This window comes from Sminthopsis crassicaudata, chromosome 5, assembly GCF_048593235.1.
Source record: "Sminthopsis crassicaudata isolate SCR6 chromosome 5, ASM4859323v1, whole genome shotgun sequence".
In the NCBI taxonomy this organism is placed as follows: Eukaryota; Metazoa; Chordata; class Mammalia; order Dasyuromorphia; family Dasyuridae; genus Sminthopsis; species Sminthopsis crassicaudata.
This window is the reverse complement of record NC_133621.1, coordinates 119,594,729-119,738,907: the sequence shown is the minus strand read 5'-3', so window position 1 is coordinate 119,738,907 and position 144,179 is coordinate 119,594,729. Positions and strand designations below refer to the sequence as shown.

Here is a 144,179-nt window from a genome sequence, read left to right as displayed (position 1 = left end):
AATTGGAAAGACATTCAGTGCTCTTGAATAGGCCAAGCAAATATAATAAAGATGACAATACTCCCCAAACTAATCTATTTATTTAGTGCTATACCAATCAGACTCCCAAGAAACTATTTTAATGACCTAGAAAAAATAACAACAAAATTCATATGGAAGAATAAAAGGTCGAGAATTGAAAGGGAACTAATTAAAAAAAAAGTCAGAGGAAGGTGGTCTAAGTGTACCTGATCTAAAGCTATATTATATAGCAGCAGTCACCAAAACCATTTGGTATTGGCTAAGAAATAGACCGGTAGATCAGTGGAACAGATTAGATACAAAGGACAAAAAAGGGTACATCTATAGCAATCTAATCTTTGACAAACCCAAAGATACCAACATTAGGGACAAAAATTCATTATTCAGAAGAAACTGTTGGGAAAACTGGAAATTAGTATGGCAGAAATTAGATATGGACCCACACTTAACACCATATACCAAGATAAGATAAAAATGGGTCCATGATTTAGGCTTAAAGAATGAGATAATAAATAGTCTAGAGAAACAGAAAATAGTCTACCTCTCAGACCTGTGGAGGAAGAAGGAATTTATGACCAGAGGAGAATTAGAGATCATTATTGATCACAAAATAGAATATTTTGATTACATCAAACTAAAAAGTTTCTGTACAAATAATACTAATGCAAACAAGATTAGAAGGGAAGTAACAAATTGGGAAAATATTTTTAAAAACAAAGGTTCTGACAAAGGTCTCATTTCCAAAATATATAGAGAACTGACCCTGATTTATAGGAAACCAAACCATTCTCCAATTGATAAATGGTCAAGGGATATGAACAGACAATTCTCAGATGATGAAATTGAAATTATTTCCACTCACATGAAAGAGTGTTCCAAATCACTACTGATCAGAGAAATGCAAATTAAGACAACTCTGAGATACCACTACACACCTGTCAGATTGGCTAAGATGACAGGAACAAATAATGATGAATGTTGGAGGGGATGTGGGAAAACTGGGACACTGATACATTGTTGGTGGAATTGTGAAAGAATCCAGCCATTCTGGAGAGCAATTTGGAACTATGCCCAAAAAGTTGTCAAACTGTGCATACCCTTTGACCCAGCATTGCTGTTATTGGGATTATATCCCAAAGAAATACTAAAGAGTGGAAAGGGACCTGTATGTGCCAAAATATTTGTGGCAGCTCTTTTTGTTGTATCTAGAAACTGGAAGTTGAATGGATGTCCATCAATTGGAGAATGGTTGGGTAAATTGTGGTATATGAAGGTTATAGAATATTATTGCTCTGTAAGAAATGACCAGCAGAAGGAATACAGAGAGGCTTGGAGAGACTTAAATCAACTGTTGCTGAGTGAAATGAGCAGAACCAGAAGATCACTATACACTTCAACAACAATACTGTATGAGGATGTATTCTGATGGAAGTGGAAATCTTCAACATAAAGAAGATCCAACTCACTTCCAGTTGATCAATGATGGACAGAAATAACTATACCCAGAGAAGGAACACTGGGAAGTGAATGTAAATTGTTAGCACTACTGTCTATCTACCCAGGTTACTTATACCTTCGGAAGCTAATACTTAATGTGCAAGAAGAAAATGGTATTTACACACATATATTGTATCTAGGTTATATTGTAACACATGTAAAATGTATGGGATTAGCTGCCATCGGGGGGAGGGAGTGGAGGGAGGGAGGGGATAATTTGGAAAAATGAATAAAAAAAATAGATGGGGAAGTTAAAAACTGCCCTTAAAGGTTTGATAACATAGGAGGAAGAATAGCAATCCAAAGGAGCAAAAATTTGGGAGAGTGGATGGAAGAAGAATGTCCAAGAAAAGAAGTGGCAAAACTAAACAAAACCAAAAACACAGGCTCAGATGTCTACATAAATGTATATAGTATGAATAGTATATGAGGTAAATTAGAGATTCTAATGTAAAGAGACAAATACTTAATAGCTATCAACTAATCTAGAAGGAATGGTACTCTCAAATGGAATGTGGTTCTGAAAAAAATAAGATATTATTTAAAAGAAAGAGAATAAATTGAAATGGACTGAAATAAAATGAATATTAAGAAAAAACACACCCATATGAATAACTAGGATACATTGTAGAAGAACAGTATGTAAGGTTCAACTGAGGGAGAAAATGAAATTAAATTAAGACAACTTTATATTACAGACCACCTGAACAGAAGGAGAAATTAGGAGTTTTAGAAGAAGAATTCTGACAGGTTTATGATACTGTAGCAATGGAGAAAATAAACAAATTTTCTAATTCAATTTTTTATTTTTCCCCTTTTTATTAAAGCTTTTTATTTTTCAAAACATATGCATAGGTAATTTTGTAATATTACCCCTGCAAAACCTTGTATTCCAGTTTTTTGCTCTCTTCCCTCCCCTTTTTTCCCCTAGATGGCAAATAGTATAATATATGTTAAACATGGTAGAAATATATGTTAAATCCACTATATGCATACTTATTTATACAATTATCTTGCTATACAAGAAAAGTCAAGAAAAGAAAAGAAAATGCAACCAAAGAAAAACAGAAAGAGTAAAAATGCTATTTTGTAAACCAAACTCAGTTCCAACAGTCTTCTCTGGGTGTAGATGGCCCTTTTGATCAGAAGACCATTGGAACTGAGATGATGTATATCAGAATTAATCATCATAGAATATTGCTGTTGACATGTACACTGTTCTCCTGGTTTTGCCCATTCACTTAGCATCAGTTCATGCAAGTCTCTCCAGACCTCTCTGAAATCATCCTGTTGACCTTTTCTTATAGAACAATAATATTCCATAGTATTCATACACCATAACTTATTCAATCATTCTCCAACTGATGGGCATCCACTCTTGCTACTACATCCAGATGGGCATCCAGTTTCTTGCTACTACAAAAAGAGCTGCCACAAACATTTTTGCACATGTGGGTCCCTTTCTCTCCTTTAAGATCTCTTTGGGATATAAACCCAGTAGAAACACTGAAAGATCAAAGGATATGCACAGTTTGATAACTTTTTGAGCACAGTTACAAATTGCTCTCAAGAATGGTTGGGTTCATTCACAGTTCCACCAACAATGTATAAGTGTTCCAGTTTTCCCACATCTCCTCCAACATTCATCATTATCTCCTGTCATCTTAGCTAATCTGAGAGGTATGTAGTGATATCTCAGAGTTGTCTTAATTTACATTTCTCTGATCAATAATGATTTAGAGCACCTTTTCATATGACTAGAGATGGTTTCAATTTCTCCATCTGAAAATTGTCTGTTCATATCCTTTGACCATTTATTAATTGGAGAATGTCTTGAATTCTTATAAATTTGGGTCAATTCTCTATTTTAGAAATGAGGTCTTCATCAGAATCCTTGAATGTAAAAATGTTTTCCTAGTTTATTGCTTCCTTTTTAAACTTGTCTGCAGTAGTTTTGTTTGTATAAAAACTTTTTAACTTATAAAATCAAAATTGTCTTTTTTTGTGGACAAAAATGATCCCTGATTCTTCTTTTTTTCCTCCTCCATAGATCTGAGAGGTAAACTATCCTATGTTCTTCTAATTTGTTTATGTCTACATCATGAACCTATTTTGACCTTATCAAGATAAGGTATAGGGTGTTAGGTGTGGATCAATGCCTAGTTTCTGCCATACTAATTTCCAATTTTCCCAGCAGTTTTTGTCAAATAGTCAATTCTTATCTCAAAGGTTGAAGTTTTTGGGTTTGTCAAATACTACAGTCATTGACTAATTTGTCCTGTGAAACTAACCTATTCCATTGATCAACTACCCTCTTTTTTAGCTAGTACCAAATGATTTTGATGACCACTGATTTATAACTTAGTTTTAGAACTGATACAGCTAGGGCACCTTCATTTTCATTTTTCATTAATTCCCTTGAAATTCTTGATCTTTTCTTCTTCTAGATGAATTTTGTTATTATTTTTTCTAGGTCTGTAAAATAATTTCTTGGGAGTTTGATTGGTATAAATTGATTTAGGCAGCACTGTCATTTTAATTATATTCACTCAATATATCCAAGAGCAATTGATATTTTTCCAATTGTTTAGATCTGACTTTATTTATGTTGAAAGTGTTTTGTAGTTGTGTTCATATAATTCCTGACTTTCCCTTGGCAGATAAATTCCAAAATATTTTGTACTATCAACAGTTATTTTAAAAAAATTTCTCTTTGTATCTCTTCCTGTTGGACTTAGTTGGTGATGTATAAAAATGCTGATAATTTTTGTGGATTTATTTTTTATCCTGTAACTTTGCTGAAGTTGTGGATTGTTTCTAATAATTTTTAGTTGATTCTCTAGGGTTCTCTAAGTATTTAATTTCCTCATTACCTACTCTAATTTTTTTTAATCTCTTGATTGAATAATAATGGTGATAGTGTTCCACCCCTGATCTTATTGGGAATGGTTCCAGTTTATCCCTATTTCATATGATACTTACTGTTGGTTTTAAACAGATGCCACTGATTGTTTTAAGAAAAAGTCCATTTATTCCTATATTCTCTAATATTTTTAATTTGATTGGGTATTGGCTTTTATCAAATGCTATTTTTTTTCATCTATTGAGATGATCATATGGTTTTTGTTAGTTTGATTATTGATATAGTCAATTACGCTAATAGTTTTCCTAATATTGAACCAACCCTGTGTTCCTGGTATAAATCCTACTTGGTCAATAGTGCTTGTGATAATTTGCTGTAATTTCTTTGCTAATATTTTATTTAAGATTTTTGCATTTATACTCATTAGGGAAATTGGTCTATAATTTTTTTCTCTGTTTTCATCCTACTTGGTTTAGCTGTCAGTATCATGTTGTATCATAAAGGAGTTTGTCAGGAGTCCTCCTTTCCCTATTTTTTCAAATAGTTTATATAGTATTGGAGTTAATTGTTCTTTAAATGTTTGATAGAATTTACATGTAAATCCATCTACTTTTAGTTACCTCAGAGTTTGAAATCTGTTCTTCTCTTTCACCATAAAAGCTATCTATGATCAGAGCTTTTTTGCTCATTTTTTTTTAAACTTGAGATCTGATTTTATGGCAAGAGAGATTGTCCAAGCTTCCTCTACAAGCTTCAGCAGCTTTTCTGGGACAGTGCTAACTGATTTCTAGTGCTGGCTGAGCATGGCCAGGTCTGGTGAAATTCTGGAATTTCAGGAATTACTATTTATGTTTTGTGTTCGTGATGGATATTTTATAACTTCTCTGCTGATCAACTAGCTTGCAGCCAGGGCAGAATAGCCAACACTGCTGTAGATTCCTCCCCATAGATTCTCTGCCCCATGGAGTTCACACCATCCCTGGTCTATGCTCTCTGCTCTGGTATCTGTCCTTGGCCTGGTTGCACTTGTCCTGCCTCCCTCCATGAAGATTGAAACAGACGTTTTCTGGAGATCTTCAAAATTATTTTCTGCTGCTAATTTGTTATACTCCCAATATTTGTGGGTTCTGTCAGTCCAGAAGCAATTCAGAGGCTGGATAAGTTAGTCTGAGATTTGAAGGAAGAGCTCAGAAAAAGATATGATCTCTCTGTCCCTCTGATTCACTTTAGAAGAGGAAATCACTGTTTAAAATATAATCCAAAGAACAGTAGCTTTTATTTTTGTAACTTCCTTTAATTAATATTTCAAAAAGTAGAGAAAGTCACTTTGAGAAATTGCTGTCTTCAAAGAGGGATTGATTTCTGAAGTATAAGTGATCTTTGGATTCTAGCAATCACTTTATCATACAGTTTGTAATAGAGAAAGATACTTAAACTTGCATGTAATGAGGGAAAGGAAAGGGGGAACCCTGTTTGTCAGCACATAGATAATCCCATGAGGCACAGTATCTCCTGTAAATGAATTTACAGTCCTGAAAACCTAAATTGATAAATAAAAGGTTTATTGTAGAAATTTGGAAGTAAAGTTCAGTTAGAAAGACATCAGGGCCAGAGGTGGCCGCTGGGTGGGCAGGAACCCTTACATGGCCGGAAGGATACCATGTGTTGGCGGGGAGGACTCCTGCAAGGAGACAGCTCCAGCTTGGCTCTTTTATACCTAGAAGGGGATTGTGGGTGGTACCCCCAAGTTCTTGGCAGGCTTTTCAGATAGCTCAGATCCAATGGGGGCTGGGGAAAGCTGAGCTGATGGTGGAGGCTGGGCCCAGATATTCAAAAGGGTACTTTTGACCAGGATTTGTGAATCAAGGTCAGCCATGGGAGTTGGGCAGTCTGAGAGGAATCTTAAAGGGATCTCAATCCCCATCACATGGATTGTGGATTTCAAAAGGTTTGAATAGCCTGATATTTTTCAGAGGAAGTCAGACCTGGAGGAAGAAGCTTTCAAGAATGATATTTTGAAGATATGAACAGAAATGATTCCTATGTGTAAGAAAAAAAAAAAAAAAAAAAAAAAAAAAAAAAAAAAAAAAACAAAAGCAAAAACAAAAACAAAACAAACAAACAAACAAACAAACAAAAACTACCTAAAAAGATCAGTGCAACTGCATAAGGGACACTTCACCAAACTTATTTTAAAAAGCTTTGTATAGAAAATGGAAGAACAAACAAATAACTGAGGATGAACCCAAAGGAGTTTTCAGTCATCTTTTCATTTATGTCTGATTATTTATGACTTCATTTGGGATTTTGTTAACAAAGATATTTGTAGTATTCTTGGTTGGTTTTCTGGAGTTCTTGGGGTAGCCTTCGTTTCAGCCAAGTAATCACCACAGGAATAGCCAGGTGTTAAAGTCCAAATCTTTATTATCTCTTTACAATCTAGTTTCCTTGCCTGCAGTTCAGGCTAGCTTTCTTAGAGCTTTTTAGACCAGTCTTGGTCTCACTGGGGGAAGTGCAGGAGGCCAGTCCCCACAATGGTGTGAGATGAAGTGAATCTCTCTGAATCCGAGGGCTTATGCTTCAGCCTCTAGACACCACAAAGGTGCACAATGGAATGAATGTGTCTCAGAGTCCCTTCTGAGTTTGTGTCTGGCCCTTCTGAATCTGTCTCTGGCTCTGACTCTGGCTGAGTTTGTCTCAGCTTTATTTGCTGTATTTTGAGTATAAACCAATCATTATGTCACTAGGAAACCATTATTTGTTGTAAGATCAATTATATTAAACTTGCTAAACTTGATAACCATTTTCTTTATCAACCCACTGACTTAGCACCTTGTAAGAATCCTTGTTTCAAGTTCAGAGTTCTGGCCCATAACAGATATTGAAGTATTTTGCTATTTCTTTCTCCAACTCATTTTATAGATGAGGAAACTGAGGCAGAATTAAGTGAGTTGCCCTGGGTCACACAGCTAGGAAAGGCCTGAGGCCATATTTGAATTTAGGAAGTTGAGTTTTCCTGACTCTAGACACATTACTCTATCAACCTAGTTATTTACTTCCCTGTAATTCAAAGGAATAGCCTGGTCCTTTAAGAATGCCATTAGAATGTTAATGTCCAAATCAGATGAAATTGGCAATGAATACTCAGAATGACAAAACAAAAAAATTAGCTATCAAGGAAAGGATCAATGCCTAAAATAGATGGGATTATAACAGTCATTTTAAGAAGGCTTTGTTTCTTTTCTTTTCTTTTTTCTTTTTTTTTTTTGTTTTCTTTTCCTAGTTCAATGGCCTTTAGTCTCAGAGGACTAGAATAAAAAATCATTTGTAGAAAGTAGAAACCTAGAGGAATAAGAAAACAGGCAGTATATGGGCACCTTGATCATTTCAGGTCATAAAGCTTGGACAAATTAAATCATGGAGTAAATATATAAGATGTGATTGCTAAATTTTATTCAGTGATCTTTTGAAGACTTGAAAAACAGAAGAATTACTGCGGACTAAAGAAAGGAATATTTTGACTAACTTTTTTTTTTTTTTTTTTTACAGAAGAAAGAGTAGAGTTAGAAAATTATAAAACAATCTTGACTTCTCTTTTAGGCCAAATTTGAGAAAACGTTATTAAAAATATGGTTTATAAGCATGTAAATAAAGAAATGATGCTTGCTATAAATCAGGTTGGCTTCAACAAAAATAGGCTCTGTTAAACTAAACTCATTTCCTTTGTTGACAAAACTGATGAATTGGGAACTACTGTACACATCTTATATTTTACTTCCAGCAAAGCATTTGACAGTCTTTGTGGTTAAGATTTCCCCACCTTGGGGCAGCTAGTGTTCTAAATAGAACATTGATCATGGAGTCAGGAGGACCTGACTCTTACCAAGTATGTGACTTTGGGCTAATCATATAATCAATGTCTGGCTCAAAATCCTCAACTTAAAAATGTGAGATAAAATAAGATATTTGTAAAGTGTTCTTGTAAGCCATAAAGTACAATATACAGTATTATTACTGTTGTTATTAAATATGAAATATTATAATTTTATTCCAAACATTAATTTGACAATTATAGGGTAGAGGACAGTTGGCAATAAAATTGTTTGTGTGAAAAAGAGTTAAAAGTTTTAATGGACTTCAAACTCAGTGAAAAATATAACTTGATTGTCCAAAAAGCTAATAGTGTCCTGGGCTATATCAAAGCAAATGTTACATGGAGGTATTAATCTTGCCATATTTTGTCTTGATTCGGTGATATCTGGAATATTATTATTGTTAATTAAGGACATTATTGTTTTTGGTTATTTCAATGAGGTCTGATTCTTTGTGACCCCATTTGGGGCTTTTTTGGCAAAGATACTAGAGTGATTTGCCATTTCCTTCTCTAGTTCATTTTAAAGATAAGAAAACTAAGACAAACAGAGTTAAGTGACTTGTCCAGGATAACATAGCTAGGAAGTGTCTGAACCTGAATTTGAAATCAGGAAAATGGGTCTTTCTGACTCCAAGCCCAGTCTATCTCCTATATTACTTAGCTGTCCATCATGGTAACAATGGTCAAACAAGAAAGAAAGTATTGTTCAGAAAAAGGCAACTAAGGTTGTGAAAAGGCTGGAAATCTTTCTATATAAGAATCTAGAGACTCTAGACTCTAGAGAAATTCTAGTCTCTAGAAAATTTGTTTGGATTAGAGACAGACATCATAACTAGGAGAGGATCTTTTTTGTTGAAAATCTTCAACAGCAAGAAAATCAGTAATATGGAATACTACAGAAAGGATTAGTTTTCAGGTATAGACTAGAATAGTTGGAACTTTTTAGCTCTTAGATTCTTTGATTTTTGCATTCTCTGTCTATCTGAACTTTTTTTTTTCTTTTAATATTTTCCCAATTACATAAAAACAATTTTTTTAATATTTGTTTTTAAAACTTTAAATTCCAGATTCTTTCCCCTTTTCCCTCCCTAACTGCTATGGGCCAGAACTCTGTACTTAAAACAAAGATTCTTACAAGGATTCTTACTCAGTGGAATTGATAAAGGCAATGATTATCTAGTTTAGCATGGTGATTAATAGTTCTCTAGTTCAGTACATGTACTTAGTACTTAATATAGTTCTACAAGATTCACATCTATGATAATGTAATTATAATAGAGTATATGACAGCCAGCAGGGACTGAGAAACATTTTCATTCCATTGTCCACCTTTTTGGTGACTGGAGGCTGAAGCACAAGCCCTCAGACTCAGAGAGATTCATTCACTCCATCTCACACCACTGTGGTGACTAGCCTCCTGCACTTCTCCACTGAAACCAAGACTCTGAAAGGCTCTCCAGAAAGCTAACTGGGCCCCAGGCAAGGAGACAATAAAGAATTTGCACTGTGTATTTTAACACCTTGCTATTCTCATGGTGATTTGTGAACTGAAACAAAGGCTGGACCAGAGACCTCCAGAAAACCAAACAAGAACATTGCATCTAACTACCATCTTCAAATTGATAAGGCATAAGTGAAGTTATACAAAACATTTCCATAAATTTGATGTTGAAAAAACAAAACAAAACAAAACATAGTTCTCTCCCTCCCCCCCCCCAAAAAAAAACCCCTCAAGAAAAAAAAAAAGTATGCTTCTATCAGTATTCAGACATAATCAGTTTTTTCTCTGGATATGGATAGCATTTTTCGTCATATGTCCTTTAGATTAATCTTGGATCATTGTATTGCAGAGAATTGCAATATCATTCTTAGCTGAATATTCCATAACATTGCTATGGCTTTGTAGACAGTACATTTCACTTTGCACGAGGTCTTGGAAGACTTTCTTGGTTTTCTTCTTCCCCTTCCCTTTCCCCTTCCCCTTCCCCCACCCCTTCCCCTTCCCCTTCTCATCCCCCTCCCCCTTCCCCTTCCCCTTCTCCTTCTTCTTTTCCTTCTCCTTTTCCTTCTTTTCCTTCTCCTTCTCCTTCTTCTTCTCCTTTTTTTTCTTCTGAGGCAATTGGGGTCAAGTGACTTGCCCAGGATCACATAGCTAGGAAGTGTTAAGTGTCTGAGATCACATTTGAACTCAAATCCTCCTAATTTCAGGACTTGTGCTCTATCCACTGCACCACCAAGTGTTTTGCTTCTATGTCCTCTATTCTATCACTCTCCCTTTTTGCATATTCCTTTCTCCTCTTACCTTCCTGCAGGTTAAGAGAGATTTCTATACTTATATTGAATGTGTATATTATTTCTTCTCTGAGCCAATTCTTATGAGGGTTAGGTTTACTTGCTTCCCCTTCTCTCCTTTTCCCTTCCACTTTTTTGCCTCTTTTATGGCAGATAAAAAGATATCCTTTTCCCCAGTACTTCTTTTTTTACTCCTTAATTTTACCTTTTGTCACTATTATACCTTCATATTCAACTCACATCTGTGATCCTTTCTACATATACTTCTTTTAACTGCCATAATAATGAGAAAGTTCTTATGAATTATAAGTACCATCCTCCCATGCTGGAATGTAAACATACATTAAGCCCCTTATGATTTCCCTTTCCTGACTGCCTCCCACATAATGCTTCTTATGAGTCCTGCATTTGAAAATCAAATTTTCTTTTCAGCTTGAGTCTTTTCATAATGAATACTTGAAAGTCTTCTATTTCAGTGAATATCCACCTTTTTCCCTGAAAAATTATACAGTGATTGGTGGGTGATTCTTAGTTGTAATCCTAGTTCCACTGCTCTCTGGAATATCATATTACAAGCCTTCTGATTATTTAATGTAGAAGATGATAAATCTTCTGTTATCCTGGACTGTAGCTCCATTATATCTGAATTGTTTCTTTCTGAATGCAAGTATCCAGACTTGAGAATTCTGGAATTGGGAACACTCCTGGGAGTGGTTATCTTGGGATCTATCAGGAGGTGATCAGTGGATTCTATAAATTTCTATTTTACCCTCTGGTTCTAGAATATCAGGACAGTTTTTCTTGATAATTTTTTGAAAGATGATATCTAGGCTCTTTTTTTTTTTTGATCATGGCTTTCAGATAGACCAGTAATTTTAAATTATATCTCCTGGATCTATTTTATTGATCAGATTTTTTTTCAATAAGATATTTCACATTGTTTTCTATTTTTTCATTCTTTTGGTTTTGCTTTATAGGTTCTTGCTTTCTCATAAAGTTATTACTTTCCATTTGCTCACTATACAATCATATATATATATGTATATATATATATATACATATATATATACACATATATATATATATTAGAAATGAGGCCTTTATCAGAACCCTTGAATGTAAATTCCCCCCCCCCCCCCCCCAGTTTATTGCTTTCCATCTAATCTTGTCTGCATTGGTTTTCTTAGTGCAATACCCTTTTAACTTACTATAATAAAAATTATTATATAGTATTTTGCATTCCATGATGTACTCCAGTTCTGCTTTGACCACACATTCCTTTATTCTCCATAGACCTGAGAGGTAAACTATCTTATGTTCTTTTAATTTGCTTATAATATCACTGTTTATGTTTAAATTATGATCCCATGGATCAAAATGGGTTTGACCTTATCTTGGTAGAGGGTGTTAGATATAGGTCAAAACCCAATTTCTGCTATACTAATTTCCAATTTTCCCAGCAGTTTTTGTCAAATAGTGAGTTCTTATTATACCCCAAAAGCTGGGGTATTTGGGTTTGTCAAACATTAGATGACTATTTTGTCCTGGGAATCTAACCTATTATACTGGTCAATGTTTTTGATGCCTGTTACTTTATAATATAGTTTTTGGTCTGGTACAATTAGGCCAACTTCATTTGCATTTTGTTTCATTACTTCCCTTGAAGTTCTTGATATTTTTTCTTCCAGTTGAACTTTTTTATTATTTTTTTCTAGTTCTGTAAAATAATTTCTTGGGAGTTTGATTGGTATTGCACTAACTAAATAGATTAATTTAGGCAGTATTGTTATTTTTATTATATTAGCTCAGCCTACCCATAAGCACTTGATATTTTTTCAATTGATTAAATCTAACTTTATTTTCACTGAAAGTGTTTTGTAACTGTGTTCATATAGTTCTTGACTTTGTCTTGGCAGGTAGACTTCCAAATATTTTATTATTATTTATAATTATTTTAAATGGGATTTCTTTTTTTATCTCTTGCTGTTTTACTTTGTTGGGAATATATAAATTGCTTATGATTTATATGGAGTTATTTTGAATCCTGCAAATTTGCTAAAGTTATAAATTGTTTCTAATAGTGTTTTAGTTGATTCTCTAGGATTCTCTAAGTATATCATTATATCATTTGCATAAAGTGTTAATTTGATTTCCTGATTACCTAATCTAATTCCTTCAGTCTCTTTTTCTTCTCTTATTGCCAAAGCTAACATTTCTAATACAATATTTATTGAATAGTAATCAGTATAGTGGGCAACCTTGTTTCATCCATGATTTTATTAGTAATGGTTCTAATTTATCTACATTATATATGATGCTTGCTGATTGTTTTAAATCAATGCTACTGATTATTTTAAGGAAAACTCAATTTATTCCTATACTCTCTAGTGTTTTTAATAGGAATGAGTATTGGATTTTGTCAGATGCTTCTGAGGTAATCATATGTTTTAGTTTGGTTATTGATATAGTTAATTATGATAATAATTTTCTTAATATTGAACCAGCCCTGGTATAAATTCCTGGCATAAATCCTACTTGGTCATAGTATATTATTCTGGGGATAATTTTTATCTCAAAGAGAACATTTTGTAAGAAACAAGAAAAAAAATTCTAATATTCTAGACCTACAATTAGAATTATACAGGACTTATCAGAAATCACAATAAAAGAGTACAGGTTCTGGAATCATATCTATTGATATCATCAAAAGAACTAGGTCTACAGCCTACAATGTCATATCCAGCAAAATTGTTTATAATACTGAATGAAAAAAAAATGGATATTCAGTGAACTCGCAGATTTTTAGGATTTTCTATAAACCAAACCCAAACTTAACAGAAAATTCAAGATATGAATCAATATCAAAGATCAAGGTCAAGGAAGTCAACATGGATAAATTGTTTTTACTTTTTTTAATATGGGAAATTTATAGCGTATGTTTAAGATTGACATCAACAATATTACAGCTGAAGGACTGCAACTCTACCTGTCTGTGGGCTGAGACCTCCTGCAGCCACTACCACTATCACTGCAGCTGCTAATTCAGTGGCTCCTGAGGCCTATTCTTGATTTTAGGGGGCCAAGGCTATCCAGGACTGTGTTCCGACCCACATGGCGCAATAGACCTTTTCTGCTGACTTTTTAAATCATCTTCAGTTGGAAAATTGTTCTCTTCTTGTGTCTTCTGACACTCTAAAATTTGTTTAGAGTCATTATTTAAAGGCATTTGGAGGTGTCTTGGGGAGAGTTCTAGAGAGTCCCCTTTACTCCACCATCTTGCCTCTACCTCCCATTTGAACAATTTTTGGTTTATCTATGAATCAATCTAATTCTGGGTTCATTTTTTCCTAAAACTACTCTTTTAAAATATTTTTTTCTGAATGATTACACCATTTTCCCATTTTCTGGGTCAAATTCATGTTTGCCTCTTTTCTTACTTCCAACAAGTCACCATCTTTTCTATTCTACTTTATTTTCACATTAATCTCTTCTCTATTCTCACTTTCTCAAAATTCATATCCAGATTACTTCTAAAAATATTTCCTCCTAATGGTTTCTTTCTTCCTGTCATTTCTCTTTCCAATCAGATCTTTACACTTATGGTAGATTTCTTTAGATCTCTCTCACAAACCATTGTAAATCTATTCTGTGTTCATTTCACATACAGACACTCACATATCTATATAATACACATGTACACATACATGATGTTTCCCATGTTAAAACACAAATCCCTTCACAGTAGAAATTTTGACTTTTGTCTGTTTGTATCCTCAATGCTTCCAGAGAGATAAGCATATAGTAGATAATAAATAGTCATTAATTGGTTGATTATGGTATAACCACTTGCACTGATTTCTAATCATATTTGTCTTGGTTAATACCCTTTATATCTTCAAAAAGTAAATGTATTGGAACAATTGAAACTAGCAAAAGAAAAAAAAAACAATTGAAATAATTAAGTAACAGATGTACAGAAACACAAAAGTAAAAAAAAAAAAAAAAAGCCAAATCCAGAGAATGTGATTAATTATATTTATCACTGGGAGCCATATGTACAGATAGTATGGCACCTAATAAATTGAAAAGATATCTAGAAACTATGTTTGCAGAATATATGCGGTTATGTGGATGTGAAAGACAAAATAATTTCCACAGAAAATTATATGCATATATTAAGCCTAAATAATCTTTTTAAAAGTTTTAAACATCAAAAGAATTGCTTAAATTGTGTTGTGTTGCTTACAGAATTGCTAAGTATAAAGTCTCATTTGATAGAGGAAACATTGTTGCTACCTGTAGCTACTGATGCAATGAAATGGATTCTTAGTGAATCACATGCAAATATAACTGAATGACTGAGTTACTTTGTCTGAAACATTCTGCAGCCAGTTTCTTTTTTTCTTTTTCTTTTTTTTATTTAGATTTTTTTCCACAGTATATATGCATGAGTAAATTTTTTTTATAATATTATCCCTTTTTCCAAATTAACGCCCCCCTCCCTCCACTCCCTCCCCCCATGACAGGTAATCCCATACATTTTACATGTGTTACAATATAACCTAGATACAATATATGTGTGTAAATACCATTTTCTTCTTGCACATTAAGTATTAGATTCCGAAGGTATAAGTAACCTGGGTAGATAGACAGTAGTGCTAACAATTTACATTCACTTCCCAGTGTTCCTTCTCTGGGTGTAGTTATTTCTGTTCATCATTGATCAACTGGAAGTGAGTTGGATCTTCTTTATGTTGAAGATTTCCACTTCCATCAGAATACATCCTCATACAGCATTGAAGTGTACAGCGATCTTCTGGTTCTATTACTTTCACTCAGCATCAGTTCGTGTAAGTCTCTCCAAGCCTCTCTGTATTCCTCCTGCTGGTCATTTCTTACAGAGCAATAATATTCCATAACCTTCATGTACCATAATTTACCCAACCATTCTCCAATTGATGGACATCCATTCATCTTCCAGTTTCTAGCTACAACAAAAAGAGCTGCCACAAACATTTTGGCACATACAGGTCCCTTTCTGCTCTTTAGTATTTCTTTGGGATATAAGCCCAATAGCAGCAATGCTGGGTCAAAGGGTATGCACAGTTTGATAACTTTTTGGGCATAGTTCCAAATTGCTCTCCAGAATGGCTGGATTCTTTCACAACTCCACCAACAATGTATCAGTGTCCCAGTTTTCCCACAGCCCCTCCAACATTCATCATTATTTGTTCCTGTCATCTTAGCCAATCTGACAGGTGTGTAGTGGTATCTCAGGGTTGTCTTAATTTACATTTCTCTGATCAGTAGTGATTTGGAACACTCTTTCATATGAGTGGATATAGTTTCAATTTCATCATCTGAGAATTGTCTGTTCATATCCTTTGACTATTTATCATTTGGAGAATGGTTTGATTTCTTATAAATTAGGGTCAGTTCTCTATATATTTTGGAAATGAGACCTCTATCGGAACCTTTAACTGTAAAAATATTTTCCCAATTTGTTACTTCCCTTCTAATCTTGTTTGCATTAGTATTGTTTATACAGAAACTTTTTAGTTTGATGTAATCAAAATCTTCTATTTTGTCATCAATAATGATCTCTAGTTCTCCTCTGGTCATAAATTCCTTCCTCCTTCACAGGTCTGAGAGGTAGACTATTTTCTGTTTCTCTAAACTATTTATTATCTCATTCTTTATGCCTAAATCATGGACCCATTTTGATCTTATCTTGGTATATGGTGTTAAGTGTGGATCCATATCTAATTTCTGCCATACTAATTTCCAGTTTTCCCAACAGTTTTTTCCAAATAATGAATTTTTATCCCTAATGTTGGTATCTTTGGGTTTGTCAAAGTTTAGATTGTTTTTTTTTTTTTTTTTTTTTTTTTTTTTTTTTTATTATATATATATATATATATATATATTTTATAATATTATCCCTTGTATTCATTTTTCCAATTTACCCCCCCTCCCTCTATTCCCTCCCCCCGACGACAGGCAATACCATACATTTTACATGTGTTACAATATAGTCTAGGTACAATACATGTGTGCGAATATCACTTTCTTGTTGCACAATAAACATTAGAATCCGAAGGTACATGCAACCTGGGCAGACAGATATTAGTGCTAACAATTTTCATTCCCCTCCCAGTGTTTCTTCTCTGGGTGCAGCTACCTCTGTCCATCATTGATCAACTGGAGGTGAGTTGGATCTTCTTTATGTTGAAGATTTCCACTTCCATCAGAATACATCCTCATACAGTATCGTTGTTGAAGTATACAGTGATCTTCTGGTTCTGCTCATTTCACTCAGCATCAGTTGATTTAAGTCTCTCCAGGCCTCTCTATATTCCTCCTGCTGGTCATTTCTTACCGAGCAATAATATTCCATAACCTTCATATACCACAATTTACCCAACCATTCTCCAACTGATGGACATCCATTCATCCTCCAGTTTCTAGCTACAACAAAAAGAGCTGCCACAAACATTTTGGCACATATATGTCTCTTTCCGCTCTTTAGTATTTCTTTGGGATATAATCCCAGTAGTAGCGCTGCTGGGTCAAAGGGTATGCACAGTTTGATAACTTTTTGGGCATAATTCCAGATTGCTCTCCAGAATGGCTGGATTCTTTCACAACTCCACCAGCAATGTATTAGTGTCCCAGTTTTCCCACATCCCCTCCAACATTTGTCATTATTTGTTCCTGTCATCTTAGCCAATCTGACAGGTGTGTAGTGGTATCTCAGAGTGGTCTTAATTTGCATTTCTCTGATCAGTAGTGATTTGGAACACTCTTTCATGTGAGTGGATATAGTTTCAATTTCTTCCTCTGAGAATTGTCTGTTCATATCCTTTGACCATTTATCAATTGGAGAATGGTTCGGTTTCTTATAAATTTGGGTCAGTTCTCTATATATTTTGGAAATGAGACCTTTGTCAGAACCTTTGTTTTTAAAAATATTTTCCCAATTTGTTACTTCCCTTCTAATCTTGTTTGCATTAGTATTATTTGTACAGAAACTTTTTAGTTTGATGTAATCAAAATCTTCTATTTTGTGATCAATAATGATCTCTAGTTCTCCTCTGGTCATAAATTCCTTCCTCCTCCACAAGTCTGAGAGGTAGATTATCCTCTGTTCCTCTAATCTATTTATTATCTCCCTCTTTATGCCTAAATCATGGACCCATTTTGATCTTATCTTAGTATATGGTGTTAAGTGTGGATCCATATCTAATTTCTGCCATACTAATTTCCAGTTTTCCCAACAGTTTTTTCCGAATAATGAATTTTTATCCCTAATGTTGGAATCTTTGGGTTTGTCAAAGATTAGATTGCTATAGATGTATCCTTTTTTGTCCTTTGTATCTAATCTGTTCCACTGATCTACCGGTCTATTTCGTAGCCAATACCAAATGGTTTTGGTGACTGCTGCTATATAATATAGCTTTAGATCAGGTACACTTAGACCACCTTCCTCTGAGTTTTTTTTCATTAGTTCCCTTGCAATTCTTGACCTTTTATTCTTCCATATGAAAAAGTTTAGATTGTTATAGATGTACCCTTTTTTGTCCTTTGTATCTAATCTGTTCCACTGATCTACCATTCTATTTCTTAGCCAATACCAAATAGTTTTGGTGACTGCTGCTATATAATATAGCTTTAGATCAGGTACACTTAGACCACCTTCCTCTGACTTTTTTTTCATTAGTTCCCTTGCAATTCTCGACCTTTTATTCTTCCATATGAATTTTGTTGTTATTTTTTTCTAGGTCATTAAAATAGTTTCTTGGGAGTCTGATTAGTATAGCACTAAATAAATAGATTAGTTTGGGGAGTATTGTCATCTTTATTATATTTGCTTGGCCTATCCAAGAGCACTGAATGTCTTTCCAATTATTTAAATCTGACTTTATTTTTGTGGCAAGTGTTTTGTAATTTTTCTCATATAAGTCCTGACTATTCTTTGGTAGATGGATTCCCAAATACTTTATACTCTCAACATTTGTTTGGAATGGAATTTCTCTTTGTATCTCTTGCTGTTGCATTTTGTTGGTGATATATAAGAATGCTGAGGATTTATGTGGATTTATTTTGTATCCTGCCACTTTGCTAAAATTCTGAATTATTTCTAATAGCTTTTTAGCAGAGTCTTTGGGGTTCTCTATTCTGCAGCTAGTTTCTTTAGATTTAGCTGAATTTAACTTCAAATAACAGAGAGGCACAGTTTATTATTGGTTCCAAATATGAAGTCTTTCTAGCTTGGTATTACTTGAAAATTATTATTATTATGGTCTCCAAGAAACTCAGATTATTACCATGCCATGATGCAGCACTTCATTGGAACTTAGATATTGTCTAAAATAATAATTTAAAAACTTAAGATTATTCTACTCACATTATTAGATAAGGAAACATATCTTCTTATGAAGAAGACAATCTTTTTCATTTTACCTATGGCATTTAAACAATCAAGAAAGATGGGAAGAATTTGGTGATCCTGGTAAAATTGAATGGGTTTACTGAGTGGGTGAACTTGATATTGCAAATGAGAATCCTTTCCCCAAAGGGAATTATGATAAATCTTAGAGTGAGGGGTAAGTGTATGAGAGACAGTGAGGGAAGTACTACCTTAGATTCTGTCATATAAGTTCTAAGTTTTACAAGATCCCAACCAATTGTTTGGAGATTACTGTAATAGGAAAATCCAATGTTCACCTTCCTTAAATGAGACAAAAGTTAAATCATTTTATTCCTAAAATTCAATACCATCTCCCTTGAAACACATTTTTTTTAAATGTCAAATTTCTGAAGATGTTATTCCTGGCACATTACAAAGAGAATTTGATAGACTTAAGTCCATATATGATCCAACCTAAGGTGCAGAATGCATGACATTTAGACATAAAGAGTGATATTATAAGCAAATTAGAGGAACATAGGATAGTTTACATCTCAGATCTCTGGAGAACAAAGGAATTTGTGTCCAAAGAAGAACTAGAACTCATAATTGAACACCAAATAGATAATTTTTATTATATTAAGTTAAAATTTTTCATAATTTTCATACAAAAAATTAATGCAGACAAGATCAGAAGAAAAGCAATAAATTGGGAAAATATTTTTACATTTAAGGGTTCTGATAAAGGCTTCATTTCTAAAATATCAAGAGAATTTACCCAAATTTATAAGAATTCAAGCCATTCTCCAGTTGATAAATGTTCAAAGGATATGAACAGAGAGTTTTCAGATGGAGAAATTAAAACCATTTGTAGTCATATGAAAAGGGGTGCTATGTCATTGTTGATCAGAGAAATGCATATTAAGACAACTCTGAGATGCTACTACACATCTCTCAGATTGGCTAAAGATGATAGGAAAAGATAATGATGAATATTGGAGGGGATATGGGAAAACTGGGACACTGATACACTGTTAGTGGAACTGTGAACAGATCCAGCCACTCTGGAGAGCAATTTGGAAATATGCTCAAAAAGTTATCAAACTGTACATACCCTTTGATCCAGCAGTGTTTCTATTAGGCCTATATCCCAAAGACATCTTACAGGAAGGAAAGGGACTTACATGTGCAAAAATATTTGTGGCAGCCCTTTTTGTAGTGGCAAGAAATTTGAAACTGAGTGGATGCCCATCAATTGGAGAATGGTTAAATAATTTATGGTATATGAATATTATGGAATATTATTGTTCTAAAAGAAATGATCAGGAGGATGATTTTAGAGAGGCCTGGAGAGACTTACTTGAACTGATGCTAAGTGAAATGAGCAGAACCAGGAGATCAATGTCTGGGCAGCATCAGTATTTTATGATGATCAATTCTGATAAACGTGACTCTTTCCAACAATGAGATGATTGATACCAGTTCCAATGATCTTGTGACAAAGAGAACTATATACATCCAGAGGACTGTGGGAATGGAATATGAATAATAATGTTCTCACTTTTTTTTGTTGTTGTTTGCTTGCATTTTGTTTTCTTACTCATTTACTTTCCATGTTAATGTGATTTTTCTTACGCAGGAAGATAATTGTATAAATATTTACGCATATTGTATTTAACATATATTTAACATGTATAACATATATTGGATTGCTTGCCATCCTGGAGAGGGGATGGAGGGAAAGAAGGTAAAATCTGAAACACAAAACTATGTTGAAATGCTGAAAAATTCAATGTTGGAAAATTATCTGTGCATATGTTTTGAAAATAAAAAGCTTTAAAATTATATATATATATATATATATATATATATATATATATATATATATATATATATATATATATATATATATATATATATACATGTACATAACTGAAAAATGCCTGAATAAAGGATATAATCAGGCTAAGGAAATACCTCAAGCCAGGTTTTTTTTTTTATTCATCCAAAATTCTCTTTGCCAGACACAAATAGCACAAGTTAGGTCCATCATTGCTTTTTCTTAGCCTTCTCATTAAATTATTCACTAAACTGGTGTTCCTAAATTTAACAATTCAGTCACATTGTTGCTGGGGGGATAAGTAACCAAATGGAAAATTAGAAAAGTATTAGCCATGTCATGACTGTTTGGTTTTTATGATCCAGGGCAAGTTGTACTATGCATTGGTGCCTTTTTTTTTTCTTTTGTTATTGTGATAGTTAAGAAAGGCAGCGATTTAATAGATAATTCTTCTTTAATAATTTCCTTTATATTAAATACAATCCAACAACAACAACAACAACAAAAAATCATTGTGAACCTACTAAAGTCACTACAAAGGTACTATTTAAGGTACTAGGAGACACAAGATTAAGCAAGCCATGGTCCAAACCCTCAAGGAGTTTATACTCTAATAGAAATGATAAGACACATAATTTATTTGATTAGTTAAAGAATGATAAAGATTTAGGAGATGTACAAAGGACAAATAATATAAATCAGTTGATCAACTTTTTTAAGCACCTACTATGTTATAGGCACTGTGCTAAATGCTAGCACATTCAAAAAGAGACAGAATATTGACAAGATTGATAGAGTGTATTAGAGTTTTACAATTCTTTGTTATTGTTTTTAGTATAGATCTTTAATTTATTTGGTATAGGGAGTTCCCATTAATAAAACCCTGTCTATGAATACAGAATAGCTGCTTGGAGTCCCGAAAAGTTAAGTGACTTGCCTAGAGGCACAAAGCTATTAAGTGTCAGAGGCAAGGTTTGAGCCCAGGTGATTCTGTTGTCCAATCTGAAGTTATCTATTATACCAGGAGGATGTGAGTGATAACATAAATTAGTGATATGAGAGAAAAGGAATAACATAAAATACTTGGGATAGGGAATGAGAAAAAGCATTATGGAAGAGGTGGTTCCTGAACTGAACTTTACAGAATCAAAGACATTCCATTAGGTAGAAATGATAGAGTAGGGAAGAATGCATTCCAGGTATAAGGGACATTGTGAGTATGTGCACTAGGGAAAGGAAAGAACAGAATGTGTCTAGAGAATTGCAAATAGCCTGTTTTGGCAAAAGCATCAAAACTGTGAGGGGGAGTAGTGTGAGATGAAACAGAATAGTAAGATGGATGGGATGGCAGTACAAATGACTAACAATTGCTTTTCAGACATAAATTAATGGATTATGTGCCAAAAAGATATGTCACATATTTTAGGTTAATGTGTCCTTGAGACACTTAGCTGAAAAGAACCTGAAAGGCTTTCCAGTTCAATTCCCTTCTTTTATAGGTAAGGAAACTGGAGTCTATAAAGATTAAACGGCTTTCCCAAGATCACATAGGTAGTAAGTGGAAATGACAGGTTCACAAATTCTAAAATTAATGCTCTTTTCACTGCACCAAGTTGTTAGATGTGCCGTTTCATTGTACCAAGACTTTGGACAAGTCACTTAACATTCCTGAAAACAGTTTTTTCATGTGTAACATTAAAGGGTGAGGCTAAATCATCTCTGAAGGCCCCATCCTCACTAGTTATGTGATCCTGAACTTATGGCTTATTTAGAGTACTCATTGTCATCTTTCTCTGTGCCTCCCTCCATGTGCTGAAGGAAGAAGCAATAATTGTAATCTAGGCGACTTCTCTTTGATTCTCCCTGGGTTCAAACACCAAAATTCTGATAAGATTGTCAAATAGATTACTTTAATCCAGCATTCAGGACATTTCTTGAGTGAATTTAATGGAGAACTTTTTTGAAGTAATATTTCTTGAGAGTTTCCCACATGGAAAGCAGGGTTAAGTGTGTCTGGAGGCAATATGCTTCTATTTATTTTCTGATGTTAGGTCATTAGGAATATTCGTTTGTGAAAATGGAGCATTTGTTTCAGACCCATATTTGGGCAGCTTTTAATGAAATTATTTTCTGTTGATGTAATGATGGGAAGTCCTTATAGTTAGAAAGATTTGAGAAACTGAATTCAAGTGATATAAAACATATAGTAAAGGGCTTCAAATTCTAAAAGGAGCCCTTCTGCAAGATCTGAAGTGAGGCACCCACATTTTAGTCAGGAAAGTATTGGAAACTATGGAGGAATAATTGGCTTTCTTTCTATCTTATTAGTCAACAGAAGGTTCTATTAGTTCAATCCAAGGAAGATTGGACTAATTTGCAGAGTAGGTAGAACTAAGCAAAGGATTAAAGACCCAGGGGAATGAAATGGGAGGATCAAAGATAGAGACTAAAAACAGAATTAGCAGATATTAAACAGGAATGTACTTATAGCTCATTTAAAAGCTCATAAGGAAGACATAAAAAGGTGGTAAGTACTATAAATAAAGGGGAAAAATAGAAAGTTTAAGTGCTCATTGGAACATCCAGAAAGCTGCAACTCCAACTATATTGGCAAAGGACTAGAGTCAAAAAGAATATTTAATTTACCAAGAGTATAATCTAAAATTTGAAAATCTAATAACAAATCTAAGAAAAGAAAGAATAACTAAAGAGTCCTGACCATTTGGTGGGCAAATACCAGTTCTTTCTTTCATGTTAGCTACTGTATCTAAGGCTCTAATAAGAACTGATAAATTTCAGGGATCTCAGCCCAGCTGGCATAAATGGCAGTCATTTGGATGGAATAGTCATATGGATAATCATATTGTGTAGTCATATGGATAGAAAACCATATTCATATATTGGAAGAGGTAGATGGAGATAGAAATTCAAGATAAAGACTATGAAAATGTCAGAGCCATGAATTAGTTTCTAGAGATGTATGCTGAAATTGAAATGCATTTTTAGAGGTTAGAAAGAACTTCTGTTTTCTGATTGACTTCACTTCACCAGTATGTACTGAAATAACACCTTTGTCCAAAGCAATGATAACACTTGGCTTAGGTGTGATGCTTGCTATCCTATAAATGGAAGCTTGAGCCTGGCAGCCATTTATCTCTCCTTTAGCATAGGTAGTTTCTGTTTTTTAAGGTAATGTTTAGCATTCCTATTCTCTTTCTAAAGTTGTTACTGAGAATATTAAGTTGCAAAAATGGAGCATTTGCTTCAGGCTCATCTTTGGGCAACTTTTAGTGAAGTTATCTTCTGGTGTAGAGCTGGAGCTGGAGGAAGATCCTTATAAGAAACTCAGGACCATTTGGGAGGTTTGGAGAAACTGGGTTCAAATGATATGGGATATGAGATCTAAGTCTTTAGATACTGTAAGAAAAGAAGGCTTTCTACAGAATCAAAAATACGAAATCCAGATTTTGTGCAGGGACATGATGGATACTGATCAGACAGCCCTCAATCTGAAAGATACCTATTGATACATTATGAATCACCCCAAAATCTAGGCAATATGAGAATAAATAAAGGGGCTTTCAAAGAATTTGGGTAAGTATTTTTCAGGTACTAAATAGAGAGATCACTTTTGAGGTCAACTGTGATGTGGGCAATCTGCTACCAAAATAATGTTCATGGGGAAGAGGCACTGCATGAATGGGTAGGGAGAGGGTTAGACTGTGGTGGATGAGTAGATAGGGTTGGGGCAGAGAGGGCCAGCATGGTGTAGTAGATGCACAACTGAATTTAAAGTTAAGAAAGTCCCTGGTTATATATAATTATGTGTCTTTGGCCAACTCAGCATCTAGAACAACTCTCTAAGTCCATATAATTTTTTTTCTTTTTTCTTTAATTTTTCCCCAGTTACATTTAATAGCACATTTTTTTTACATTTGTTTTTAAGATTTTTGGTTTCTAGATTATCTCCCTTATTCCCACCCAAAATTAAGAAACCACATGTGAAATTATGCAAAATATTTCCATAAATGTGAAGTTGTAAAAGAAAACATAGATCTCCCACCCTAATGAAAATAAAACCCTTTAAGAAAATTTAAGTTTAAAAGAAAGAGAGAGAGAAAGAGAATGCTTCCATCTGTACTCAGATCAAAATAGTTCCTTTTCTGGATATGAATAGAATTTTTCATCAGAAGTCCTTCAGAATAGTTGTGGATGATTGCAATGCTGAGAATAACAAAGTCTTTTACAGCTGGTCATCCCAGAACATGGCTATTACTTTGTATTTCACTTTGTTCATGGAGGACTTTCCAAGTTTTTTTTTTTTTTTCTTTTTTTTCCCCTGAGAGCACCCTGCTCATTACTTCCCAGAGAAAAATAATATTCCATCATAAACACAAACCACAGTTTATTGAGTCATTCCCTAGATGATGGACATTTCCTCAATTTCTATTTTTATTTGGTTCTGAGAACTGCTACAAATTTTTGTACATATGACATTTTTCTTTTTTTTTTTCTGCCTTTTTCTGAATCTCTTTCGATATTTATGCCTAGTTGCGATGTTGTTAGGTCAAAGGATATGCATGAATTTGCATAGGGCACAGATCATATCTTTTGTTCAATTATCAATTGGGGCATGTAAACCCATAATTTTCAAAGAAGGTGATGACCAACATTAATGTAGTTGCTTTCCTCACCAGAAGTTCTTTACTTTTCTTTGCTATACCTCAAAAAGTCTCTAGTACATCAAAGTATATTGTAGGAAACTAATTTCTTTTTAAATTCTTTTTTGACCTCTTCTTCACCTCCCCAAGTTAGCAATATTTCTCTCTTGAAAATATTTTGTATATATCTTTTTGTTTTTATTTAATTATACAATTTTGCATCATCCCGCTAGATTGTAAACTATTTGAAGGCAGTTTTTTTTTTTTGTCTTTGTATTTTAGACAATAGGCTCTTAAAAAGCTTTGTTGAATTATATTGCTTATTTTATATTTCTACTTTGCCCTATCATATGCTATATATCATAGTAATTGTATACTTGTGTTCATGTATCCCCTCCCCGTATTATATTTCATCTCTATTAAATTGTAGGCTCCTAGAAGCACACATGTTTATTTTAGTGCTTCACCTTGAATTTATATTTCCAGCAATTCATTGACCCAGTAACCCTCCCTCCACCCACCACCTTTACCCATACTGTCACTTTGGGACCAATAGAACACATTATCAAAGAACCTTGTCAGAATGGACAATGCGATAGTCTTTAGAAGTGGGCAGAGCACAACTAGTTTAAAGGGATCAAAAATGAAGGCACTTTCCTTGTTTTGACTAGATAAAAAATGGAGTTTTTACTTATCAAATTATATGACTTTGTCCATGTACCTCTCTGAATAATATATAAATGCAAATAACATCCTATTTGAGCTCTTCAATTCCAGAAACTCTCTAATATGATGTATACACAATATTCAAAAGAGAAATCTAGTAACTTTCTCAGACCTTCCCAAATAGGAAAGAAGTCCTATCTTATTCACTTACACGAAAGGCTCCTACTCACTATTAGCCCTACCAATGAACCTTAAATTTCTGCATCATGCTTCTTTAAGGCTTTCAAGGCTTTTAAAGGCATTACTCTCTCATGGTTCTCCTCTTACCTAATTCCTCTTTTTCAATTTCGTTTTCTGGATTATCTCCATGTAATGGATATGTGGGCCCTGTTCTGGATCTTCCCTTTTATCTCTACACTCTTGCTTAATGATCTCATCAACTTCAATTAGCTCTTTGTAGGTGACTCCCAGGTATATATAGCCAATCCTCATTGCTCTCCTAGGTTCCAGTAACATCTTACCAAGATTTTTGTTGGAAATCTTCATCTGAAGCATCTTAAAGTCATCATGCGAAAATTAAACTCATCACAACTAGGTTATAACTTAGAAGAAAATCCTCACAAAAAGTATCCGAAGACTAGCAAATTAGTTGTTGTCCATCAATTGGGAAACAAATGAACAAAATATGCCATATGAATGAAATGTAATACCATAGATTCCTAAGAAATAATTAAAGGGTTGGTTTCAGAGATAAATGAGGAAACTTGTATGATACAAGTCAGAATGATATGAACATAAACAGGAACACAATTATACAGTAATAACATATAAAGAAAAACAACGTAAGTCTTTTGAAAGACTTAAGAATTCTAGATAGATGGCAAAGACCAACCATTAAGTCAGAAGACTAGAGATGATGAATACTTACTATGTACTTCCTGACAAAAAGAGTAATATATTAAAGATACCACTAATATGTATAAGTTTAATCATGACTATTGTAGGAATATGCATATTATAAAAGGGTTTTATTTATTTATTTTTTTACAAGTGGGGAGTGGTGTTGGGAAACAGGAGGTAAAAATTTTCCTGAGGATCAGAGATGCTAAGTGTTTGGTCTATTGCTGTATATCTTTTAAATTGTCAGAGGATGAATTTGAAAGCAAGTGTTTCTTATGCTAATGTCACTCTCCTTTCTTTATTTCCTTTCCTCACTTCCCAGAATCTATAATGTCAACCTATCTCTCTACTTATCAGAAGACTGAAAATAAATCAGACACTGAACAGATGTTATATAGGTGAAAAAATAAATGAAAATGCCTAGCATATTGAACAGGTCTAGGTGAAATTCCATAGTGAAAGTTTTTGGTGATCCAGGTTATAAAAGGATACAGAGGGAAACTATATCAAGAATAAAAAATAGGGCAGGAGAAAGCACTGAAAGCAGAATTCCTGAAAGGGGATAGAAATGGAGGTACAATGAAGCCAAATTTATAATTTCTTAGATTGGACTTTTAAAATTTTATATATATATATATACATATATATATATATATTGGATTGAATATTTGATTTCATGAATCATATCTACAACCAAAAACCAATGTAAAAAGTTGAAGAAGACTGTGGCTTAAAAAGATGATTTTACTATTACTACTACTATTAATATTAATGCTGTTGCTGTTGCTGCTGCTGCTACTATTATTATCTTCATTATTGCTATCAAATTTTAAAGGCAGGTTATATATGGAAATTTGCTGAATGAATTGACAGTAATTTAGATTTGAGAATCATATGAAAAAAATTTGATGGATTTGGCAGTAGATAGTAAGAGGTCAGGGAAAGGAAAGAGAAGATAGAAGAAAATGTGAAGGATGACCCCAAGATTACTTGTTCAAGAGATAGCAGAAAGGAATAGAGGAAAAAAAGTGGGAAGGCATTTGTGAAAAATTGAAGATGTGATACGTTTTAGGTTCAAAAGTATAGCATTCTGAACTGTCATCTTTCAGCTTGAGCCTAAGGCTATGAACTTTTCCCTGGGAAAGGTTGGTCATAAGTTGTTAATAACATTTCAGGTGTCAGACCCTACTTAGTGCTCTAGATATTTTCTCCTTTAACAGTCACTGTTATGTCTCTTTTACCTGACTTTAATTCCCCTATAGTTTGCTTTTTCCTTGAATAGTTGAAGAAGTACAGAAATCACAACAAAGAAAACATGTAAAAGACAAATTAAGTTAAAATTTTTAAAAGAATACTTACTGAATCTTCCCAGTGACCCTACAAACCCATTGGGTAGGAGAATTGAGAGGAAGATTGCCCTCTAACTAATGTCCTTCTAGATCTGATACAGTGGATGAGCCGATCTTTTTGGTACATGATGTTTTTGTGACTTAGTTACATGCATTGGATAAACCTAAATTTCTGTCTCCTGTCACTTTAATGATATTCATTCTAAGCAGTATCATAGAATGGAGATCTGGCTTGGTCTGATGCTGTAACTTAAATTTTCAGTTTTATTCTTTGCAAAATTTTATTTCTAGGGAGATGCTGATAGCCAAACCCTTTAAAAATTTACCAGAATTCCACAAATGACTGCACTTTTCAGTATCTGTTAGTTAGGAGTTATCAGTCTGCTTTTGATTCTGTTCCTGATGAATTTGACTTATCGGGCAATGCCAGGTTTTATTTATTAAGGACTTGGCAGGATTAAGAAGAGACTGGATCAAGTAACTCTGATAGGAATTTTGAATGCTCCAGTTCAAGTGACTGAAGTGGAGACAAAAAAAAAATGAAGACCTACAGATAATAATTGATGGACACCAGCTATGCGGAAGGAGAGGACCAGACTGTGGCACATTGTGAAATTAAATTGATCACCTGGAAAATTAGGTTAGTGCAATACATATCTGATAGAGGGACAGAAGAAGGTGAATTAATTTTGTCAGAGTGGCTCTTAATTTGCTGGAGATGGACATCAAAGAGTTAAATCTCATGTGCTATATGTCTTAGCCTTAAAAATGCTGTCAATGTATGTGTAATGATAACCCAGGCAATTCTCAGAACAGATTGCTACCTTATAAAAGGTACTAAGTCTCTAACAACCTTGATATTCCAGTCTTTTACCACCCTTGGACAACATGATGGGCCAAGGCTACATCGGACTAGTAATTATCTCGTTTGGCAGACTCATATTCCTAAGATTTGGAAAGAATAAATCCAAAAAGAGTCCAGAGATTCTTCTTCAAGATATTCAAAAAGAGGACAGGTTTTTTTTTTTTTTTTTTTTGCTGCCTTTCACTGGAATCATGCATCATCTGAACAGCTATGAGCTCAAATAGAAATTTTCTCTTCTTTTAAAAAGGATCATGAGTCATCATCAATATTGGTTCAGAAAGTAACTAAGGTACTTTTCATCATCTTTCATTGTAAGGTAGTCATCAACCATTCATACATAACAAGAAATAGCACCTCATGACTCCACATTCAAAGTTCCATTAGGTCATCCAAAAGTAGGAATAGTAATTGAGCATATTACATGGTGAGAAGTTTCTTGCTATATATATATACATATATATATATATATATGTATATATATATATATATATATATGTATGTATGTATATATAAAACAAATAGAGCATTGAATGTAAGCTCTTAGTTTTGTTGGCCAAAATTTGTAGCAAGTTACATGTCCTATATTTAGGAAACGTTCTCAAACAAATGCAACTTTTTTCTTAAAGAATTGTCTTGAAGAGAGAATTCTGAAAAGATGGTGGAATAGGTTAGAAAATTCCAAACTCTCCAGATTTCCTCCACAAACAAGACAAAATAGTACCTCAGAGCAAACTGAACAGCAAAGATCTATAAGAATTGGCAAAACAGAGATCCTCCTGGGAAAACAGAGAAGATTTAAAGAAAGATCTCAGGATTGAAGTTCAGCCTTTGTGAAGTGTAAATAACCCCAGGCTAACTCCACTTAAACAGCAAACAGTGGAGTGGCTGGATTGGAGGCAGCCTTTGATAAAATCATAGGAATTTTCACCTCTCAGTGTGGGGAGTTGGATGTTGGGAGGTGGAAATTGAAGATACCTCTCTTGATCAGGGATATCAGCTCCTGAAAGTGACTCTGTGTAAGAAGGAACCACTACCTATCCAGTGAGTGCAGAAGCAGCAAGGGCAGGGGCACTGCTGGCTATGGAAACTTACAAGGGGATTGAGTTCTTGGTTTCAATTCCAGGCCAGTGAGGTATAAAGCCACTGAAGGTTTCTCACAAGGGGGTTAGAGCACAGTGCCCTGGGGGACCCTAAATATGGCTTAGAGGGGGAAAAGAGGGTAAGCTCCAAAAATAACAGAAAGAAGGCACTGAAGTCAAAGGCACTATCCCTAACATTTTAGGGCTAGACATGTTTATAATAATAAGCAGCTATAAATACAAACAAAACTAATAGACAAAGGAGAAAGAACCCAACCATAAAAAGTACTATGGGAATAGAGGAAACTGGGATTCATCCTGGGAGGAGAATACTATCGAAAATATAAATCTTCTTCTATCCCAAAGAGTAATGTCAAATAGTTACCTGCCCCCCAAAGACTTTAAAAATTAAATGAGGAAGATTGAGGGAAATTTTTTTTTTAAATAAGAATTATCTAGGAAAAAAACAAGAGGAATATGAAAAGAAAGTCAACCAATTAGAAAAGGAAATTTGACATCTTAAGAAAGAAAATGACACCTTGAAGATTAAAATTATGCAAGGGAAAGTCAGCAAAATTATAAAAGAGTAAGAAATAATAAAACAGAAAAATAAAGAATGAGAAAAAGATAAAAGTGTAAGAAAAAATAACTGCTCTGGAAAACTGATGAAGAAAAAACATAAGAATAATCAGACTACCTGAAAGCTGTAATAAAAATAATTTTGATATAATAATACAAGAAATAATTAAAGAAAGTTGTCTTGAAGTATTAAAAGTATTTTACCCATATAATCAATGTAACATTCCTATGTTCTATGATCTCATATATGTATTACCTCCAGTAATGAAAATTGCAACCCATTTTTCCCTGCCCATCACATGTATTCTTCTCTTTTGTATTCTTCCATCATCTTCATGACAATGATTTTAGGGCCTCTCTAATTCTCTTTTGAAACTACTCAAATATAGAAGCTATATTCAAATTATATATAAATTATCTTTCACTTCTTATATTACTGGTCCACTTTATTTTTTCTAGCTTATACCTTTCTATGATAAAAATAATTTTTCTATTTTTAAAAAATTTTGTTTATTTAATAATTTTCCTCAGTTATTACATTCAAAACAATTTTTTTTAACATTTATTTTAAGATTGGGGAGTTCTAGATTATCTCCTTTATCTCTACCCACAATTAAGAAACCACATACAAAGTTATGCAAAACATTTCCATAAAAGTCAAGTCGTGAAAGAAAACATAGATCTCCCACATGAAAATAAAAAGCCTCAAGAAAAATTAAGTTAAAAAGAGACAGAGAGAGTAATGAAATGTTTTGATCTATATTCAGTCTCAATCAGTTCCTTCTCTGGGTATGGATAGTATTTTTCATCATAAATCCTTCAGAATAGGTATGGATGATTGTACTACTGAGAATAACAAAGTCATTTACAACTGGTCATCCCAAAACATTGCTATTAATTTGTATACACAATATTTCACTTTGTTCATGGAAGACTTTCCAGATTTTTCTTACTTTCCTGAAAGCATCTTGCTCATCATTTTCCAAAGTAAAATAATATGTCATCGAGGGAAAGTTGCTTTGAATTTTTTTTTTTACAATTACTATTGCTAATTATATTTCCCCCCATTTGTTTTCTCTCTCCTTTCACCTTATCTTTCTTCAAAAGTGTTTTGCTACTTTCCACTCCCTCCCCCAATATGACCTCTTTTTTATCACCTTCCCCCACTTACAATATTCCATTTTCCTCCTTTTTACTTGCAGAGTAAGATAGATTTCTATATTTCTATTGAACAAGTATGTTATTTCCTATTTGAGCCAATTCTGATGAGAGTAAGGTTCACTCTCTTACCCATTCCTCTCCCTCTTTCCCTCTACAGTAAAAGCATTTTTGTGCCTCTTTTTTATGGCAGATAATTTGTACCATTCCACTTCTCCCTTTCCCCTTTCCCAGTACATTCCTTTTTCACCCCTTAATTTCATCATCATTAAAAAAAAGGTATTATCCCTTCATATTCAACTCATACCCATGTCCTCTGTCTATATATACTCCTTCTAACTGCTATAATAATGAGAATGTTCTAATGAGTTACAAATATCCTCCCATGTAGGAATGTAAAAAGATAAATCTTATTAAGTACCTTATGGTATCACTTTCCCCATTTACCTCCAGAGTCCTGTATTTGAAAATCAAATTTTCCATTCAGCTCTGGTCTTTTCATCATGTACCCTTGAAAATCCCATTTTATTGAATGACCACTTCTTTCTTTGAAGGATCATACTCAGTTTTGCTAGGTAGGTGATTCTTGGTTGCAATCCTTGCTTTTTGGAATATCACGTTCCAAGCCTTCTGATCCTTTATTGTAGAAGCTCCTAGATCTTGTGTTACCCTGACTGTGGGTTCACTATACTTGATTTGTTTTTTTTCTGAATGCTTGCAATATTTTCTCCCAATTCTGGGAGATCTAGAATTGGTTACAATATTCCTAGAAGTTTTTATTTTAGGATCTCTTTCAGGAGGTGATTGGTGCATTCTTCCAATTTTTATTTTACTCTCTGGCTCTAGAATATTAAGACAATTTTCCTTGATAATTTCTTTCTTTTTTTTAATTTTTTGAGCATTACTTTCAGGTAGACAAATGATTTTTAAATTATCTCTCCTAGATCTATTTTCCAGGTCAGTTGTCTTTCCAATGAGATTTTTTCCCCTATTTATTCATTTTTTTTGGTTTTGCTTTATTGTATCTTGATTTCTCATAAAGTCATTAACTTCCATTTGCTCAATTCTAAATTTTAAGAAATTACTTTCCTTAATGAACTTTTGTACCTTCTTTTCCAATTGACCAATTTTGTTTGTTTTTTAAGGCATTCTTCTCATTAGCTTTTTGTATTTCCTTCTGTACCTCTCTCAATTCATTCCCTAATTTTTTCTCTGTCAAGTCCCTTTGAGCTCTTCCCTGACCTGAGTCCAATTCTTATTTTTCTTGGAGGCTTTGGATGTAGGACCTTTGATTTTGTTATCACCTCTGAGTGTGTTTTGATCCTCCTTGTCACCATAATAACTTTCAATGGCAAGAATTTATTCTTTGTTTTGTTTTCTGCTTATTTTCCTATCCTATTACTACTCATTTTAACTCCATGTTAAAGTAGGGCTCTATTTCCAGGGTGGAGAGTGCATTGTCTCAAGCTTCAGGGATTTTGTGCATCTGTTTTTAGCAATTCTAACAATCTGACCATAAGCACTCTTTAAGTTAAGCATGTCCCTGCCCCACTGTAGCTGTAAGACCTAATGTTCTGGCCAGGGCTGGGGATTCTGCTGATGGGGGTTGTGCTGGGACTGCACACCAGTCTCCCATCCCATTTCCATAGACCCTCTCCACTGACCTTCCCCTTCTTCTCCATATCCCCGGACTGAAAGGTCCAGAAGTCTCCAGCATTGCAGCTGATTCAGAAGTCCTACCTCACTGATGCTGAGGTCAGGACCTGAACTGGAACCTGCACTGGGATAGGGTGCTGGGCTCCCACTCTGGTTGCACAGACATTTTCTTCTGACCTTCCAAGTCCTCTGGTGTCTGTGAGCTGAGAGGTCTGGATACCACTGGTAAGACTGGTGATTCAGAAGTCGAGCCTGGCCAGTGCTGAATCTGGTCGAATGTGCCCTGCCCCAGAACTCCCACCCTGGTGTGATAGATCTTTACTGCTGAGCTTCTAAGTTGCCTTTGGCTGGAAAATGTTCTACTCTACCTTTTTTGATGTTCTGATGCTGTAAAATTTGTTTAGAGTCATTTTTTTAAGGGAATTTGAAGAAGTTTAGGGGAGAGGTTGGTCAAATTCCTGCCTTTACTTCTCTATCTTGGCTTTTCCTCTTTGATAAAAAAATATTAAAAAGAACAGCCAACCATTTTTTCCATATTATGGTAAACAATTGGCCTGATTGTTTTTCACATAATTGCTTGAATCAATTTTTTTTTTCACGTTATAGAATTTTCTTAGGTAGCTGTTGATTACTTTGTTTATTCTTAACAGACAGTAGATTAAAATAATATTTATTTTGACCATGAAATTGACAAAAAATCATAGGTTTGGGACAAAAACTATCTTTAGCTATATTATCCTGTTGCCAAAATAGAAATTAAAGAATGTGGGGACCATCAAAGAAATTCAAGATGGCTATTTACTTTTATGCTGTTTGAAGAAAATAAATAGTGTATCTTCTTTAGTCTGATAGATATGGAGACTATCTCTTTGATTTCATTAACATAAAAAATTCCTAGGCGAATAAATTCTCTACCAATGCAGGTTAGTATTTTCCTTATAGTTATAGTCTTAGAGAATTTATTTAGATAGTGAAAGACTAAGTGATTTGCCCTGCGTCACACAATTTGTTGTGTCAAAGGCAAAACTTGCATTCAAACCTTCCTGAGTCCAAGACCGATTCTCCATACACTCTATGCTATAAACCTCTATAACAGGATTTATAAATCTAAATAGAACTATTTCACAGATGAGGAAAGCAAAGGTCATCAAAGTTAAATGACTTGTTCATGGTAGAAGACCTAGAGTTAGCAAGGATCAGAGATTAGAGATTATATTTTATCCCAGATTTTCCTAGCTCTGTCTCCATCAATCTCTAAATTAAATCTTTATCCTCTATGCCACATTGCCTATAGAATTAGGAAAGAGAGGATTAAGCCTGCCCTCTGAGACTTATATTCCTTCCTTTTATGACAGTTTTGGCCATAGAGACAAGTTATTTTGTACTGCTTAAGGAAAAGTCATAAAAGTATAAGAAGAGTCCAAAGTCCTTTCAAAGATACTCTTTCAAAGAGTATCTCAAATGAGGGTTCCCATGGAAGACATAGAGATGATAAAATTCAAAATCAGAGAAAACAGATATTTCAAGTCATTGGAATTATCTGGAATTTCTGTAGCAAATCATACTCCACTGGCAAATGAAGAATGATTCTATGAAGATAATCTAAGATCATAGAAAGACAAAAGGTGGCAGGATGACAATATATACAAAATGACCACAATAATAAGAAGAATGAACAGAGAGTAGATTGGTTCTATTATTAAACACTAGAGGGCCAATCATCCCCATTTCCTCTTGCCCCATAAGAAGGGGAAGGATCCATTGGAATGCTGTACCAGATATACTAGGAATTTGTACATCTTCTCACATGTTCTGCTATGATAATAACTTCAATTCAAAGAACACTAACCAAAGCCAAAGACTATGCATTTTAATGACCAACCTTAGACTTGGTAAATTATGCCACAGAGCAATATGGGGCATAATGGATGAGCAATACTATCCATGAGGTCACATAGAGAAGTTTTGATTGCTTAATTTTGTCCAACTCTTTTTCTTTGTTACAAGAGTACAAGGGAAGGTTACCTGGATGAATTAGGTGAGGTGGGGAGGGTATTCTGTTTCAAAATGATTTATGTAAAACCCCCCAAAATACCAATAATTTTAAAAGAAATAAATTGTATTTACCTTTCTTCTTCCAAACCCCATCTCAAAGAAAGAAAGTCAAGTTATCAGAATAATCATTAGAACAAAATCATATATTTTAGAATTGTCTTAGGTAGCTACTGTATGGAAAATAAGACTCTAAAGATTAGTCATTTATTCTAGCCTAATTATCTGACTACTAGATCTTCTAGGCTTCACTAGCCTTACAAGCACTTTTAATTTTGCCACTGAAATATCCAATGATTTCTAGACTTTCCATCATCATCCTAGTGAGATCTCCCCGAACCTCTGAATCTTTCTATCTTCTCTGAAGGTCAACTTAGTTTAATTTATTTCTCTTTTTTTCTGCCTCTCTCTCTCCCCATTTAGTGTGTAAGCTCATTTAAAGCTGGGAATCTTATTTGTCCTAATTATATTCCTACAGTGAAGTTTTAATAATTTTTTTATTTCTTTGTTACTTCTAAGCAAATTATGGACATCAGATAACTCATGAGGTCTAACAATTTTTCAGTAAATCTTTTCTCAGAATACATATCAACATAATTGTCTCCTGATTTTGTGCTTCTCAGTTTTTAGCTTTCAGGGTTATATGCCCTTGTCTCATGCCAATGTACTCAAGCATCAACCAAACCAACTATTGACCTCCTCACCACAGGAGGGTAATAGTGATGAGCTGTTCTTCCAAGCACCTGCTGGGAATCTCCATTGCAATGTAATGATCTTTCTGTCAGGGAATTGCAGACTCTAGAGGAATAAAGGAACCTGGAAACTGAACTCTCTACATTGTGCTGAAAGATAGCAACCACCCAGATCAATCAGTGTCACTTTCAGATTTACAATATTTACCTTTTTGAATTTGGCAGAATGGAAAGTTTAAAATAACATTGAGTTCTAATCTCTATGGCACTATGTATATTTATCCGTTGTGGAAGAAAACTTTTTCTAAATCATCTACTTACTAAATCACTAAGTTACTAAATAACTTCTTAGTTCTATCTCATAAGACTGACTATGGTCAATGCCAAATGAATTCTTTCAGTGGCCTCTCTCTTTGTGGGAGAATCTTTTCCTCTCAGTTGGTCTATCTTTGCCACTGTTTCTGACATAACTGCTTTAGTAGTCAATAACCTGCTGTTTGAATAATCAGAAATAAGGGAGATGTCAGTTTAAGATCTCATAAGACTTTATACCAAAGAAAAGGAGAAACAAATACAAAGTGATCCCATCAGACACAGACTTGCCTAGAAAGTGATAAGGTGATAAGTGATGGGACCAATGAGGTAAAGAAACCAATCCACTGACTCTCCAGATTTCAGAAATTAGTAGAAAGATCTGGCTTAAAGAGCAGAGATTGTCAGGGTTTTGAGGGTATTGTTGCTGCTGGTTTTCTTTTTTAATGTAGCTAAATAAATAGAAACCTCAGTAGACAATGAAAAGAATCCTTATGGCTAACAACAGAGGATATTTGTATCTATCTTATAGTTGGGAGAGTTGATTCTAAATCACTCTTCTCACTGAATTACATGGAATAAGAACTAGAGCTGTGATTTCATCAGTATAGAAAACTCCTGGGGGAGAAAATTTCCTCTATCAATGCATACCAGCACCTACTCTGAAAATTATAATCTTATAGAGGTGCCTGGAGCATTTAGAATTTAAGTTACACAGTATCACAGACAGAATATAATCCCAGGTCTTCCTGGCTCTCTATTATGATAAGACTGTCTCTCACTCTTCAATCAATAGCTTACAAATCTCATAATAGAAAAAAAAATAACTCAAGATCAGAATTTCTTAAACCTTTGCTATATTTATAATTATCTACATTTAGTTTTCAGTATTTTACTTATATTTTAAATCCTTTTTTTAAATGATCAAGTTTCTTATATAAATGTTTATGTCTCTAGCAGTAGGCATGTTAAATGATATATATGAATTCATATATATGTGTATTCTACATATATGTGCATACTATGTGTGTGTATATATACATATATACACATACACATATGATAAATATTAGGTCATATCAATGAAAACTTTCACAAAATTTTGTGTCTAGGCTTAGAACAGAAAAAAATTAATCAACATTTGTGTTTATTTGGATTTTACACATGAATTGCTATTGAATCATCCAGTTCTAAGCTGGGCATGAGAACAGTCACAGTGGTTCATTCAAACTGTAGTCATTCTTCCTCTGACCAGATGGGTTGTGAGGAGATAGAAGTGGCCACAATTACATCATGGCATGTTTTTTTCCCTAGGAATCAGAAGCATCATCTTGATTAAGGTCAAACAGCTCAAGCCACTAGAAGTAGCATGAAATTGAGAAACCATATTCTAATGCAATGAATCATTTCACAACACTCCACCTTTAGATTCACACAGCCTGGTAGGATTTTAGCATAGTGCTAAAAAAAACTCTGAAATTCATGCACTAAATCTTAGAGTATTTATTTAAAATATTTATAATGCTCATGTTAAAAAAGATGCATAAGTATTAAAAATGTCAGTTCAAAAAAATTGATAGTGTCTGCTTACTTAAAGGTGTGTTCTTTGAAAATAAATCCTCATATAAACCTATGTAAAACATTACCTTTTTCTTGAGAGAAAATAGAACATTCAAATTAACATTAATTCCAGTCAGAAAATGCCTTTGATTTATTGATTTAAAAAAAGTAGTAAAGTTACTATTAAAAATTCCAAAAAAAAGTGTCTTCTTTATAGCTTGAAGCATGATGAATCAATTATCCCTTCATAATTATCCACCTTTATAGTATGCTTTAGGCTTTACAAAGTTATTTCTGAAACTCTGAGAGGTAGGTAGGAAAAGTACTATCATTTTTATAAGTTATATTGAAGCTTTTTGTTTTTCTAAAAAATATAGATATTCCTCTCTCCTTTTGTTCCTCTCTAGCCCCCCCTCCTTCCTCTCTCTTTTACACACACACACAAACACACACACACACACACACACACACACACACACACACACAGACACACACACACACACAGACACACACACACATACTATATACCATTGAATCTTTGATTGTAACAAAGAAAAAGCAGTTAATCCAAACCTGCTAACACTATACCTGACATCATATTATATATTATTGTAACCTATTCTGCACATCAGGAAGTTCAGTCTTAGAGAAATAACAAGACTTTCTCATATTCATACTAACATTATTGCCCATATTCAAACCTAAATATCTTAACTGAAAGCCCACCTCTCTTTCCATTATACTTTCTGGATTCCAGATAATACCCTAGAACCAAGAATTCATGTATATTTCAACTACAGAGATAAAAAGAAATGTAAGCATCAGGCTATATTAGGCAATATGATGTACTGCAGGAAAATATTCTTAATTTGAAATTAAAGGACCTGAGTTCAAGTTCTAGTTTTGCTAAGGATGGAGCTTTTAATGAACCTGATCAATTCTCTTGCTTTATATTTCAAAACCTTGGTCAGTGGGTTTTCATGAATTCATATTTTGCTGCTTTCCCCCAAAAGCTTTATGTGCTATTTTATAGAGTGGTAGATTCTCCATAATCCCATATCATGTGATTTTCTATAAATTATCTATGTTGGTTCTTCCAATGAAATTAAGCCATTTTAGATAATGTAGCAGAAATCTATCTTCTAGCTCAAATATCTGACAATAGACTGGGACATTGTCATACTGTTTGTTTTACTAAGAGTATGCTTATTTAGATCAAAATGGGTCCATGATTTAGGCATAAAGAATGAGATCATAAATATATTAGAGGAACAGAGGATAATCTACCTCTCAGACCTGTGGAGGAGGAAGAAATTTATGACCAGAGGAGAATTAGAGATCATTATTGATCACAAAATAGAAGATTATGATTACATCAAACTAAAAAGTTTCTGTACAAACAATACTAATGCAAACAAGATTAGAAGGGAAGTAACAAATTGGGAAAATATTTTTAAAAGGAAAGGTTCTGACAAAGGTCTCATTTCCAAAATATATAGAGAACTGACCCTAATTTATAGGAAACCGAACCATTCTCCAATTTATAAATGGTCAAGGGATATGAACAGATAATTCTCAGATGATGAAATTGAAACTATTTCCATTCATGTGAAAGAGTGTTCCAAATCACTACTGATCAGAGAAATGCAAATTAAGACAACTCTGAGATACCACTATATACCTGTCAGATTGGCTAAGATGACAGGAACAAATAATGATGAATGTTGGAGGGGATGTGGGAAAACTGGGACACTGATACATTGTTGGTGGAGTTGTGAAAGAATCCAGCCATTCTGGAGAGCAATTTGGAACTATGCCCAAAAAGTTATCAAACTGTGCATACCCTTTGACCCAGCAGTGCTACTCCTGGGCTTATATCCCAAAGAAATACTAAAGAGCGAAAAGAAACATATATGTGCCAAAATGTTTGTGGCAGCTCTTTTTGTTGTAGCTAGAAACTGGAAGTTGAATGGATGTCCATCAGTTGGAGAATGGTTGGGTAAATTGTGGTATATGAAGGTTATGGAACATTATTGCTCTGTAAGAAATGACCAGCAGGAGGAATACAGAGAGGCTTGGAGAGACTTACATCAACTGTTGCTGAGTGAAATGAGCAGAACCAGAAGATCACTATACACTTCAACAACAATACTGTATGAGGATGTATTCCGATGGAAGTGGAAATCTTCAACATAAAGAAAAACCAACTCACTTCCAGTTGATCAATGATGGACAGAAATAACTACACCCAGAGAAGGAACACTGGGAAGTGAATGTAAATTGTTAGCACTACTGTCTATCTACCCAGGTTACTTATACCTTTGGAAGCTAATAATTAATGTGCAACAAGAAAATGGTATTTACACACATATATTGTATCTAGGTTATATTGTAACACATGTAAAATGTATGGGATTACCTGCCATCGGGGGGAGGGAGTGGAGGGAGGGAGGGGATAATTTGGAAAAATGAATAATAATAAAAAAAAAAGAGTATGCTTATTTGATAAACCTCCTCAACCAATTTCTTGATTTTGTTACATGCTAGTCATGTGTCCTGCTTTATGTTCTCATAACCCTACTCACAGAAATCCAAGGTTTTCACCTAAGCATCCAATCTGTGATATCACTCCAAAAGACACTTATATAAATACTTTTTAAAGTTTCAAAGGTTTTTTATATGCCTTGAGGCTTGTCATTAGAGAATTTCTAGTTTTCTAACTATATATTATGTAACCAAAGGCAGTTAGGCGGATAAGAGAGCTATGAGTCAGGAAGACCAGAGATCAAATTCAACTTTAGAAACTTACTGCCTATGTGCCTGTGAGCAAGTCACAACCTCTGTTTGTCTCAATTGTCTCAACTGCAAAGTAGAAATAATAATAGGATTTAAAGTTGTTGTGAGGATTAAAATGAGTTAATGTTTATAAAATACAATACAATACCCAATTTTTATTATGTAATATATAAATGTTAGATAAATTATTATTATTATTATTTTTAATTATATCAATGCTCTTGGGCATCCCAGTTTTTGACTTAACAAAGTGTATTTGGTTATAGCAGCCCTGTCTTTGTCACTGATCACTGTTTTCCTTGGTATGCCACATAACATATCTGTGCCTCATTTCCCTACTGATAAGAAATTGACATATCTAATTTCATAGAAGTTATGTGAAAAAATAAAGTATTTATGCAAAATTGCTGTAAGTAGTATGAAGCAATATGCAAATTCAAAATACTAAAGCTATTCTCGTGAATATGAATAAAATAGGCATTCAAAGTGAAAATTCATGTTAAAAAAAGGCTTGTCAAAATAAATCAAAGTATTTTCTCATGAATATTTGAAATGGCCAATACATAGGCATCTTTCCATTTGTACTAATTTTGGTATTTTAAAAATTCATCTGTTGACTTTGACTAGTCAAGTATAAACCTTTTAAGGATTAATTTTCTGTATAGTACAGTACCATTTTGGAAGAAAAACCAATTTTTAAATGTGGATGCTAATAAAAAGGATAGACCGGGAGAATTTACTTATCTATAGGGAATAATCTTAAACCAAAATTGAATTTGTGGTTGACTTTAAGAAAGATACAGTATTATATAAAATATTTTTCCTTAGCTGCTTTTGATCAGGCCTGATATACTGACCAGTGGCCATTTCAGTCTAAGTTTCCAATGTTTAAACTGTAACAGGGAGAGCTCAGTGCTGTCTTAAAGAATTCCTTCGTGCTGTCTCCCTTGGACTCTAATGTGTTGTCACTCCATGTGGATGAAATATTATATCTGAGTGCACTGTTTCCATTTGGGAGCAGGACACCAGCTGTCTTCTTGAATTTCCATGGCACTTAATCTAGCTTTAAGCTTGGTTAGCTTTCAATTCATAAGGAAGGTAACAGTGCTGACATAGGGTCACATTTTCAGCAAGGTCCCTGAGGTAATGAAGTGCAGAATGGATGCTAATAAGAAGAGCTGCACAGCTAATTCCTGAGTCACGTTCAAAAAGGGACTTGAAAGAATATTTTTTCAGAGCAATGTGAGAAATGATCTGAAAATGAAGTTAAGTTGGAAGCTTGTAGAGTGTTATGACATTGGGTACCCCATGTAAGAAGATTTAGGAAGTCTGTCTTCAGAGTTTGCAATGTTAAAAAATAAACACTATGATATCTTTATTTTGAACATTAAAAATATAAATAAAGTAAGAAAAAAGTTTATTGTTCTACAACTTTATTTACATGTTGTTTTTGTAACATTTTGACTTATATTTGAAGATTTAATGTAACTTGCCATTAATATTAAAACTGTTTAGTTTTAAAACATATAAAGGCCTTATAAAAGTATAAAATAAAGAGTGCATTCAGAAATTATCAAAATTAAATCCATTACAAATTAAATAAAATAATGGATCTTTGGTAAATAAGGGATTTAATCAAGATGGATACTTCTTCCACCAAAACAGATTACAATTTCACCATACCTCTTTCTGAATGGTTCTTGATTTTGTTTCTCATGACAAACACAAATATTTTTAAAGTGAATGTGGGAAAATCCTACATTCATTAAACTTTTAAAAAGTTTTTAGCAAAGTAATGTATTTTATGATATAGAACATAAATAGAAATTTCACATGTTGATGATGTAATTGCTAATAATAGTCTCATAGAAGCACTGTGGCATAGTAGATGTGATATTGTCCTTAAAGAAAAGAAGATCTGATTTCAAATCTTTGCCTTATACATACTAGCTATGTAATTATGAACAAATCACTTCTTTTTGAGTGTCCAAAGGCACTTTATAAGAATATGCTATAGACAAGTTGCCCGTTTTTGTAAGTGTAAAAGTAGTTTCTAATTTGCAGTGTCATACCTATAAAATGACAGGTCAGGACAAAAAAAATTCTAAAACAACAAAAACAAAATAAAAGGAAAGAGAAACAAAGATTATAAAACTTTTTATTATGGTAAATTCAAGTACATAAAGCCATAACACATTTGTTCCTGATTCTTTTGATTTGAAATGGTGATTCTCATACATAAAAATTATGTAACATAATTACTTATATAAAATTGACATTGTTTATATTTTCTAACTATATTTCCAAACTGACAATCGTTTTTAAGGGTACAAACATTTCCTGCTTGTATTTTTTATCCTTTCTATCTTTTTAATTTTCAGGTCCCAATAATCTCAAGTTAAAATGCCAAAGTCCACAGGAACTAAGCCAAAATAATTGTCACAGTTTTTTTGGTCATACATAAAAAAAGTACAGAAAAGAGCTAAGTTAGAGTCAAATATCCCAAGAGGTAAGTGTCAATTCCAAAGGTATAAAGTGAGTAAGACAATTTCAGATAATGGGCAATAATGGTTCAGCCTGGCATCTCCATATCTTTAGCCTGCCTCTATCTGTAACTACTTCAGGTACTAACAGATGGATTTTTATGGTAGCATTGTTGTGAGTGGATTAAAAAATCAGATAGACTAATAAGTAAATAAGTTAGTGCAAGGTAGCCATTTTTGATTTTTGGTTTTAACCACTCTTTTTTCTGAACCTATTCTCAGGCATATGGGTAGGGGAGATGAGCCAATAATCCTATTCTGGCTCACCATGTGGTATCTTAGATTCATCTAGTTTTGAAGAAAGATTTAGATATCATGAAGAAACCTGTGGGTTTTGAAGGTCTGGTCTTTTTTGGCAGGATATTCCTAATCTAATCTCCTTACAGTCTATTACTTGGTGCTAGCTCCCACTTCTGGATTCTAATGGGAAATGTTCAAAACTTCAATCTTTTATGTAACTTCTGATTGATATTTATTTTCTTGTTTATAGCCTCAGAGAGAAGAAACCAATCAGATGTATCTGAAGAAGAACCAGTTTAATAAGACACCAGATGTTTTTCCTGGAGAAAAAAAAGACAACAGGTTGGTGTAAATTATTCACTAAATCCTGTGGCTGAATCATGGGGCTATGTATCACAGATCTGTCATGCAAGAAGACCTTTCTGCTGAAGACTGAACAGATCTGATTGCACAGTCATACAAAGAGCCATACCTGATATGGGTCTGTAATTGGTTGTCTTCTGTACTATTCCAGACTCCACTTGGGTGAGCTCTGTCTTAGTCATCTTCAATAATCCTGATGTTCTCCATCTAGCTCTTCCAAGATTCGTCTACAGTTAAGCAAAGTGGCAATCATGACAAATAAAACTCTATTGCTTTTAGTTTATAATTATTCTTTAAATTGATTTTGAATCATTTGATTGTTGAATGATGTCAATGACCAAGAATTTCTTAATCTGCTACATGATAAACATAAACTAGATCCTGAGGATTAAAAGACAAAAAATGTCTTTATCTTATAAGATCATATATTCTAATGTGTAGCTCTAGGAATAGACCCAAAAATATTCCTACTGCAAATCTTGTCTCTAGTGATTTGCCTTTTGTTGATTAATTCTAATTCATCATGTTATGCAGCTTCTTTGTGCATAGTTGTTTGCATGTGGTTTTCTCATTAAACTGTGAATTACATAAAAGCAGGAACTATTTGCTATTTATGTTTCTTTATCTCCCCAGTAATTAGTACAGTGTCTAGGACATAATTGATGCTTAATAAATGTTTATCAACCATGGATACATCTGTTCTTCATCAGTATCAGAGGGACATAATATTTTTTAAAGGAAGAGGTATCAAAAATTGGGTCTATAGAGATTAAAATCATTCAAGAAGCCTTACAAAAAGATATACTTAATGAAACACACATTGTTCCATCTTATTTATTGTTAGATGTTTCTTAGGCAAATAGAACATTTTTCAAAAACTGAAGAGTCTTCATGTCCAGAGCTAAGGTATTAAAAAGGGGGGAAAGAGACCTTACACCAGGACATGTGAGTTTCCAAGATATATTGTCAGAAAAGGAAACAGAAAATGCAAAGCATTTGAGAGTTCTCTTCTGAAAATAGCGCTCCCCCATTTGTTACTGAGATTATGTGTTAGCAAAGACAGTTGATTCATATAAAGTTATTAATTAAATACCTTGCCATAAAAGTACTTTTGGGAAAGAGAAATCAGGAAATCTTTAAGGGGAAAAAATCATATTGCCCATGAGATACTATCATTTTGTGAGTATTAGGGAGTTAGGATATTCCCCCCCAAAATCCCTGCAAAATGCCAAAATAAAATAAAGTGAATAAGGTACTTGGACTAAGCTTGGTACAACCAACCATTGAATCTCCATTGAACCCCGGAGATAGCAAACAAACCAGTTTTCAAGATTTTTCCTAGACACTCTCCCATAGCAGAGTAATTCTCTTATTGAGGAATACAAAGTCTCGACTAGATTTAGAACTGAGATTTGTAGGAGTCTAGGAATTTTATACCTCACATAGAGGCCATTAAACTGTTCTAGCACTATTAGTCACTTTGCAAATACAAATGTGAAATAGGGACTGGTTAACAGAGCAAAAGAATTGAGTGCACAAAAATATGTATGTAAATACACAATAATTAAATACATACAATTCTCTTTCATTCCTTCTCTTCCTCCCCTCCATCTTTCCTTCTTCCTTTTCTTTTTCATACGTTTTTTTCTCTTTTCTTTTTCTTTTGCTCAGTAGGAAAGGAGAATCCTTTTTTTTTTTTTTTTTTGAGTTCTACCTCAATCTCACACCCAACCCAATTTACACCCTGAGGCAAGCAAGATGTACTGGCAAGTACATCAGGAGCTATCAAGGTCAGTGAGGACCCATAAGAGTGGAGTACTGCTAGCTTCCTTGACACAAAACCTATGAATATCAAAAGATTGCTCCTCTGAGCTGAAAAATAATACTGCAGCCAAAGCAGTGACTGGCAATTGCTACAGAACAGCCACCATCTTTCACCTTACCATCACCCACATATTTACTCAATTCACATTAGCATGAGCTACAGATGGTCTTGTTGCTTTTCTGCTACAGAAATCTCAGAGCCATGGGAATCATTGAATACTTAACTTTTCTTAACCAGAGTTTCAGCCCTTCATGTGAAAAACTGAAACACACTGAATATAAAATGAAGAGAATAAAGGACAAGAAAAAGTAAGAAATATCAAGGCCTGGAAAGGGAGCTGCAGAAAGAACACAAACAATCTTGTCCTGTGCCAGGTCAGTGAGCTCTGTACACTGACCTGATCCCATAATGATGAGGAAAAAAAAAAAAAAAACACAACACTTTTTTAGAGAAAATAAAGGGCCTCTCCCTGCTGGTTTTTTAGGGCATAGTGCATTGCTTCTAGAAAGAAGATTTTTTTTTATTATTTGATATAGTAATATCCAAATGCTATAAAGTCTGCCTTATAAATATAATTGCCTTCATAGCTTCTCTGAATTAAAGAAGAGATGATCCTACCAATAGGAAGTTACTATTCCTCTGTAGTTATGATTATTAATTGTTCTGCTGCAGCAGCTCACGTTAACTTTTGTGTGATGTGGAGGTGGGGGAGTGTAGGAGGAGCCTGGTTGAGAAAATATCTTCCATACAAAATTAGCCTTTCAGCCCCTGAACAAGAATCTCTCTTATTTTTCTTTTGCCGCTGGTTTGCCCTCATTTTCTCTCATAAATAGAAGAGTTAATCAGGAAAGACAAAAGGCCCTTTCTGGCATAATGACGAAAGGGAGGCAGAAAGGAAAGACAGAGAAGCTAGTGTTTTACTGCTCCCATTGACTTTCTCTTGTTTGTTAAACAGTTTAGGACGAAACACAATTTCTAGGGTAAGCATGATAAACATTGGCTTCTGATAAAGACATGTAGAATCCACATGAAACCCAAGAAAAATCCTATTGGTAAAATTTGTTTTTTTATTTATTTTTAGGTATATCAGTGTTCCTAAAAGAATATGTCCAAATACAAATCTCACTGGAGAAACACTGGGGGCCTTAGTGAGAAATCTTTGTCAGGGGTTCATTATTTCTTCAAACACTGATATTTTAAGTGAAAATTCTAATAAATATATGCATACAATCTTTTAAGGTTTCTAATATCTTGATCTGTGGAACTTTCTGGGATGTAATACTTTATTACTAGTAGAGCAGAAGAATAAATGCCATAGGCCCACCTACAGAAGGAGAGCTTACTTTGAGGGACACAATGTGACCAATAGAAATGATTCTTTAGTGCAAAACTTGTTCTTCCCTTTTCCTCAATGAATTCAACAAATGAAGAACTCATTATCTTTTTCCAAAATCTAGCTCTCTTCCATAATTCCTCACTTCTGTCAAGGGAACCATCATTCTTGGAACTTTGGCATTATCCTCAACTCTCCTCTCATTCTCAACTCACATATCCAACCACCTGCTCCTCCATAAAATGTCTTGCTTCTCTGTACTCACATAGCCATCTCACCATCACTTGCTTAGATAATTGCAATGTCTTTCCAATCCTTTTTTCCTGCCTCAGATCTCCACTTACTCCAGTTTATTCTTCAGACTATAGCTAAAGTACTTTTCCTTAAGTAGAAATTTGACCACTTGCCTCTAGGGTAAAATGTTTCTTTCACAGCCTGGCTCCAACCCATTTTTCTAACTTTACCAGACATTGCAGTCTCTTACACTCACTCGGTGATCCAAACAAACTTTACCTTTTCTTTGTTCCTCACTCATGATACATTATATTCTATCTTATCTTTGCATTGGCCATCTCATCTCTCTTTCTTCAAGACACAGATGATATACTGCTTTCTACATGAAGACTTTTCTGATAATCCCAATTTCTTGTGCTATTCTCTTTCCCCAATTACTTTATATTTGTTTTTAAACATGTATTTATTTATTTTCTTTGCACTTATTCTGAATGCAAGACCTTAATGTCTCCTCTAAGGCTCATATATAGGTTCCTAAGGAGTAGGAATTATTTCCTTCTTTGAATTTGTATTCCTTAGTTCCTATGTGCCAATGTCTGGCATGGAGTAGGGAATTGATAAATGTTTCTGATCAATTGTGTTTGTACTTTGTACAGTCTCAAATTGCCTTCCTAAAAGCTTGATAATCACCTTATGCTAAAAGTAAAGGGCTTCCCTAAGGAACACCTGGATCTCACTAATTGGAGGGCAGAAATAAGATGTGGGATAAATGGTAGTTCTGTTAATCATAGGCTTTACATATTCCGAGTCATCCATGTACAAACATCTTGATTGTGTCCTGTATTTGAATAATAACTTCTGGATCAATGTTCTTTCATCATGCTAGAGCTCAGAGGGAGTGTGACTATGCCTGGGTAAAAATTAGCATGAAAATTTATTTTGATCAAATCTCAGTTGGAGCTCACACTATGTTCACTCACACTATGTTTCTGCTGGGTTTGTTTTTTTTTCTTTAGGATATATTTAATAAGTTGCAGCCAGACATGCAACGGCCAAATCTTGCTCCTAAGTGGAACTATAACAGAGCAGGCAAGAAGAAACAAGGACCAGATATGACTTGGTGTTTTCTTCAAGAGCTCTTAAAGATTTTCATATAGGTATCAAAGTTGTTTTTCTCTGTGCTCTTATTTTTTTTTCTCAAAGGAGAAATCCCTTGGCTGTGTTTCTGTTATGCTCCAAAAATAAGATGAGTGAAAAAAATATCACCCAGTCAACACATCTTATAGTGAGCACTAGATTGAAAGTCAGAAAGATCTGGATTCAAATCCTAGCTCAGATATCTATTAGCAACATGACACTGAGCATATTATTGAAACTCTATTGCCTCACTTTCTGTAAAATGATAGTTGGAATGGATGGCCTCTCTAATGATATTATGAACTTGATTGAATTTTATTCTTCTTCATTAAATTGACTAAGCGCAATTAAAATTGGTTTGACATTCTGTAGTTATTACCTTCAATTTTCACAAAATTTCATCAAAACTTTTTTATTTAAAAGAAAAATAAACCTAATGCTTCCCTTCTTTGAGCTGGTCATAGTGATTTTGCAACCTTTTTGCTTACTTCAGTGGTAAAAATTGACATATGCAATACTGGAGTCAATGAAGTACACTGCATCTTCTAAGCCTTCACTAGCAACCAACCAGATTGTAAGTGGGAAGCCAGCCTTCCCCCAACTTGACTTCTCATCTGTTCTTCTTTCTTCTATTTCCTCCCATTCTTTCAATCCATGACAAATTTTAATGAAAATAAATGTGATAGATTTAGAGCTGCATCTTCAAAGTCATGAACCCAATTCCTTTACTTTACAGATAAGAAGTTCAGAAAGGTGTGATGCTCACCCACTGCCATATAAAAAGGAGCAGAAAATAAGAGATCATTAAATGCAGGGCTGTTTTTGTTTCATCCATTTGCTCCCATGATATGTGGCACAATGACTTATTAGGAAGAAGCAGGTAAAGATGAAGACCCTGGAAAAACAATAGTACTTTGAGATTAGACTCAGGATTTCTGAACTCATGTGACTGAGGGTGCATAATTGATTGGTTGACTTAGAAGGGAAAAAGCAGCATTGGAAGTTCTGTAGCTTCAATGTTGGTCAGTAGTTCAAGCTTGTCAAGGACCTAGTTATAGCTTTATGGCATTGACATATGCATGGTGATGAGGCCATATTGTAAATTCAATCCCCTACACAAATCAGCAAGTTTCTTTAGTTCCAGAACTATAGACTATATTTTAGCTATCCATTATACACTGGATAGAAAGACTCCATTTCTGGAGTCAGAAGACCTGGTCTCTCCTATTGCTTCTGATGTTGATCAACTGTTTGACTGGACAAATAACAACAGTCTTTCTAGGTCTCGGTTTCCTCATCTGAGAATGAGGGGTCTGGTCTAAATGATCTCTAACACTCTTTTCAAGCTCTAAAATCCTCAAGACAAAACTGGCTTACATCTTGTTTTGGGCAATAAAACAGAGTATAGATAAATTATTCCAAATGCTACTTTATTGAAAAAACTCAAAACATGCCCATATAATGATGGATCAAGGGTATTATTTTCTTTTATGAAGGCAGGCATTTTTTTACAATAGCAATCTAGGATAAAAATATTATGATGCTCCATATGAAAAGCATTCCATCAGTTTTGAGGATCAAATTTAGCAAAATAATCATATTTCCCATGAGAATTATCTAAAAATCTGGCAAAGGCACGAATGGTGGATTGATTTTTTTTTTAAAAGATTTCACTTTGTTGGAAAGGCTGAGCATGAGACAAATGCAGTATTTATCTAAATCAGTCACTTAGAAAGAATCAGTCACAGACAAACCATCTGATGTAGTCGAGGGCACAGGAACATACCATTGCAAGTACATGCTCCTAAGCTCCTTAGTCAATAGCAGGTGCTACAGAGCAATTAGTTTGCAGCAAAGCAGAAATATAAGGCATTAGAAATATGTCTGTGTAAAAAGAAAACAAGTCTCCTGGAATGTTCTAGTATTTTCCAGAGATACAGAAGCCTTGGTTAGAAATTCTATTAATAGCTGAGAACACAAGTCTCTTCTTCAAAAATCACAATTCATCTTTAAATCTGAATTCTATTATTAAGTCATCTGTACTTACAATTCATCTGGTTTCATTGATGGAACCAAATTTATTTCAGGATGATTTATATTGACAAATGGAAAAGTATTTCCTTAATCCCCAGATCATCAGAAGAACTGGTCTCAGGAGGAGAGGAAGAGAAGGAGGAAGAAAAAGAGGAGAAAAAGGAGGAGGAGAAGGAAGGAAGAGGAGGAATAAAAGGAGGACAAGGAGGAGGAAGAGGAAGAAGAGAAGGAGATAGAAGAAGAGGAAGAAGACGAGAAGGAGGAGGGAGAGGAAGAGGACAAGAAGGAGGAGGAGGAAAAGGAGAAAGAGTAGGAGAATGAGGAGAAGGAAGAGGAGGAGGAGCAAATGGAGGAGAAAGAGGAAGAAGAAAAAGGAACTCAGTAATGATATAATATTATTCAGAAACCCATTGCGAAGGAAGTCATCCTTTCCCAATCATTCGTAAGAGATGAATGGACTAGTGATTCACCTCAGCATAGTTATTATATCAATGTTTTCTCTTTAGTAATTTAAAAAATACTGCTTTGTTTTACAGAAAATATGGTTGCAAACAATGCAAAATTGCTAAAATATTCTTATAAAATACATTTTTACACATAGGATAAAGAAAATATCATTTCAATATCCTGTTTGGTATAATGAAGTTATTTCCATCTATTGGCCCAAATTAATATTATTTTGCTCATGTGCATTCTATGAACTCTTGGAAAAGAAAGCATGTCTGCTTTAACAGGAACATTCACAAACCTAAATAGGTAGCAGTCATCCTCTTTATTATACCATTTGGTATAATATTTATCTCTAGTACTTAATTATTTTTACTATGTTAAATAATCATCATACATACTCGATATTCTTTTCAAAATGTATTATGGGAATTGAGTAATACTGTATAGTAGAATAAGGATCTAATTTAGAGTTATAGAATCTGAGTTTCAGTGAATCAACAAGAATTTACTAAGTATCTGCTTTTTACTAGATAGATGCTAAGTATTAAGTGTACAAAAAAAAATGAAATGGTGTCTACCCTCAAGGAATTTACATTCTATTATTAGAGACAATATATATATATATATATATAATTCAATATGAGACAATTTTTGGGGGAATGGGGGAGTCAATAAGGTTTGAATTACAGCTATGTTAATTACTACCTAATTCATCTTAGGCACCATTTCAGTTTCCTCATCTGATATATAAGAGAATAGGGTTCAAAGTTTCCTTCCAGTTCTAAATTTTATGATTTTCTTATGAAAACTATTTCTGAGCTACTGGCAAGTCAACCAGGAATCATAGGACCTGGATTCAAGTTCCAGTTCTACAACTCACTATCTGTTTGATTTTGGAAATTTAACCATTCTGGGTTACAGATTGTTCATGGAGATAATAGCCATTCTGTCTACTTATTTCCCAGAGTTTTGTAAAGATTGAAGGAAACAGTGTATGTGAAATAATTATTAAACCTAGTTCAAACCCATGTAAACAAAGAATTTAATTCACAAGGAATAATTAGTCAATTTCTGTTTAAAGACCTTTATTAATGAAAACTTATAAATCTCTTGTTTCACTCAGGTAATTCTAATTGTTCAGATTATTTTCTTATGTTGAACTGAAATTTTCTTCCTTGTAACTTGTACCTATTGTCCTAGATCTGCCCTTCAAAGCTAATCCTTTAGCCATATGACAACCTTCCTGTAAAACTGTAAAATATTGTGCCAATAAAAATTACTATTATTATCAAAAGATCTATGATATTTCATATATCTAAATTTGCAAGGAAAAAGCTAAGATGATTGTCACAGGGAGATGAGTCTTTTAGATTTTCTTAAAGTTATCCAACATTCAATGTAGGTTGGAACTGTGACAATTTGTTTGAATCTATATTAAGCATGCAGGAAATAATGCTAACAGCTAGCATTTACATAGCACTTTAAGGCTTGCAATATACATATGCTGCCTCATTTGGTCCTCACAACAATGTTATGTGATAAATGCTATTATTGTCCTCATTTTACCGAAGATTAAATTAAATAGTTAAATGATTATCCAGGGTCACACTGCTAGTAAGCATCTGAGAGAGGATTTTATAAGAACAATCTTTTGTGAATCATAAACTCTATCATAAATGCATTGATGTTATTAATTCCTGCTTAATTGTGACAGTTTCATTTTCTGCTTCCCAACTCTCCAGACCAATGACTACAAATCCCATGAAGAATATCTCTCTAGCAATTCAGAGAAGCATCTGTCCTACAAGCATTAATAGTAGGGTGTTGCCTGGTGCACAAAGAGGTTAGGTGACATGTGAGAGGTAATACATTCAACAACATGTCAGAAGTTGGAAGTGAATGCAAGTCTTCCTGACTTTTGCCTCTGAATCTCCTAATCCATTGATTCTTGATGGTATGACATAATAAAATTAAATCTCTGGGAAACTGAGATCTTGCTCAGGATCAGTATATAATCCAGCAAAGCAAGTTTTCTACTACTTCCAAAAATAGAGCCAAAGCTGTCATTGATGATATATAACCAGAAAATAGACATAACGGAAGTAACAGGGATGACTTTTACAACGTGAAAAAATGTAAACATGTTTTCAAAGTGAAATTCAGCTGCAAGAATTTTCTGCCATGGAAAGTATATCAAAATATAAATGTATTGCTTAAATTCCTATAAGGTTATCTTTCTATTTTAAACACTAGACATTTGATTTATTGATATTATTTAGGAGAAATATTTGAGTCATCTCTTTAGTGCTATTGGTATTGCATTATACATCTTCTTCTCTATTCACAAACCAGGTGGGAAGTTAGGTACCAGGAGAATTGAAAACCAGAGTAAAATAAATAGAAATTACTTCACTACTCAAGTGTTGTTATACATCAGATTAAACATGTATTTTTAAAAGGACTACTTTGTTCCATCTGTGAGAAATTCAATTCCATTTCCAAAAACAGTTTAAAAATAATTTATGGAACAATTTTACTCTAAACTGTGAAAAAACATCTAAAGCAGAAAGAGGAAGAAAGTAGCCAAATAAGTCATTTGTTTCCCTTTTGAAGTGTTTCTAGTGCTATGGGAGTAAGGTCTTTGGACAGAAGATATTATGATGAATATTTTCCTATCTAGGTAAGATCCAACCTTCCCCCTGAAAAAAAATCTGAAATTAGGTGTATCTGGTAAACTTCTTTTATCACTTAAAGCTGTTCCATTCCTCTTGGAAACTGTCTCCTTACTATTTTTCTCCTTGTATAGTTCAATTTTTTTTGAAAGGCTTTCAAGCTCAATAGTTCAATTCCTTTTCTGATACTGGGTTTCCCTTTTTCCCTCTTTTAGATAGAGTTTCCCTATCTTGTCCAGGGTAGCACAGTAGCTACTCACAGATCTTTACTGAATGGCATGGGAGCTTTGATCTGCCTTTTTTTTTTGACCTGGGCTTATTGTCCCTGATGGATCCTGTATCCAGATGTTCACAGTCATCAATGCCAGACTTCTTTTATGTATTCAATCATGCACATACTATCAAGAAATCCAGAGTTCAAGAGATTCACAAGCCTCAGCCTCTGTGATAGCAGAAATTATTTAAGTATGTCTCCATGCCTGACCTAAAATAGCTTAACTCCTTTAGCTTATTTCTTTTACAGAAATGGATAGGTGAATTTTCCCCTCTTCTTGTTAAACAGCAGCTGCCAGAGAGTAAAATATTTTGAACAAAACAATTTTTTTTTCTCTCTAGTTCACACACAAATTGTTTGACTTTACCAGCCAATTTTGTGTTTATATGCTATACTGAATGCCCTGTGTTCCAAAATGTCGACTTGGCCACATCATAATGATTTATCTGCTAGAAGAGAGGTGGATAAAGATGCCAGTAACAAGAATGAGGGTAAATATTTGATATATGGAATAATATAGAGTATTTGGTTTAGAATCAGGAAAACTTGGGTTCAAATGCTACTTCAAAATTTTAAACTAAAGTAATTCTTTGTTACATCTAGCAGAATTGCAGAGATGAAGGAGGAAAATGGCAAATATAGGAAAGCAGGGACAATAATGCACTGCTGTTGGAACTGAGAAGTGATGCTTCCATGATAGAAAACAACTTGGAGCTTCCAAAGTCACTGTCCCATGTAACACTTTGAGCTAGCAATAATATTACTAAGCTTACTTAACACAAAGGGATCAAAGAAAGAAGAAAAGGAACTAGATGTACAAAACATTGATAGCAGATTTTTTTTTCCCACAGAACTAAAAAGCTATTATCGATTTCCATTTTTTGGGAAATGGCTATGTTTTAATGGCCTATGAATATATATTATTACAACATATAAAATGAAGAAATGGACAATTTCAGAGGAAATTGGAAAAAACAGTGTATCTATATCCATATATTTTCTCATTTAATCCTCACAACAAATCTGGCACTTACATATTATTGTTATACCCATCTTATAGATGAGAAAACTAATGACATCCTCAGAATCACATAGCTTGCATCCAAGGCAGGATTTGAATTCACATTTTTCTGACTTAGGTCTTTTGGTAGATTTGTGGTAGTTGAAGATGGTGGGACAAGAGTGTTTCCAGATGTGTTCAGATGGTTCACATAAGTTACTTTTATCTTTGTGCTATCCAAGCAATTCAGTGCAATTCAACACAGACTTATTAAGTGGGTTGCGTGTAAGACATGACTGTAATGCAAAATTGGCACAGAGGAAAAGAGAAGATGATTTGGGATTAAGAAAAGATTTATGAGACTTAATTAAGAAAAAAAATATGAGGAATGCTTATGTATATACAGGCATGCATGCATACATACATGATAAATATCATGAAAATAGTCTTAAGGGCCAGAAGATAAAATCAACAAATAGCTTTACAAAAATTAGAAGTTTCTGTATTTTAGCCATTTTAAAACAACTCAACACTGATATTGACACTCTTTTGGAACCATGCCTTTGTAGAACAAATGTCTAAAATCAATATTATATTGGAATGGTAGGGGTGACTGCTAGAAATACAGAAGTTTAGACAAGAAATACTTTTTTAGAAAATGTTGTATTCAATTATGGAATATGATTGTTCTATAAGAAATGACCAACAGGATGATTTCATAAAGGCCTGGAGAGACTTGCATGAACTGATGCTGAGTGAAATGAATAGGACCAGGAGATATGATGATTAATTCTGATGGATGAGGCTATTTTCAACAATGAGATGAACCAAATAAGTTCCAATAAAGCAGTAATGAACTGAACCAGCTACACCCAGCGAAAGAACTCTGGGAGATGACTATGAACCACTACATAGAATTCCCAATCCCTCTATTTTTGTCTTCCTACATTTTGCATTTCCTTCACAGGCTAATTGTACACTATTTCAAAGCCCTATTCTTTTTGTACAGTAAAACAACTGTTTGTATACATATATTTATTTAATTTATACTTTAACATATTGAACATGTATTGGTCAACCTGCCATCTGGGGGGGGAGGAGGGGAAAATTAGAACAAAAGGTTTGGCAATTGTCAGTGCTGTAAAATTACCCATGTAAATATCTGGTAAAAAAAAAAAAAAAAAAAAAAAAAAAAGAAAGAAAATGTTGTATTCATTTTTGAACATGTCAAGCTTAAAATATCTCTAGGACATGTAGTTTAAAATGTCCAATAGGCAGTTGATAATATTGGACTGAAGCTCAGGAGAGAGATGGGCTGGATATATAGAAATAGGAATTATCAGCATGGAAATGATGATAGTAGAACTCATGGGAGTTGATATTACTGAGAGAGACAGAATAGAGGGAGAAGAAGGGACAAGTGAGTACCTTGAATAATATTTGCAATTAGAGTATATATATATGCAATTAGAATATATATATATATATATATATATATATATATATATGTATGTATGTATGTATATGTATAGTATATTGAGGAGTAATCAGACAGGTAAGAGAAGAACCAGAAAAGAGTAGCATCATGAAAACTCAGGAGAAAGTATCTAGGAAGATAGGATTGACAATAGTGTCAAAAAGAGAAGACAGGTTGAAAAGTAATTTTTAAAAATAAAAATACTTTTTAAGTCAAAGGAATTACACATTAACTTTTTCATTTTAGCTAAATAGAAAAAAATACATTTTGGGGGAATAAGGTACATTTCTAACTCTCATAAAGATACCCAACACAGTTAACCATTAAATATAATTTAATAATCATGTCAATAAACCTTTGGATTGCTTTAAGTACTCTGATTTGTTGGCCATCCCTGTTTGGGAACCTTCACATAATCCCTTGTGTTCTCAGAACTTCTCACTATTGCATTCTACTTAAGCTGACTTTCTAGTGTTTTAGTGTAACCTACCCCATCCCCTTCATTGCTCTTGACCTTTTCCACTCTTTTTTTCCCTCCACATTGATACTTTTTTGTTCTGCTTCCCATAAATAAGATCAAGCTCTCTGTTGATACTTTTTCAAATGGCTTTTTATTTTGAAAGGAAATCCTTTTTCAACTCCCTAGTTGACTCTGTCACTTGCCAAAATGACTATTTCAGACCTTCTCTTCTTTCAATAATCTTATCTTCACCTTTTACCAAGAAAATTGAAGCTATTAGACAAAGATTCTACTTTCTCTTCTCCCCACCTCCTCAGTTAACTACTCTTTGAATATTTAATAGCTGGCATTTGTATAAGTTTTTTTTTTCAGCTCAAAAAGAACTTTACAAACATTTCAATTTATCCTCACAATAATCCTGAGAGATCAGTGCTATAATAATATAATTTTACAGGTGAGGAAACTGAGACAGATATGGATTAAATGACTTAACCAAAGACATACAACTATTAAGTGACTTTTTAACAAATTTGAACTGTGGTTTCCCTGACATTTAAACTGGTGTTTTATTTGTTGTAGCACCTAGATGTCTCAACATCATTTCCTACTATTTAATCCTTAATTCCAGTCTCTGATGCAGAAATGGTCTGGTTCCCTACCAAAGCCAATCCCTCTCTATATATATTGTAAGCATGATCCCCTCCCAACTTATCTACTCCAATAGATTGCCCTTACTACTACCCCTCCTCTAATCTTCATATTTTACATTATTACTTCCAAAAATAAAAAAATCGCTTTTTATATGCCTTCCTTAACAATGACCATTTTATATATTATAGATATAAGTGGTTCATTTGTATTTAACCCTTGGTGTAAATTTTCTTCACAGTAAAAGGTTCCAAAAATAAAGAATACGTTTTCAAAGTGTGGAGGAATGATTCACTTGGGTAATAGCCAGTCACTTGGATAAAATTTGCATAACTCCATTTTCCCATTACTGAAAAGGTCAAATCTCAAAGCTTTAATAATGCCATTTTCATTCACAGAAGTTGTTTCTGACAAAAGCAATCATGTCATGGAGTGCAAAATGATCACTAATTCCTTCATCTGTCTTTATTCACTACTCTGGATCTTTGCCCAACAAGGCCAAAGAGTCATTCCTCAACCCCCTACACATGCCCAGTGTTAACATGTTATAAAATGCTAGGTAGTCTTTTTTAGAAAAAAAATGGCATGATAGTATTTTTTTTTATTATTATTAAAACCACTTCAACTGTTAAAACTTACATCAGTTGCAATGAACCAGAACCTAACACTATTCCCTGTTAGATATGAGTTATTTTCCATATACATACACATATATACTCATGACATATATACATACACACACATACACATACATATATATGTAGGTATATACAGTTTATTTGCTTAGATTTAGGATCAGAAAACCATACCTGTGTTTGAGACCTTCTTCTATTCCTTTGTGTGATCTTGGGAATGTCACATGATTCTTCTGGGTGTATTTCCTCATTTTCAAAATAAGATTGTTAATAGTTGTGCTACCTATCTGATAAAATCATTGTTAAGACCAGATGATGTAATAACAATACTTAAATTTTGCAAAATGTTTTAAAATATTCAATCTTCACAACAACTTTGGGAGGCAGAACCTATCATTATCCCCATTTTACAGATAAGAAAATTGAGGCAGGCAGAATCTAAGTAACTTGCTTAGAATCACATTGTTTGTAGTAAGTGTCAGAGGTTATATTTGACTTCAAATTTTCCTGATATTCAGGATTCTATCCACTATCATTTACCTGCCAAATGCTGTATACACATATGCTAAATATCACTCTGTGCATATACTATATGTATAGTATATATAGTACATATTACTATATATTGTGTACATATTTGTATATATGAATATATTCACCAAATCTTATATGAATAATACTATATACTATATTATAGTATATACTATATTATATGTGCATATACTATACATATGGTATATGTAGTACATATACTATATATGTACATATTTGTATATATGAATATATCCACCAAATCCTATATAAATAATACTATATAATACATATGGTTAGATAGCTCCTTCCTGCCCCCTTATTTGGTTTGTCCCTATGATTTCATTGATGTAGGGAACTCCTAATGATGTAGGGAACTCCTAATGATGTAAATTACCACTGTAAATCAAAAATTATTTTGTAAAGTTTACATTTAAAGAATTGCCTGGGCTCTGAGAAGTCAAAGTATTTAGCCAGTGTTAATTTAATTTATTTATTTAATATTCCCCCCAGTTATATTCAAAACAAATTTTTTACATTTGTTTTTAAGATTTTTGAACTCCACATTCTCTCCCTTATCCACAATTAATAAACCACATATGAAGTTATGAAAAACATTTCAATAAAAGTCCAATAAGAAAACATAGATCTCCCACTCTAATGAAAATAAAACCCCCAAGAAAAATTAAGCTAAAAAGAAAAATAAGGGCAACTAGGTGTCACAGTGGATAAAGCACCAGCCCTCAAATCAGGAGGACCTGAGTTCAAATCTGGTCTCAGATACTTAACACTTCCTATTTGTGTGACCCTGGGCAAGTCACTTAATCCCAGTTACCTGAGAGAGAGAGAGAGAGAGAGAGAGAGAGAGAGAGAGAGAGAGAGAGAGAGAGAGAAAATGCTTCAATCTGTATTCAGATCAAATCAGTTACTTCTTTAGATGTAGATAAGATTTTTCATCATAAGTCCTTCAGAGTAGTTATAGATGATTGTACTACTGAGAATAACAGTCATTTACCACTGTCATCAAAGATCATTGCTTTTATTTTATATACACTATATTTCACTTTGCTCATGCAGGACTTTCTAGGTTTTTTTATCTTGTGAGCTTCCTGCTCATCATTTCCCAGAGAACAATAATATTCCATCACAAACGTATATCACAGTTTATCGAGCCATTCCTCAATTGATGGGCATTCCCTCAGTTTCTAATTTCTTAGCCAGGGTATAGCAAACATAGAATTTGAAATCTAGTTCTTTTATCAAATTACTCAACTACACTAATTTCTATTATATTTTATAAAAAAAAGGTTCTTCACAATATCCCTGTGAGATAGATAGTACAAGGAATTATTATTATCTCTGTTTTATGAATGAGAAAATTGAGGCTTGATGAGTTCATGATGGATCCATAGTCACTTTTTTTCAGCAAATCAATATGTCAGAGATCAATCATTTCATCTGTGTGAAAACTTTCGTAACTGACTGAAATCCTTCTGTAACAAATTATCTTTGAGAATCAGATGCACACACACACACACACACACACACACACACACAGCCTATGGTCATACAGTAAAAATCCAAATTACAGAATCAGATCTTTAGATAATTAGTCCTAATGCTTTTCCCACTACATATATCATACTTCCTACAAAATAAAGAGGTCAGGACAGCTTTCAACATCTTTGCAGTCGAATCTGAAGTGGTTTATAATGTCAACTATAGACACAGAAAAAGTTCAGATTCACAAGGAAATATGATATAATAGAGATTAAATGGAAATAGATTTTTAAAAAGAGAAATTAGCTGGGTGTGGCCAACAGTAAGACTCTTGGAAGCAATTTTCACATGAAAAACAATGGTCAAAGAAAAATGATCTACACAACATATTATAGCTCAGATGCCATAATGGCTACAGCAGTGGGTCAGAATTAGCAAGACCTGAGTTCAAGTCCAGCCTCAGACACTTATTAGTTGTGTGATTCTGGTTAAGTCATTTAACCTCTATTTGCTTCAGTTTCTTTATGTATAAAATGGGGACAATAACAATACATATCTCTAAGGGTTGTTATGAGAATCAAGTGAGATAATATCCATAAAGTATTTAGTGCCATACTATTTAGTTCCCTCATTGTAGAAGTGCTAGTTGACCTCATTCAGATCCCAAATCCCATCTAACTTTAACTCTAAGTTAAGATCTTATAATATATTATTAGTTTCCACATACTAGATTCTAAAAATTCTAAAGAGGAAAAAAGGAAAATCTTAAATAGCCAGTTAATTCAACTGGCTTCAACTTCAATATTATACAAAATCAAATAAACATTAATGAATTTATGTGTTTTACCCACAAAAGAAGAGTAATAGAAATTGAAGCGTAGTCCTAAATTATTAAAACATTGTAGATAACTAGAAATAATAATAATATAAATTATTTCAGGGAAGAGGGTGGGGAGGACAGGAGAGAAAAATATTTGCAAACCTCTCAGTGTCATTAAAAAGAGGACAGTCTTAATACTTTGGATTATTTAAATGAAATTTGGAAAAAGCCCCAAATAAGATACCTCTAGGTTTAGGTGTCATTGCATTAAAAAGAAATGTTTTCAGTTTCATACTTTTAAGGTAATAGCTCCCTATGTAACTTTGATTTATATTGCTTCAATGTATGTGTAGGGTTTTCCATTTTAGGCTATTCATTTTCATTTATAATAGGGGTGATTTAAAATGATAGATAAATCTCACCAATCATTTGACTCTTGCTTCTTTTCTTTTAAAAATTCTCTGAGTATGAGTTTAAAATGATTCATTGACTTCTCTGCAGAAATAGGAATAATACTAAGATGTCCACATTGGAGGTATTCATTGGTGCTTGGTTAAATACTAATTTATTGTAAAATAATAATAATAAATAATAGATAGTAATAATGGCATTTTTTCAGTACCATACAGTGATATACTAATAGTTAGAACTAATTAGTTCAAATAATGAAAGTACTCACAGTATTCAACCAATTATTACATTTTAAACGTAATTATAACTTCAGTACAGCAAATTCAAATCTGTGTGACCATTTCACTGGATTCATTAGTTGCAGTAATTGAAACTTATCTGTACTTTGAAATAGCTCTATGTAAAGACATTTAGGAAATATATTCATACTTATTGTCCGTTATACTTTACCATTTTTATGCACTGCAATAATATTTGTCACCATGTGTATATATTGTGGGTACTTGAATGAATCTGTGTGTATATACATGTTTGTGTCTGTGTGTGTGTGTGTGTACATGCAGGAGATATTATTAGCTTGACTGAACAAAGTGTTTTAGGGATACATTTTGTTCTACTGAGTTAAATTATTTCATAATAAACAAGCAAATATATATATATATATATATGTATATACAATATAATTTGTACTTTTAAATTAATTATTTTAGTGCAAAAATGTGGTCTGCTGTGGAGAATATTTTGCAAAAGTTTTCAGTGAACTTTTCATAATTTACTAAAAATACTTTCAAAACAAATTATAGACCTCTCATAGATATTTTATTACTATAACCAAACATTTTATATATATATATATATATATATATATATATATATAGTTACTGGAATTGTCTTGATTTTTTTTTTTTTGTAAATTAGTATTATCTTCAATTTTTTTCTATTATGAAAAACAGGTAGATAATTTTTGGTGACAATATAGCCACTGTACAAAATAGAAAAATTCATTATGTCTCCTATCTGGCAAGACTATGGAAGGCTTAAACAATTGTTTCCCTGTGTTGTACTACAAATATCATAATTAGGTCCTAGTTTCAAATAACAGGGAAAATTTGTCATTAAATTGCATTTGCGTAATTCAGGAACTGCTCACAATGCTATCTAGCTACATTCTCTAAAAGTTTATGTCACTGTCACATTCTAACACTTCCAGAGACCATAACATATTAAAAATTGTTCTGGCCTAAACATATCTGTTGCCTGTCTTCCCTGATTCCACATAACAACAACTATTTAGGGACCAAAGTTCCTATAATTGGCATGAAATCTGTCATCTTTCCAAGGGATAAAGCTACAAAGACCAGACTCAGTCAACAAGCATTTAAGGAATGTCCATTATGTTCTAAACATTGAGGACTTATATTCAAGAGTAGACAATCTCCCTATTAATCATGAAGATAGATGAGACAGGGACACACACAGTCACAAGAAATATATAAATATAATAACAATAAACTTGAGGGAGAAGGGTGGGTCCAGATTTGAAGAGTTTGAGGATCATCTGCTAAATAAGAATATTCTCAAGGAGATAGGTTTATGCAAGGAGAGCAGGCATACAATGTGGGGTTAATAAAAAAGAAAGTTGTTTATGGGGTAGCTTGGAAAAAAGGACTAGAGCTAGAAGTGTGAAAACTCATCTGGAACAATAGGTTGAGACAAGGAGCAAAGAAGATTGGTATTGTTAGGTTAGAAAGTATTAATTGAGATATAAATGGACATGACAGAATTCAGGAAGAAGCTTTTAAAATTAGATAAGAATTTTCCATTTCTTCAAAGGGAAAATGGGAAACAATTTTAGAACAAAAAGGAATGGGGTAATATACAGTTAGGAGAGACCATAAAGAAATTGGCTAGGATTCAGAAAATGATGGATTAACAGGGTAGCACTTAATAGCATCAATGGATCATGGGAAACTAACTCATTAACTAGAGAGAATGAGTTTTTAATCTGGAAGTCCATGAACTTTTAAATAGATAGGTAGATAGATAAATTGATAGGCAGACATATCTATAAACACATTTATATATTTCAACATAATTGTTTTCTCTTAAAATTTTGTGTGATTTTTGTTTTATGCATTTTAAACACTATTCTGAGAAGTCCATTGACTTCACCAAACTCCCAAAGAGGCCTATGATGCACATAAAAATGGTTAAAAACCCTGAGAAAAAAATCAAAGCTCAAAATCCACATCAATTAGAAAAAAGGTCAAGGATAAGAAGAAGCTCAAACAATTACATTAACATGACCTATTCAAACAAGACATTGATACTGAAAAATGGGAAATAGGTAAAAGAAATATATTAATTGCAATATTCTTATATTTTCCTTATAAAGGTTTAATTGATATAAAAAATTCTGCATTCAAAGGGCAAAAAGAACCTAGAGATATTCTTAATTCTAAGCCCTTTATCCCCTTGACAAATGTAGAGAGATGGTAATCCTATTGAGATAAAAAACAGAACTGAAAAGAGATCTGGAGAAGAATAGAGAATTGGCAAAACTCAATAGAAATGAAAAAAAAATCTTTTTTTTGGGAGGAAATGAGGATGATGGTTAGATATGAAAGGGAAAAATGTATCAATATTTCTATAACAATTTTCATCATTAGTGATAGGGAATGCCAAGTCCCTAATGTGTTCCATGAAAAAGTAAAAATGGAAGTATGAAGTCAGAGTAGCTGATCAAAGACAAGTTTATACCCTGAGGAAATCCAGATAAGAAGAGACATACTTTTCAAAGTTATGGGATGATTGTTATAAAACATTTCAAGAAGACATAATAAAATAATGGAAAAAATTGAAGGTAATACTAATTTACAAAAAGGTGAACAAGAGAATTCCAATAACTATATGTATACTACTTGAATATATTAATAAAATATTTATGGGAAGTTTATAATTTGTTCTGAAAGTATTATTGGTAAAAATATGAAAAGCTCAATAGAAAACTTTCACAAAATATTTTTTACAGCAGACTGTATTTTTACACTAAAATAATTAACTTAAAATACAAATTACATGGTATATGTGTTGCTTGTTTATTACAAAAATAATTTGTCTCAGAGTAAAATGTATCCCTAAAACATCTGTCCAGTTAGACTAACAATATCTCCTGCAATTATGGTGTTTAATGTGTTTAATAGGATTCCCTGATATATCCAGCTGCAGAGCTACTTTGTAAAACAAGTCTCTGATTATTAACAATATATAAGGTGTAATACAGTGAGAGGTATGCTGATGAGAAGTATTCACCATCCTTATGGAGGAGGTCTCTTCCAAAATCTAATTGGAAAAGGTATTGATTGCCTTTAGGTTGTAAAGTGTTTGTTGGTGACATCATTCTGACTTCATCAAGACAAGCCCTAGGGCCTCCTCAATGACATCCATGCCAAAACAATATACATCATTATAATCTATACAGGAAATGAAGAAAAAATGCCTGATAGGAAGCTGTATGGTCAGTACACTGAGTTTGTATGTAAGTAGCTATATCTACTTAGAAAAACACTATAAATAGTCAATAAGTTAGGCTCAGAATTGAAGAAGAGGAGAGAAATTGGAACTTCATCTAGACAATTATGGACTCTGTTTAAGAATTACAAGTTTCTAGTCAGTAGTACAAAAAATATGAACATTCTTTTAATGGTTCTCTGGATTATGACTCTTAAATCCCATAATATCCAAAGTATAACAGTAATAGGCAATAGAAAGATGCATTTTAAGTATGAGTGGAATGTTATATATTTCCACTGACTGACCTATATTGAGGAAGTTAAATTGATAATGTTAAACTTGAAATTAGGAAGACCTGATTTCTAATCATGATTCAGATACTTACTATTTGTATTCTGTAAATCACTGTGCTACTGTAACCATCTGTAAGTCACTTCATCTCTTTCAGCCTCAGTTTTCTTATCTATAAAATGGAAGTAATAATAAAATAATATAAATAAAATAATAAAATTCACAGGGAATTTGTGAGGATCAAATCAAAGGAAGTAATATCCATAATTCACTTTATAAAATATATTATATTTATATGTGTATCTATCTATAATGCAATTTGTATATATATATATATATATATATATGTAATACATATTATATATTATTATTATTATTATTATGACATATAACTATTATTATTATATGCAGGAAGTGACATAAGATATACCATGGAAAATATATAATGGGAAATGTAATTGATCTAGTCATATTGTGAGATTAAGATATAAAAGAATTTCTGATTAATTACTCAACTAGGACTCACAGATATAGAGGAAGACTTTCTACAGAAGATTTAAGGAAGAATGTGATTTGGAACTACAAAGGAGATAAATCATAGATAGATAGCAAGCTATGCTAATGAAGGCAATAAACTCAATCAATGAGATCATGGATTCCCTGAAGTAATAAATAACCTGTTAGAGAACAGATTATCAATTCCAAAAGAATCAACTGATTCTATCAGAAAGGAGGAAATGTTCTTTGGAAAGAGAGAGAGAAAAACCAGTACTGCTCACTTTGCAAAGAAGTGATTTTTCACTTTGAATTTCTTAGAATAAAGCTAATGGAAACAAAGAAAAAAAATATGTTGACATAACAAAAGATCATAAATTAGACAATAAAATATATAGAAAAGATCATACAGTTAAAGTTATACATTCGAAACAAAGGAGGAAAAATTTTATTAAAAAAACTCAAAAAAATTTAAGTTCTTTATAAATGTGAACCATATTAGAAAAAGGAGGCAGTTTCAGAATAATAGCAAAATCTTACAATAGCAATGTGGTAAAATCAGTGACAGACATTGGTTCTATAAATCTGACTTCAGATTTCAACTCTGAAATATAGGACATGCACAATCCCTCTGGGGCTCAGTTTTTTCATATCTCAATTGCCTTACTAATATTTTGAATTCACATCATGGAGAGATTTTGGGAAGAAAGTCTATTATAAATCTTAAGATACTAATAAATATGAGTTACTGTTTTAAAGCATGAAACATTTTTAGTTTAATGATATAAATTTATATGTTACATTTCTTACTTTAAGCACAATATTTCAATATTTAGAAAAGTCTTCCTGACCAAATGTTAATTAATAGGAAAATAATTAGCTTTCTATTTAAAAAAACAATTCCTCAGTAAGCAAGATGACCACATCTACCCAGCACCAGATGGGAACCATCAGTGTAAAATCTCAGTCTCCTTTAGGGGAAGCTTGGGACAATCTCCCCTTTGCCCTAAGAGTAGATATCAATCTTTACAAAAGAGCAAAAAAAGCAAAAAGAACCCTGATCAGAGATAGCTGTCCTGGAGACAGAGAATAGACCTCAAACCTTGGGGATACTAAAGGTAAACATTTTCAAAGGAAGGCTCAAAGGGTGATATAAGTTGTTTTCCAACTCAAAAGGGTATCTTGGAAAAATTCAAAAAGGATCTCAAAAGAATATTAGAAGAAAAATGGGGAAAGGAATTGAGAGATTTGGAAAAGGAAACAGAAATTGTCTGAAGAAAATTACTCCTTAAAAATAGATTTGATAAAATGGAAAAAGGAAACAATTCCTTAAAAAATAGATGACAAAATGAAAAAAAGAGAACAACTCCTTGAAAAACAGAATTGGTAAAAGAGAAACTGAGAACGATTCCCTAAAATAGAATTGGTGAAATGGGAAAAAAATCCAATGAACAAAACAACTCATTTAAAAGTTCAATTGGCCAAATGCAAAATGAGGTAAAAAAGCTAACTGAAGAAAATCACTAAAAATTAAAATTGAACAAATAGAAGTGAATGTCTCAATGAGGCATCAAGAATCAGTTAACAAAACCAAAGAAATGAAAAAAAAAAATAGTAGAACATGTAAAATAACTCATTGGAAAAACAACTTACCTTGAAAATAGATCCAGGGAAACAATCTGAGAATTATTGGACTACCTGAAAACCAAAATGAAAAAAGAGTCTAGACAACATCTTTAAAGAAATCATCAAGAAAATCTTCCTTCATGTCCTAGAACCAGGGGGTAAAATAGTAATTGAAAGAATTCATGGGTCACCTCCGAAAGAGACCCCAAAATGAAAATTCTAAGGAATATTGTATCTAAATTCCAGAAATATCAGGTCAAAGAAAAAAATACTGCAAGAAGAGAGAACAATTCAAATATTAAGGAGCCACAATCAGGAATACATAGGGCCTAGAAGTTTCCACTTTAAAAGATGGAAGGGCCTGGAATACGATATTCTGGAGGGTAGAGGAGCTTGGAGTGTTCCCAAGAATTAAATATCTAGCAAAATTAAACATTATGTTTCAGGGGAAAAAATGGACATTCTATAAAATAGAGGATTTTTATTTATTTTTGGTGAAAAGACCAGAGCTGAATGGAAAATTTGATCATCAAATACAGAACTCAAGAAATGTGTAAAAAGATAAAAAGGGAAGGAAAAACTGTTTTTTTAAAGATTAAAATGTATACATCCCTATATGGAAACATGTTTAACTCTTGAGAACTTTATCTTTGTTAGGAGTATAAGTAGAGGATATAGGTATAATTTGGCTTTATTATGGTGATATAAAAAAGAAATTAATGGTCGAATAGAAATTGTACTGGAAGAAGGGGGAAGGAGAGGTAAAATAGGGTAAATTATATCACATGAAAAAAATATCAGATATATTTAGTTTGATAGAGAAACTTGTCTCACCTAATAGGGAAGTAGAAGGGGAAAGGGAAAGGAAAGGAGAGGCTATTAGAAGGGAGAACAGTAGTAGAAGAAGAAAGGGATACAAAGGGGGGAGGGGCCATAAAAGGCCAGGACAGATTGAGGGAGGTGATGGTCAAAAGCAAAATACTGGCAAGAATGGAAAATATTACTTGGGGAAAATAAGTTGGCAGAAACACAAAGTTAACAATTTAAACTGTGAATGTGAATGGGATGAATTCTACCATAAAATGGAAGCAGATAGCAGATTGAATTAATAGCCAGATTTCTACAATATGTTATTTACCAGAAACATTTAAAGCAGAGTGATATTATAGAGAGTAAAAGTAAAAGACTGGAGCAGAATCTATTATGTTTCACCTGAATTTTTAAAAGGCAGGAGTAGTGATCATGATCTCAAATCAAGCAAAAACAAAAAATAGATCTAATTATAAGAAATAAGGAAGGAAACTACATTTTGCTAAAGGATACCATAGATAATGACATAATATCAATATTAAATATATATGTGCTAAGGGGTATAGCATCCAAATACCTAGAGGAGAAGTTAAGAGAACTGCCAGAAAAAATAGACAACAAAACTATACTAGTGAGGGATCTCAACCTTGATCTATCAAAACTAGATAAATTGAATTACAAAATAAACAAAAAACAAGTTAAGGAGGTAAATAGAATTTTAGCTAAGTTAGATATGATAGACATTTGTAGAAAATTGAATGGGGACAGAAATCAATATGCTTTTTTTTTCTTGACAATACATGGAACCTACACAAAAAAAAATGACTATGTATTAGGGCATAAAAACCTCAAAATCAAATTCAGAAAGGCAGAAATAGTAAATGTATGCTTTTCAGATTGTGATGCAATAAATATTATTACACGTAATAAAGGACCAAGGGAACATATACCAAAAATTAACAGGAAACTAAATAATCTCATCTTAAAGAATGAATGGGGGTAAAACAACAAATCATAGATACAATCAATAATAATTTCATCTCAGAGAATGAAAATACTGAGACAACATATCACAATTTTTGAGATGCAGTCAAGGCAATTGTTAGGGAAAATTTTATATCTCCAGATGTTTGATTTCATAAAATAGATAAAGAAAAGACCAATATGTTGGGCATGCAACTGAAAAGCTAGAAAAAGAAAAATTAAAAAGCCTCAATTAAATAACCAAATTTGAAATTCTGAAAATAAAATGAAGAGGAAATTGCAGTAATAATTAGGAGCTTTGTTCCAATTGTGTGCCAATAAATCCAATAACCTAAGTGAAATGGATGAATACTAACAAAAATGCAGATTGCACTGATTACCAGAGGAAGAAATAAATTACTTAAATGGTCCCATTTTAGAATAAGAAATTTAACAAGGTATTAATCAACTCCCTAAGGAAAAAATCTCTAGGTCCAGATGGATTTACAAGTGCATTCTATCAAATATTTAAAGAACAATTAATTACAATACTATACAAACTATTTGGAAAGGAGTTCTACTAAATACCTTTTTTGACACAGATACGGTGCTGATACCTAAACTATGTGGGGTTGAGCCAGAGAAAGAAAAGTACAAACCAATTTCCCTAATGAATATTAATGCAAAAACTTAAGTAAAATATTAGCAAAGCAAAAAAAAAATTATAGCAAATTAATGCCAGGACTATACAGCATGACTAATTAGGATTTATACCAGGAATGCAGAGCTGGTTCAATATGAGGAAAACTATTATGATAATTGACTTTATCAGTAACCAAACTAACAAGAATGATTTTGCAGGGAAAAAAAAAAAAAAAAAAAAAAACATTTGACAAAATCCAGCACCCAGTCCTATTAAAAACATTAAAGAGTATAGGAATAAATGGAGTTTTCTTTAAAATGATCAGTAGCATCTATCTAAAATCATGAGCAAACATTATATGCAAGGGGAATAAAATGGAGGAATTCTCAATAAGATCCAGGGATGAAACAAAATTGTGCTTTATTTGCCCATTGATTACTATTCAATATTGTATTAAAAATGTTAGCTTTGGCAATAAGAGAAGAAAAAGATTAAAGGAATTATAATAGTCAGGGAGGAAATCAAATTATCACTTTTGTAGATGATATGATGCTATACTTAGAGAATTCTAGAGAATCAACTAAAAAACTTCTCAAAACAATTCACCAATTTAGCAAAGTTGAAGGATACAAGATAAATCCACATAAATAATCAACATTTTTATATATTACCAACAAAGTCAAACAGCAAAAGATACAAAGAGAAATCTATTTAAAATAACTGTAGGAAATATAAAACATTTCAGAGTCAGGAATTATATGAACACAATTACAAAACACTTTTCACATAAAGAAAGTGAGATCTAAACAATACGTAGAATATTAAGTGCTCATGGGTAAGTGGAGCTAATATAATTAGAATTATAATTTTACCTAAATTAATTTACTTACTCAGAGCCATACTAATCAAACTGGCAAGAAATTTTTTTACAGAATAGAAAAAAAATAATAAAATTCATTTGGAAGAACAAAAGGTCAAGAATCTCAGGGGCATTAATGGAAAAAAAAAGGAAATGGAAATGGAGGTTGCCCAGCTGTATCAGACCTAAAATTATATTATAAAGCAGTGGTAATCAAAAACATTTGGTACCAGCTAAGAAATAAAATAGTCAATCAGTGGAATAGGTTAGGTTCACAAGACAAAAAAAAATCAATGACCATAGTAAATAGTTTTTGATAAACCCAAAGACCCCAACTTCTAGGATAAGAACTCACTATTTGACAAAAACTGCTGGAAAGTCAATAATTAGTATTGCAGAAACTAGGCATTGACCCACACCTAACAACACTTTATACCAAGATAAGGTTAATATGAATTTGTGATTTACTCATAAAGAGTGATACTATAAGAAAATTAGAAGAACAAAGGATAGTCTATCCTTCATATCTATGGAGAAGGAAGGAATTTATGGCCAAAGAGGAACTAGAGTTCATTATGAAATACAAAATGGATAATTTCAATTATATTAAGTTAAAAAGCTTTTGTATGGCAAAAATATCAATCCATTGATAATTTAGCATAACCTATTCCTATCCATGTTCTTACTTTTTCATTTTTTTCTGAAGCCCTATTTCTTAGGATGATTATCTATCTCATCATTGAATCTTGACTTCATTTCACATAAAATGTCATCATTATCTGATAATGATGATATACTTAAATAATTCTATAGGATCAACTAAAAACTTCAAAAAAGGCTGATTTCAGAAAAACCTGGAAAGACTTACATCAAGTGAGCAGACCCAGGATAACATTGTACATATTACTAACAAAAATGCTTGATAATCAACTTTGATAGGCTAAGCTCTTCTCAATAATTCAATGATCCAACAGACTTAAGTTGGAAAATGCTATCTGCCTCCAGAGAACTATTGAAACAATGAAGATGGAAGCATATTATTTTCAACTTCTTTTTGTTTTGTCTTGTTTTTCGTTCCCTTTCTAATAGGATTGTCTCTTTGTTCTGATTTTTCTTTCCCAACTTGAATATAGAAATATGTCAAAAATGATTTTATTCGTATAACCTGTGAAAGATTGCTTACAATCTTGGGTAGGGACAAAGAGAGATAGAAGGAGAAAAAAATTGGAACTCAAAATCTTACAAAACTGCATGTTGAAAATTTCCTGTAACTAGAAAAAAGAAAATATCATTAAAATGAAAAAATAAAATCTAAAAGTCATCATTTAAAAAAAAACTTTAAAAATGAAAAGGTTTTTTTTACAAACAAAATCAATACAGACAAGATTAGAAGGAACTGGGGAATTTTCTGATAAAGGACTCATTTCTAAAATACATAGAGAATTGACTCAAATTTATAAGAGTCCAATCCATTCTCTAATTTATAACTGGTCAACGGACATGAACATTTTTCAAATAAAGAAGTTAAAATTATTTTAGTCATATAAAATGTTATAAATCAATATCAATTAGAGCACTACATACCTCTCAGATTGGCTAAGATGACAGCAAAAGATAATGGTAGGGGCATCTGGGTGGCTTAGTAAATAGAGCACCAGTCCTAGAGTCAGGAGGACCTGAGTTCGAATGTGACCTCAGACACTTAATATTTCCTAGCTATGTGACCATGGGCAAGTCATTTAACCCCAATTGCATGGGGAAAAGAAAAAAAAAAGATAATGATAAATGTTGGAAAGGATGTGGGGAAAACTGGTTCACATACATTGTTGGTGGAGTTGTGAACTGACCCAACTATTCTGAAGAGAAATTTGAAACTATATCCAAAGGACTGTCAAACTGTGCATACCCTTTGACAATAGTGTCTCTACTGAGCCTGTATCCCAAAGCGATCATATAAAAGGGGAAAAAAGCACCTATGTGTGCAAAAAATGTTTGTAGCAGCCATTTTTGTAATGAACTGGAAACTGAATGGATGCCAGTTTGAGGAATGACTGAATAAGTTATGGTATGTGAATATTATGGAATAATATTGTTCTACAAGAAATGATCAGCAGAATGATTTCAGAAAGACCTGGAGATATTTGCATGAATTGAAGCTAAGTGAAGTGAATAGAGAGAACATTGTACAGAGAAACAAGAAGATTATATGATGATCAATTCTGATGGACGTAGCCCTTTTCAACAATAGGTATTCAGGCCAATTCCAATAAATTTGTTATGGAGCCATCTGAACCTAGAAAAGGGACTGTGGGGGACTGAATGTGTATCACTACATAGTATTTTGACTTTTTTTGTTGTGGTTTACTTGATTTTTTTTCTTTTTCATTTTTTTTTTCCTTCTTGATTTGATTTTCCTTGTGCAACATGATAATTGTGAATATATGTACAGAATAATTATATATGTTTAGCAAATGTTGGATTTCTTGCATTCTAGGGGATGGTATGGTCGAAAAGAGGGAGAAAAAAATTGGAACACAGGGTTTTGCAGAGGTGAATGTTGTAAACTATTTTACATTTATTTTGAAAATAAAAAGCTTTTATTTAAAATATTTTAAAATTAAAATCATATACCACAAAAATGGATTCCCTCCTTTTATTCTGAAAGTAATGACTTATTATTATTAGAATTATACTAACTTATTATTATATTATTATATATAATATATATATATATATATAACTTATTATAAATTAGATTTATTATTATTAAAATTATACTAACACTCATAACTATTGCTTCACCTAGCATTAAAATAGTTTTCAATTAAATTAAATTCAACAAACATTGATTAAGCCTCAATATGGTTAAGGCACTGTCCTAAACCAAAGCTTCTTAAACCGTGGGTGGTGTTCTCCTATGGGTTTCTCGTACCTGAAAGTGGGGATTGTGAAAAATTTGACAGCAGTAAAAGGTATCAAATGTTCTTCCAAAATTTAATCCTTTATGTAAAAATAAACAAGTACAACAATTTCATTAATATGCAAAGGTGCTTTTATCTTTAATAAATGGTAAAATTACATATACATCAAAATTATTTTACCATTAATTTCTTTATGATTTATTATCAGTAAATATTTCATTTGTATGCCTATTTTATATATCTATATACTCAGGGCTGCATAAAAATTTCTCAGGCAAAAAAGAGTCACAAGTAGAAAAAGTTTAAGAGGCCCTGTTCTAGGTAATGGAAATAGAAAAGGAAGAAGAAAACATGGATTTATTAAATTACTCCAATATTCTTGGCACTCAGCTAGGTGCTTTAGACACATTATTTGATTTAATCCTTCCAACAATCCTGAAATACAGGTACTATTATTTCCCCCTTTTTCCAAACTATGGCAAACAGAATTAGGTGACTTGCTCAGAGTCACACAGCCAGTAATTGTCTGAGGCTGGCTTTAGAACTCAGGTTTTCTGACTCTAAGCTCAGTGTACTATTATTCTACCTAGGGGCCCTGAAGGAGGAGGAAGATTCATCATCTAAATAACCTATATCCATGTATTTACATATATATCGTGAAAAGCAAAACAAATCAGGAGGTTAGAAAAAATTTTCTATAGGCTGAGATTTTAAGGAAGTTAAGGATTTCCTTAGGAAAGATACAAATAATTTAGTATCTCATGCATAATACAGTAAAATATTTTAATAGATGTTGGTTCAACAAATGGATGCTTGTATTAATTTGACCAGAGGCCTGTGAAATATGATCTTCCTGTTTTATTTTTCCTCACAGTAAGAAAATATGGAAGCATTTGCAATGCTTATGCTGGTAGCTTTCATTTCCCAAATTCTTGGACTTAATTGGTTTGTTGTGGCCCAGAAGCAGGAAAGGTGAAACATTCTAAAGGCTTCTGAGGTATGTATGAAGGATTTTAATAATTACTGCCTGCCAACATAGCAACCCATGGACTATACTGTTTTCCATTTGTTTGGCTGAGAAAAGCAAGCAAAATGTTAATTACGTAAATATTAGTTTTCCCTTGCTTCCATAAAGTTCAGAGAAAAGTTCCCACTGCCACTACATTCTGTCCCCATTAGTTTCTTTTCTTCCACAGTGCTTTAACTTACTTCACCAAGGAGAGTCGAGTCTTGATAGATGACTTATTTGGCAAAATAAACAGCCCACTGTTTGCAGACTGCCTATCTTTTATGTCTGGGTAAGCTGGCTTTGCATTAGTATCCCACCATAATTTAGTATGTAGTTTATAGTGCTTCTAAATGACCTGCTTTCTCACTATATTGATCAGCTAAGTGTATTCCCACTGGCACAATAGAGATTTGAGGGGTTTTATTTCAGTGCCTGTAGATTTACAGTTACAGCAAAGGTAAATATTCCTTTAGTCCAGTATGGTGTAGCTCTTAAATGACCTCATTCCTAGTTTATTGGACCTTTCTAGTATTAAAAATGGCACCAAGCCTATTTTTCCACACAGTAGATAAAAAATGGCATTTTTCCAGTAGACACTGAACCTACTAAAGATGGATGCCATTTTTGTATCCCCTGAGTTTATGCCTGATTTATGCTTTTACAGAGCACTAAGAAGTGGTTACCAAATTAGCTCTTTAATAATAATAATAATTCACCTGTTAGCATTCTAAGGTTTACAGAGCATTTGCATGTGTTAGCTCATTTGCAGCTCACAATAATCCTTCGAGGTAGGTGCTATTATTGTCTCCATTTTACACATGATCTCTTAGGCTCAGTAAGCTTAAGTGCATAACTTTTAAATGACATTGGTTGAATTTGAATTCAAGTTTCTCTGATGCTAAATCCAGAATTTATTCAAAAGTGTCAAACTTGATGCCTAAGTTAGTGCATGAGGCTCGCAAAAGCCCTAAGTGTGCTATAAAAATACAATACAAAATGGATAATTTTAATTTGTGGTTTTGTTTGTAAATAAATGGTCCCTTAGATATCCTTTTCTATTTGAGTTTGACACTAGATTACTCTAGAGAGTAGAGAAACTAAGTAGTCTACAGGTAGAGTGCTATAGCTAGAGAAACCTAAGGTCAAATATAAGCCTCCATTTTGTGACCCTGGGCAAGTTTGCCTCAGTTCCTCATCTGTAAAATGAGTTGGAGAAGGAAACAGCAAACCACTCCAGTATATTCACCAAAAGACAAAGCAAAACAAAACAAAACAAAACAAACAAAAAAAAAACATTAAATGGAGTCATAAAGAGTAAGATATAACTGAAAACAACTAAACAACAATAATCTCTAGAGAACTGAGGAGTACTCATGAAAATATCTCTCCTGCTTTTACTCTAAAGTAAGCAGGATCAAATCTAAATCACAGTGGAAGCCAGAATTTGTTATTTTGGTAACAGCGTGAATGTAATGACTATACTTCCAATAAAGGCAATTGGACATATATTTACTTCCTAGCCTTTAAAGTAACTTGCACTTTGAGATAAAACAACAAAATAGTTCTGATAATAGTTCCAAGTATACCTTTCAGTCAAATAAATGTGACTTATTTACATGATGATATGACTCCCACTTATATAGCATTTGGAAAGCATGGCCTCTAGTCTCAGCTTTTGGCTTTTCTATTTGTATGATATTGAGTATCTCACTCACCTTTGAATCAGGTAATCTATAAAACAGATGATCTCTAAGGTCTCTTAAAGTAAACATAAACAAGAAATAACAATTATTCTGCTGTTCATTGTAGACTCACTAAAAGGTCTGATAGAAAATTACTACCAAGAAGATTCTCAGAAATGAATTTGTCATCTTCCATAGCATTTAGAGCTTTGCAGCAAAAGTTAAAATATACCGTTAGACTTTTATCAACTGGTCTTAATTTTATTTTTATAAAAAAATGATAAATTCAATCTCTGTTTTATGGGATAGCTTTTAATATATTGTAATATAGTAAAGTAATCATATTTCAAATCTATCTAGCCTAACATACTCGGTTCTGTCAAACCTTCTTCAATAGGTCTTAGTGAAATGTGTTGTATATTTAAGCTGTAAATAACAATTGAGGCAATACAATTTTCCCATTTTACTGGTGAGGAAATCAAGATGTACAGAATTAAAATCATTTGCCCCAGCATCATAGAGGTAATAATAACATACCTACAATTCAAGTCTAGACTTCTTGTCTCTAAATTCAATGCCTTTTTCATTAAACTACAAAATCCTGTCTCAGTAATGAATACAATTTAATTTGAATTAGAGAATCTTAAATATGGAAGGCAAATAAGATGTCATAAAGTCAAACCTTTTACTCAATGATGTAATATTTTGGTTTTTTTCAGTCATCTCCAACTCTTTTATGACTCCATTATTTTCAATGCAAAGTTACTAGAGTGGTTTTCCATTTCCTTTTACAGCTAATTTTATTAATGAGGAAACTGAGGCAAGCAGAATTAAGTGACTTGTCCAGGGCCATACAGATAGTAAGTGTCTGAGAGCAGATTTGAACTTGTAGAGCTATCTCTTCCTTACTTCAGGTGCATCACTATATCCATTGTTCCATTTAGCTGCCACATTCTATCATAATGATGTAATTCTTACTTCTTTACCCCTAATAGATGGTCACTTAATTTATTCTTTTCTTTTACATCCTCATTGACATTGAATTCCCAACATCATGAGGTAGTCCATTTCATTGTTGAATATGTTTTCCCTCTTATTGAGTCAAATGTATCACCATTAGGCTTTCATCAACTGGTGTTAATTTTATTTTTGTAACAAAGTGATAAATTCAATCTCTGTTTTATGTATTTAAACATAGTTATCAATATGTCAAATCTATCTAGTCTAACATACTGAGTTCTATCAATCATTCTTCAATAGGTTTTAGTAAAATATGTTGTATATAGAAGCCATTCATTAATCATTTTATAAAATGAATGAGTATAAAAGTTGTATTGTTGCTAATACTAATCATTGTCTTCTGGATGTGTTACAAAAAATTCAACAAAATACAAATGGGATTACGCAAATGTGATTTGATTAAAGCAAATTAAAGGACTATTACCTCTCTTGATTCAGATTCTGATATTTCCCCTTTTTAAAAAGTAATCATGCCTTAATATTTTTTTCTTATTTATCTTCTGATCTATCTACTAAAACTTTTTTATATGAACTACTGTCCAATTAACAATTCCTATTTTATGACACATATAGTCAATTATTTGAATATAAATGCAGTAATTATGCCTTACTATTTTAAAAGAACACAAGTTAGTTACCTTGGTTTTAGCCAAGATAACTAACTTGTGTTCTTTTAAAATCTTATTTTTCATGCACACTAAATCAATTCTGAGAGTTCACCTAGTGCCCGCCATGTTGGCAAAGAAGACAAAAGAGGAAAATGAAAAATGTAAAGGGATTTTAAGAAAATCCCTTACAATTTTTTTCAGACATATGCATGGGTGAAATCTGTCAAATTGGACAAAATATGGTCAAGTGAAGTGAGCAGAACTAGAAGAACAATTTGTACAATGACTATAATATTTTAAAGAAAAATAAATTGAAAGACTTCTAAACCCTGATTAATGAAATGATGTAACACAAGCTCAACAATCTAAAGAAAAAAGCATGATACACACACTTTGCAAAGACGTGATAGCCTTAAAAAGAAGAGTTGTACAAAGATAGACATGGCTAATGTGGGAATTTGCTTTTCTAAACAAAATATAGTTGTTGTGAGCTTTTGTTTTTGTTTATTATGCAAGAGAACAGGCAATGGGAAAGAGAGAAATGCCAGAAAATTTACAAATAACATCTAAAGGAGAAAATTATAAGACTTGTTCTTATTATTCAATCAGCATTTATCTTCTATATGCTTGACATTGTGCTAGGTACTAAGAATAAAAATCAAAAAAAAAAAAAGAGAGAGAGAGAGAGAGAGACTATCCTTATCATCAACTAGTAGTATATAGTTTATAAATAAATAAATAAATGTAACATACATGCAAAATAAATATAGAATGATTAGGTAGTGAGTAGGCACACTAACATTCTGGTTTGAACCTGACTCAAGGTTATCCCTTGTAGTTTAAAACTGATATTGGAATGGGTCACTCAGTAGTTAATATGAGAAGATTTACTTAGCCATAGAAAATGTAATATATTCAATAAAAATATTAATCAAGGATATCCCAAGCTAGTTCTGCTGAATAAAGTTTCCCTGCCTATTATAGTCTAGGAGCCTAGCTTCTAAGAGTTCCTGAAATTCCTTTTGGCTATTTTGTGTTCAAGAATCCAGAAAGTGATGTCAATTGTTGTTTAAGTTCTTAGCGCCAGTCAAGTGTTGAGGATATTTTCTAATACCTTTTAACAGAACAATAAAACTAAAAACTAAAACTAATCAAATTGGTGAAGCTAGAAGGTTAGGATATTGCTTTCACCATAGCTCTGTAAATCAGAAAAGAGCTCTTCCTTGAAGAGAACTAGAGTTTTCAACAGGTGAAAGTAGGAAGAGAAAGAATTCCAGGCATGGTGGACAACTTCTGTAAAAATGTGGAAGGCAGAGTGGGAACACTGAGTAAACTAAAAAAAACAAAACAAAACAAAACAAAACAACAACAACAACAACACAACAAAACAGAATTAGCTCAGTTTGGCTGGATAATGAAGTGCATAAGAGATAGTAATGTGCAATTTTATATGCTGATAATAATTCTAACTTATTAAACTAAACTGCCTTTTAATTTAGGTTTATAGACTATAGATGTATATAGACTATATAAGAAATTTGATAACCCATTTTTACAAGATGATGCTTCATCACCTATAGTCATTAGTATTGTCACATTCATGTTAGTTTCCCACTTTTTTCATAAATTGCTTACTTATATTTTTAACTAAACATTTTTATATTTATAGCAAATAACAAAAATAGTGCCTGATTCAAACAAAATGAAACATTCCCTCCTTTGGAAGTTTGGGTGGGGGGATATTTGAGGAGTTCATTCCTTACCCATCTGTCCCTCATCTTCCAGTCCCCCATTTAGCATTCTTACTAATTAGATGCTAAGCTAAGTTGTTTTTATACTGCTAAAATGATGCAAATGCTGTTTATACCCTCTAAATTTAGCACACTGGGGGAAATCCCTGGTCACTCAAATTGTGGTTTTGAGATCATATCTAGTTGTTAATAAATACAAAAATAATTCATTAATGTTTAAATTCAGAAAAAAGTCATCTAACCAAAATGCCAATTCTGCCCTTTAGAAGTTAATAGAATCCTTTATCCTTTGCTATGGTCATCACCAGAAACATTATCAACATTTGAACTTAAAGACTTTCATCCTTGGCTACTAGTACAAACACATAATTCTTCCCAAATCTGGGCCCAAGAAGTTCACTGGCACCATGTGGTTTTAATAAGTAGTTTTCCTAAACTTTTTTAAAGAAATGTATTCTATTCTTGGAACACAGCTGTCTATACAGAGAAGACAATGCAGAGTTTGTTAACAACTGGCACTAAGTCATTATTTAGAATGCATCCAGGATTCAAATGACACTTAGCAGGGGAAAGGCCATTTAAACTTTAGGAATTGGGCACTGCTGCCTCTTAGACAGATTATTTCTAGCAGGATCATGATGAGATAAGATCAATCAAAATATATAAGGAAAAGTGGCATTTATAAAAATCAAAAGATGACCGCAGTAAAAGGAAGTGTGTTTTTCACCAACCAGGAGCATAAAATAAAAAGTTAAAATGGTGAGATTTTCTATTTCTAAAGAGGAGCACAACATAATCCTTAACTTGAAAAATACCTACCTGTAAATGAGGGAAGGGAAAGGAAATAAATAGAAGGGGAAAAAGTGACTACCTTGTACTAGGTACTGTACTAAGCACCTTACAGATATTATAAATACAATTAAATGAATCAATTGAATTAACTTAATCAGTTAAAACTCTTTCTGCCACTTATAAGTATATCTATATTCATCAACAAATATGCATTATCATTCACTAATTTCTATATATCAAACTTGAATACAATGATACCGAAGTTCATATTCAAATAGTTTTAATAATTTCTGTTATTATTTAAGCATGTGCAAATGGAAATCTGTTTTTCATAACTTCATGTGTATTATTTTCTCTTTATAGTTAGAATTTCCTCAATGGGAATGTATGATGCTTTAAGTGAATTTACATACAATTCAGTCTGGATATTTCAAATCACTTTGTAGACTTAGCCTAAAGATCTCAGAGCAAATTCATAATTATTAGAGTGAAACTCTTTCCTAATTTGGCTTGCTATGTAAAAAACAGGCCTATTTCATTATTCAAAATATTTTCCCCAGAACATTATTCATAGAGGAACAAAACCTCATTTAAGCTATTAGTAATTAATTATCAAGTTCAGTGGAAGGAGTAATGTTAAAGTTCCTGCTATTCAGCTGCATGGATTCCCAAAATCAGTAAAAGAGGGTCTAAATTTTGTAGAAAGGAAAATAAATACTTATTTTTTTCAGATGGTCTAGGATAGAGAAGATTCCTATAACTGTTAAAGATGAAAGAAAGCAATAACAAGCTTGACTTTGGATAGCCCAGATGACAATCTCAGAAATGAGGCCCAGAGTGACCTTAAGCAATAGTGACCAAAATTTAATGAGGTTTAGAGCCTTCAGGGCAGAGAATAGATTTTTTTTCTTAGTGCCAAGTATACAGTTATGGATCAACAAAATAATAAAACAAGATAGGTTCACACTAGTGCTATTCAGTACATCTGAAACATACAAATTATAGGAAAAAGGGAAACTATTCAAATGGGACAAATAAAGTAACAAAATAATGAAAAGCAGAAATAAGAGTTTAAAAGAAAAACCACCTTTGTCTCAGAAAGAGAATGTAGCATTTGTTAAATGATAGAATAAAAGGAGTGAGATGATGTTCATTAAAATGGCAAAAAAAATTCAACTAATGAAAAAAATTCAACCCTGAGTACAGCACAAAAGACTTTCATGGGAAGGCTGAATTTAAAATTAAACTAATGAGAGAGAGAGAGAGAGAGAGAGAGAGAGAGAGAGAGAGAGAGGGAGGGAGAGAGAGAGAGAGAGAGAGAGAGAGAGAGAGAGAGAGAGAGAGAGAGAGAGAGAGAGAGAGAGAGAGAGAGAGAGAGAGAGAAGGAGAGAGAGAGAGAGAGAGAGAGAGAGAGAGAGAGAGAGAGAGAGAGAGAGAGAGAGAGAGAGAGAGAGAGAGAGAGAGAGAGAGAGAGAGAGAGAGAGAGAGAGAGAGAGAGAGAGAGAGAGGAGAGAGAGAGAGAGAGAGAGAGAGAGAGAGAGAGAGAGCACGCGCGACCGGTAGAATGAGTGAGAATAAAAGGTTCTTTAACTCCTAACATGGAGAATAGATTCCCAAAGGATAATAAAGAAGATCTAATTATCCAAGGACAAGGATGCTTTGTAACCACAAAAAGAAACATTCTTTTTCATGTTCAGGAAGGATATGAGGGGGAAGATGTCCAAAATGCAAAGTTTTCTCAAAATAAAAAGTGAAAGAATATTAAGATAAAAAACACACAGGACATTAATGCAGGACATTAGGAAAAATATTTAGACACTTTAATTCTAGATAAATTACTCCAGAGAAACAAGCTGCTTAATTATAGAGGGGGGGGAAAAGAAATAAAGCATAAAGTATTACAATAAGAGTTTTTGAAGTATTGATTAATCAACTAAGCATTTAATTAATTAGGTACCATGGGAGATTAGAATTTAGAATGCACATGGATCCTAATTTCAGAGTATCTACAATAAAGGAAGAAGAGGGAAAAAACAGAAATAACACAATAGGAAAGAAATATAAACAAGTAAAAGATACTAACGTATAAATTGCACATGTCATAAAAATAAAAGAAATGATCAATAGGAGGCAGTATGATATAGTAAAAAGAATATTGGATTTGAAACCAGAGTGCCAGGCTTCAAGTCTTGAGTCTTTCCCTTATAGTAGTATTGCCTTGGACCTTCATTTAAAACCTTTGAGTCTCATTTGTTTTACTCTATAAATAAGGATAAATAAAATGACTGCTAATGTCCCTTCTAGTTCTAAGCTAGTGATTTTACTGATGCTAAATTAGTCAGGGAAAACAAATCTTGATCTAGAGGATTATTAGAAAAGTCTGCAGAGAGTCTGGAATATGCAAGAGAGAGTTAGAATAAGAAAGAAAACAACATCTGCATCACAAAGAGTCATATATTTCTCAAGACAATCCTGAGAGGTAAGTATTATGATTATTCCAATTTTACAGCTGGGGAAACTGAAGCAGAGAGAGTTTAGGTGCATCATCTGGGCTCATACAGCTAGTAAATATTTGAGGTCAAATTTGTATTCAAATCTTTCTAATGAGTTCCAGTACTCCATCCATTATGCCACTGAGAATTGTTCTAGTTTTCTTGCTGATGTTATTCATTCATTATTGATTTGTTGTAAGCTTATAATCTTGATAAAACCCCCAAATTTTTTACATGAATTGTTTTTAAGTTATATCACTCCAATCTTTTATTCATGGAATTAATATTCTGAATCAAAATGTAACATTTTATATTTATCTTGTTATTCTAGGTCCATACTTCTCATCTGGATCTTTACTGATTATGATACTGTCAAAAACACATTAATTATTTCTTTTATCATTGTGTCATCAATTTTGTTAAGAATGCCTTCAATGAATTCTTCTAGTTAGTGAAAAACATACATACACACACACACACACACACACACACACACACACTCCCCATTGAGAAAATTCTTTATTTGTGTAAATGACTATTTCATGATCAAAAAGCAAAGATGTTTCTTCAGCAAAGCAGAAACAGATGAAAACAAATGAAAGAGATCTTGACAGAGGAACCATGCTATCTTTGAGTTTGCAGTAGCCAAAAAAGAACATTGAACATAATTATATGTATCCTATGTTTGAGGAAAATTTTTCAACAAGTTCAGATTTTCCCAAGGTTTGAGATTTTAAATAGGAAAAAGTCTCAAGAAATGCTCAAAAACTGAATATAGTAGAAGTATCTAAAGCTTCCATAAAGCCATACAAAGTACATCTTGGAAAGGTCTTGCAAAAGATGTACACAAAGGGTGCCAAACTAAACAAATGGAATTTAGTTTATGCCTATTCCAGACATGCAATAAACCAGATTGGAAAGGGTAGAGGATATGATTTTTGGAGAATAACATTTCATGATAAACAAGGAAAGTATCAAAATATACTAAATCATTTTATTTCTCTTTAGCCTACAAAATATCTCAAGATACCATGCATGTAAGTTTGCTTTTTTAACTTTGGTGGAACAGCTCTACCCTGACTTTATTCTATCTTTTTTTTTCTTTTACATTTAATGCTTTTTTTTCTTATAATCAACTGATCACACAAGCTCTCGATTTTGGAATCATGTCTCAGCCCTACTTTAGAAATCACTGGCAAAAAGAATAAGCTTTTTTATCTTCTTGGCTTCTTCTATAAGGATCATTAGATGAAGATTATTCGAGTGATTATAGATTAAAATAGTGTCATCCAAAAAGAAGAGCATCTGAAGAACTCACCATCTGTTAGTAATCTCTCATATTTAGACTTCATCCTGGAACATATACAACAGTGGAAGAACAGTATAAATCTTTTTTTCAAGACAATGGGACCCATTTGACCAATCTGAACTCACTCAGATTATTATCTCTCTAAAAATTCCTTTTCTCCATAATTTTTCCCATTTCAACTACTTCTTTGAATAAACCAAATCATAGATAATAGCTTTTCTTAATTGTTTATTTGTTGGCATTAATTTTGATCATTGTTTTAACAATTGAACTGTCTATACAAATACAAACAGCTAATTCGGATAGGACTCCATTTTTTCTCCGTAAAAATACCATTTATATATATATATATATATATATATATATATATATATATATATATATATATATATATATATATATATATATATATATATATATATATATATATATATATATATATATATATATATATATATATATATATATATATATATATATATTGCTATACTATTTAGTGTGTTCTCTGTATCTGTTAATTTCTAACTCTTGTTTTCAAAGAAAGCATTCATGAAGCTTGAAGTATGAGGTATCTGTTTCTTCCACTCCTGAACTGCTTTTCTCCCAATATATGTTTTCAATTTTGCATTGACATATCAAACAGAAATTTATTTAATCTAGATTTTCAGTAAGTTCTTTGTAGAATTTCTCTAACTCTGCTTCTATTCCAAGATATATTGGTATATAAGGTACAATTATTTTCTTGGTGGTCTTTTTTAGTAGATATATATGAGTAATACAATGTGAGACAGCCAAATATCCTATAAAATAATGTGTTTGTTGCCTTAGGTTTTGTGATTAAAACCAATTCTGAAAACTCCTTATTTCTTTTTTAAGAGGAACTCATTAAGACTCTAATTTTTTTTTTATCTAACTTACAATACGAATCAAGATTTAGAAAATTCAATCACTCCAAATTTTCAATATACAATGTTAGATCCTTCCACAATAAAATTTCAATCAGGAATTTCATATTGGCAAGTCTTAATGATGCCTATGTTGTGGATATGCTTTTCAATATCTTACCCTCTCCTTCATTTAGTGGTACATTTTGAAATACTAAAGGGAGAGTAGAGAAATTTGCCAAAATTCACCAATATATCCACCAAATCTCATAGCATATATGATGTTCTCACCTATAACACTACAAAGATCAGATAGTTAGATATTCTCATTTTCTTTGAGAACAAGCTTAGTCCTTATATTTAAAGTGTTTGGTCTTGGGTTTGTATTATTTTTTTCCATTTACATATTTGCAGTCATTGGGTATTTTTTTCTTGTACTGCTCACTTTGCATCAATAAATATTTGGATATTTCTTTGAATTCTTTTCTGAAAAACTTCTCTGAATTCTTTATATGTAGTGTTTTTAACACAGCAATATTTGTGTGTGTATGTGTGACAATTTATCTATAAAATCCCCAATTCATAAACATTGATTTTGCTTTCCCATTTTCTATTATCAACAGTGTTGCTAAGATATTTTGGTACATATAAATTTTTTATTTTTCTTTGATATTTTTTGATAAGTGCCTAGTTAGAGCATCTCTAGGGCAAGTGATATGAATAATTATGTTTTTAGTATAATTTCAAATTGATTTCTACAATGGTGGGTTCAATTCATGTGTTAGGATTACTAAGTGAGAACTCAGGTTTTCTGGACGGTTACAAGGTGAGAACTCAGGTTGACTTGATAGAGGGGGCAAGCTCATTGGCTGGGGTGGTTCTTCCCAGAAGCCCTTGCATTATCCCACGCCCATTCTCTGGGAGGATAAAAAGAGACAGCACTGGGCGCAGAGAGCAGATCGGCCTGGAGAAGGATAAGAGCTGGAGGAGATTCAGAGCCAGGATTCAAGAGAAAGACTCTGAATTGCATCAGGCTTGACGGGGCTCTCTGCAGGAAGGGAAGTCACTTTCAGGATTCACATTTGCAATGCCAGCAGCAAAAGAGACAGCCCGAGTGGTCACTGAATTCCTTATACAAGCTTTTGCAATTATGGGTGTGCCACAAGCAATAAAAACAGACAATGGACCTGCATATACGTCCAAACATTTTACACACTTTTGTGCACAGTATAAGATTTTACATACCACGGGCATACCCTTTAATCCTCAAGGGCAGGCAATAGTAGAGAGAAGAAACAGAGATATTAAGACACTCCTCCAAAAACAAAAGAAAGGGGGAGCCACAGGTAGCCCTAGGGAACTTCTAAATTTAGTTCTCTATACCATTAATTTTCTAATTTTTGACAAAGATGCACTGGCTCCAGCAGACAGGTTTTATAACCCACCAGAAGGGCAGTGTCCAGTGAGAGCATCTCCACTGTCCTTAGATAATCGCCAGGTGATGTGGAGAGATCCAGAAAGTGGTGAATGGAAGGGACCAGATAGGTTAACTGCCTGGGGGAGAGGGTTTGCTTGTATCTCTACAGATGGAGAAGGAATCAGATGGGTGCCAACGAGTCATATTCGCCTTGTCCATCAGAGAGAGACAGAAAAAGAGAAAGACCTCAAAATAAAGGAGAAGATCTAAGAAACATCTGACACTGAAAGAGCATGGATAATAAGAAGACTGTTAAAGAACTTTAAAAACCAGCAGGAATCATTGGACTTCCTCACACAAGATGAGACTAATGGACAATGGACTTATGGACATTTATAAATTTTCAATTTATGATTATGATTATGTTATATACTTCTAGCATGTGTTATGTTACTATGTTACTATGTGCTTGTGTAATTTATGTAATTATCTGTAATACTTCCCATATTGATGGATTTATGTTTCAAGGTCATGACTGTCCTATGTTCTAAATCAAAAGAAAGGGGGAGATGTTAGGATTACTAAGTGAGAACTCAGGTTTTCTGGACGGTTACAAGGTGAGAACTCAGGTTGACTTGATAGAGGGGGCAAGCTCATTGGCTGGGGTGGTTCTTCCCAGAAGCCCTTGCATTATCCCACGCCCATTCTCTGGGAGGATAAAAAGAGACAGCACTGGGCGCAGAGAGCAGATCGGCCTGGAGAAGGATAAGAGCTGGAGGAGATTCAGAGCCAGGATTCAAGAGAAAGACTCTGAATTGCATCAGGCTTGACGGGGCTCTCTGCAGGAAGGGAAGTCACTTCTTTGGACAAGAGTTAACAGCAACTGCCTGGAGACAACGGTTCGTTACAGGAAGAAGAATCTGTCTGAGAGATTTGAGTAGACACAGCAGATCTCTTCCCAGAGAGCGATCCAGCAGCTTCTAGAGACGACAGCTCGCTACATTCATGCCTCCATCTGTGTATTGCTGTGTTCTTGTCTTTCCATAGAGCATCTAATATCTCAATATCTCCAATATCTCAAGCAAAATCAACTTCTTTAGCTGCACTTCATTTCTGCTTAGGAATCCAAAACCACTGGGTTTTTATGCCATGGCCTGAAAATCCAAATCTTATTCTCAAACATCATCTCTTTTTAAAAAGGATTTTATTGACATCTTTCAATTTTATATGACTTAGATTTTCCTCACTTTCTCTTTCTCTACCTCTCCCCAAAACTCACATTTGTCTAACAAGGATTCTTATAGGTTTTTTTTTTAATAAGAAATACTTTTTAAAAGAAAAAAGAGGAAGAAGAAAAAAATTAAAAATTCAATCCACAGAAAAATAATTGAATTAAATATGATATTTCATACTAATAGACTTCTCATATTTGCAAATGTATGCAGAGAGTCTCTTCTCATCCTCTTTGGGCCCAAGCACTGTTTGTAATCTTGCAACTATAGACTTTTATTGTTTTGTGGATGCTTTTCTTTCTATTTATATCACGAGACCTTTGTGTATATTTTTTTGTTTCTGCTTACTTTACAATAGTTCAGTCCTTTTTATGTTATTCTGTATTCATTGAGTACTTACAGTACAATAATATTATATTCATGTATCACAATTTGTTTAGCCATTCCACAATTGATATTTCTAGTGGTTTGTTTCCATAATATGTATTATGTAAATATTTTGGTACATATGGAATCTTTTTTTTTTTGTCTATGACATCCTTGTGACATATGTCTAATATGGAATCACTGGATCAAAGGATAAAGACATTTGAATCATTTAATTTGAATAATTTCAAATTTCTTCATAAAATGGTAGCACTAATAAATGAATTTGCCTAGTTTTCTACACCTCCTACAGCATTAGCTTTTTAAACAACCATTCCTGCTTTTTAAAATCATCTTTGTCAATTTGCTAAGTATTAAGTAAAATGTTAGGTTTATTTTGCTGTACATTTCTCTTGTTATTAGTTGTTGGAGTCCAGTTCCTATTGTGAATTAAGTGAGTGGAAACATACTGGGTCCAGGCAGAGAAGTCTGGATTATGGACTCTTCAAAGTTTATTTATCAGGACCATAGATATACTCTTTGAAGTTCCTATAGCTTTGTGCGACAAACAAGATGTAGTGAGATATAAATGATTAAGCCCTGGAACTTAGTTAATTAGACAGAGATGCAAATAGTTGAGATACACATCAGGGTAAAGTTTATCATACCATTGTCTCAAGTATCTTTCTCCCAAATGTCTTTAGCCTCTATTGTGGGCTCTTTTTCTTGTCCTAAATTCAAAAGTTTGCTTTTAATCCAAAATGGTGTTTGCATTTTCCTTCAGTCACTAGATTATTAACTTATAATATTGACAAGCAGTCTCTACTATTTCAATAAGAAAATAGAGTTTTGGTGATCCAAGTTACTGTAAGATTCGAGATCTAGAATGGATTCTTAACTCCTGGCCCTCTACAAATAGTAATTTGGAGCATCCTTTCAATGATTGTAACAGTTGATGGTTCTTTTTGGAGTACTGTTTTCTCATATCCTTTGGCTACTTATCTATTAGGGGATGGCTTTTGAGATCATCTGAATCACCTGTTCAGTGTTTCTTTTTTTCTGGGATAACTATCTTCAATCAGGTGGTAGATTACCATCTATTTCCTTAAAAACTTCTGTTTCTTTCATTTGATTCCATCATTCCTAACAAAGTTTCTAGGTTTTTTTTGTCATGTCATATATCTATCAAACTATTATCATAATGCCTAACAAATGATACTACTAAAAGAAATTTAGAAAATGTTGCTAGGGATAATGAAATCATGATCACCAAATAGTACTTATTTCTTATAATGTAAAATCATTTCAATACATGATTTTCAAATTTTATATATAACATAAATATTCAAGTCAAATATAACTAAAGTCCTAGTATGTTTTGCACTTAAAAAATTAATAAAACTTGATTTTGTCTTTAAAGAAAGTAAACCTGGTAGAATTATAACAAGCAAATTGTGCAAAGCAGTGTAAAGCAATGAATATAATTCACCCATTATTCAAAAAGGCATTTACTATTACACTGCACATCAGACTAATACATCTATTTAGCCCTGATGGCTAATTACCTGGTTAAATGGCAATAAGTTAAAATTCACAAGTGGATTGAATTATCTACCCCCTCAAAAAAAAACTAACAATGTATATACTATTTGATCTAAAATAAATATAGGAAGGAAAGTTTGGAAAATGCATAGAAAATGGAGAGGAAAGACTAGAAATTTCACCTTCCTCTATCCAGACATGGAGAAATCTTCACATTTTTCTTAATTAGTAAAGATCCATGTAAAATTTCTTTTCTTCCCCCATTTCAGCCAATGGTTTACAATAATGTCACAATCTGTGTTTACCCTCTCCTTGCTTTGCACCATCTGTATGCCTTATATTTCTCAGGAAGAGGGAAAAACTCAATGAAAGATTATCTTTACCCCAGCTGCACTTTTTTCTCAGTTTATCTTGTAAAAGTATTATGCTAAAGCTTCCTTTCCCACTCTCCCACCAGGAATTGGCTCAAAATGAGTAGAAAAATATGTGGTACTATTTCCTCAGAATAATGCACTCAAGACAGAGACAGAAGAGAAAAAGTTTATTTTTTCTTTTGTATAAACTTTTTAAAGTGCTTGCAACATAAACTGTATAAGGAGAAATATAAAAAAAATATAGAATATAAAATGAAGGAAATGATTTCTCCTTCCTTTAAAAATCTCTGCTTTACAACATCATTAGGATGATGACCTCACTCCATCTATTTTGCAGAGAAGAAACTTGCTCAAAAAAAAAAGATTCCAGAGAATGCAAAAAGAATGACAACTCCAAAAGGTTAATTCATGTAAAAGGACACAAATACATTATGTTTTTCTCATCTATTATGTCATGCCTTTTTATGTCACCAACTGAGTAAGGTCAAACAATGATGTATTTAAAATTTTAAAAAATACAATGCATAAAAATGATCACGACTATTCAGGAAATGGCACAAATTGCTCTAGAACTGATAGATAATAATGATAAATCTTTGGATTTGCCCAACTCTTTTTCTCTGAAAAGTTCAAAATGCATATATATCAAACTATCGCTTTAAGATGGTAGAAAATTCAAAATAGGATGATTTAACTCAAAAAGCCATGATTTCTCTGTCATTGGAGGTATTCTAGCCAAGACTGGATGACTATTTGTAAATAATGTTGAAATATAGATTCATGTGCATGATGAGGAGCTGTATTTTGCAAACTCTAAGATTCCTGCCAACTCAGAGATGCTATTCTAATTAGACACATATTGAAAAAAATGGGCCAACAAAATGATATTACCATGAAAAGTGATTATCAAATTTTAAAAAATATGATACCTAAACCTCATTTAATATTCATAGTATTTTGTAGTCTCTTAACCATTTGGTATATACAGTAAAACCCATTGAGGATCACCTTGCTTTATCATATATTCAACTGAACTACTGCATGAACTATAGCCATGTCCACTTTCTTAATAGTAGTACTTATTACTCTGAATAATTTCATGGATGTTTTTCTTATCCTCAAAACCCTAGATACCATAAGCAGTTTCACCAGATTTGTTTTTTCCAACAAAGAAAATGAAACTTTGTTGTGATTTTGTACTTTTTATTGCATCACCATCACCAGATGGCTTGAAGCTGATCAAAATTAGAAGCTGCTTAAGTCCATCCTAATTTCTCATTTCATTCACATTGTGATTTTCTGTGAGATTTCAGCCCAGAAATGGCTGATACCCAATTCCTTGGCATCTTCCACATATGCCTGGGTTCCAGATCTATGGGTCTTTCACTTTCTCCACAGCTCTTTTCAATGTGGAATTACACAGATTTTTTTTAAAAGAGCAATCTTACTTGATTTGGTTTAAATGTATCATTGCTTTAACGATGGAGTGTCAAATTAGATGGGTTTGGCACCTGTGAAAAGAACTATTCCTTGGTTCCTTTAGAACTTACCTTCCCATTCTGGATTTTTGGTAATGATTGAGTCACCCAACCTTCTCCAAGTAATGGATTAAAGATTGTGAAGAAGGAGGAGCTGTTAATTATGGAAACCTCCATAATAAACATCCAAGGCTATTGAAATATTAATAAGTAGTCAAGCCTACTGCCTAGTTCCTATGACCTTTGAGGTGTTCTATTACATGAGAATTTGCTCTACTACATTGCTACCTCAAAGACAAATAACCAGATGAAACCAAAATTTAAAAGCCATTGAATCAGTTTTTCTCAAAGTTCATTCAGATCTCCACTGAGCCAGAGATGTCTGTCTTTGTATATTATTACACTCACTAGTATAAACCGTATGGTGCTTTCAGACTTTGCTATTTTCAAATAGTGAATATATAATGTATTACGCAGGCTCCCTCAAGGTACAATAGTTCTCATAGAATTGAAGGAAAAAAAAGCATTTTGTAGAATAGGAAAATTATTGCCAGAGTTTCATGATTATTTAGTCATATGGTCCTGCAGCAGTGATTTCCAAAGATTTTGTTCATAAGACAAATTCAACAGAGCAAGACATGTCACTATTCACCCCACCCAATCATTGCAGCTGATCACCAATGTTTTAAAACTCCTCAAAAAAGAAGAATGGAATATGCTTTGGGTAAGATTCCAAGGAGAGACATTATAGTGATCCATTTAGATCCAAGAAAAAGTGATGCAACTAACATTCACAGAGAACTTGGCTCATTACAAGTTATTAATGGTGAAACGAAGGATTACAATGAGGACATGTGGTAATCTGTGGAATATCCATTACATTTGGAACTGATTCAAAACATGCTGCAATACAAGTTGTCTGTCCAGAAGTTACTCAGACTATGCCCTGACTTGGGTGGTACCTGAATGTTGAATCTTACACTGATCATATTCCTACGTACAAAGAAACGAGGTACCCCTTACAAATGTACCAATCTAAAGTAATCATGTTCCAATTGACTTAAAATATATTCATTAATAAGCTAGATAAGATTGCACACAAGAGATGGTTTAAAAAAATTCCCTTTGGAGCTTAGGAATTATACTTATTGATTGACAAATCATTCCAACAGTCATTCTGCCTATTTCTCAAGATCTTTGGGAAAAAGGGCCTTGTCTGACCAGGCTGCATCATAAATAAGAAAAGCAATTTCTTACTCAATAATTAAATTAAGCATTTGTTACATGCTAAGGGGATGAAAGTCATTGTAATAGGTTTTGTTATATGCAAAGATAAATGAAATATAGTTCTGCCCTCATGCAACTTACAATCTATGGAGATACATGTTTATATGTACAGAACCATAAAGCAAAGCAGTATATGGTGCCTGTATAAGAGAGTTTCAAATGCTATATGAGGTCAGAAGGAGAGGTTGTGACTCAACAGGTCCAAAACTAAACTTTTTTTCCTAACCTCATTTTAAATCCAGACTTCCTTGTTTGTTCAAAGGCATTACCATCTTTCTACCTCAGTTCATCATGAACTCTTCTCCTTCATTACAAATATCCAATAAGTTCTAAAAATCTTTTTTATTTCTACCTCTACAGTTCACATATTCCCCTTTCTTTCAACTTACACAGCCATCATTCTAGCTCAGATATTTATCATTTTTTCTGTACACCTGGAATCACTTTTTTAATTGGCCTCCTTGCTTCAAGTCTCTGCCCCATCCAATTTAATACAGCTTGCCAACCTGATTTGGGGTCGTCTGATTATAGTTTTCCTTTATATATCCCAGTGGCTCCCAATTGCCTCTAGCATCAGCTAGAAATCCTCTGTTGATTTTTACAATTCATCACTAATTCACTATAACATTCCTTTCCAATTTTTTTACACTTAAATCCTCTTCTTATCTCTATGGGATGGCCAACTGGTTTCTGTCTGTCTCTTATCTCTGTACCATTGCACTTGCTGTCCTCACACAGAATTTCCTTCTTCATATTTGCCTCTTAGAATCTTTTGTTTTCTTCAGATCTCAGCTCAATACCACCTTCTAGAGAAATCTTTCCTGTTTATTCCCATTGTTTGTGCTCTACTTGACACAATTTTTCCTCATATTTATTCTTTGCATTTTATTTACATATATATATGCATATATATATATACATATATATATGTAGTAGAATATAAGTTTTTTTGAAGAACTAGCTTGGTGTCTGGCAGTTAATAAATGAATCTATCTTTTTATCTAAAAGATCTTATATTAATACCATACTTTGAGGTTTCCAAAGAGCATTGCTATATCTTTTGAACCCTGTAGCAGTACTGTGATGTTGATAGTATTATTTTCCAAAAGACAGAGACAGAGTGAAAGCAATAGCAATAGCAATTTCAAAAGCATATTGGGGGAACTTCCAGTGTAGAAAATTCCTCAGGTAACTTTAATTCATTCTTATTAAAGTCTTAAAGTATTTTCTGGGATAAGTTAGATGGTAAGTGATTTTCTCACTGTACTCATAGTATTTCAGAGATAGGATATAAACCTAATCTTTCTGTTTCCAAGAATGGCTCCTTTTCACATATTAGGCCATGTTTCATCTCTCACTAATATACTGCATGCACGTATTTTTGTATACACACATGCATATTGTTCAAAATAAATAATATAAAATAGCATGGAATGTCAAAATAGAATCACAGACAATTGAACTGAAAATCAATGGATTACTAATATTCCCAATACCACATTCTAAAAATTATTTTTGATTCTCAATGCCTTTTCTTTCATCTCTCTTTAGTACCTCTCCTCTAAAGAAAAAGCTATCCCTAAACCAAGTGACACTTCTTTGCTATCTCTTATCGGTGAATACCCACCCTCAAATTTAGTCTTTACTCAGGTCTTACAATAGTGATGGATCCAATTTCCAGACTTGATACAGGCTTACAGAACCTTTTCACCTATGTCTTCAACAAAGACTCAGTAGAATTACATGATTTGATATGACAGTCACCAGTTTCATCTCTGAATTATACAAATAAAAATGAGAAAATTAGTAGGAAACAGAGAGAGAGAGAGACAGAGAGACAGAGAGAGAGAGAGAGAGAGAGAGAGAGAGAGAGAGAGAGAGAGAGAGAGAGAGAGAGAGAGAGAGAGAGAGAGAGAGAGAGAGAGAGAGACACACCAAGGAGAGACAAAAAGAAAGAAAGAGAATGGATAGATTTGTTAAAAAGACAGTTTGAGACAAAAATATTTAAATTGTTAAAATCACTATTATGAATCATATCATAATAATAAAGCCTTCCAGTGAAGATGAATTCAATAAAAATAGAGGTCTAGATACAAAAAACATATTTCACTTGAATAATCTTTATCTAAAAAGGTATAGAAATCATTAGTTTTAAAATTACTGGTATATCATGAGGATCCTGTATTTATTTGAAAAAGTTTTCTATTGTATTACTTGTACTCCTTCATTAAGATTGAAAGCAATATTTTCCATTACATGACTGAAATGTAGAGATTTCAGTATGCTAACAAAAATAAACACTTACTTATATATACTACGTAATTTTAGTCAGGAAGAGATCAAAGTCTGGTAATTCGAAACATTGTGTAAATATCAATTCATTTAGCCTCTTTCACTTTAAAGCTTCCTCATCTATAAAATGGGTGTTTCAAAGACTTATATTGTGTGTGTACCTTATAGATTTCTTGTGAAGAAGGTACTTTGTAAATCCTAAAACATTTTAAAATTGTGAATGATTCATATTAAAAGTAGTAATAGCAAAAATCATTTTAGCTCTCAATGAAGGAAGCTTTGGATTTAGAATCAGAAGATTGGCTTGAAATCATGGCTCTGGCATTTTCTCTCTATGTGACCTTAGGCAAGTCATCTAATCTCTGAGATCTAAGTTTTTTTCATCCCTAAAATGAGGGAGTTGGATTCAATAGTCTTTAAGTTCCCTTACAGAGCCAGATCTGTGATTATATTGTGCAAGATATGTGATTATATTGTGAAATGGTTTCAATTAATTGTAAATAAGAAGGATTCCATCAGTAATTTTCTTATGTAGACCCATCATAATGTCTATCATGTCAAAAAAATTGTAGTGGAAAAGAGATAGCTAGAGAATTATACTGTATGATTTAATGATGAGCATGATTCAAAAAAAGCAAAAAAAATTGGCAAAAATCAGTCTTGAGATCTACAATACCAGATAATTTTTAAAATCCCTACCCTTTCACACTTTTTCTGTATTATTGTAATCCATGTGTTTAGTGGATTGATTTTAAAATTAAATTATGCACAGATTTCTGTAAACTCTTTAGATCTTCACTTTTATAAAATGAATTGTTTCTCCACTCTTTTTTGTGCTCATCAGATCACATTTACCATTCATCCAATGAGCATTTAGATTCAAATTTTAATTGTAATTTTTTAAGCACCATGCTTTAAACCCAACTCGCCCTGGCTCTCATTTGGCCAACAATAGGTCCTAGTCCAAGTGTCACTTGGTTGCTGTTTGGGTTCCAGTTGGCTGAGAGTGAGGGTACATAGTATAAATAGCAATTGTTGCTTTGGGGGCCAGAAACCCTGAGGATCTTTCTTTCCCAGATTGATTTTTTTTAATTAGGTAAAAAGTTTCTCTGCTTCATTTTAATTTAATCAATTAATGGCCATTGTCTCAATCGAACTAAGATCTGTTTTAAAAATACCTTAGCTTTTTAAAAAAAGGCCAAGGTCTCTTACTATATCCAGGACCATCTCTAGTCATCCTGATGTATCTCTGGCTACCGGACCTAGAAGGCTCTGTAGGAGAAAGTGAGGCTGGTGACTGCACAAAGCTCTATTACCTAATTACAATTCATTTATATGTCACTTATATGAACCACCAGAGTAGTAGGAAAAATCAGAGGATTTCTGAGTTGAAAGAGACCTCAGTTATCTGCTATTGACTCATATCTGAATAGATATTCCTTCTCCAACAAATTAGATAAGTCTGCATCAAACTTTTGTTTAAAGAATTTGGTGAAGGAAAAACCAAGTAACATGTATGACAGACCAATATCTTTTTGAATATTAGAATATTACTGAGTATTTTCCTAATTCTAATCCTAAATTTGCATCATTGCAAATGCACAAGTTGTGAGATACAGGGAAACCCTTCACCTTTTTCCAAGTTAAAAATTACAAAACAAAGTCCTAACAGTTCTCTCTTGCCTAACTGGGAATGATAGTTCTGTTTTTTCCAGGGCAACAAAGAAAAGGGATCCCAGCTCTAAATTGCATTTTGAGTTAACTTTGTAAGTTTCAATATTACAAGTTTGTACTAGAAATAATAATTTCCAATAGAAGTTATAATATTGCAGCATATTTACAGCTACATATGATTAGTGTTAGAACAGGGCCAACCCGAGGGAGGCAGTCACATAATAAGAATTGTCAAAAATTTCATGCAATGTTAGAGTTGGGAAAGACTTTACTGGATTCCAAGTCTAATCTGTTGCTCAAAATTTCTTGGGGAATTTATATCATAGCCAGGTGTTGAACTCAGAAAGAACTTTCTATCTATTAATCCAGTGATCCTTCCAGAAGGACTTTCTGCCTCTCTGACATAACACGATGTTTAATGTCTGGTTATTCTATACTATTCTTGACCATTTGTACTACTTGAGTATTTTTTTTTAAAGTTCAGAAAGGGTTCTTTAAAAATATTTAATTTTTCAGAGACAAACATTATTACAAAAAGCAGGGCATATCTATTTATAATCAATCATCTGCTTAGTCCTCAGGGATTTTTGAATCTAAATGTCTTTCTTATTTCTCTAACAAAATGCTCTCTCTATCAAATAATTCCTTTTCTTCAAATTCTCCTGAAAACCTATTCACTTCCCCAATTTAATAATTTTTGCCATTTTATTCTCAAGAAATGTTACCATTGAACAGAGGTAGGAATGGAAGCTTCTGCTGGTTATAATGGAGAGCACTAAAGCCAATAGCTTTTCCCCAGTAGGAAAGGGCTACCTTCTTATATCCTTTTAATGAATTGTTTTGATATATTGAAAGCCTTTTGGGAAGAGACCTTGTCAGCTTCAATTCCAAGCAGTACTTACTATGCCATTGACCAAATGCAAATTGCCCTTATTATTCTGACTACTTAAACTGCCCCATTTTCTGACCTATGGATTAGGGGTGGCATTCCATAAATAATCAAATGATATTCTCCTTGTATTTATGTAAAGGTTAGGATAATATAACTATCCTCTTGACAGGAGAAGCAATGGAAGATTTTCTCCCATGCACACTTTCAGGTGTTGTTTTTATCCATAAAGAGTGGAAGAAATTGATGGGTTAAACTTAATTTTTTTCTTCCTTGTAATTGATACTATTTATGCTGTCCTTTGTCCCAATTCCCAATACACAGCATAATATAATGACTTGAAATCAACCTATGTGAATAGTTACATATACTTAATATCTGAATCTATTTCTTCAAATGTAAAATAGTCAAAAAAATTTATTGATTCTGTTATCTCACCAGTCATTATAATGAAATTATTTTGCAAACCTAAAATCATATTGTAAAATTTTATAAATATAAATATAATTTTATAAATACAAATATACATATAAAATAAATATAACATGATGTTAGGACTAGTTAAAGATCCTCTGCTCCTTTCTCCATGGAGAAAACAGTCTGTAAGCATTTATTAAGTATTTACAAGATATCAGTACCAGGCACTATGCTACACACGTGATATGTAAAGAAAGGTAAAAACATAGGCCCTGCTCAAAACAAGTTCACATTCTGATAGTGAAGGCAACATACAAATATCTATATAGGCAGACAAAATATATACAGAGTAGGTGCAAGGTGATGAGAGAGGAAAGCTCTAGTATCTAAGTCTAGGAAAAGGGCTCTTGTGATAGATAGGGTTTGAACTGAGTTGTGAAAGAATACAAGGAAACCAGGTAACAATATAGAGGCATAGATTTCCAGGTCTGAGGAAAGAAGATAAACTGATTCTTGATCTATGGCAGGTTGGGATCAAGAATGATGCTGACTAAAAGGCAAAGTACTGTTCCAGGAAAATCAGCTGGGACACTGGGTCTCTTTTTCCATTTGTATAGCAGCTTTTTTTTTTTTTTTTGTCTGGATACTGGGATGGGCTGTTCATCCTGTGAAAAAGAGGATGGTATTTCTGCACCTGAAAAAAGACACACTCTTCTCTCCTCACCCTTTTTTACAGCTGAAGAGGAGAAGCCATAATAGGAGTATCAGAGTCAATAGTGGGAACAAAAAGGCTGTCCTTCCCAAATGACATATCATTTTGCCACTTTGTTTTGTTTTTTACTCTAGTAATCAGCAAAATATTGTTCTTTGGAGCACAGAACTTTATTATCAAGTGCTTTCAGTGAGTGAATAGGAAAAATTCCTGAAATCCTAACTGGGGTATATTCTTTAAATGAAGCTAGAGATATAGCAAGAGATGTCAAGTAAACTAGCCAAATGAAAAGAAGTACATGCTTCCAACTATCTCACTCTTTCTTGTCATTGTGTTTCCATGTACTTTTGTGTAAAAATATTTGAAAGTTTTTCAAATAATTGCTAATTTGAGATTGAAAATTTATTAAGCCACCATAATAGTGTCAATCAACTAATATTTATTAAGTGCCCATTATATTTCAAGCACTGATATTGGAGGCCATTCCAGATATATCATTATCATCATCATCATTATCAACAAGGTAAAGTTTACAAAACTTTAAATACTTAGGTATCTAAATGAGACTTATTTTTTTAATTTAAATGAGATTCAAATGAGATTAGTCTCATTTGAGCCTTATAACAATTCAGTGAGATGGATGTCATTATTATCCCCATTATACAAATGAGGAGACTGGAGCTCAAAGATTAAGCCATCTGACCATTGTCAGATAACTGGAAAGTACCAGAGGGAAAAAAAAAAGAAAAAGAAACAAAAGTAGACAGAGGCAGACATAGACAGAGGTAGTCAAAAAAGAGATATAAATTGATAGAAGCATAGAGAAGACAGGAGGAAATGCAAAGTTACAGGTAGAACAGTTAATTTTGGCAAGGAAAGAGGATACTTATTCCTCAGACATAGGAGAAAAGACGAAGAAAATAGATAAAACTATAGAAGGAATACAATGTGAAGAGAAAAAGGGAATCCATAATAGATGGCAATACTTTTCTCAATAAATTAGGAGAAAAGCTATCCACTTAAGAAAATGAGTCAGCCCCCAACCAAAAATTAAACTTGAAATACAAAAATTAAAAGGAGAAATCAATAATATTGAAAGTAAAAAAACTATTGAATTAATAAATAAAACCAAGAGTTGGTTTTATGAAAAAGCCAATAAAATAGATAAACCTTTGGTAAATCTGATCAGAAAAAAGAAAGAGGAAAATCAAATTGTTAGTCTTACAAATGAAAAGGGGGATCTTTCCACCAATGAAGAGGAAATTAGAGAAATAATAAGGAGTTACTTTGCCCAACTTTATGCCAATAAATTTGATAATTTAAGTGAAATGGATGACTTCCTCCAAAAATATAGGCTTCCTAGATTAACAGAGGAGGAAATAAATTGCTTAAATAGTCCCATTTCAGAAAAAGAAATAGAACAAGCTATTAATCAACTCCCCAGGAAAAAATCCCCTGGACCAGATGGATTTACATGTGAATTCTACCAAACATTTAAAGAACAATTAGCCCCAATGCTATATAAACTATTTGAAAAAAATAGGGAATGAAGGAGTCCTACCAAACTCCTTTTATGACACAGACATGGTACTGATACCTAAACCAGGTCGATCGAAAACTGAGAAAGAAAATTATAGACCAATTTCCTTAATGAATATTGATGCTAAAATCTTAAATAAGATATTAGCAAAAAGACTTCAGAAAATCATCCCCAGGATAATACACTATGATCAAGTAGGATTCATACCAGGAATGCAGGGCTAGTTTAATATTAGGAAAACTATTAGTATAATTGACCATATTAATAATCAAATTAATAAAAACCATATGATCATCTCAATAGATGCAGAAAAAGCATTTGACAAAATACAACATCCATTCCTACTAAAAACTCTTGAGAGTATAGGAATAAATGGACTATTCCTTAGAATAATCAGGAGCATATATTTAAAACCTTCAGTAAGCATAATATGCAATAGAAATAAACTGCAACCTTTCCCAGTAAGATCAGGAGTGAAACAAGGTTGCCCACTATCACCATTACTATTCAACATAGTACTAGATACGCTAGCCTCGGCAATAAGAGCCGAGAAAGTGATTCAAGGAATTAGAGTAGGAAATGAGGAAATCAAACTATCACTCTTTGCAGATGACATGATGGTATACTTAGAGAACCCCAAAGACTCTGCTAAAAAGCTATTAGAAATAATTCAGAATTTTAGCAAAGTGGCAGGATACAAAATAAATCCACATAAATCCTCAGCATTCTTATATATCACCAACAAAATGCAACAGCAAGATATACAAAGAGAAATTCCATTCCAAACAAATGTTGAGAGTATAAAGTATTTGGGAATCCATCTACCAAAGAATAGTCAGGAATTATATGAGAAAAATTACAAAACACTTGCCAAAAAAATAAAGTCAGATTTAAATAATTGGAAAGGCATTCAGTGCTCTTGGATAGGCCGAGCGAATATAATAAAGATGACAATACTCCCCAAACTAATCTATTTATTTAGTGCTATACCAATCAGACTCCCAAGAAACTATTTTAATGACCTAGAAAAAATAACAACAAAATTCATATGGAAGAATAAAAGGTCGAGAATTGCAAGGGAACTAATGAAATAAAAGTCAGAGGAAGGTGGTCTAAGTGTACCTGATCTAAAGCTATATTATATAGCAGCAGTCACCAAAACCATTTGGTACTGGCTAAGAAATAGAACGGTAGATCAGTGGAATAGATTAGATACAAAGGACAAAAAAGGGTACATCTATAGCAATCTAATCTTTGACAAACCCAAAGATACCAACATTAGGGACAAAAATTCATTATTCAGAAGAAACTGTTGGGAAAACTGGAAATTAGTATGGCAGAAATTAGATATGGACCCACACTTAACACCATATACCAAGATAAGATCAAAATGGGTCCAGGATTTAGGCATAAAGAATGAGATCATAAATAGATTAGAGGAACAGAGAATAGTTTACCTCTCAGACCTGTGGAGGAGGAAGGAATTTATGACCAGAGGAGAATTAGAGATCATTATTGATCACAAAATAGAAGATTTTGATTACATCAAACTAAAAAGTTTCTGTACAAACAATACTAATGAAAACAAGATTAGAAGAGAACTAACAAATTGGGAAAATATTTTTAAAAGGAAAGGTTCTGACAAAGGTCTCATTTTCAAAATATATAGAGAACTGACCCTGATTTATAGGAAACCGAACCATTCTCCAATTGATAAATGGTCAAGGGATATGAACAGACAATTCTCAGATGATGAAATTGAAACTATTTCCACTCATATGAAAGAGTGTTCCAAATCACTACTGATCAGAGAAATGCAAATTAAGACAACTCTGAGATACCACTACACACCTGTCAGATTGGCTAAGATGACAGGAACAAATAATGATGAATGTTGGAGGGGATGTGGGAAAACTGGGACACTGATACATTGTTGGTGGAGTTGTGAAAGAATCCAGCCATTCTGGAGAGCAATTTGGAACTATGCCCCAAAAGTTGTCAAACTGTGCATACCCTTTGACCCAGCATTGCTGTTATTGGGATTATATCCCAAAGAAATACTAAAGAGTGGAAAGGGACCTGTATGTGCCAAAATGTTTGTCGCAGCTCTTTTTGTTGTAGCTAGAAACTGGAAGTTGAATGGATGTCCATCAATTGGAGAATGGTTGGGTAAATTGTGGTATATGAAGGTTATGGAATACTATTGCTCTGTAAGAAATGACCAGCAGGAGGAATATAGAGAGGCTTGGAGAGACTTAAATCAACTGTTGCTGAGTGAAATGAGCAGAACCAGAAGATCACTATACACTTCAACAACAATACTGTATGAGGATGTATTCTGATGGAAGTGGAAATCTTCAACATAAAGAAGATCCAACTCACTTCCAGTTGATCAATGATGGACAGAAATAACTATACCCAGAGAAGGAACACTTGGAAGCGAATGTAAATTGTTAGCACTACTGTCTATCTACCCAGGTTACTTATACCTTCGGAAGCTAATAATTAATGTGCAACAAGAAAATGGTTTTTACACACATATATTGTATCTAGGTTATATTGTAACACATGTAAAATGTATGGGATTACCTGCCATGGTGGGGAGGGAGTGGAGGGAGGGAGGGGATAATTTGGAAAAATGAATAAAAAAAAAAAAGAAAATGAATCAGAATTACTGAGGATTGGAGGAAAGGAGAGAAGATTTGAAGTAGCCACTGAGGGAAGGAGAAGAAAGAGTTAGTCAATGAAGAAAATTTGTCAACTAGTTGGCATACATCATAAAGGGCCAGTCAGCACATGGTCAGCACAGTAGTATGCCTTTTCCTAGCAAGGTTCAGCAGCTTACAATTATGAGTGAACAAATTGGATGGTGAGTATAAACCGGAAGTTGGTAATAACTATTTTCCTACAGATGGAAAATATATTGAACAAAATGTTTTTGAAATTTTGCAAACCTGAAGCTGGTTGGAAAATAATTTGAACCAAATTTAATTGGACTATAGACACTTACTGCGCTCCCATTCATTATTCTGACTTCAATCAGAGGTCTGAGGAGAAGATTTAATTCTGAAGCAGGATGGCAAGAGAGGGAGGGAGTAGGAAGAGTAATCAGCTAAACTTGTATAAGTCCCTCTGAAACTTTTCCGTAGCTTTTCCTAGAAGCTATAATGGGAGTAGATAAAAATGGATAGAAGTCAGTTTAAGTGACTTGGGAAAAATTCAATGAGCAATGGGCAAATCAGTTTATAGACCGAAGAGCAAGATAATTGGCTCCTTTAAGCATTTTTCCATTATTCCACCAAATAACTAATGTGGAAGAAAACCAAAAATTGGTTACTCATCTGTTTGATTACCAAATATATTTTAAAATCAATATGAAGTTATAGAAGTATGAGTGGAAATTTGCAAATTTCTATTATACTTTCTCATTTTACTTCCTAATATCACCTGTACAACATCAGGATAGTAAATTAATTAGAGTTTTTGAGTGCATATGAAAATGCCTACATTTCAACTAGAGACACCCTATCTTCCTTTTCTGATAGTTTTATGTACTCCATGATTATGTTTAAGTCCCCGTTGATTTAAAATTGCTGCATATGGTCTGGTGTAGAGGTCTCTGATTCCACCTCACTTCACAACCCATTTCTTTACAATCCATTTCTTAGGAACCCTCCCAACCTAAGCAGGATCTAAATGTGTTTTCCCCATTTAGACTTCATCTGGCCTTACACATTAGGGGAATCAAAATAGAAGAAAATACACCAATCAGAACTTTCTTGTCTTTACTATCCTTCCCTCCCTTCTTCTAAGGTAAAGAACAAAAGTAAGGAAACTTGTTTAAGATATTTAGACAAAGAAGTAGGGGAATGTCAAAATGGGTGATTCATAATAAGAATACTAGTCATATTTGTCTTCCTAGCTACATATTACATTGCTATATTATTTTTATCTTCCTCTTTTGTCTTCTTTTTGATATAACTTGCTGAATAGATGCCCAATGGAGGTATTAATATGAATGACACCATATAAGGATCAGTTCTAGTATGTAAAGGCAAGATTAAAATAAGTGAGTTCCTTTTAATATATGGGGTTGATGATATGATCTTCCAGAAAAAAACAATTGATTAAGATGGATCACATAAGAATTCCAAAAGGAGCAAATATTGCTTAAATAAGAGATATAAACTTAGCAAAAGTCTCTAGTGGAATGTCATGGTGGTCTAAAATTTTCATCATTGACTGGGATGAAGAGATTATATTATTAGAATTAGAGATAACACAAAACCAGATAATAAAGTCGGAAGAAAGAATAATGAAGCAAAATTATGTCAACACTTTGGAAAAATAAACCAATTCTAAAAATACCACATTTTATTATATAAACAAAAGTTAACTACCTAAAACCTAATAAAATATATATGTAGTCAATGCCAAGGACTGGAGAAAACAGGCACATAAAGTCACTATTGCTGGAATTAAGGATTGGTCCAATCATTCTAGAAGATAATTTGGAATTATATAAGATAACTTACTAAACTTTTCATACTCTTTCCAGTGATCACATTACTTATCATGTATGTCTAAAAGGATTGAAGATAGACAAAAAAGCTGAATATAAATCAAAATACTCATAACACTTATTTTCATAGCAAAAAATAATTAATCTGGAAACAAAGTAAGTTCCCAAAACTAAAGAATAGCTGAACAAATTGTGGTTTAAAAATATAATGGAATACTATTGCTCCAGAAGAAAATCTGAATAAAAAGAATTCATAAAAATACAGATTCATGTGAATTATTGTAGAAAACAGCAAGCTTAGGGAGGAGAACAACATCCCCAGGGACAACAATGTAAATAAAACAACACTGAGATAGTTAAAATCTGATTACTATAATTGTACTGACCAATCTTACTCAGTCCCAGAGAACTAATAAAACATACATCTCCCCGTCATTAAAGATTCATGAGAATATGACTCTGGAATGTAGTCAGACTGTCAGACTTATTTAGACACTTTTCTTTGTTCCCAGGGAAGGTCCAAACAGTAATAACAATCAAAGAAAATAAAAGCATATGTTATTATATCATTAAAGTAATCTTATATGATTTTATATATTCATGAGGGAAAAAATGTTGGAATAGAGTCATTAGTGAAGCATTTTGCTGTACCAAATAAAGCAGTCCCATTTTTTTAAACAAAAAATAAAAACTTGAAAATCCTGTATTCTATGTATCTTTCAGGAGGCTGTGTGATTGGACAGAAGTATTTTCCTGAAGAATTATTATTTGTGAAGATTTGCCTGTTCCCTTCTCATATTTGCAAAAAGGATGCACTAAATATGTGTAATGTTCTGCTTAGCTTTCTGTAGATCTTAGGACCAGCCTTTGTTTCAGCAGAGTAATCATCATGAGAATAGTCAGGGATAAAGTCCAAAAGTCTTTACTGTCTCCTTCACAGTCTGTCTCCTTCACCTGGGGCTCCATTAGCTTTCTGGAGGCCTTCAGACAGTCCTTGATCTCAATGGAGAAGTGAAGAAGGACAGCCACTACGATGGTGGGAGATGGAATGTCTCTCCTTGGCTCCAGGACCTTGAGTTCCAGCCTCAAGTCCTCTGTCTTCTCTGAGTCTGTCTCTGAGTCTGTTCAATCCCCCCTCTAGGTCTGAATCTGACCTCTTAAATACTCTATTACAATTAAATCCATTTATCATACTGAGTAGAAGCCAATCATTATATCACTGGGGAACCATTATTTGTTGTAATATTAATTCAATTATACTGAACTAGGGAACTATTAATCACCATGGTAAACTAGATAACCATTGTCTTATCAGTTCCTCTAAGTTAACACCTTGTAAGAATCCTTATTTCAGAGTTCTGGCCCATTACAAATATGGGTGCATATTTTTTCATAAAGATTTTTATCTTTATGAGATAAAATGAGAAATTTTAATGAGAAGATAGTAAATGAAGAGATAGTTACTTTGGTCAATACTTATTGAGTTTTTTTTTCCAACAGTCTTTTCTTTTGAAAGGCCAAGGGCAATACTATGCTTCCCTCTCGCATGTTTTTACTGTCTTTTCTTCTTTGATATAGCTTTAGAAACTAATACTTTGACATGCTAAAAGGAGTAACATCTCTAGGATAAATATCAATTTACTTAATCTAATTTAGATACCCTTCAATCAATCAATCAATCAATAAGCATTTATTAAGTTCCTATTGTGTGCTAGGCACTTTGTTTATAGTGTTTTGAAATAGAAAAGGAATATTTTTGGAAATTGAATCAGTGAGCTAAATTAATTCAAGTACAGTAACTAGAATGAAAGGAGTTATATAATAGAACCATATGATAGAACCTTCCCTGGTCAGACCACTTTAGGAATATTTTGTTTTGTTCTTGATGTTACATTCTTACTGGATGACCAGAAAGGGTTGTCTGGTGGAAAGAATGCTAGATTTGAATTCTGGATTTGAATCCTCACTCTTACTACCTTCTACTGTATGATTTCTGAGCTACCTTCTGCTTATAAATATATTATCTAGGATTAAGTGCTAATTAATAACTTTTCATTCACATATTCATTCAGAAAGCAGTTCCATATGGGAGTTATACATTTGGAAATTATGTAAAGCAATTGAAGACACAGTAGTGAATTAGATTATGAAGGAGGAAATATAGATAGAACAGAAGAGAATCAAGTTTGGTTATTGGGGTACATCTACATCAAAGGTTTTGAAAAAGAATAAAAAATCAGTGAAGGAAACAAAAGAAGGGATATTAAAGAGATAGGAATAGAATCAAAGCATTTGATACCTCTAAAGCTAATTGAAGTAAAACTCAAAAATGAATAGTCAGTAATGCCAAAAGACCAAAAGTGGTCAAGATAGACTGAAAAAAAACTCAATATATTTAATGATTAACAAATAATAATATTTGAAGGAACAATTTCAATTGAATGTTAGAAGTATAGGAAGAGGGAATTGCAACAAGGAGTCACATAGGTAGTGAAAAAGTGGTTTTAGATGTAAAGAATTTTCCAAGAAGTTCAGCACTGAAAGAAAGGAGAAAAATGGAAAAAAAAAAGTATTTGGTGAGGAAAAAAAGGTTAATGAGATGGTGTTTTAAGTTAGGAGAAATCTAAAATTTTGGTAGGAGATGGAAAAGACTCAATGGAGAAGGAAAAATTAAAAATACATATCATATTGGGAACAAACGGCATTTTCAGCCTTTTTATCTACATGGAAACTCCTTAATGTTCTGGGACTTGACATAATCAACACAATGTTCACAAACAGGAACATCAGAAGATCTCCCTGTCTACTTTTACTATGCTTAGGACACCTTCCATGACACCGACATATTCCTTTGGTAAGCATCTCTCTTTTGTTTTATACTAGCTTTGATATTAGTAGTTGAAGTGTTATTTATCAGCAGTATCTCTGATTGCATTCATTGAGAAATACTGCATTATCTTAATATACTTATGAATGACTTCTCCTTGGAAGAGAGCCCTTAAGTGACAGTGTTCTAATCTGTGAATTCAAAGGCCTCTTCATTGTCAAAAACACTAAATGTAATGGGATCTTGTTTTCTCTGTATCTTTCAGTTGACTAGGTGACTATAAAGATTTATGGTATCCATAGGAAATCTTTTGTGAATGCTGATAAGTTCATAATTTTAAGGTTCCCATGATTTATGTACACATAATTTCCTATAATGATTTTATAGTTGTATTGTATGCTTTTTCCTGTTTTGGTTCATCTCATTATTTCCTTCCTTGTTACCTGAACTGGATTTCTGTTTGACTTTGAGGGACCCAAGGGGCCATGTATACACTGTGGATGAGGATGTTACCCATGAAATCTAGACAGAGTAAGGGCAACACCCAGGGTGAAGAAGTGAGTAGAGAGTGAGTTCATCATGGAGGCTTGTTTCAAGTGAGGGATGCAGAACATTTCATTTCCCTTAGCCTACACCATTTATTATAATTTTTTTCTGTGAGACAAAATTAGAGGAATATGATACTTTCATAGCTATATCAGTAATTTATGTGGCAGGTAAAGTAGAGCAGCACCTCAGGACAAGAGACATCATCAATGTCTCTTTCAGGAATTTAAATCCCAGGAATGAACCTTTCGTCTTAGCCTCCTGATTCTGGAAACTGAGGCACAGCATTATGCAATATTAATTACTCATGGTGAGAGTTTTGCATTTCTGGTTCTCTTTCTAGCATCTTGACAAATATTTGCTCTGCTCTACTACCTTATTTCTTTAAAAAATTGGATGAACTATCTTAGATGGGAGTAGACTCCCATCTCCCTGGCAGCCTGAGCCCTTCTGCAGGATAGCTATCATAGGGCATTGTGCCTTCATTATCTCAGCCAAGCATATTACTGTACCTCTGCTCTATCTTGTCTCAAGTGCTATTGAGAGGACATGCCTGCAGAAAAGCAGACCTTACAAAGTCAGTCATTGATAATATTGTGTCTGACCTGATTCAGATTTATATAATGGATGGAAAAAATCCCTTAATTGCTGGAGGGCCATCCAAGGAGAAGAAAACATTTGCTTTGGCTGAGATCTAGAACACACTGATGTTTAAAGAAAGTTTATAAATCATAAGGAGCAGCTTTGCATTAGTAAACAGGGAAGAAGTAAATTTGGTTGCTTTCTGTTTGTTCTTTGGTATTTATGTGGTGGTACAGTGAATAAGTGATGCTAACCATTCCTCCTGAGCAGATTTGGAGCACACTGATATTGGATACCAATAGAGCCATGTTGAAAAAATAATATAATATGTTCAATTGCCTTTTGTACCTTTAGGGATTTTTTGAAGATGAATCTCCTGAATTTCATGTAGATTGCATAGGCATCTCTTCATTAAAACAAAAGCCAAAATAGAACACTTGATTGTATCTTTTGAAATATCTTTTCAAGCCATATATAAGCACAACCTTCCAATATAAGTGAATAGTATTTTATTTTACACAATAAAAGATAAAGAAAATTTTTTTCAAAGTTTTTTGTGTATTTTCACAACATATAGTTTAAGAGTTTTCAATGGTCTCTGGACCATGTTGGGGTGGTTGGATGGGTGATACTGTCCATATTTTTTTCATTTTCTGTTATATTTCTCTCCCTGAAATACATTATAAAATATGATCATCTTTTAAACACATATGTTCTTCTAGGAATCCTCCTATATGTTCAAAATCTTGGAATATTTTGATCTGTGAAGAATTATAGTTTTCCAATAATTCCTGGGGCTAATGAGAGCTTAGTGCGCAAAGATATGTTTAATTTCACTGATGATCTATGTGCAAGAAATGCTGCAAGAAAACTAAGATGGATGAGTCATGTAACAACCATCAGAAAATAACTGAAACTCAGTATAAGTGATGGAATGCTACCAACAAAATATAAAAAGCAGATAAAGGTTTCTAATATACTAGTTATTTATATGGAGAGTCTTTATGGGAGTCAGGGAAAAGAAGACAATAGATATTGGTTATTATCACCACCAATAGAAGGAGTACTCTCATAGTTGAGATCATGGATGAGATCATGAGATCACTGAAGTGTTGGGAAGAGTATCAAAATACTTTTACAGTTAAGAAATCAAAGTCATGTTGCCAATAGTTGGCCAAAATTAACAACTCATCCTAAGATTTTCACTTATATCATTTCCAAAACAAATTTGCTGCTTATTTATTAAACATGTTTGTTAGTCTCATAATAATTTTTTCATATTAAAAAAAGAAAAATAATAAAAACAGCAAGTGTCAGAGAAGATACTGACCTATATTAGTAAAAAGCTATTTCTCATATTAGTTTCCCATATTAGTGACATCACAAGTCCAGTCCTTATTCCTATTTCTATAAATCACTGCATTCTCCAAAGACACAAAGAAAACAGCCCAATAAGGAAATAACAGGAAATAAAAAGGAATTTTTGGAAAAAGAGAATAATTTATTTTGGGATCTATCAGGAATTATTTTAACAACTCGGAAGTACCACTACATACCTTTCAGATTGACTAAGATTACAGGAAAAGATAATGAGGAATGTTGTTTAGGATGTGGGAAAACTTGGACACTAATGCATTGTTGATGGGGTTGTGAATTGGATTCAACTATTCTGGAAAACCATTTAGATATAGACCCAAAGGTCTACAATTTGTTCATATCCTTTGATCCAGCAGTGTTTCTACTGGGCTTGTATTCCAAATAAATCATAAAGAAGGGAAAGGACCCAAATGTGTAAAAATGTTTATAGCAGACCTTTTTGTAGTGGCTAGAAACTGGACATTGAGTGGATACCCATCAGTTGGAGAATGGATGAATAAGTTATGGTATATGAATGTTATGGAATATTATTGTTCTATAGAAACAATCAACAGAATGATTTCAGAGATGCTTGGAGAGACTTACATCAGTTGATGTTACGTGAAATGAGCCTAACCAGTTAATCATTATACACAGGAGTAGCAAGATTATAAGATGATCAGTTTTGATTGGAGTAGTTCTCTTCAACAATGAGCTGATTCAGGCCAGCTCCAATGGTATTGTGATGAAGAGAGCTATCTGCCACCAGAGAGAGAAATGTGGAAATTGAGTGTGGATCACAACATAATATTTTCAATCTTTTTGTTGTTGTTTGCTTGCATTTTGTTTTCTTTCTCATTTTTTCCTTTTTTGATCTGATTTTTCTTGTACAATATGATATCTGTGGAAATATGTATAAAAAGAATTGCACATCTTTCACATATATTGGATTACTTACTGTCTAGGGGAGGGGGTGGGAAGAAGGGAGGGAAAAACTTGGAATATAAGGTTTTCAAAGGGTGAATGTTGAAAAGTAAACATGTATATGTTTTGAAAATAAAAAACCTTAATAAAAATAATTACTTCATGTAAAATGTGTGAAATGGAAAGAAATAATAGAAGATATGATGAAATTTTCTTTTTTATAGAGTGTTTTTTTCAAAAAAGACTAAAAAATCTTTCTGGGAATGGCTAAAATGTAATCAGCTTAAGAGTAAGGGAATTAAATGACCCTCTCCAGATCTCTTCTTTGAATACTGCCAAATTAAAACCTGGAAGGCCAACCATTATCTTTCTTTGACTGAAGCAACTTCCCCTTTTTGATAAAATGGGAAAGTAAGAATTACTGGGGTTTTTTGAATACCAAAGTCAGCCAAAAACATACATTCCAACTGCAGCCTCTGCTTCCTGCACAACCTGTCAAAGATATTGCAAACAGAAGTGCCAAATACGAGAGCCCATGAGATCTTTGTGATTAAAGCTCTGAATCTGCCATTGGCATGACAACAGCTTTCCACATCTGACACAGCAGAAGCTACCTCACCTTTCATTTCCATAATGAATTGGAGAAGTCATACAAGCTTGCATCCTACTGAGGATAATAGGGACAGTTTGGTCTAATGAAAGGAACACAGGCTGGGGAAGCAGGAATTTGGAGTTCTATTCCAAGATCTATCTGTCTTGCCATATGGCACTGGGCAAGTACCTTCATCCATGATCTCAATGCTCTTTACAATGATTCTGTATAAAAATTCAATTTGACTCGGTAAACATTTATTAAGTTCTATGTTCAAGAAGCTGTACTAAGTTCTGTGTGAGCCTACAATTATTAAAAAGGTACTATCCCACCAAGAAATCTATAATTCAATTAGAAGGATAAAAATGGCAAGCACACATAAATGCATACAAATATACATAAATAATAAAACATGAAATAAATTATATGAAATATATAGGAAAGGTACAAAATGCTATGAAAATTTCAAAAAGAAGGAATAACTTTTGGATGTCAGGAGTAACAAAATAAAAGTTTTGTCATCCAAACTTTTTGGATGGCAAAAGTTTCAAGCTAGGTGATACTTTAGCTATGACTTTATGAATGGAAAATAATCTAGACAAAAGCATTTAAGACATAAGGGATAAAGATAGGAAAGGATAAGATAATTTTTGGTCAATGTTTGATAAGGAAATATCAAAGAGATCTATCAGAGATATAAAGTCTAAAGAACTAGGGCTCACTGGGTGGATACTACTTAGGGCACAGGTCTGGGAATCTGGAAGACCTGGGTTTGATCTTATTTCAAATACTTAGCTATATAATTCCAAATCACTTTGACTTTCTTTGTTTGCTCATTTGTAAAATGAGGGTAATAAAAGCATCTCCTGTAAGGATCAATCAAGATAACATGAAGTGAATTTTTTAAACTTTCCATTGCCATGTAAGTTCTAGGTAGAAAGAATTGGTGAAGCAATTAAGAGAAATATCAAATTAGGAAAATATATTTTGAAAAGATGATGAGGTCACTTAGGAGCATGTTAAGTTTGAGGTAATATTGAGACATGTAGGAAAAGTTTTCACAGGAAATCAGAATTAGAAGGGACTTTAAAGATTATTTAACCCAATCTAAAGCAACATAAGAGCTCTATCAAACAATGTATTAAAATGCTCTTTCATTATAAGATTTTCTCTCTTTGTTCCCAATTTCTTCACCTTTGAGCTTGTCTCTGGTGAAGACAATTCATTCTAAATATAACAAACAAAAATACAATAATGGAATGGAAGAATGGAAATTTGCAGGGGTGAGGTCCAGGACTTGTGAGGGGATGAGAGTGAGAAAAGAGAATTAAAGGTACATCATCTCAAGTGTTTGGTAAACTTGATTCTTGAAAATTACAAAAGATAGAATTCATTAATAAGGAGATATTCAATACTTAAATATTTCAAAAATCCTGTGATTTCAGCAATGTAGGGACTAACTCCATTGATGAAAATAAATAACCTGATCCACTCTCATAGGTGATTTCAGGGGTTGTAGTGTTCCCCTCCCCTTCTAAATTTAGGAAGCCTGGTATTTAGAAAGAACTTAAAAATAGATACATGTTTTCAGTTTCATAGAACTTAAAGTCTGCTAGTGACAATAAAGACTCAACTCCAGAATATCTGGAGCATCAGAATAAGGCTTTGGTACAGGTTCATATTCATTTAGATATGGAATGTTTTGGCCATGATTAGGATTCATTCCCATGAACAGAAACAACTTTTTTTGGTCAAGAATTTATCATTACATCATTAACAGATATCTGAAATTCCTCTTTGTGCCAATTCAGATTGTAACTCAATAATGGAACAAATGAATTTATTTCAATTCAACTTAATTCAAGATACATTTATTAATGACTTACTATAGAGGAGCCTTGATTAATTTATTAAGGACCTGTGTAGAGTACAATGACTGGCCTAGTTGAGATGAAAAAAAAAAAGATTTATATGAGATGTAGTCCTGTTATTCACATAACAATGTATAATAATTATCTATAACAATGTATAATAAAAGTTGTTAATATGACACTTACCTATTAAAATTTTAAGTATACAACCAGTACCTTTAAATGATAATAATCCTGAATCCTAAGTTTTCACCACATCCAATTTAACATTTTTAACAAAAATGTTTGTCACAGCCTCTTTTTAATCATATCCTAAGGAATACTGTTGACCAGTCATGTCAGAGAAATGATGTAAGTTAATGTAATTTGGGGGAAAAAAACTATATTTCCAAAATAATAATATTTGGACTGTGAGCTATAATTTAGGAAGTATTTCTTAGGAGCAGCTAGATGGTGAAGTAAATAGAGTACTGGTCTTGAAGTGAGGAGAACCTGAGTTCAAATCTGGCCTCAGACACGTAATACTTCCTAGTTATGTGACCCTGGGCAAGTCACTTAACCCCAATTGCCTAAGCAAAAAAAAAAAAAAAAAAAAAAAAAAAAAAAAAAAAAAAGGAAATATTTCTTAAAGAAATATCACTGTTTCTTGAAGACTTTGCACATTGCCTCTCCTACAGGTTTCAAAGGATAAAAAATAGACGTCAATGGTTAAGTCAGCTATTATCTTCCCTATGAACCATTCCTAATTGTTTCAATCAGTAACATTATTTCCAGTGTTGGATCTCCTCTGACTTGTTACTATGTAGTCTACTTCCCATATAATAGAAGTTATTGTTCACTTCATACTAAAATAAGGTCAAAATGAGTACATGATTTGGGCATAATGACTTAGGCCATAAACAAATTAGGAGAACAAGAGATAATTTACCTATCAGATCTTTGATACCTATCAGAAGAGGGAGGAATTTATGAACAAAACCAAACCAGAGAATATAGTGAAAGGCAAAATGAACAACTTTTATTACACTAAATTAAATAGTTTTTGCATTAAACAAAGCCAACAGAGACAATATAAAAAGGGAAGTAAAAGCTGTGGAAAAAAATCTTTATATCCAGTATTTCTGAAAAAAGGTTTCATTTCTAAAATATATAAAGAACTGTGTCAAATTTATAAGAATACAAGTTATTCCTCAATTGATAAACGGTCAAAGAATATGAACAGACAATTTTCAGATGATGAAATTATAACCATTTATAATTATATGAAAAAATGCTCTAAATCACTATTGATTAGAGAAATGCAAATTAAAACAACTCTGAGATACCACCTCACATCTCTCATATTGGCTAAGATGACAGGAAAGTATAATGACAAATGTTGGAGATGAAGTGGGAAAACTGAATCTGAATTGTTGATGGAATTGTGAAATGATCCAACTATTCTGGGAGAGCAATCTGGAGATCTATGCCCAAAAATCTATATAACCTGGCATACCCTTTGATCCAACAGTGCCATTACTAGGTCTGTATCCCGAGAAAATCATAAAAGAGGGAAAGGGACCTAAATGTGCAAAAATGTTTGTAGCAGCTCTCTTTTGGGGAGTAGCAAAGAATTGGAAAAGACATAGATGCCCATCAATTGGGAAATGACTGAACAAGTTGTGGTTCATGAAGATAATTGAATATAATTTTTTTCTATAAAAATGATGAAAAAGCTGATTATAGAAAGACATGGAAAGATTTACATGAACTGATGCTGAGAGAAACAAGTAGAACCAGGAATACATTGTACACAATAACAGCAAAAATGTGCAATGATCAATTATGAAAGGCTTGGTTCTTCCCAGTAGTTCACTGATCCAAAGGAGTCCCAATGGACTTTGTACAGAAAATGGGATCTATAACCAGAGAAAGAACTAAAGAGACTAAATGTAAATCAACACATGCTGTGTTCACTTCTTTTTTTTCTGTTTTTTTATCTCACCAATGGCTTTTTCCATTTGCTCTGATTATTCTCTCCCAACATAATTCATCAAACAATGTTTATTAAAATAAACTAAAAAAAAAAGAAATTGAGCAAGCTTAGTTGGCTTGCCAATAGCTAGTAAGTATTAGATCAAACCCAGATCTTTTGATTCAGTGCTTTTCTAGGCATATGATGGTGTCATTGACACATGTAGACAGATAGAGATAGCCATGTGTTTTTGAAATAATTGCTTCAATAAAAAAATCATGAATGAACCACCTAGGTAGCATTCTAGATAGAGCACTGAACTTGGAGTCAGGAAGACCTATGTTCAAATATTTATCTTGGAATAGTCTACATTACATTATTATTGCAAGTATATGTATATAACAATACATATTATATTATTTTATGTTTTTTTGTATTTATTATATTATATTATGTTATATAGCATATACAATGTATATACATATATGTAATATAATAATAATGTGTAATATAAAATTTAGTTGATTACATTTTTATAAAGAAGTTATTGTTATTACCTAAATTTTAGAATATCAAAGTTAGAGTTAAGGTTTGTTAGGTTATCTTGTCTTCTCCTTTCCAATTTATAGATAAAACTAAAGTCCTGAGAGGAATTAATTTGGGAGATGAAAGTGCAAGGCATAATCAAAGAAGCTTTTGGAAACCAAAGTGAATCCATTTTCCTATTGCTGTAGGATATTTTTGATTTGTCCAAACCACTTCCACTTTAAGACTTCCTAGCCAATATATATTTTTTTTTCAATTTCCAGCTCAAATGTTACTTCTTACACAAAATATTTCCCAATCCCAATATTCCTTCCTCCCATTGAGGGAACATATTTCTCCTTCCTATGTGCTCATAAGAACTCTGTATATTGCTAGAGAAGGGGGGGAATAAAAACTAATATAGTGCCACTCAAATCACTGTGCTAAGGACTTCATAAATATTATTTCATTTGATTCTTACAACAACCCTGTAAAGTAGGTACTGCTATTATCCCCACTTTTTTTTTTTTTTTTTTTATATTTTGCCACTGAGGAAACTAAGGCAAATAGAAGTTAAGTGAATTACCTAGAGTCACATAGCAAGTAAATGTCTGAAGCTAGATTTGAATTCAGTTCTTCCTGACTACAGGTACAGCATACTATCCATTGTACATTGTTACAACAGTGGAAACAGACGCATCTGAATTTAGAATTGACTTATATTCAAATTATTCTACTAATCCTACTTTGATGATTATAGAGACAATAACAACTACTACTACAATTACCATTACAACAGTGGGAACTGAGCAGTTTCTTCATTTGTAAAAAAAGTAGTATGTATTTCATGACCTTTAAATTCCTTTCAGGCTCTAAATCTATGATTCTATTATCTGGATAGCTCCTCATACCTGTTTTCTTACTATATTGTAAGCTACTTGAAGATAGAGTTTATAGCTTAGTTTTATTTCTGTCTCTCTCTGGGATAGTATTCTGCCCCTTTTTACTTGGACTTGACTTACAATTTCATTGCTATGGGGAGCTCATAGTGAGCAAACTCTCTCTAACAAAGAAGATTGGTAGCTCCTCTTCAGTATATAATCAGTTGCCTGAAATACTCAGGGCCTAACCAAATGTCTCAGTGGATAGAGTGCTTAAACACTAAATTAAATGACTTTCACCTAGCCAATATGTGTCAGACTTAAGACATGAACAGATCTTTCTGCTTTTAGGTCTACACTTTAGAGTGTTTAGTTTATTGTCTGATTCTATGTGAGATTTTCCACAGGGTTTTCTTGGCAAAGATATTGGAGGAGTTTGCCATTTCTTTCTCCAATTCATGTTTATTACCTCCCATTATATATTTATATATAGTACTAAATTTAAAGGCTTTTTCCAGATAACATGTATTTCTTATTTGAAAGCATCAAATTGTCTTCTATTTTACCTTGGATTTCTGATATTTAGCTTTTAAAAATTACTTCAAAATAATTTTTCCAGATTGTTAAGCATAAGGAAATATTTGCAGAATACATTATATGAAAGTGATGTTCTAGCTCTCTTCATAAGTGATTTTAAAGTTAAGTCCAATATTTAGACTTCTATTTTTTTCCTCTAGCATATAAGCATGTTAAATACTTCAGATGTTAGCTTCCTTTCATCAGAGATAAATTCTCATACAATTCAAAATGCATTCTTACATTTGTCCTATGCTCAACTTATAGCAGGCCAAGAAATGTAGCATTCTCCCAAAGACAAATTGCTTGGCATATAGGATTCATTAGAAAACAAATTCTTATTTGATTTAAGATAAAATATATCTTCCTATCAAAATAACAAAAACTCCATTATAATTAAAAATAACCTCCTCTTCAGATGAAATGTGGGAGTTGAGAGTTTGATCCTGGGTCTTAGAAGTAAGGGGTCAGGAACAGCCAAGAGGCTGGTTCTATCATCAACATGGCAATTTCCTCAAATTAACTGAATCAATAGATTATGTTAGCAATTTGCCATCTAACTTTGCCATCTAATCCAAATCACCCAAAAATGCATGTTCTGATTTTGGGTACTTGGTTCTGAATGACTTATACATCTGGAAATAGTAAAGAACCCTTCTTTTAATTTTGTTCTTAACATTAATTAGTCAATTTATATTAAAAGGTGTTAAAATATTTTTCAGACTCCAAATTGACCAAAAAGATATATTTGGTATACTTCTTCCTAGGATTTAACTTCTATGTGACTATTATTATAAATGAAATTGCTAGTTATTATCCATCTAAGTTTTTCTGGCTTTGAAATCTACATCTTCAGATAACTGCTCTTAACCTGTCACCTTTTCTCTTAGAAATATAAACAAGCCAAATGATGCATTTTTATATTGCACCTTGCAAAAGTCAGGTTTCTGTCTTAAATGTTTCCTCCAAAGTGTCATTTATGGTTAAAAATATTTTAGTGGTATGTGTTTTCCTTTCTTGTAAAAATGAGCTGCCAGTTGCTAACAGCTTATATTATTTATTCATACAAATTCATAGAATTAAAAAAAAACTGTTTTTAGAATACAGATTTCTATTGAAGATTTCAAAAGAAGTTTAGGAGAGGAATTCCATTTCCTTACATATGCATAACCCTAAACAAATAGATAACTTTTTCAATCATAGACATTTAGAATTAGAGTGGACCTTCAACAATTCTGTCCTATTCTATTTACTTTTTTTTTTTAAATAATAGCGTCTTATTTTCAAAATATATGCAAAGGTAGCTTTCAACATTCACCCTTGCAAAACCTTGTGTTCCACATATTTTTCTCCTTCTCTTCCTCTCACTCCTTCCCTTAGACAGCAAATAATCCAATATATGTTAAACATGTGCAATTTATTATATATATATATATATATATATATATATATATATATATATATATATATTTCCACAATTATCATGTTGTTCCAAAAAAATCAGACCAAAAAGAAAAAAAATGAGAAAGAAAACAAAAAACAAGCAAACTAGAGAAAAGGTGAAAATACTATTTATTTCAACAGACATTTGGTAAGTCCATAGAACTGAACTCTCTCCTAGGGATATGAATACTAAAACAAAAAATAATCCTTGCCCTGGGGGAGCTCACATTCTACAGAGAAGATTCAACAAAAATATGGATAAGTAAAAGGAAGAAAATCTGGGAAGGAAGGGATTAGTATCTATTAGGGCATCAAGGAAAGTTTCATATCAGAAGTTCCAAAAAAAAGATTAAAAAGGAAGTAGTGATTCTAAGATGCAAAAGCATCTGAAAGATGTATTAGAAGAATTCAGGCACCCTGGGCAAGGCATGGAGGAAGGATATAGTATGCTATTTTCAAAATAAAGTAAATAGTGAGGATTGGTTCTAATGTAGCATACAAGAACAGAAATAATGCTCAAAAAGCTTCTAAAGGTAGGCTGGAGGCATATTGCAAAGGGCTGATGAGTTTCTTCTATTAGAGGCAACAGGGATCCAATGAACAAAAGAGTGAAATGATTAGGCCTAAGTTTAAGTAGATTATTTTCACAGCCTTTGGCAGATGGAGAGTGGAGAGAATGGAGACACAGACAGTAGAAGAAAGGTGTTTCAATAGTGGAGATAAAAGGCAATGTGTGACTATGTGAATTATGGAGAGGAGAATAGAGAAGGAGGAAGAAGAATGATGCAGTAGATTTGGAGTCCAAAGACTAGCTTGGAGCTTGCTTCTGACAACTGGTATCCCAGGTGACCTTGGACAAGTCACTTAACCTATTTGGGTATGTTTCCTTATCTGGAAAATGAACATATTACATAACTTTTGAGGTACCTTGAAGCTCAAATTCTATATACTATGATACTAGATATTATGGAAACAAAACTAATATATTTTAAATAATTGTGTATGTAATAATATATATATAATTGTGTATGTGTATATATATATGCATATATATATATATATAATTGTGTGCATGTAGATAGATAGATATAGATATACATATACATATATGGAGAGAGGGAGAGAAGGAAAGAGGGAGGGAGAGAGAGAGAGAGAGAGAGAGAGAGAGAGAGAAATGGCAATAGAACTTTGTTTAAATAAAAGAAAAAAATGAATCAAGTTTTAGCTACAAGGGAAACTGATGATTCAGTCTTGAAAGAACTTCTATGGAATATCCTCTATTTTTTAAGCTAGTCTAGAGGTGAGGAAAAATCTCCCAATGTTCATTGTATTGTACCAAACATATTTTTTTAGCATAGAGAAGGCAGCTCCCTGGCTCAGAGAACACAAAGGTGATATATTATTTGGCAATGATTCATCCACCTCTCAGAGAAGAATGGGGTTTTCAGTAAAAATAGATTTTCTAAACTGTATCTACTTAGGCTTGCAGGTAATATGCTACATAGATAAGTAGCCTTATTGCTCATAACACTGAGCTAACAGAAAGAGTGTCACTAGAAAAAGTCATTTACTTTAATATTGCAGAATTATTCTACAGGTTAAATTAGGTAAAAAACAAAATATTTTGGAAATCTTAAAGTATTTTTAAATGCTAATTATCGTTGTTATTATTGTCATTATTACATGACATTTCTACTATTTCAAATTTCCAGAATTTCTTCATGTATTTTGTGTAAATTCAATTCAGCACTGAATTATTGGTATTTTTACTCAATAATAAATGATATTATTGTTGTGGCTTTTCATATAAAACAGCTATCATTTCATTTATATTATGTTTTAAGGTTTGTGGAGTTTATATTTCTTAGCAGTTTTACCTCAGTTTAACCTCACAACAAGTATGTGAAAGTACCATTATTATTACCATTTTGCAGATGAGTAAACTGTGGCAATCAGAGGTTAAATCGTTTGCCCATGGTCACACATCTAAAAATGTCTGAAGCAGAATCTGAGCACAGATTTTCCTGACTCCTGATCCAATACTCTATCCACTGTAGATTCATTTTTTAAATTTGATTCTTAGAGCAACCTGTGAGGTAGATAGATATTATAATTTCTGGTTTAGAGATGAGGAAACTGAAGCTAAGAGAGTTTGACACTTCTGTATAGTCACATAGTTAATGTCAGAAGTAATACATGAATCTGGTTCTCTCCTAACTCCAGGTCTGGCACTCTTCCCTCCTAAATCACACAACCTCTCTTTGTATATTGCATCTATCTTCTTGTATGAGATGACTTTCAGCTATCTCTATGCAGCTCAGCTTATCCAAAACAATGTTTTCATCCCAAACTGACTTCTTCCTGCCAGCCTGCACACTTTCTGGTTCATTTCCCCCAATTATCTGTTGAGGCATGCTCCAAGATACAAATTAGAGCTGGTAAAAGCCTGAGTAAAATACGAAGACGTTAGCTTTAATTAAAAAAAATAAAGTCCTGTCATTTTGCCAAAGTTAAATAGAAGCAATTTTGGGGTTATCCACCATTCTAGGTTATTTATGCCTCTATGTTATGTCTAGTGTGGATTACTGAGAATTTACTACATAAAGTGGGATTTGTTTGGTAACAATCAATACAGAAAAAAATAGCAGAGAGCAAAATAGAGGAAAACACAATAATAGGCCAAAAATGAACAAGCAGTTTGTAACAATGTAGTGCAATCACAGTGAATGCTATAGTCTGAAATCCCTAGGCAAGGTATAGCCTACCTCTCAGAAAAATGGAGCTGTTACTTCCTATGTTTAAAAAAATTCATGAGAGATTTCAAATCCAAGTATTTTTATCCTCTTTTCTTTTTCCTGAGCGGGACCAAATTTCTATATAATTCTGCCAATTTCTTGATTCTGTCCAAAAAGTTAAAATAGCAAATTCAGTTAAGTTTACTTCAATTCAACAAGTATGCATTAAACACTAACTATAGTACAATGTGGCTTTGCCTGGGAAGAATGTTACATCATCTGAAAGCACATACCTACCATTATATATTCCATAGGTCACAAGAGAAGAAATTCAGGCCAAATTCTATTACTGAAAAGATTTCTATATCACACTAAGATTTCCGAACCCAATTACTGGAGAGATATTGGCTACTGGAGAAGTTTGGGCTGGATTGAATTTGGGAAATTTCATGTTTTCAAATGACCCAAAATTCTCCTCACAACAAACATTCATGGCTATGTCATAGAAAATCCTAATATTTCCAAAGAATTTAAGTATTAAGGCATCAAAAAGACAAAGAGGTCTGCAGTTGGCAGAAATAGGCTGTCATATATTAGGACAAAAACAATATAAAATATTTTGATAAGAGAGGTAAATGATAGAAAAAAAAGAAGTGATTAATTAAATAGCTGGACTGTAGGATAACCAGTAAATGACCAGGTGCTCTATTGATATACACCCTATGTGAAAATTTCTAAAGTCAAGTCCCCAGGATCTTGGCCCCCTATATAGGGCTTATAAGAGGACATGGGCATAAAACACAAAATGGCAAGCCATAAACACTTTGTAATTGACTTTATTCAAAGAAGTATCTATTGATATCAATAAAATCACAAATCCATGGAGGGAGGAAAATGTTTAAGTATCTAAAATTCTATTAAAAGATAGGATTTATACAGTCCTTTAATATTTGCAATATAGGTTCAAGGTGATACTAATTAGAGGTCTGAGAAAGGTTCATAGTAACCAAATGGCCATATTGAAGTGGAAAAAAAAGTTATCTAACTGGAGAATTTGCAGGAGAAAAATGTCACTCTGTCCTTTTGGAAGCATGTTAGGCATGGAGGGACAGAGAGTGAGCTTCAAGGTCTGGAAGGTATAGGTTTGAGTCCTAGGTATGTGATCATGGACAAATTACCAAATCTCTTAGTAGCCCAGGAAAATCTCTAAGACTATTAATTAGAGAACAGGTAAACCTGCCTTCATAAAGGAAATTACCTTATTGACAGTTCTCCATAACAGTGAAATCAACAAGTTGCCCTGTCTCTCTCCTAATAATGTGTTTGACTAAGTTCAATTATTCCAATGATTGAGGCTCATTAATGTTGACCTCTCCAGCACTGAACTGTGGCTATGAACTCTTTATGGTTCTTCCTCTTTCTTGAATTTGGTGACTGTTTGCTTGACTTAGCACAACATTCTTTTTATTCATAGGATGCGGTTTTTCTTGAGACCCATTAATTGCCCTTAATCATTAGTATATGTCAACCTTATCCCTTCAAGGGAGTGGGAATCTACAAGAATATGGGATTTCACATGTACTGCCTAACCACCAGTCAATTTAAATCATTTTAATTTAACAACCATTTAAATCATTTAATCATGTAATGATAACTTTACTTTAATAATCATTTACTATTTAAATTAAGTAGGATAAGATACTAGGTACAAGACTGACAAAAACAAATATTCCCTATCTTAAGGGAACTTAAGCTTGGGTTATATTATCTCTTCTGATTATAAGTACAGATTTGGTGAAAACAGACTTGAGCAATAGTTCTCCCCACAATACTTTGATCTGAAAATAATCAATAAACTAAATCACTTAATATTATTAGTTAGATGTGGAATTAATCCAACTCCTTTTGCATTTATTATCTATTATTTACACACTTATGATGTGCCTGGCACTGTGGTAGGAACTGGAATAGAAAAATGAAAAAAAAAACAAACAAACAATTCTTTTCATTAAGAAGCTATAAGACACCTTAGAGATCATCTTGTCTAAACTGATTTTTAAAGTTTAGGAAGCAGGGATTCAGAGGGGTGCCATACCTTTCCATAGTCAAAATGCTAGTGGGTGGCAGATTCAATCCTAGATTTCCTGTCTGTCAGTATAGGGTTCTTTGCACCATCTCATAAAGATATGGTCTTTGTGCCTCTGTTTCCAATAGACCACCAATATGACTGTGATGAAACAATAATATTCTCCCTTGTTGGTTTCTTCAGGATTTTATTTCCTACCCTTTACCATTCTCATGAAAAGGAGGCATCTGAAAAAGCATAATGAATATAACATAAGCAAAAAAAATGTGAGGAAATGCATTTAGCCCATACCAAAGGGGGTGATAGGAAAACATGAACCAAGAGAAAAAAATAGCCATATGCCCTGTATTGTTGAGGTAGCATCATTTAGCTGGAAGAAAATGTGCTATATAAATCAATGTGAGACAGCACAATCCAACTCTTGTGTGTTCTCTTTCCTCTAAAAGCAAATACTATATATGTTTTCAACATGTAGAAAAATTATTTTAATGTCAATCCAAGAAAACAAAAATGAAAATTCTGTTATATACCAGGGGAAATAGAGTAATTGTACAGCCAGACAATTTCTATGTGACTTTTTCAAGAAGCAAAATCTGCTGATATTCAATTGAAAGCTTAATTAGATTCAATTGCATAGTCATGCTGTTGGTTCAGTCTAATTTATGAATTTAAAAAAATCCAGCACTAAATTTTTTATCAATTTTGTAGATATTTGTTTCAGAAGTGTTGAAAACTTCCTGGGTACGATAATTATTTTCAGATAACTGCTCAAAGACCAGTTATATAATTCACAATAGAAGACTTTCAGTTGATAATGTTTGCCAGTTTATCTAAACTACTATCTGTGACTGGTAGAGACAAAGTATTTTAGATAGGTCTAGACATTCTTCTCAAGGTGTCAATGATACAGGTTCTCAACCATAAAGAGTTAGTGTGTCTTACCAAATAATAACAGTACACTGTGTGTAGAGACAGGAAGAATTGAGTTCCTTCCACTTTTGACATGGTAGCTATATGGACAAGGTTTCCTCATCTATCTATCATTGAACCATGAAGTCTTTATGGGCTCTTTCTGTTTCCTTGAATTTCCTTACTATTTTCCTGATTTGGCATGATGATCCATTAATTCATAAGATTTATACTTTCTTGAGATCTGTTATTTGCTCTTAATTACTCACTTGTCAAAATTATGGGGCTTAGATGATATAATTAATGTATGTTAAGTGCTTTATAAACTTTAAAATATTATCTAAAATCAGTTAACATCATGCTCCACAAAAAGATTCTAGATAGGCATAGAAGTCAACAAATAAAGATTGTAATTATACCTCCTCCTATTACATTCAGTTCTCTGAAAAAGTTACTATGTAAGTATTTAATAAACAAATTGAAATTAGAAGGTAACTTTCTTAATCCTCCGAGTTCATTTACTGAGGCTCCAAATGTAAAGTATCATTTTATCAAATGACTATGGTTGAATAATCTTAAACACAGCAAAGTAATGTCTTTTTTAATATTTTAAGGCATATTTAGAAAAGCGTATTTTAAGTGAATACTGGGATAGACTTGTAGTCAGTCAAATTCTGTCTCTTTCACCTACTAGCTATGTATTTCTGTGCACATCAGTTGTTCCTTTTGGGCCTCAGTGTTTTCACCTATAAAGTGGAGTTAATAATTTTATAATACATCTTGCATAGGTGATTTTGAAGCTCAAACGTGATAATGTGTAAAAAAGAACTTTACAAATGTTAAAGCTTTATGTAAATTCCAGTTGTTTCTTTATAAAATGTATAGCAGTGATATGCTTTATTTTCTACAATTCATGATTGCATTGTAACATAGTAACTCTGGAATCAGGAAACCCATTTTTGTCTCATTTCTGACACTGTGTAATCTCAGGCAAATCCCTTCAACTCTTTTGACTTTGGGCAAAAGGAGCGAGGTGCTCTTTGATGTTCCTATAATATTCTAAGACTATCAAAAGCACATGCATTGTCGAGTCTCAAAAACTAATGTTGAAAAATGGTTTCATTAGGGGTTTAGTTAACTTTGCATAATATTCTGATAAAATAGATCTGAAATTCTTCTTAACTTTAGGGTGTTGTATACTAGAAAGATCCCCAGGAACAAGAAAAAAAGGCCTGGATTCAAATATTGTTTCAGAAAGCTGTTAGCTGTGTAACTATGGATCGATTATTTAAGCTTTCTGCAAAATGCTAAAACAAACAAATAAATAATACTCACAAAATTGTCAGGAAAATGAATCAGGAAGATGGAGTAATTAATCAGGAGATCATCTGGCTTTCTCAAATTTACCCATAAATAATTTAAAATAATAATTCAAATTGAACTTCAGAGTGGCAGAAATAATTAAAGTCAAGATAGGTAAGACTGTTTATCCCACCCAAGTCAACTTAAGAGGATGATAGGAAAATCTGACTTCCTGGGATGATGGTCTGGCCAAGCAGATACAGCTGAATCAATAGCAAGCTCTTGTGAAGTTTTATCTTTGCAGACCTTTCATCCTGCAGATTGTGAAGAAGTGAATGGCTGATCAGGGGAAGATTGCAGCTGACATTGCACCTGCACTGGATGCAGTGACCAGGAACCCAGATGCTGCCCCAGTGACTATGCAGAAGAGGAGCAAGCACTTCCAAGTAAATGCAATCCCAAGAAGGTGGGACCCCATCTACTTGTGGTCACTTCAGTGACCACAGCTGGTCTTAGATTATATAACACCTCCAAAAAACCCCCACATAAACAAAGACACACTCTCATAGAGTTTAGAAAACAAAAGCATGAAAAACCTGAAACCTGACATATCATCTCTCACAGCTGGGAAGCAGAGTTTGACCACAACTGATATTAAAGAAATAAGCAATTAACAAATAAGTAGGCAAGAGAAAGAGCATGACCTTGGGTAGTTACTATGATACTAAAGAAGATCAGGATTAAAACTCAAGACAATGAAGTCAAAACTATTGCTTGTAAAACTTCAAAGAAAAACACAAAACAGTCACAAGTTCCCAAAAAAGAGTCCTAGAAGTTTTAAAAGGATTTAAAAATCAAATAACAGAGGCTGAAGAAATATTAGGGGAAAAATGAATAAGAAAATAAGAATATCAAAAAAATTAGGAAAAGATAGCCAATTGATAATAGATAATGAAGTTATGTCAATAATAAATCTATATGCACAAAAGCTTTAGCATCTAAATTTTTAAAGGAAAAGCCAAATGAATTATAGTGGAAAATAAATAGCAAAACTATAATATGAGGATCTTTAATGTTTCTCTCAGAACTAAATTAATCTAAACAAAAAAAGAGAAAGAATTAGAGATAAATAGAATCTTAGCTAATCTAGGTATGATAGATATCTGGAAAGAAATGAATAGGAATTGAAAGTGATGTGGGTTGAGGTCCCTTTAAGATTCCTTTATGATTCCCAGCCCCCACCTGATCTGAGCTAATTTGGGCTTTCCCACCCCCCACTCTAATGATCTGCTCAGGTTTCCCCAACCCCCTTCCTCCTTATTTAAAAACCCATTGAATTCTATTCAAATGCTAACCCTGGCCTATACCAGCCAGGAGCCAATATGGGACTACACCCACCTTCAAGATCACCAAAAGCCCCCATTATAAAAAGGGGAACCCTGGAGTCCACTCTTGGGAGGAGCCCAAACATGGCATTCTTACATCAGCCATGCCAAGGGTTCCTGTCCACCTGGCACCAGCTCTGGTCCTGGCGTCCTGGCATCTATATACCTTTATCCTTACTTCCAAACCCCTACAATAAACCTTTTTTTTTTAATCAATCTAGGTTTTGGGGCCTGTAAATTCCTTTACAGGGGACTCTGCACTGCTACTAGATTGCATTTAATTATGTATCCTTGTGCTGAACCAAAAGGGGTTACTCCTTATCTAACTCTCATCATTTTCCCATTGGTAATGGTTGTCCATATATGGGCAGAAAAACTTTATGATTCAATGTAGAAAAACAGTAATAGCAAATGCATCCTTTTCATATAATAATACAATAAAATTATATTTAATAAGGGAACATGAAAATATGGATTAAAATAAATTGGAGATTAAATAACCTAATCTTAAAAGATGAGTCATAGATGTCATAGAACATCATAAAAACATTAAATTTATTAAAGGAAAAGGAAATAATGAAATAAGAGAAAATTTTATATCACTAAATAGTAATATTAATAAAATAAAGTGCAGACCAATGAATTGGGTACGTGTTAAAAAGAAAAAAAAAACTAGAAAAAGAAAAAAATTAAAAATCCATAATTAAATATCAAATTGGAAGGAAGTCATTGCATTAATAAATAAAACTGGGAGTTGATTTATGAAAATAATCAAGAAAATAGATAAATCATTGATTAATATGATTTTAAAAATAAAAGAAATCTGAATTTCTAATTCTAATAAATTCTAATAATAATAAATTCTAATAAAAAAGAATTAATATGCCACTGGCAAAGATGAAATTGATACGGGTTGTAGTCCCTTTAAGACTAGTCCTTTTAGATTGATTTATTCCTTTCTTATTCCCAACCCCTCATAGCTGAAGAAGCTAGGACTTTTGATTCATAAATCCTGGGCAAAAGAACCTTTTTGAATTCCAATAGGAGATATCCTGGCTCTCAGAACTCCCATTGGATCTGAGCCAACTTGGGCTGTCCCAGTTCCCATTCTAATGATCTGCTCACTGAAACCCAGGGAGGAACTAAATTGGAACCTCCACCCACAGGCCCCTTTAGCTAAATATCTCATTATAAAAGAGCCAGATTCAAGCCGTGTCTTTGAAGAGGTTCCAAACATGCTAACACCATGCCTAGAATCCCAAGGATCTCTGCCCACTGGAATCCTATTTCTGGTGCCCTTTTATCTCTACCTTTATCTTTTACTAACTACACTTTAACTTTATTTCCAAACCCTGTAATAAGCCTCTTTTATCAATCTAGGTTTTGGGGCCTGTAAATTCCTTTAGAGGGGACTCGTGCCACCACTAGACCTCATTTAACTCTGTATTCTTGTGCTAAATCCAAAGGGATTGCAGGGGAGCTCCATTTGACTTCCTGTACCCTGAACTTGCCACTAGATCTCAATTAACCCTAGTTTCATTTAGTTACCCCACTTCTAGATCTCATCAAAATTAAAGCAATTATCAGAATCTATTTTACCAAATTATACAACAATAAGCTTAAAAATTTAAGTGTAATGGAAGAATACTTACAAAATATATTAAAACCTATATTTTAAAAATATATAAAATAATTAAAAATCAACTAATTTCAATGTAAATATATTATTTGGAATAATTTAGGCAAAGATAGACTCCTACCAAACTCTTTTAATGAAACAAACACATTGTTGGCACCTAAACCAGAAAGAAAAAAACAGAGAAAGAAAATTATAGACCAATTTCATTAGTGAATCAATAAAATTAATTAACTAATTAATAAAATTAATAATGAATTAATGAAAATTCTAAATGAAATACTACCTAGGATATTACAGAAATATATATCACAAAAATTATATACTGTGCCCTAGTGGGATTTTTATTAGGAATATAGATGTGGTTTCACATAAGAAAACTATTAACATAATTATATCATTAAAAAATAAATCATGTGATAATTTCCATAGATGCAAAAAAGCTTTTGACAAAATAAAACATTTATTACTATTTTTAAAAAAAATTGAAAGCATAGATTTAAATGGATTTTTCCTTTAAATAATAAGAACAATCTACCTAAAACTATCATCAATTTGCTATTTGGAATTTGAAATGACCACAAACTAGAAGCCTTCTCAATAATATCAGGTATGGAGAAAAGATTCCCATTATCACCAATATTATTCAATATTGTATTAAAAGTGCTAGCAATAGCAAAAAAGGAAGAAAAAGAAATTGAACAAATCAGAATGGTCAATGAGGTAATAAAACATTTTTTTTTTTGCAGATGATATACCTGGCAAATCTAGGAATACAACTAAAAAGCTAATTGAAATGATAATTTTTAGCAAAGTAACAGGATATAAAATAAATCTATATTCATCAGTATTTCTACATATCACCAACAAAACACTGCAAGAAGTAGTAAAAGATTCACCACTTAAAATAATTGAAGACAAGATAAAATACCTGTCAAGATCAATCCAGGAACTTTATGAATATAATTATGAAACACTTTTTATACAAATAAAACTAGATTTAAGTTACTAGTTCATGGGTTAGATAGAAGTCTCGTATCTTAAATACATAGAGAACTTTGTCAAATGTATAAGAATAAGGATTATTTCCCAATTGGTAAATGGTCAATGAGTATGAATAGGCAGTTTTTGGACAAAGAAATCAAGATTATATATGATTATTAAAATGATCTAAATCATTATTGATTTAAAAAATGCAAAGTAAAACAACTTTGAGATATTACTTCATACCTATTAGATTGTCTAAAATGATAGAAGGAAAATGACAAATATTGGAGGGAATGTGGCAAAATTGAGACACTAATGCCCTATTGGATTGTACTGTTTTGAAGAGCAATCTAGTATTATGCCTAAAGAGTTGTAAAACTGAGTAAAGCCCTTAGTCCATATATACCATTATTAAGTGTGTTCCCAAAGTGATCAGGGAAAAAAAGTAAAAGAACTCATACAATCTTCAAAATATTTTATTTCAAGTTTTCAACATTCACTTTATAAGATTTTGTCACAAATTTTTCTCCTTTCCTCTCTCCTTTTCTTTTCCCAAGAATGCAAGTAATGAGATATATATTATACATATATAATCATATTAATTATATTTCTACGTGTTGTGAAAGAAGAATCAAAATAAAAGGGAAAAATCATGAGAAAGAAAAAGAAAAAACAAAATAAAAGTGAAAATAGTATACTTCCCTCTGTGTTTAGACACCACAATTCCTTCTCTGGTTGTAGACCAGATTTCCATCATGAAACTGATAATTGTCTTGAATCATTGTATTGCTGAGAAGAGTTAAGTTTATGATAGGTGATCTACAATGTTCTGGTTCTGCTCATTTCACTCAGTATCAGTTCATGTAAGTCTTTCCAGCTTTTTCTGAAATCTACTTGCTCATAATTTCTTATAACATAATAGTATTCCATTACATTCATATATCAGAATTTGTTCAACCATTCCCCAGTTGATGGACATCCCATTAATTTACAATTATTTGACACCACAAAAGTAGCTATTATAAATATTTTTGTACCTATGAGTCCTTTTTCCTTCTTATAATATATTTGGGATACAGATATAATAATGGTATTGCTGGATCAAAGGGTATGCATAGTGTTATAGTCCTTTGGGCATAGCTCCAAATTGTTCCCTTGAATGATTGGATCAGTCTATAACTGTCCACTAGCACTGCATTAGTACCCAATTTTCCCACATCTCCTACACTCATCATTTTCCTTTTCCATCATATTAGTCTGATAGGTGAAGTGGTAACTCAGAATTGTTTTAAGTTGAATTTTTCTGAGAGTGATTTTGAATATTTTATGTGACTTTAAATAGCTTTAATTTCTTCATCTGAAAACTGCCTCTTCATATTTTTTGACTATTTATCAATTGGGAAATGAATCATATTCTTATAAATTTGACCAGTTCTCTATATATTAGAGAAATGAGATCTTTATCAGAAACATTAGCTGTAAAAATTGTTTATCAGCTTTCTGCTCTCTTTCTAATATTGGTTGCATTGGTATTGTTTCTATTTAATTTAACATAATCAAAATTGATTTTGCATTTTATAATGTTCTCTATCTCTTATTTGTCATAAATTCTTTCCTTATACATATAGATCCGAAAGGAAAGCTATTACATACTCTCCTAATTTACTTATGGTATCCTTTATATTTAAATTATGTAGCTATTTTGATGTTATCTTGATATAAAGGTATTTTAATTCATGCCTAGCTTCTACCATACTATTTTGTTAAGGACCATGCCTAAGTGAAGGGGCAGGTCAATTTTCCTACAGCCTCCACATCTGTGAATCATAACACTTGAAAGAATGGCAAAGCAGTCTTGTGGATTGGGAATGAAATAAATTGGAGGCAAGAGGGAAGAGGAGAGAGGTCAGACAATACAACTGTCTCTCAATGGAGAGGTCAGAGAACAGCAACTACATCTCAGTCTCCTTGTATCATTATCATCCTCTTACATCCTTACATTATCATCCTCTTACATCCATTCTACAGGTCTGAGTTAGACCTCCATATCACAACATATGGCACCTGAATATGGGACACAATAATCACAAGAAATAAAGAAGCAGCAGTGCCCGAGAACTGTTCGTGAGTAGGATCCTTCCAGAGTTCCCTCAGTAACCCACAGGGAAGGAAAGGGAGAAGAGACCCAGTAACACTTTTTTAGTCAGGGTAATTAAATGGGCCAACATATCAAAGGGCTGAGCTAGGAGACTGATGAGAGACTTATGGAAAAAAAAAAACTATTCTGACTCTAGTCCTCTTCTCTGTTTGGAGGTTTGCCTTCATGACATCTCACAAGGAACTTCTATGAAGGCTGCTTTGTAACTCCTTCAAGTGTTATGATTCACAGCTGTTGAGGCTCTCAGAGAGTTGACCTGACCCTTCACGTAGGCATGGTCCTTAATACTATTTTCCAATTTTTCCAACAGTTTTTGTCAAATTATAAGTTCTCATCCTGAAGCTAGAGACTTTGCATTTCTCAAACAATAGATTGCTATAGTCAATAAATATTGTGTCTTGTATATTTAAACTATCCCAATGATTCACCATTCTATTTCTTAGTCAGTACCAAATAGTTTTGATACTTTTTGCTTTATAATATAGTTTTAGATCTAGTATAGCTAGGCTACTTAATTTTGCATTTTTTTCAATTCCCTTGATATTCTTAATCATTTGTTCCTCCAGATTAATATTTGTTATTATTTTTTCTAGCTGTATAAAATAATTTTGTTAGTTTAATTGATATGATACTGAATAATTAAATTAATTAAGGAGAAGTGTCATTTTTTATCATATTAGCTCTGCCTACACATGAGCAATTGACATTTTTCCAGTTCTTTAGAGCTGATCTTATTTGTGTGAAAATAATTTTGTAATTGTGGTCATATAATTCCTGGGCTTTTCTTGGCAAAATTATTGCCTACAATTGTTGCAAATGGAATTTATCTTTCTATCTCTTGCTGCTGGACTTTGATTGTAATAAAAAGAAATGCTGATGATTTATATGGGTTTATTTTATATCCTTAAAGTGCTAAAGTTGTGAATTATTTCAAGTAGTTTTTAGTTGATTCCCTGTGATTTTCTTAGTATCACATCATCCAGGGCTGCCGCTACAGCTTCTCCTCCTCCTCCTCCTCTTCTTCTTCTGTTTCTTCTTCTTCTTTCTCCTCTTCTTTCTCCTCTTCCTCCTTCACATGTTCCTCCTCCTTCCCCCACTCCGGAAGATAGTCTCTTAAGGAGTTTGTTGATGGTTTGTTTAGTTTCTTTTTTCTAAAATAGGGTTACTTACATATTTCATTTCCTCTTTTCTTAATCTGGGAAACATATTTTTTAATAAATATTAAATTTTTTCACTTACATTGTCAGATTTATTGGCATACAGTCAGGCAAAATAGCTCCTAATTATTTCTTTAATTTTCACTTCATTGGTATTATATTCACCTTTTTCATTTTTTTACACTAATAATTTAATTTTCTACCTTCTTTTAAAATTAAATTAATAAAAGATTTGTCTACTTTATATATATTTGATTTAATGTTGTTTCTGAGGTAAACTGGGGATAGCTCATTCAGTTTCCTGGCTTCTCTCAACCATCTTGGCTCTACCTTGAATCAATATATTCTAAAATATTTATATCAACTCTCTTTATAGTGGCAAAGCATAGGAAACTGAGGGAATATCCATCACTTGGGGAATGGCTAAACAAGTTGGAGTGTATTGTTGTGATGGAATATTATTATACCTTAAAAATGAAGCACAGATTGATTTTAGAAAACTATGAAAACACTCTAATGAAATAATGAAGAGTGAAATGAGTAAAATCAAGGAAATATTTTATATAGTAATAGATTTTTTGGGGGAAAATACTTTTGAACAACTAAATTATTTTAAGTATTATAAACACTCAAAGGACTACATGTAGGATCTGTGAAGGAATATGGTATCCATCTTCAGAGAAAGAACTGATAAATAGAAGTATGCATAATATGGTTCTATAAACACTTATGTGTATGTTCACACTCACACATAAACATGCACAAATGTGTTATATGGTAGCGTTCTCTTATGTGGGTTGAGGAGAAAGGGAGGGAGACAATTCAGAACTTAAAATGCTAGAAAAAGTAAAGAAAATTATGCATACAAGCATGTATGTGTGTGTATATGTGTGTATGAAGAATCAAAGCAGGGGTAGGTGGTCACTGAAAACTTTACCAAGAAGGTAGAGATTTGGATTGGGCCCTGAAGGACAATACAAAATGGAACTCTAACCAGTAAATTCAAGTATATTATTAATTATAATTATATGCCAATTCTTGCTACAATTTATTAGTGAATCATAATATATGTTATTTAAGCTCCACTATAATAAAGCAAAATCAAAAAAAAAATTAATTGTAAATATGGAAGCCCAAAAGAAATATGAGCTGTTATTATTATTTTTTAAATTTCACTTGTTTTAGTCAGCCAAAATCTACCTTCTCATTCTTACAATCTCTCCAGTTGAGACAAAAGAAAAACAAAACCCATTAAAATCATAAATAATAAATCAAAACAAATTTCAACATTAATTTCATATCAGCCATTTAAAAAAATAAATATAATAATCATTGTTATAACATTGGTGTTGGAACACAAGTCCAACAACTACTTCTACTATATATTATCTCATTTATATCACTCCTTCCCTGTAGTTAATAATATTCCAGAAGATGTGATTTAATCTATACTGTGTCTAATTCATGTAATAACAAGGCATGTTAAATTAGGCACATCACAATTTATCCTTCCATGTCTTCCTATGCATAGAAGAAAAAGAAAAGATAACATCAATTGTTTTTAGTTACTGAATTACTGTTTTTTCTTGACAATGGAGTAGGAACAGTCTAGACCCCATCCTCAATATAAACTCTATGAACCTAAACAAAATCCAGTAATTTCATAGATTATAGGTGATGTTATACAGAGGTATTAGTTTGTTTGTAAGTCATTTATTAATCATTTTATTATTAATTAATTAATGTTATACAGAGGTATTTGTAAGTCATTTATTAATCACTTTTCATGTATCAGGCACTATTCTGAATGTAGGGAATAAAGAAAAGTCAAAATTAGACCTTGCTCTCCAGGAATCTACTCCCTAGTTAGGAAGACTACACACATAAATTGTTATATGCAATTTAAATACAGAGTAGCATTAAAAGAGAAGGTACTAGCTGTGGGGAGTAGGAAAAGATATCTGAAGGAAATGATAGTTGAGCCTGAGTATTAAAGGAAACTCAGGATCATAAGAATTATGTAAGAATTGGGGTAGAGGAGGATATGAAAAAAAGGTGTTTTATGTATGAGGAATAACCAAGAAATGGAGCCAAAAGTTGAAGTGTTCTTTATGAGAAATAGCTAGTAAACAATATAATGATATATAGTTTGTGTGGACCAAGTATAGTGTTAAAGAACTATAAATGGGAAATGCCCATATTGTAAAGAACAAAATAGAAAACAAACTTAGAAATTGATATTTTTAATTTATTGACTGATAGACACTGATATTGGATTAGGATTATGACATGTTCCAACCTATGTTTCAGGAAAATCACTTTAGCCTCAGGGTGGAAGATGGATTGAGTAGGAAGAAAAACAAGGTAGTGAGACCATTTGAAAACAAACTCAGTATTACAGGTAAGAGGAGATAAAGGTCTGACCAAGAAAGTTGATTATGTAAGTGGAAAGAAGTGAATGTGTGTGTATGTGTGTGTGTGTGTGTGTGTGTGTGTGTGTGTGTGTGTGTGTGTGTGTGTGCGTGCGCGTATAAGCTGTCACAGAGAAAGAAATTACATGTTTGGGCATTATGGTATGATTGGACACATGGGACAAGCAGGAGTAAGGGGTCTAAAATAATAGAGGATGACTAGAAAAATGACAATAACAGGTAAGTTCTAATTATACCTGGGTTTATGATGAATTATAGACAATGACTTCTCTTTTAGATTTTTTTTAATTGAAGTTGTCTAAGGACATGGGTAAATTAATGGGAATGGGAAAGGAAAAAAAGGGAGAGAAAAGGGGATGTAGGATTAGGTGGTATACAGAAAGGTATTTAGATTAATGTGAGGGGGATAAGGCATATACATTAAAGGGAATGGGATAAAGAGGGAAGGTACAGTTAGGGACAGAAGATAAGGGAGAGATGGGAGGGCAGTGTAACCAAGAGATTAAAGTGACAGAACTAGTTAGAACATAGAAGTTGAAGAGTTAGCAGGAATAGACATATGCAAATAGATATATACAAACAATAACTGATAGGAATAGAATTTTATTAGAAAAAAAAAGTAGGGATTGTAATCATTGGTCTCAAAGTCAGCCTTTAAAAAGGTTTAGCCTAGAGAAATCAATATTATCTGTCACCCTAATTAATATTGTCTTAAATGTCTGTGTATGTAACTATAAGTATGTGTATATGTGTATGTAAATATAAGTATGGGGGTATGTATATACAGACTTTAAGCAATTCTGCCTCACTTAAATCCAGTTCATGCACAAGTCAAGATATCATACTTATATTGACATTGGTCCTTTTCCAGAACAAAGGATGAACAACATTACAGCCATCTGAGACAAACATATATATAAAGATATATTGAAAATAAATACAATATAATTGTGTGTGTGTGGCAGGGGGAAGGAAAAGCACAAAGATGCTCCCCATTTCAGGGATCAGGAGTTGAAGATGAGGCTTGAATTGAGTCTTGAAAGAGAGAAAAGAACAATACTAAGAGGAATAGGAGAGAAAGTAATAACATTACTGTTTTAAATGAGTACAAGTGTTCTGGATTAAGTAAATTAAATTCCACATATTGAAAGAATGTTATATGTTAACACAACATCCGTGTCAATAATCTCTAAAGAAATATGCAGAATGGAAGAGGTTTCAAAGGACTGGAAATGGGCCATATCCCCTGCATTTCACAAATGTCCTGCCTTTCACAAAGGAATAGAGAATGCAATAGAGAAGTCATAGTCAAATGAACTTGACATTAATCCCCAAGAAAATTCTACAGCAGACCATTAAACAGATGGCTTGTGAGCACTTAGAAAATGAAGCAGTGATCACTAGAGTGGTCATGAGCTCATTTAGAATGAGTCACCCCAAAGTAATCATTTCCTTTCTTGATAGGAATCCAAGACTGATAGAGCCAAAGAATGATACTAATGGCTTATGTTTCTGTATTATACATAGAGATTCCCAGGTGCTTTTCTCACCATAAGACTTTGAGCGAGGCAGTAATCAAAATTTTAACCTAATTTAATGAATTTGGAAACTGAGTCTCAGAGAGGTTAAGTGATTTGACCACAATTATTCACCTAGGAATTGTCAAAATCAGGAATACTGAAGATACAGGTTAATATTTCAACTAGACATTACAGTCTTTTCTAATATTCTTGAAAATAAGATAGCTTGGGGGCAGCTAGGTGGCGAAGTAGATAGAGCACCAGCCCTGGAGTCAGGAAGATCTGAGTTCAAATTTGACCTCAGACACTTAACATTTATTGGCTGTCTGACCCTGGGCAAGTCACAACTCCAATTGCCTCAGGGGAAAAAAAAGAAAGAAAATAAGATAGCATGTGTGCTTTATGAATACAGGGATTGTTTTGTTTTTATAGTTGTATCTCCTTTGCCTATCCAAAGTGTCTTTCACACAGCACATTATTAATTAGCCATTATTGAATTAGGCTGATAATTTATTGGAAATGAGATAAATCGAGCAAATGTAAAGACTTTATACAACTGTTATTGTTCAGTCAGTCTTCAGTTGTATCCTACTGTGACCCCATTTGGGATCTATTGAAAAAAGATATTGAAGTAGTTTTCCATTTCTTTCATTGGCTTATTTTATAGATGAGGAAACTCTGGCTAACAGGACTAAGTGACTTGCCAGGGGTCACATAGCTAAAGCCGATCTGAACCCAGGAAGATGAGAGTCTTCCTGACTTCAGCCCAATCCATTGTGCTTCCTAGTTGCCCCTTATAAAACTATCCCCAAATTTGTCTAATATAGGGTCCACCCTAGCATTATGCTAATAACTCAATAATTAGCCCTATTGTACTCATCATTTTTATCAGTAGCTTGGAAGAAGTCATGTTTAAATGACATGATGGTGCAAAGGAAGGCTAACATACTTAAACCAGTCAAGAATGAGAAAGTTCTCAATAGTTTAGAGGGAAAATAAAAATAAATAAACAAATAAATAAATAAATAAATGAACATTTAACAGAGGTTCAAAAAGTCAGTTGTCAAATTATCAGAAGGGAGAAAATTTGCTTCAAAATAAATTATGTGAAAGAAAAAAAAAAAAAACAACAAACACTTAAAGGATAAAGCTGGCAATAAGTTTGATGTGAGCCAGAAGTTGAAGTAGTTGCCAAAACCCAAACCAAATTAAACCCTAATGTGGTTTTTAGATGTACTACAGATAGCATCAAGAACAAAAGGCAACAATCCAATTAAAATCTGACTAGTCAAACCATTTCTTGATTATAAAGCCTGGAAATTGAGCTCTTGGAACCTTGGCAGAGGACGTCATATAATATGGTGAATGAGTTCTGCATTTTGAGTCAGAAGACCTCAGTTTAAATCTTTGGCTCTACTACTTGCTCATCATGTTTACATTTGAATCTCATTTTTTAATCTGTAAAATGGGAATAAAAATATTGTGTATCCCCACAGACTGTTTGTGAGGATGATAAAAATAAATTGTCAAGTGAAGGAAAAATATAAAATTATTATTAACAACTCACATTTATATGATAGTTTAAAATTAAAGAATGTTTTCTTCACAGTTATTCTGTGAGATAAGTAGTACAAATATTATCTTAATCAGGAAAGTGAAGAGTCACAATGCCAGAAAACATCTGGAGTAGGCTTTAAATTCTGGCCTTTTTCAACCCTAAGTCTAAAGTTCTTTCCATTACATGATATTGTATTCACATGTTAGGTATAAGAAGATAAAGAGCCAAGATTAGTATGATCATTAATTATAATTGTAATTAATTGGAATCTAAGGGAAGTCAACCATTGTGGTAAGGATATATAAGGGATATAAGGGATGTTTGAAGAATCTTGATTTTTTTCCTAAAGGAAAAAAGAAAATTGTAAAGCAATGGGCATGAATGTAGTGTGATTCTGTAGGACAAATTGGTGACTTTAAAGTGTTTAGATCCTACTTTGAGGTTTATTGTGATCTTAGGAAAGTCTCATAGACTTCAGTTGTCTCATATATAAAATGTAATGATTGATCCCTTCTAGTTAATGGTCCATTATACAACTATCCCAGAAGCAAGCTCCCTAGCTTTTCTATGTGGAGAGATATCATCAGAGTCACTCTGCACACACACCAGTACACAATAACATAGGATTCTAAATATTTGAGAGACTATCACATGGAAGAATTAGATTTATTCTGTGGGTTATTTAGAAAGACAAATAAGTAGAAATGATTAAGGAAGACCTTTTTTAGTATGAAGAGCTGACCCCAAATGCAATGGGGTCTCTCATGAGATGGTGATGTCTCCCTTGATTTTAAGAAATCTGACAGAAGCTGCTTAGGTGTCAGGGCTGTTTCAGCAGGAATTCAGAGATTGGGTAGAGGATGGATTGAATGACCTCTAAGGTTCCTTTCAATTTTAAGAGACTATGATTTCCTTTCTGCTGCATTTCTCAGTTGTCTTTAGGAACAATGTAGGAGCAAAGATATGAATTCAATATGGAGAAAGAAAAAAATGAAATTCATAAAATGTTAGTACTTTAAAAATATGGGAATATAGAGTGATTTTCTAACACCTCATAAGAACATCAATTTTGAAAGACTGATAGAAGCTTTATACACTTCCAGAAGAGGGCTCAAATGATTGGGATGGATTAGGTCACCTCTCAGGTCTGTTGTAATTTTAAATCTGTGATTGGGGTACCTGGGGACAAGCACAATTTTAATGCAGTTTAAACTTACATTTACATGCTTTCCTCCACAACAATCCCTTAGAGTACATCTTGCAAATTTTTGTTTATTTGTTTTTGTTCAGATCTGTGATGCTAATGCAATGTGGGGAACTTCTGATCTGAAAACTCCCTTCACTTAGTTGGTCAGCAAGTCTGCAATTTATTATTTTAAAAAGAAAGCCTAAAATACTGCAAAGGGAAATAACTTGTCCATAGTCATACTAGTAGTAACAGCTTCTGTGGAAAGCACTTGGCAAACTATCAAATGTCTTACATATGCCTAAATAACAAATCTCCTGAGTCTGTTCTATATTTGTAAAATTGAAATGATAATATGTATAGAAACTACCTGTGGAGATTATTGTGAGGATCAAATAAGATACTATGCACTTGTTTTTGTTAGTATTCAGTTGTTTCAATTATGTCCAATCCTTCCTGACACCATTTGGGGTTTTTCTTGATAAAGATACTGGAATGATTTGTCATTTCCTTCTTTAGCTCATTTTACAGATGAGGAAAACTGAGGCCATCCTCAGGGCAACACAGTTAGTGTCTGAGGATAGTTTTGAACTCAGGAAGACCATCTTCCTGATACCAGGACTGGCATTCTATCCATTTTGCCACCTAGCTGCCCCTTATTATATATTAAGTGCTCTTAAACTTTAAAGTACAATAAAAAAATAGTTGTTATTAAAAGTATAGCAGGAGTGTCTCAAGGCCCTGTGATACCAAATTCTATGCTCTTCATATTCTGCAAAGTTACTTAGACTGCAAACTCCTTGAGAAGAAGCCGGGAAACAAGTATTAATTAAGCACTTACTATCTACCAGGCATTAGCCCAAGTGCTTAGCTCAATCTTTCTTTGATTTTCAACCCTAGAAAGTAGCTGCTATTATTATCTCCATTTTACAAATGAGGAAACTAAGGCAAATGGAAATTGTGACTTGTTTAGGATAAGATAGAAAGCTTGTGTCTGACTGTTTTAGAACTCACTTTAGAACTCCAGGCCCAGTGCTTTATTCTTTACACCCACCCAGCTGTTTTGCCTCTCTTTGTATTTCCAGGATTTAGAACGATGCCTGGCCCATTGTAAATGCTTAATAAATGCTTATTGAATAACTTTCTTAGTTAAACTGTCTTCCAAATGCTCCAGGGTTTATTAAACAAAGAGGCATTAAATTTTTGTTTTCTTTTTTGAAGCAATAGGGTGAAGTGAATTGCACAGGGTCATATAGCTGAGAATTGTTAAAATATCTGAGGCTATCTTTGAATTTAAGTCCTCTTAACTCCAGGATCAGTGCTCTATCCACTGAGCTATCTGCCCCTAAAACAAAGGATCTTAATAAAATGATGTATAGGTGGCAGAAAAGTGAAAATTATAAAGTACAGCTAAGAGAAAGGGTATAGGTCAGCCATACAGTAATTCAGGGATTAAGGAACACCCAATCACCAGATGTGGGAGAATTAGTCAAAATGTCCAAAGGCTGCAGAAATAATCAGTTCAGTAAGAAATGTAGAAATCAGAGAGTTAAAAAGTAGAGATAAGGGGATCCGGAGAGTAATGTTTTGAAAACAGGAAAGATGATCAAAAACATCAATTGTGGAGTCAATATATAATTGACAGGTCACTAGTCAAGAATACAGGTGGCCCTGACAAAAGTCTTTTGTCTTAACTGATTAATAGGTAATAACTGAATTCAGTAGCAAGTCAAGGCATTCAAGGATATGACTGGATTTTGAGCTCAATGCTCACTTTGAGAGATTCTCTTCTAAATTCTACTTTGACAGTAAATGGTGTAAGAGTATGGTAAAGACTAGGTCCATAGACAAGAAGGATAATGAGAGAGATTGTTGGTGAATGAGAATTCTGTGGATTTGTTTGATTCATCAAGAATAAAAGAACCAAAATGGCAGGTAGATTATTGTACATTCATTGTTTTTTGTTTCTTTTCTTTTCTTTCTCGTTCTTTTCTTTTCTTTATTTCTAGCCACAGCTTAGTTTTATAGTTTAGTTGATTTAAAGCTGGAAGTCAGACTTCAAGGGTATTATAATTCTTCTCCCTCCCATTTTATAGATGAAGAAACTGAACTTTAAGTTAAGTGACTTTCCTCAGGTCACATGGGTAGTGAGGTGGAGTTGAGACACTAACCCTATTTCTCTCAGCATTCATAATGTTAGAACAGTAATTGGTATCTTTCTCTCCACCACCACTCCTCCCCTTCAATACTGCCCCCACCCATCGCCATGCATTTACCATATTGAAATCTCTATATTTCTTGTCTGATCAAACAGCCTTTGAAAATATAGCTATCTCAGCTTGACAGTCTCACCTATCTGGAAGAGCATAATATCATATGCAAAATTGGCTTTCTTGCTGTGCTTTTCCTCACCAAGCTCATGCATAAATTTACGTAATAAGACCAACTCTAGTGCTGACTCCTGAAGGAGCCAACTATTTCTGTTTTGCCATTGAGAGAAAAATAATCATAGATGTAGACTAGAAAAAGACTTTACCTAACTCTTTTATCTTACAGATGAGGAACCTGAGGCTCAGAAAAGATGAAGTGATTTTTTTCCAGAGGTAGTCAGGTCGGAAGAAGTAGAAACAGGATTTGAACTTGTTTTCTCACTCCAAAAGTTCTTAACCTGTAGTTCAAACTACTTTGTGGAGTTTATGGACAAATTTCAGGGTTTCAGTAAACTTGTCTGGAGTGGGGGTGGAAATTACATTTTTATTTTCACTAATCTCTAGCTGAAATTTATCATTTTTTTAATTACTTAAAAACAGTATTCTGAAATTGTATCAATTAGCTTCACTAGATTTCTATAATACAAAAAACAATTAAAGAACTTTTCAGTATACCATATTACTTCTCTCATCAAAACAGCATGATTTTATTATTGTTGTTATTTTGCAGTCTTTTTTCAATTGTTTGATTTTTGGTGACCCCATTTAAGGTTATTTTAGCAAAGACACTGGAGTGGATTTGCCATTTTCTTCTCTATTTCATTTTATAGATGAGGAAACAAATATAAACAGGGTTAATTGACTTGCCCAGGATCACATAGTTAGTAAGTGTCTAAGGACAGATTTGAACTCAGGAAGTTGAGTCCTCCTAATTCTATCTACTGACAGTGTAGGAAAAACATAAGATGCAGAAGACTTGGATTTGAAACCCAGCTCCTACATTTATTGGCAATATAATTATAGGGACTACATTTAAGTCTCTATTTCCTCATCCATAAAGTGAAGAACATAACATCTTCACCACCAACCTTACTAGATTGTTGTGAGGAAAAAGCTTAGCAAATTTTAATTCTTAATAGAAATGAAATTTATTATCACCATGATGCCCACTAAGGTGCTAGATATTGTACTATTCCCTCAAACCAATGGGCATCAGAGAAAAATAAGCTATAGAAAGAAGGATAAATTTAGCATATATTAGTGTCCTGAACCTCAAGAGTAATCCAACAAAACAAGTTTCCAACAAATTATTTGTTGTTTGTAATTCAGCCACTGGCAACCATGAGGATATTAAAAAAGCAACTAATGATTTTGGGTGACTGCACCAAAGCTGTACATTGAGTTGTGTTCTTCAGTACTTCAATGTGCTGATGGAAGCTTTTCTTCATCAATATTCCTCCAGGCTAGCAACTAGAGTCAGCTAGACCCATCAAATAAAAAGTGTGTCACCATTATTCTAGTCCAGTGAAGATGCACAAAAGGCTAAAATCTTAGAAGCACTTAAAAAAACCTTCTCAATCAGCATTAAGAATGGAATAATAGGGAAATGGAATTGTAGATGTTGCCTTAAGTTATTTACAGTGGAAAGAGCATTGAATTTTGTGTCTGAACTCTGAGGTATCATTACACACCTGTCAGATTGGCTAAGATGACAGGAACAAA

At 33.0% G+C, this 144,179-nt stretch overlaps 1 pseudogene; it reads left to right on the top strand.

The window, feature by feature from the left end:
* The first annotated feature begins 54,642 nt into the window (after nt 1-54,642).
* Nucleotides 54,643-109,190, top strand: LOC141543897 (cyclin-Q-like; annotated as a pseudogene).
* Nucleotides 109,191-144,179: the final 34,989 nt, after the last annotated feature.